The following is a 125,626-nucleotide window of genomic DNA, read 5'->3' as shown; positions in this document are numbered from 1 at the left end:
AGCGGGAACATAAAGTTTGGTTGGCGAGCGTTGTCCGAAGTCTCTGCTTGTTGGTTTTGTGACATCATCACGAAGCACAATGGCCACTGTTTGAGTTGTAATCTCATCAAATCTCTTTCTGACGTCCATTTTACAGGAAATACACAAATAATATCTCCCTAATATTATGGACGCTATGTTATGTTTGGGAAAAGTTTTGTTCAAATGTCATCATGTCAGCCCAGAATAAAATTTGGAGCCGACTGCAAGATTTTGATTCTTGCATCCGTTCACAATTTTCAATCGCCACTCAAAGATGTCGTTTGAGTTTTAAAATGACATGCATGGATGACAAATCTCTGTTTTCATTCATTCCAGTTTCCATTTGCTCCGAGTTGAGTGAGTGCTATTTCTGAGGAGAAGGAGAGAGAGAGAGCGCCGAGCTCACAACCTCCATTTTGTTCATTCCAAAAAGTGTTGACATCAGGACTCAAGTCGGCTACCGAAGATCTGATTTCTACTCGTGGAGGAGGACTCTTATTTCTTCCCGTTGCTTTTTGTGTAGCTTGGACGAGCGCTCGGCAGATGTCACGTTTGATTTGACCGCCTTAATAAAGCCGAGACGGGGCCCATTTTCTTCTCATTGCTGCTCTGTTGAGCCGGGGCAACACTCGTACCACTCCAACACCTCCGTAAATGTTGAGGACGGTCGAAATCGAATAAATCACCGCAGGTTGCCGCTAGTGAGAAGGAGCGAGGCCGATATTTACACTTTTAAGATATTGATGAGCTTATTTTCACGCTTGTGTTTAGCACCGCCGGTGAACTATTTGGTGAAAAAGAAAATATGAGCGGAGCAGCCTGAATTTTGTGGTTCTATTTGCCTTTCACTCAAAAGGTGAAAAAGCAACAACAGACACAAAGCAAAGACCTTCAAAGACCACTTGCTGATGTCGGGTGGGGGGGGGGGGGGGGGGGGGGGGGGCAACCGGTCTCCCACTTTATGTGGAATCGCGCAGCAATTTGATCTCTTGTGCTGCATCCCTACAGTTTGATTGACTGTTCGTTTTCTAAAGTCAGTACCCTTGCCGGACAGAGTAAAACCCGTCTTTTTATCCCGAGGCGATCAAGAAAGCAGTCAAGGCTGTCATCACAGGTCGGGTGCCAATCAAAGCCTGCATCCCGCAAACACCTCGGCTGCCTTCGCTTCTATCGGACGGATGAGAGGAGACGCGGTTTGAAAGGAGGGGAAAAAAAAAGTGACCTGGTCAAGGTGATAAAAGGCAGTTCTCGAAAGAATGGGAACAAATGTCAAGAAAGCATCAATCCTCGTCACCCTAATTCCATGTTAGTTACCTGCGCAGAAAACAACAACAACAAAAAAAAAAACACCTGGACTTGCACTTTGTCTTGAACCACTTTCAATCGTCTTTGTGAATCCACGCTGACGTTTCTTTGTAGGTTGAAATTTTATTTCTAGGGCACTTGCACAACAGGGCGGCCCGGTAGTCCAGTGGTTAGCACGTCGGCTTCACAGTGCAGAGGTACCGGGTTCGATTCCTGCTCCGGCCTCCCTGTGTGGAGTTTGCATGTTCTCCCCGGGTCTGCGTGGGTTTTCTCCGGGTACTCCGGTTTCCTCCCACATTCCAAAAACATGCGTGGCAGGCTGATTGAACACTCTAAATTGTCCCTAGGTGTGAGTGTGAGTGCGAATGGTTGTTCGTCTCTGTGTGCCCTGCGATTGGCTGGCAACCGATTCAGGGTGTCCCCCGCCTACTGCCCGGAGACAGCTGGGATAGACTCCAGCACCCCCCGCGACCCTAGTGAGGATCAAGCGGTTAGGAAGATGAATGAATGAATGACTTGCACAACAACCGCAGCTGCAACGAAAGAGAGAATCGAGATAGAAGGTTCCGGTATGAGGACGCCGATAAAAAATGATCCGACATGACGTCTCTCCTATTTGCAACGATCCGATTTTGAATGTAAACAAACTGCCGACAGTTTTCCCATTGAATGGTTCAATTCCCCTGTCACATTTAGCAATCCGACTCAGCGGATTGTTGAAGGATACGACTTTATCTGCTCAATGACCCGGTCGCATCGAACGAACTCTAATGATGATAAAGAATATCTGATGATGTAAATGCATTATATTGATATGTCGTTATTCTGAATGCACGGATGGCCATCATCCAATTCGGAGCGAACAAAATGACTTTATTAGACTCTATTATTTATTGATTTAAAAAACGCTACCGTATGAACCTAGAGAGCCGCTGCACACGTGCTCCAGAGCATTCAATGACATTGTGATGCGATGTCATGTGCGTGCAATTATTTATTTTGTTCTTCCGTTTAAGCGTAAGAGTATACGGTGTCGTGCTGGAGCTTTGTAAACAACAAGCCAACATCTTCCGTTGAAACCAATCGCATACGGAAACGTGCTCCAAGCAGCCAAAAATCCGTGATTATGGATCAATAGCCACACGGTGAATATGAAGCAGGTCCAAAGAAGAGAACCTGAAATCAGAAGCGATCCGTATTGGCGGAATCTGTACGAATGTCAGCCCGAATACGTGGCCGCAAAAACACACGGAGAGCAACTGCCGGTAATTGCCGTGCCGTACAGCAGAGTCCGGCTCATTAATAATGCACCGAATCTGCTCGCAGCTGGACACGCCAAATGGAAATGATTCAGAGTCTGATCATTGGGATTTGCGTTGCAATTTGAGCAAAAATCCTATGACAGGATTAGTCATCCATGCCATCCCATTTTGCTTTGTGTTTTTTTTTTTTCTTCGTTGTCAATGCTATCGCCGATTAGTTGCACAACGGTCGCACCGACGGAACGGTTTCTCCGGAAATATGATCTCGCCTGTATTCCAACACTGATTTGTGGATCGTTTTCTTTTCATCCATAATTCATTGGACGTCACGGGCAGCATCCTCCAACCAAACAATGGGCTCCGCACTTCTCCCCCTCCCCCCTTTTTGTTCCCTCCCTCCATTTTGCCTGGTTAACCCGGCTGTGAGGTGAAGAAGAAGTGAAGTGAGCAGACCGAGGAGGGTCACGCCGAGATTCCCCATCAATAATTCATCGGGTTGCTGCTGCCTCTGCTCTTGTGTTCGATTCCCCTGACAATCACATAATATCCACCCTCCCCCCCACCAAAAAAAAGAGAGAATGAGACGGAGAAACGAGGCAAAGAGGTAACACTCGGGACACATTTCAAGGCTGCTCACCTTGGAGCGTTCGGACGCGTTTTCGTATCAATTAAGTCACCATTTTGTAGCTCCGATGGGCGGGGCTTGACACCAAACTAAATTGACATGCCAATGATTAGAGTTGGATTCATTCGTTCTTGAACTTGAAGTTTCGAGAGTTCCCTTCCACTCCATGTAGATTGATTCAAGTCACGAAGATAAATTCCCATAGCTGCGCCTTCCACCTCTAAGCCAAAATAGAAGCCGGCGTGCTACAACTCCACAAGGCATTTTTTTTTTTGGTGGTTGTAATTGCCCAACATTTTTGGGGGTCCTGTCCTATTTTGTCGCACTATGTCATCGTGGATGTTGCCGGCGGACCGTGGGCATTTTCTTTGACATGGCGTACGGTGACGATTTGGTGATTGAAAGTATGCTAGATTTTAGACCAGGTGAAAGCAGGTCTAAGTTATGGCGCAGGTGGCTTAAAAAGTGATTTTGGTGGCTTTGATGCCGACAGATTCTGACCTGCGTGGATATGTGTGGCGGATGCGAACGTATTTCGGTCAAAACATGACAGTGTGAGTGTGCAGGGCGGATGTCACACGTGTACGCACGATTAAATGTGGAAGGCGCTCTCTACAGCAGTCAACTTTACATCATCTGACAATGGAGATCTTCTTGCAGTTCCATACAAAAGTATTTTACGTGCTCCGATCTTTTGCGTGGCCTCTAGCGAGTCCATTTCGGCTTACGCAACATCAAAGACTGTGTGCGCGTCTTCCCTGTGAGGAATTTGAAGGGGATGGGTCGAGATAGTTAGGCTGTCGTCACTCCCACAACGGCGCAAACGCTGCTTTCTATCTGCGGCGTCGACAAAGAGACCAAAAGAAGAAAACTCCACCAACGAGCACAGAGCACTTTGCACTGCAGTTGCACGGGGCACGAAAATAGGGCGCTTGATAACTACACTGAAAAAAAAATGATGCGTTGAAATGACTCCATTTTATTTTGTCAGTGGTTGCACAAAATAAAATGGAGCAAATTCACAAAAACTTTTTTTTTTTTTAACCTGTACATCCAAATGCCAAAGCTAACGGTCACGAAATAATGAAGTAGCTTCGCCGAGTCCCGGTCAACTTTGAGTTTCGGTATCTTCAGCAAGGGAATTGCGACGGCACGAACAGTGTGGATGCAGAGGAGCGGCTCTTGACCCCTATTCCAAGGGACTACACTGCTTTTATACACAACAGTCAAACTGGTAGCAATATTTATTTTGAAAAGATGAAGAAAGGCTTCAAAGTACCCCCCTCGCCTCCTCCAACCCACCCCGCAACGGTCACATTTACCACAGCTAATATCCGCATGTTGCAGCTCTAACCTTTGACCCCAGCTCTATGAACTGGCTGTAGCATTGTTGATGGAGGATTTGCAGCTCCCTGTTGTGCCATAGTCAGTTCAAAAAGTCATACTGGCGAAGAGCGAGTGCAATGAAATAACGATCGTCATCCCTGGGCGGCCACATACATAATCTTCGCACTCCAATGACCACAGCTGATCACCTCATTCAACGATATTCAGTCGTTGGAAGTTCCACACAAACAGGAGCATATTTTCTTTGACCTACGGGGTCATTCACCTGACGGCTTTTTTTTAAAAGTTTGGAAAATGTGGTTGGGGAAAAATACCGAACAGGACAATAACAATCCACTCACTTCAAGGGAGGATGGCACAATTGCTCTCGTGCGCTGACATTTTCTGATGAGAAAGCAAGAATCCGGGAGTGAATTGTAGACGTTGAACAAATAACCACAGCGAGCATGTCGCGCATGCAAACGTCAAGCGGCAAAGCAAAAGAAGCGCCACAGGACAGCAGGATGCTGGCCAGTGTGTGTCTGCATACTGCTGATTATTTTTAACACACATGGCATGAAAGCGCTTGGCCCCAAATCCCCCCCCCCTCCCCCCTTCACGGAAGGCATTTCCTGTTAATCTATATAATCAAACAACAGCCGTCAAAACCAAGCGACCCCTGCCATCGGATCGATGGACGGAAATCGAGGAATCAAAGAACAGTGCAATTGTGCAGAGATAATCTCATCTGTCAGAGCTTGAGCACAAACTGCATATATCTATATACACACACACACACACACACACACACACACACACACACACGCAAAAGTAGAACATAATGGTCATGTTACAAAGCTCAACAAAAACTGCGACCACAATCCTAAAACCGTTGTGTTTTGAAACCTTGATTTCATATTATCGGGGGGAAAAAAATGCGGATTTCCCCACAAAAAAAAATACACTTCAAATCGACCTTGATATTACACACTGCATTTTAGTTTTGCAAAGCACAAGTCACGGTTCTTTTTTTTTTATGGTAAATAAAAATGGATGGATTGAAATTTTCCTTTTAATCGTGAGAGATGTATTTGTTGGCAGGGCAATTGAATCAGTTGATGTGGAGCAAACCATGACTAAGTACAGCACAAATAACTGCAATACCATCATCTAATTTAAAATTGAATCGGTGTAAGTTATGCTTGCCAAATTCAAAATACAAGCACTACAATTGAAAGCAATCAAAAAAATAAATCCCACAACTGATTGTTTTGGATCGAACAACAAGCCTAATTTGAACAGTTTTGGGTTCTTGTACCACACGGATTATTTAAGCAAGCCATACTTTTTACTTTACTTTTTTTTTTTAAACATACATTTCAACCTAATCATACCCTAACAGAGAGTAACATCATTTGAAAACCTAAAATATTTGAAGAGCGTTAGCATTTGACAAATGTCCATCTTGACTACAAATCAAAATGTATATTTAACTGCAGATCACCACATCCACCAATGACTTGAAATCAAACAATTTTCCTCACCACATTTCTTTTTTGCATTTTTTTTCTTCAATTAGATTTATTGCTGAATGCATTCTTTATTTTATTTTATTCAACTAAAATCCATAACTCTCTTTCAAATATTTCAATCTTTTTTTATTTTTTTGCTGGTCATAAAAAAAATTACAACGCACTAAAATGAGCTCAAATAAAATGTGCAGCGTTGCTTTTTTTTTTTTTACTCTCCATGTTTGAAGAAGTAAGTCATCGTTGGATGCAAAACTAATTCTCATTTATGTGTTTTGCACTCCGTAACCCAACACTATTTTGTGACTACAAAAACAAATTTGCCCTTTTTTGAAAGAGAAAGGTGAAATAAACCTTGCCTTCACTGAGTGAACATCAGAAAACTGCTTGTACAGCACAACTAAACCTCAGCAATATCACTTAATGCTCCTTTTGGTACATTTCGCCACCATGCTGACACCTCTCCAACAACATCTTAAATCGAAAAAATGAACACACACACAAAAAAAAACCTCACAATAAAAAAATAAAAAGCTGAACCTTTTATAGGGTCCCTGCTGCTGTAGCTGTCCCCTGCAGACAATTGGGGGTGGGGGGGTTGTTGTTGGGACACAAACCAGGTTCCTCACTAGAGGGGGCCCCAGACCAATTGAATTGACAACCTTTTCTGTCACAACCTCCTGAGCCCCTCAAGCAAGCCGAATTTGTTTCGATAACACCCCCTCCACCCCCACCCCCACCCAACCGCCTATCTATCTAGCCCACTCAACTAAAGTAATACAGTGGCCGCTCAACGATTGAATCAAGCGTGGCTCAATCTTATAGTAGGCAACAAATCGCTCGAATAGACTTTTCACTGTCATTTAGTGCAAGCTTGTCTTCGGTGGGGGACATTTTTGTGACTTGAACGGCGTGTTTGGAGGGAAATCCTCAGACCTGGTCATTCCCCATCGATCGCCTTTTTTTGTTGATCAATAATGGTAAACATAATGGCGTGTGATTCAAACTACATTGAACGCGTTCACGAGGACGTTCGTTTCTTTTTCTTTCCCTCATTGGCCACGCGTGTACACAAAACCCAGCCAAACGCATCGACCGTATTTTGACGGTATTCGAAAAAAAAAATAAGTCGTGGATTTATGTTTTGCTCAATTCTCGCACATAGCAGAGCACATTCAGAAAACGAGGTACCTGCCAATCTGAGAGCCGACATCCTCTGGAACTCGGGCTCCTGCAGCCACTTCCACATCCGCCTGAAGGTCTCCCTGCCCGACTTTAGTTTACTCCAGGGTTTGGGGTTCCGCAGCAGGTCCGACAGGGTCCCCTGGGAGCGACACAGGACCCTCTGGGCGAAGATGGCCTGGGGAATGCTGTACCTTTTCAGCTCGGCCGTGATCCTCTGCGCCACCTCCTTGGTGTTGATCTCCTCCAGCTGCCCCGAACTGTTGCCCCCCTGCGTCCCGGAGGAGGAGGGCGGTCTTTCCCTGGTGGAAGCCAACACGGGCCCATGGGACGGAGAGTGGAGGTGAGGGTGAGGGTGGGGGTGCTGTCCCGCCGACGACACCGCATGTCCCGGGTGGTGCATCCCGTTCAGGTGCGGCACGATGCCGCCCGCCGGGCCGCCGAGGCCTCGGTGCTGGTGGTGCTCCCCTCTGGCGAGCATAGAGGCGGTGGGGTCGAAGTTGAGCATCTTGTCGTGACCTCCGTGCGTCGTGGCGCCGTAGTTGTGGAGCCCCTGCTGGGTGTTGTGGAGAGAGCCCAGGCCGTTGCCGAGCACCGGGGAGAGACTCTGACCCATCCCGGACATGGGATCCTTGTGGTAGGGGTTGTACAGGTTGTTCATGCCCGGCAGCCCGCGCTCGTCGCGCATCAGCGTGAAGCTGCCGCTGACGTTGCCGGAAAGCCGCTGGTGATGGTGGTGGTGGTGGTGGTGATGGAACTTGTCGGACACGGTGGAGATGGGGGGGAGCGGCTGCAGCGGGGTTAAGGTGGTGTAAGTACCGCTCATCCCCATCCCGGGAGAGGACGTGTCGCAGGGCACGCTCATGGCGTGGTGCAGCGGCAGGGACAGATCCGGACGGTACTCCCCGCTGCCGTCCAGTATGCTGGCCATGCCGGACACCATGGCCGAGCGGGATGACGCGGCGGCGGCGGCCAGGTCCTGGTGTATCCGCAGGGCCGCCGCCGCCGCCGCCCCGTGGCCCCCCACCGCCCCCGAGGAGCTCCCGCGGCCGTGGTGAGGGCTGTGGCCGCTCATCAGCTCCACGTCAGGGGCCACGGAGCTCACCGCCACCCCGCCGTGCAGGCTGCCGATGCCGTCCATTGTCATGTCCGGATTCATGGCGTACGCGTCCAGGTCCTTGGCCAGGCATCGATAGGCGTTAGTGTAGGCAGTCTTCATTCATCTGTCGTCAGTCCATCAGGTCGAGCGGAAATATTTCTCCTTCTTCGCTCCCCTTCTCTCCGCCCTGATCGCGCCGGGATGGGTCAGGAGCCGTATCCCGCTCTTCCCTTCACTTCCTCGCTTCTCTTCCCCGTCCTCCGATGGCCTCTCCGCTCCGCTCTCTTTGTGTGTCTCTCCCCCGGTGGCTGCACATCCAAATCGTGTTGATTTCGATCATACGGGCCTGTGCGGTGGCTCCCCCATGTCCAGCCCTCTCCTCCTCCTGTGGTGCTCTGCTCCTCAGACGGGAGCTGTCCACGGTCCCCTTGTGGACCGCTCAACCCAACCTGCTGCCGAAGGGAGGAGTGGAAATGAACAGACCTTAAATGGGGCGGCACCTTTTTTGACTGACCGGGAGCTTAACCAATCAAGATACGTTCGAGGACATAGTGGGCGGGATGTGCACAATCCCCGTGGATGCAATATTGTCCTCGGTGATGATCCGGGTGGGATAAATAAGTTAACTCGCTTCGTTTTTTTTCAATAGTACGGATGAAACGTGCAGAAAAGTAAATTAATTATACTCTACGAGGGTATTCACACCGCACAAAACATAATACATATTTAAATTCTATTTTAAATCGTATGCTCATTTCCATTCCTGTTGCTTCTATCCGAGCGACCTATCAACATGTTAAAAGTAGCTACACTTGTTGGTCACACGAAAACATTGAATCAGAATCAAATACAAGAGCTGGACGCAAATCCTACTTTACAAGAGAAACTAAGCTCATGAAAGGTTGAGGGAGTGCGCTGCAACATTTTTTGTTTGTTTGTTTGTTTTTTAATTTGCATGAATTTGCCACGCAACACTGCAAACCACAATCATTAACAATACACAGAAATACCTTGGAAACAGTGTCAGTCAAAATGTATTATCTGTGCCAAGGTGTCTGATTTTGATGCAGCTCTTTTTCTAGTTCGGAGTGCAGGCCTAAGTGTACAGTACATGAAAAAAATATATAGTCTCATAAAAATCAAGCTAAAGTAATAAAAAATGACCTGGAGTCTTGGAATTTTCATAAATGCATCAACAATACATTGATACTGTAAAATGTATGTAGGAGTAACAAAGCTTTGGAGGTGACACCCCAAACCCCCCCCCCCCCCCCACACACACACATACTAATCTGCAAGGTTTTTTTTTTTTGTAATGGGCTGAGGGTGCTGTTTGCCTCGGCTGTTGCTGCAGCTGCCAGGGAACAATTTGCCCACAGGGATCATTAAAATTTGATCTCATTTTAGCTCTTACCTCATCACCCTCTGCCTCCGATTGTTAAGATAAAGGTGGCAGGAAGCAGCAAGCGATACAACCAGACCGCAACCGATATTCCTGAAATGCTGCTGCATTCTCTTTGTGCTTCTTTACGCAACCTCTTAAAATACAAACAGTGAAATCAAATACAAGTGTTCATGTTCGAGTAGGCATACCGGGTAAAAGTGCTTGTTTTGATCGTAAGCGTGCTTCAACAAAGCAAACATTTGCCGGAACAGTAATTTGATGAATGAACTTTAAACTGTGGAGTAAAAGTTTGAAATTTGCTTTAAGTGATCTTAAGCCAACGGAACATTTTTGTTCTTCGGATCGAAAGAAGGAAAATAAGGAGGGGGAAAAAATTCTACAGATGTGGGGGGGGGGGTTCTGCACTATGGCCAGTGCTTTGTGACGCTTTGAGCAGTTAGCACAGTTGCAATGGTTAAGTTCAAACTGCTGGCGCGTCAATGCCAATGTCATCGACAGTCTCGCGGCGGATGGAGGAGTGAGTGCGGGAGCTCCAATGAAAGCGGATTATGGCCTGTAGCCTGTTCACTGCACAAATCATTGCACTTCCAAGGACAAATAAGAGCAAAATAACTCCAGTCCCAGCTCCCCTTCTGCCATCACATTTGAAATCAGTGCACGTTATCACAAATATTTTCTTTAACCAAACAAAATATGATGTGACCATCTTTTGTCAAAATGTGCAGTCACCGAGATTGTCAATTAAAAAAAAAAAAAATCTAAGGAGGTGTTATATTTAACAAACAGTTTCTTTTAGTAATTTGCAAGACGGATTCATAAAACTCCTTTGGGAAAAAATCCATCTGGCCTGGAAGCTTAAGACCCCCCACCCCACTCCCGCCCCCCACCTCCAAACTCAAGCTTTCCATGCACAGCATTGGCCCAAAGAGTTCAACAGTTGATCAAAGTGAGTCACTAAAACTAAGGAGATAAACTACAACCTACAAGATTACCGAGGAAAATAACAAATAGTACCGCGTTAACCTGTTGAGGCTCAAGAATGGCGAGCGTTCACGTTAACTATGCAATTACGCACTTAGCACTGCACGCGTCTCTGAAACGACACTCGACAACAAATGATTTAATGGGATGCGCCGTATCTATTTGCCTATAATTTTCCACCAATTGTCGTTGCTCTTTCAGTGCATCTTCGTGGAAAATTAAAAAAAATTACCCCTGTAAAACCGGGCTTGGGTGGTAAGGATGATAAGGACTTAAAAAAAAAAGACAAGATGGAGGAGGAGTAGCAGGGTGGGTAGTTGGGCAGATGTTGCTTTGTTTAAAGACTGTTGTGTAATTAAGGGCAGAGGAACAGAAGCCTGACCCATTTTCTTCTTTTGATCAGCTGTCAGAGGGGCAGGCAGGGGGTCTTACTGAGGGGCAACCTGTCTATTTCCTCTTCAAAAGTTTTGTCTCTCTTGCAGACGAAAGAGGGCAGCCGGTGTGTGGCGCATTCATTCAAAACGACTTGGTCACGAGGAAAAGAGGAGTCATATGAAAATGTGGAGGCGGTTGGGGAGAAACGTCATGGGGAAATGTTAAAAAAGGACCACGGGTGCTGACGGAGTGGGCAAAAAAGGAAAAAGACAGAATGTCGGTGTAAAAGGCTCGGGCAGACAGAAGTCAAACGCTGAAAAAAAAAAAAATGAAAAGGGTGGTGGTATGATGCAGGAGGCGGGGTGGGGGCACTGGAAGGTGGACGCCGGGGCTTGTACAAGGCCCAAGAAACAAAACTGATCATTATATATATATATATATATATATATATATATAGGGCGGCCCGGTAGTCCAGTGGTTAGCACCTCGGCTTCACAGTGCAGAGGTACCGGGTTCGATTCCGGCTCCGGCCTCCCTGTGTGGAGTTTGCATGTTCTCCCCGGGCCTGCGTGGGTTTTCTCCGGGTGCTCCGGTTTCCTCCCACGTTCCAAAAACATGCATGGCAGGCTGATTGAACACTCTAAATTGTCCCTAGGTGTGAGTGTGAGTGCAAATGGTTGTTCGTTTCTGTGTGCCCTGCGATTGGCTGGCAACCGATTCAGGGTGTCCCCCGCCTACTGCCCGGAGACAGCTGGGATAGGCTCCAGCACCCCCCATGACCCTAGTGAGGATCAAGCGGTTAGGAAGATGAATGAATGAATGAATGAATATATATATATATATACATATATATATATATTCATTTATTCATTCATTCATTGCCAGCCAATCGCAGGGCACACATAGACGAACAACCATCCACGCTCACACTCACACCTAGGGACAATTTGGAGTGTTCAATCAGCCTGCCATGCATGTTTTTGGAATGTGGGAGGAAACCGGAGCACCCGGAGAAAACCCACGCAGGCCCGGGGAGAACATGCAAACTCCACACAGGGAGGCCGGAGCTGGAATCGAACCCGGTACCTCTGCACTGTGAAGCCGACGTGGTAACCACTGGACTACCGGGCCGCCCTATATATATATATATATATATATATATATATATATATATACATACATATACACTGTATATATGACAAAATGTCATAATTTGGATGACACTAAATCAGATGTACAGCAATACGTTTTAAAACAGATTTGATATTTGTTGCATTCAATTACAACATGAAATTGTGACGTGCTAACTTAAAAAAAAAAAATATCACTATCGTAGAATCAATCGTTCAATCGTTTCTTTTATTGCTCGGTATAGTGAGGCGTGTAGCCCGTACGGAGCACGGGCAGCTCCAGTCTGCTCAGAGAGAGAGAAAAGTCATTGGATAGGGAAGTCAATCTTTGGTCACTTTGTCGCTACTTGCAGACACAAAGGCAGATTAGCTGGCGGACTGTTGAGATAATCAATAGCCTGTTTATTTACACTCAGTTTGGAGTCATGTTGCTCGACCGCGGATGAGGAAAAAAAAATAACTAGCATGAACGTATTGCGATCGTGAGCGTTTCTGGTTCAACGATGACTTGATTTGGAATGAGAACCGCGTAATCAACCCGCGGCTAATTCACGCCGCGACGGCTACCGGGACAAGTAAATTGAATTTAAAAAAAAAAAAAAAGAAAAGAAGAAGAAAATGAGACAGAGGTCATGTGCGTCCTGGTGAGCGGCGTTCAACGTGGCTCAGCACAAGCGGCATGTTGTAAAATGAGAATCAAGCTGCGGGACGATCGGACATTTTATCCTCCTGCTCTCTCTCTCTCTCTCTCTCTCTCTCTCTCTCTCTCTCTCTCTCATTCTGCCTCCGTGTCTCCCTGTCCCGGGCCATCTGCTGTGTACTGAGCAGCAGTATTGATCTGCAGCTTTGTGCTGGAGACCACATGCTAATCTATAGCGTTAGTGACAAACAGCGCTCCGCTTTGCCTCGCATCTGTCCCACTGACTCTCTCTCTCTCTCTCTCCTCTCCACATAACCAGTGTGGTCCTACCATCCTCAAATCTCTTCCTCCCGATCCTTCTCTCCCTCAATGACCGAGCATTTTTTTGGGGATGGGGGAGCCATCTGTCCGCCCGTAAACTCATCTTCCTCCTCCTCCTCCTTCAGCAGTGGTTGGGTGCTGCACGGTGAGTTTTGTTGCATGCGTTCTGGGGCTTTGCCGGCAGCCATTTTTTGTCTCGGTGTCATGAGGTGGGCCAGACCAGGTCCAAAATTAAAAAGAGAAATAGTTTCATTGAAACAGATTCACAGAGTGGAGCTTCGACTGTCCATATTGCTTCGAGTCCTAATAATTGCAATCCGATGGACAGCCGATACACAATTTTTGATGTATATGCAATTGTAAGAAAATAAATGAATAAATAAATGTTGTGTTTGAGGTGTTTCTTCATGAATTGAATTAAAAAGTTAAAAAAAAAAAATGCACACGCACACTTCTCATGCTCATAGAACAGGAAAAGTGTCAAATAGTCAGAGCGGCGCATCATGGAGGTCATCCTTCGTCCTTGGTTTGGGAGAAAAATAAAACCCAAGAAAAACCTGGCTTGTATTCTTGCTCCATCTGATGCTACCTTCCCTCCTCGCAGCCGCCTCCTCTCTCCCTCCTTTCTTCGCCTCGATTCTTTTCAAACTTTTCAAACCCCGCTGGCTCTTTTGTTGAGGTTCCGTTGGCCATGAAATCGGCTATTAATGAGAACACAATGGCCGCGTGCAGAGCCGCCCGCTGTATTCAAATGTGACCACACGCCATCATCTCTGTGTGTCCAACTCTAAATAAACACTCACTCAAACAGCCACTCATCTCTGTCGATGAATTAGCGCGCCGGTTATTCGGAATTCTTCAACTTGGGAAGGCTGCGGCGCAGGGGGGGTACGGATGCTCTCGTAAAAGATTCCACTGTGGGGCGGTTAGGTTTGTTTGTTTCTTTGTTTTGCGAACATGTAAAAAAAAAAAAAAAAAAAAAACAAGCCAAAAATGGTGACTACTTTCCCTGCGGGATCCCATTAAAGACGCACTATTTCCACCTTTCTGCGCTCAGAAGCTAAACTATAATAAAATATTCTTCAATCTGAATATTCATTCATTCATTCATCTTCCGAGCCGCTTGATCCTCACTAGGGTCGCGGGGGTGCTGGAGCCTATCCCAGCTGTCTTCGGGCAGCAGGCGGGGGACACCCTGAATCGGTTGCCAGCCAATCGCAGGGCACACAGAAACGAACAACCATTCGCACTCACACTCACACCTAGGGACAATTTAGAGTGTTCAATCAGCCTGCCACGCATGTTTTTGGAACGTGGGAGGAAACCGGAGCACCCGGAGAAAAACCACGCAGGCCCGGGGAGAACATGCAAACTCCACACAGGGAGGCCGGAGCTGGAATCGAACCCGGTACCTCTGCACTGTGAAGCCGACGTGCTAACCACTGGACTACCGGGCCGCCCATTCTTCAATCTGAATAGTTTTCACATTTTAGACCGTTTCAAGGCTAACCCCAAAGTTCAACACACTTTGGACTCAACCAGCTCCGTGCATTGCACAGTAAACATTGGCAAGAGCATGACCACAGGCCGAAAGAGCGCATGCTAATTTGAATCGATATGACTGATGAATTTCCACAAGAGCTCCGTTTCCTTCCACGGGCACATGCGTGGTGATCTGAGGGCAGATTTTAATTCTCATTAGTACACGCCAGGCGTCGATGGCAAGCATGTGTATGCGTGTGTGTGAGGACCACTCCGGTTTTGGCTTACAAATGCAGAGCGGGGGTTTCGCCGGAAGCAAGTTTTTGGGCAATGCACAATTTGACAGGTTCACAAGGCAATTATTGTTGTTATTATCATCATAGACTGTTGTTATTCATTAACAAAGACTGAAAGGCGCAGCCTAACGATTGGGGACGCCTCCCCTTTACATGATTATTTCATGTCCTCTGGAGTGTGATTCTTTTAATCATAACGTTTGATTTAACCTATTGATTTCCTCTCTGCGTCAAGAGCGAGAACTGGGTGCGAGGGCCGCCGCCGACCCGGGTGGGGGTCCTTTTGACTTTTGAAACTTCAGATCAAAGAGGTGGATAAGAAGGAGGAGAAAAAGGAGCATCAATAATTCACAACAACTACGCGAGGCCGAATTCAAAATGGCAGCAGATTAGGGCAGCTGATGAGGTCGAGCGAAAATGTAACACTTTGGTCTTGTGTGGATTTGTACGGGAACTTAATGGATTTTTTTTTCATTGTCAAGCAATGTATCGGATATGGAAGAATTATTTTAAATATCTGTATAGCTTAACAATAGAACAAAACTGAAGTGCCACCTAGCGTTTGACTCCTCCAGTTTTCTTTTGTTTTGCAAGATGATAAATCAAAAGGAGCGACGGGGTCAGAGGTCAAGGGTCGCTCTCCCCTGGCACACGCCTTCTGACCTCTCCTTTGCGTACACGCTGACCTACATTGCACGGCTTTTCCGACTCTTTTCTTTTTCTGCCAGAATGTATTTGATGGTTTTAAGATCACATTCATTTCCGGGATCTTTTTTTTTTTTTTTAATCAAATAAACACGTCAGCTCACACAGCCAAACACTAAAGCAGAAAACGCATTGGGCCCTAACAGCTTCATAAAAACGTTCTTACATTTGGTTATAGGAATTAAAAAATAAAACATCTAAATGTGATTTACAAATCATTTTTACTCTTAAACTAAGACATCAAAATGATGAACCTAAAATTGTATACACACACACACACACACACACACACACATATAATTTGTCAGCACACCCAAAAAATATCTGAGTATTAATTAACCTAAAAAAAAAGACGCTACTCATTTTTAAATGGACAATTTCAGTCAATTTAATCTCTGAATGACGAATACAGCACACATGTTGAATCTCATCTCATGAACACATTGCAGCGGACAAGGTCGAGATTTTTGGAGTGCGTTTGTGGGATTTGTTTTGTCTGTTCATCCAGAAGAGCGCTAAGGTCAGAGCGTACCCGTGTCTCCTGCTTACGTCAGTCAAAGGTTCTTCCGCATCAAACTCATGCAAGCGTGCCCTGATGGACCTTGATTTGTACACTGGGACACGGACGTGTTGGAGCAAAAAAAATGGCCGTCCCTGTGCCGCGGGCCACATGATGGCTCCCGGTTCCCTTGGGGAGCCGTTATGAGCTATATAAATTTTTTATATTTATATAATTTATATAAATTATGAGCTGTAAATTTCCCCAGTGTGGGACAAATAAAGGATATCTTGAAGAAGTCAAGGCTGATGGTGTATTAAGTTATTAAGTTACTGTAATGGGGGTTTTGGTAAGAGGAAAACTTACACTAGCTCTCTTATATATTACTGTACATATGAGAATTTGACATTTTCATGGCGATTTTAGCGAGCATCACAGAAGTTGACATGTTGGATTTGCTTTGGCGGGCCACATCATTTGATGTGGCGGACCAGATCTTGCCCCCGTGCCTAGAGTTGGACACCATTGCTCTAAAACATCTACGACTGTCGTGACTTTGCCTTGGGTTCGGTTTTTGATGTCGGTAGCTACGTTGCTTTTTGTTGTCACTTACATTTTGTTAGGTAGGATTCGGCATGATTTGATGTCTCTCAGTGTTTGAGTGTCTTGACTGGCGACACAACGAAGAGAGTCCTTGTTCCTGCAGCTTCGATGCATGGCCCGTCACAGCTTGAGAGAGATAGAATCTTGGTCCTTAAAAGAGCGCCAGAGTCCATTGCGTCTCCTTGCCGAGGACGTGCACATTTATCAGCCCCGGTCCGACTGGTCCTTTTTGTGACTTTGGCCGACGGAAGCTCCGGTGAGACAATTGAAAGACCTCCCGCGGTTTCATGGCTAAGCGCAGTGGGAGAGGCTGAGCTTCAGCAGCCCTTCTGTGTGCATCTTGTAAAGGAGTTTGAACTCAGCGGGCAACTGATGGGCCTCCTGCCATTTGGTGGTGAACTTGGTGCCCTTCTTGTCATAGTAGTGATAAGGCAGTTCCTTCCCCGTGTTGGGGTCCCAGCCGAATGGCCAGAAGCCGTACAAGTGGATCTGGTCGCACATCGACGATGCCAGCGTGTACATCAGGATGCCGGTGCTCAGGCGCTTTGGCGACAGCTGTTTGGTTTTCCAATAGCTGGTGAGTCCGTTTGAGAAGAGAAATGAAAGAGAGCGGGGTCGTGAGACTGCAGACCATGACGCGGAAAGGAATGCGTCACGTGACTTCTTGTGTTCAATGGAGCCCAACCAGTCTGAATGCAGTATTGTGATGAATATTGCGTTTCTCTAAAAAGAATTCAACTGCAAAATCCACCCGTTTATTAACCATTTCAGGAGGCGGCCATTTTGCCACTTGATGTGGACTAAAAATGACATCACCAATTGCTCAGGTAAGAACCAATCACAGTTCAGCTTGTGAATGTCACATGACCAAACTGAGAAACCAGGCCCCCCGTAATTGGTTGTTGCCTGAGCCCTGAGCGACTATGACGTCATTTTCTGTCGTGGCCGCCCCCGAGATGGACGAAAACTGGTGGATTCGGCGGCTTAAATCATATTCCACAAACGCAATATTAATCAGAACGCCATGTTTAGACAAATGGGGCTGCATTGAACATATTTTTGTAAAAAAAAAAGAAAGAAAAAAAAAGGATTGAGTTGATTTCCCTTTGAAAAAAGCAAACTTGTTGTGTTAATTTAGATTATTCTTTTTTTTTTTTTGCAAGAATCTCAAAAGCATGATCACAAATTAATATTTGGAAGATCATTAACCAAATATCTGATTAGCTCTTTTAGGTAGCAAATACGTTCAGTATCGTCTTCATTCAAATTCTTTCTTTGGTATTTTGGAGTATGTGCGTCACATGGATCATTTTAAATCACACATGCCCCAACTATCACCATCCTTACAATTTGCATTACGTTCCATTTTAAACATTGAGAATCAACCAAGAATCCCGTATAGCATAATTGAGGTCAAATAGAATTCTTCGACGGATTCGTTATAGCAACGACGACTATCGGCGCCCTTCACCCTGCGCACGCCGCTGCCCTCGCGACTCGAAAACTCCTCAAACGGGCCTGGACAAAAGGCGCTCAGCGAGCGGTTGAGGTGCTAAAAGGCAGCCTGAGCTGCTTAAACGTGCTAAGACTTGCCCAGCAGGTAGATTTAATGGGCTTGCTGAAGATTAGTCTACTGTAAGAGTGGCCCATTCTGCGACTACAACACTAACAAGCGGACTTAAATCCCTCTTGTCCGGTTTCAACTCGGTGCCATGCCTTTCACTAAATTGTACTTTCCTTATAATCTGGCTTTGGAGTTTAAATCTCCCCCTTTGCTACACGCACGCGCGCACACACGCACATCGACAAACACTACAAAAAGACGTCAACATGTGGTCTCCAGGTGTTATCGATAATACACAGTGACAAAATGTCAACTTTGTCACGAATGCTGTTAAACAAGGAGTAAAAATCAAGAATACAATTAAACCTTATGTTATGTTAAGGGTCAATTTGACCCATTTCAGTTTTTGTGGTGACCATAGCAGTGGATATCCTTTCTTTTTCTTCATGAAATTTTGTGACTTTTCCTCATCTAGGGTCATGAACTGGTGTGTAAAATCTGGACTTTTTTTTTTTACAGTGCGGGTCAAAATGACCCACAACATAATCAATGTGATTTTTTTTTCAACATAATATGAGGGTTAAGTTAAGTTCATTCATTCATTCATCTTCCGAGCCGCTTGATCCTCACTAGGGTCGCGGGGGGTGCTGGAGCCTATCCCAGCTGTCTTCGGGCAGCAGGCGGGGGACACCCTGAATCAGTTGCCAGCCAATCGCAGGGCACACAGAAACGAACAACCATTCGCACTCACACCCACACCTAGGGACAATTTAGAGTGTTCAATCAGCCTGCCACGCATGTTTTTGGAATGTGGGAGGAAACCGTAGCACCCGGAGAAAACCCACGCAGGCCCGGGGAGAACATGCAAACTCCACACAGGGAGGCCGGAGCTGGAATCGAACCCGGTACCTCTGCACTGTGAAGCCGACGTGCTAACCACTGGACTACCGGGCCGCCCTAAGTTAAGTTAAGTTAAGTTTTTTTAAAGCATAAAAAAAATGCTCAATTTTTTTTAGGGGTGGGGCTGGGGGGGGGGGATGTAGTCTCTCGTGTCTTTCGATGTGAGGGTGCATGTCTTACTTGTTAATGTGCTGCATGATGTTTCCAGGCCAGGCCAGCTGGACTTTCAGCTGACCGCGATGTTCCACAAAGAAGTCCACCAGAGTCCTGGTCACTGTGGCCGACGTGTGGAAGAAGAACGCCGGGATCCACAGAATGGCCCCATCCAGCTTCTTCAGGCTCAGGAAGAAGTTATTCCTGTCCTGCACCGTCAACAGATTGTTGTAGTACTTCTCTAAGATGCTCGGGTTGAAGGTTGTCATATTTGTGCGCCGGCCGACATCTCGCTTAAAGAACTCGGTTGGCGCAAAGTTGCAGCGGAAGACAAAGTCAAACTTCTCGATCTGATCGCCGCAACGTGAGCCGGTGAGGATGCCGCTGTTGCCCACCACGGCGCAGACGTTGTAGTGCTTGTTCAGAATCGGCGACACCTCGGGGAGGAGCGAGCGGAAGTTCTCGCCGATGGAGTAGACGTACTTGTGGCTGGAGTAGGCGTAATGCATCAGCTGGCCGATGCGGACTAAACTGCGCGTTAATGAGAAGTTGTGAGGAATGTCGACGTACTGAGAGATTTCCTTCCTGAAAGAAGCAAACACGGACAACGTTCCATCACCAAAACTCTTGTTTTTGTTTTTTTTTACCTAAATCTGCCAGCTTCTAAATTCTTGCTCAATGCATATCACTGATTGTTGTTCAATTGGCCATATGATATTTTGCATTATAAGATGAGATGAGATGAGATGAGATGAGATGAGATGAGATGAGATGAGATGAGATGAGATGAGATGAGATAAGATAAGATAAGATATCCTTTATTTGTCCCACACTGGGGAAATTATTCATTCATTCATCTTCCGAACCGCTTGATCCTCACTAGGGTCGCGGGGGGTGCTGGAGCCGATCCCAGCTGTCTCCGGGCAGTAGGCGGGGGACACCCTGAATCGGTTGCCAGCCAATCGCAGGGCACGCAGAGACGAACAACCATTCCCACTCACACTCACACTCACACCTAGGGACAATTTAGAGTGTTCAATCAGCCTGCCACGCATGTTTTTGGAATGTAGGAGGAAACCGGAGCACCCGGAGAAAACCCACGCAGGCCCGGGGAGAACATGCAAACTCCACACAGGGAGGCCGGAGCTGGAATCGAACCCGGTACCTCTGCACTGTGAAGCCAACGTGCTAACCACTGGACTACCGGGCCGCCCCCTGGGGAAATTAATGATATGTTATTAGAAATGGTCATGGCGAACTACCGTAATAACGTACCGATTTGTTATGTCCCTCGAGGTACGTCGCGATGAGATTCGACTTTTTTGTATATACCCACGCGTATGCGCTATAATGATGTGATGGTGTTATTTTACACGGACGTACGTACCTCTGTTGGATGAATGCTGTGCTGTTGTATCTCCATTTCGAGGAATTCTTGAGGTCTTCGCTAAGAGCATTGGTCAACGGCGTGAAAACTGGATCCAGATACTTCAGTGCCAATTGGGAGCTGGACCAGGGGAGAGGGGAAGAGGGGAAAGTATTCAAAACGTTTAGAAGAGAGCATCCAGCAAGACAAGTGCAGCAAAAAATGGTGACCGCAATCTTGCGCACTAGAATGAAAAGTGATTTAAAAACGTGGGAAGTGCGTTCTCACCTGAGGTCAGGCTTGCGAGGTGGCCTTTCGCTGCAAAAGGAATATGAAAAATGTATCAATAAATACAGACTCAGGAAGTCAAATGCAAACCTGCGAAAAAATTACATTGAAACACGCCCCCACTTGACAATTTCAATCCAGCGGTCACAACGGCAAAACGGCGCCACCGCCACCTTCTCAGACGTGTGCAAGAGGAAACGCGAGTGTTTGTTGTCTACCATCCGGCGAAAAGACCTTCAAGTCTAACTCACTCAAAGCATAACCTTGGCCCCCGAGAAGGAAAATGATTACAGCAGAAGGGAAATGAACGGAGTGGCCGTGCTCTAAATCAGAGTCAAGGGCAGTTTGCTGACTTCCAGAAGCTTTGCTAGATCAACTGTGTTTTAGCAGCGCACTCTTTGACCGCACATGATGGATTTCAATGGAGGTGGACTGGGGACAATTCCTCTTTGTGGACTGGAAAGTCTTTCATCTGAGAATGGGGAGCATACGCGGCATTGTTTCAAGAAAAGAGCGAGAAGAAAGAAAATGGAGAAACCTAAGGAAGTTCTTCAATCAATATGTTGTGATATGCAGACTGTAATCTTAAAACACTACCATTAAAAAAATGTGGATTAAACATTGAAATCTATGCATGCAGACTACCCCCCCCCCCTTTCATTTGCTTTTCTGGACATAATCATAATTTTTTTTTAAAAACCACTGCAATATATATTGTAACTGATCAAGCTTGAAAGCGTTGACTCGACTTGACTTCCTTGTGACGTCATCCAACTATTGTGACGACTTCCTTGTGACGTCATCCAACTCTCATCTCTGGTTCGCCGTACAGTCGAACAACCGATTCACTATCGATGATGACCGATGGCGGTTTCGGCAGCCGCCAGGCCTTAGTTTGAGACTGCACCGAGGAGGCCCTCGCCACCGGACTTCCAAAGCTTCAGCAAAAAGCAACCGCAGTCACCGTTCGCCAAATGAAATGATGCTAGCATAAACCGTGCCGGAACTCACTCACCGATAGCCTGCGTGGAACATGTACATCCTCGGTCCTCCGTTCGGTCCATATCTGGGGGTGCCGCCGAGAAGGAAGTCCTTCTTAATGGACACGTAGCTGATGAGGGACAGAATGAGCAGCGCCACACTGAACATGACAAGCCCCAGGGCGCTTGCGATGCGCACCATCCTGCCTCGGCGGCGTCAGCGGGTGGCCGAGCCCGATACGAGGATGCGGTGGAGACGCTGACATGGAAGAGCGCAGCCGACGTAGGGGGGGGGGGGGGGGGGGGCACGATGCGGTATTAGCGACTGAGAGCGAGCAAGGACGTCATAGCAGATGAAGGGTGCCGTGTCCCTGAAAAAATAAAAACAACAACAACACGATTTTAAGAAAGCGGGGGGGGGGGGGGGGGCATTTGACAGCATAGCGGAAATAAATCCCGGATAACCTGGTGGCGTTGAAACGACGCGGCAGCGATGTCCTTTGCGATGCATCCTCGGTGTCCGTCTGTCCGTCCGTCCGTCCGTCCTTCCTTCCTGGCTGGCTGGTGTCATTAATTAAGCCGGCGTCAGCTTTAAAGAGATGCAGCTCGATTGCAACTCTCATCACACAAACAGCCTCCTCACGCCAGGCGGACTCTTCCCGTCTTCCGCACGCTGGAGCTGCAGGGACACTGCATGAGGTACAACTGACATAAGGAGGACTGAAACCGGACAGTGTATAAAATTCAGGGGTGCCCCAAACTTTTTGGATCAAAGATCTACTTTTCGATCAACTAACCTCCCGGGATCTACCCTTACCGGCGCGCGCACGCACACACAAACACACAAATTTGAGATTTATCTGCTTTATTTTATTTTTTTATTTTATTTTTTTTGTGAAAATGAGACTGATCAGATGATTAGTGTGCAGTGTATATTCATTCATTCATTCATCTTCCGAGCCGCTTGATCCTCACTAGGGTCGCGGGGGGTGCTGGAGCCTATCCCAGCTGTCTCCGGGCAGTAGGCGGGGGACACCCTGAATCGGTTGCCAGCCAATCGCAGGGCACACAGAAACGAACAACCATTCGCACTCACACTCACACCTCGGGACAATTTAGAGTGTTCAATCAGCCTGCCACGCATGTTTTTGGAATGTGGGAGGAAACCGGAGCACCCGGAGAAAACCCACGCAGGGCAGAACATGCAAACTCCACACAGGGAGGCCGGAGCTGGAATCGAACCCGGTACCTCTGCACTGTGAAGCCGACGTGCTAACCACTGGACTACCGGGCCGCCCTATGAATCATAATAACACTCCTATTTACTTTTTTATTTGTTTTTTTAAATTAGGGTAACGAGAGGCACAGTGGAGGAGTACTCATCACCGTCCATGTATGTTCATTTACCGTTGAAAACAGAGACTCTAATTATGTTCAAAAGTCAAAAATGGATATACACTTTGTTGTCATGTTGTCAAATAATCTGTAAGTGAAGTGAAAAGACCAAAAAAAAAAGAAAAACAATCTGTTTTTCGACTGACGCCATGATTGTTTTCAACAAAAAGCGGGCAGGCAGACAGCAATTGTCATAAAGACATCAGATAGGCAGGCTGTCACCGCCGCTGACATTTCATCAGTGACCTTTCTGCCGGTCTTAACGCTGGACTGAGCCCACACTCACGTGCGCACGTCTTTAGGCTTTTGTAAATCCTGTCAAACGGACACACAGATTTAAGACCCTAAAGCCTAATATCTCCCATCGAATGTCTCTTCCACTCTTCCAGCAACACTTGCGTGGCTTTCGGTGCCATTTTAAATGTTTTCAAGCGGAAACAAGACGAGCAAGAACTCACAAAGATTTGCAAACTCGCACCACAGTCGCTCGGTTGCGATGGTATAACCATTTCTTGGAAAATAGGCTACCGCGTTCTTTTTACACTCAACTCTCAAATGTCGCTGCAATTGAAACGCGTCCGATCTAAGATGCGAAATCTCGCATTTGTCTCGTCATTTACGGGAATCGCTTCAATCTGGAACCTGTTCCTGCGCTATCGATGAATCACATCCCGCTTCCACGTTTGGATGGCAGGTTGCGCCGCTTAGGCGCTAACCAATCGACTTCCGAATACCTGCGCCAGAGTAACGGGGAGAGAAAGGCAGAGCTGCTACCGAGCAACCCGGCTTTACCAAGAAGAGGCGTCAAGGCTACAGGCAATAAAAAAAAATGGAGCTGAGGATTGGGGGAAAGAACATCGAGTGAAAGATTGAAGGAAGACGGAAAGCCGGCATGATGAGTTCTGAAGAAGGGAGGGCCCAGCGAGCATAAAGGGACGAGGATAAAGCGCCGGTCACAGCCCACTGATTGGAGTCGCTCAGGCCGATCAATTTGAGCAGGTGCGTGACCGCGGCGCGCCGGCATCAATCGCGCACACGTGCGCACAAAGGAATACTCGCTCATTAAGCGAGGCGTTTAGCCAAAAGCGGAAAAAGCTCAACACAAATAAATACGCTCCCTTTCAAAATAAGTCGAGAGCTAAGGACAGTTATGTCATTTGATCATGATTGACGTTTCGTCAGCAAACACACCGCAGACATTTTGTGACTTGATGCATGTGCCGTTGTTTTCTTTTGCCGCGATAAATATTTGCCCGGTGTGACCACTAACGGCGACTTTTGTCTTTTACTCGGATCCAGATCAGACTCCACATGCCGCATCGGTCTCATGTGATAGATGGGTTGAAGCGTCGCTGACGGGCTGGGATTTTAAACAGGATTATCGGACCCTGAGGCTGACGTGATCCGGGCCCGCAACCCCCCCCCCTTGCCCCCTTCTGAGCTGTCGCATCACCCAGCTAGTTTGGATCAGATTTCTCTCTCAATCAATGGGACTGTCGTTTAAAGATCCCTTTTTCAACATTCTCCGTGTGTCACATGAATCGTTAAAAATAAAAATGTTAACATACACAAAAATCTGGGCTGGCCTTTGAGTAGATCGGGATCCCTTTTATGGGATTATTTCTGTGATATTTGCACACTAAAAATTTCAAAAAATCGTTGGTCACGTACCGTATGTGGTGCCAAAACACACGAGGCATCCCAGACTTCATCTCGGAAGATGAAAATCTGTGATGATGATTTACAAGCTGATGAAAGTGAACATGAAAGCAAATGTGATCAAGGGAGAGAGGGGGGTGATTGACACGGAAAATACACATCGGAGCCACCGGCGGGCGCGGCCACATCAACCGAGCTATTTTCTAAAATCCCTCAAGAAACCTATCGATATAAAAACACATCGGAATGCATAAAGAATTGAAATTAGACTTGAAAATGGATATCAACATGTAAGATTGCTCTCTTCAACTACCTTGAACGCTCTAAAAGCTAACCCGATGCTTGACAAACACTTGAAAAGAACAATCATCAATCAATAACTTTTGTAATGTGACCTGCAACGTTTTCCAATCAATACGGACTCAAATACTCGTTGATACACGCCATAACCGTTGACAATGCCGAGTAGCTTAATGATTGCCATGTGACTCAGTGACACACGAGTCATTGTTTCAATGCGGTTAACACGATCAGCCATTGCCGTCGTCCTCGTTTACTTTCTGATTATCGCCATCACGGTGGATTCGAGAACAATGGCTAAGGCCGCCGGCGCGTGCGACGAACGACACGTTCTTGTCTGTCTCCATTTGACTGGATTACCCCGATTGTGACTTTGTAGCCGGCGACCGCTTGCTTCATTGTGAATCATTCACTATTAATCACGCTGGAGGTAAGTTACAGCTCGATGATATTGACTAGCCTAGCTAAAAGCTGGAAACGCCATGCTAAAAAAAAACAAAACAATGTCTATATTGATACTTTCGTATTCTGAACTCTTTGGATGCTAATAATTGATTGTTTTAATTACCGTATTATATTCAGATTTTCACCTGGGCTAGTTAGCTAGTTAGCTTTGTGCCTGCGTGGGCTTTTCTTCCGGGTACTCCGGTTTCCTCCCACATGGCCAAAACGTCCACTGTAGGTTCTTGGGAACACCTTATAACATGGCAATGACCGCGACCAGTCTGTAAAATTCGACCAGCATTCGTTTGAGGAGCTCCAGCTGTCAGCTGGAGGCATGATTTAGATGTCAGGAAAGCAAAGCCCGCAAGCTTGTAAACAATGGCGGCGCTCCCAAAGGGGGATACAGTCATGGCAGCGGTTTAATCAGACTATAAGGTCAACATTGTTCGGTTTTCTTCAAGATAAAAAAAAAATAAAAGAGGCTCTTTTGTGTAGAATCACTTTGTTACTACTGAACAAAGCATTCCCCTCCCAACACACACTAACAAAACTGTGTTGCTGGAGAGCCGTCAACATAGCGGACGATATATTTTAATTGATAAAAAAAAAAGGAATCGAAAAATGTCATGGCGCAGCTCCGTTGTGGTTTATTTAAAGCCTCACCTCCACGCGTACAGTCCACCCACTCGTCTTCCTCATATGTTGTAATATGTAGAGATGATGACCTATTGATTTCTGCTTTAGGCACGTTTGACAAGCAGGTGGCTGCTGGAATACACTCAAGGCCTAATCTCATTTGTTCGCTAATTAGCACTTGACTTACTACACTGAGACCGGGGGGGGCGCTGACAGCGACAGGCAAGAGATGACTGATGGGTCTAGGAAACGTACACGTGGCGAAGATTCCTCTTAGTCGAGGCCAAATTTTTTTTTTTTTGTTGCCGAAAATAGGCTAGTTAGCGATAGCATTAAGCTCGCGGACCGAAAAGGCAAAGCCATGTGGTTGTTTTTTAAATACACAAAGTGTCGGGCCATTTTTAACGCAGCACATACCTCACTAGAAGTAAGTGCAAATGGATCGATCGTGTGTGTGTTCGCACCCCAACAAATATGCACATTGGACGAAAGCATAAAGCGCGAGTACCCGCGCGCAAGCTAGCTCTAACTAAATGGAAGGGGCCTAATCACCTCACGGGGAGGAAACCTCGTCTCCTTCCGCCGCCTTTTAACATTAAGGGATATTAACGGCCCCCAGCGCTCCTCCGTTTCCTACAGAGAAATGAAATACATCATTAATGGTTTATCACAAACACGGCTAATGCCCGACGCAGACAGACCTCTTACCATTAATAAATGATGGCACGCGGGGGGCGGGGGTGTTTTGAAAGCTGACAAGTCTAAAGGGGTCGTAGGAGGGTGGTGTGGGGGGTTGGATCCGTTTCAGAGATTTACCAGGAGGGAGGAAGAAATGCTTGATTTGCGCCCATTTTTTTGGTGCGGCTGCGATGTCACGAGATCCGATTAAACAGTCGGTGCTCCGATTGGAAAAGTTGATCGACCGGTGATGTGGGCCATGCAAAAAAAAAAAAAAGCATTTGCGGGTTCCGTCTTATGCACCCCGTAACCCGATAACATGAGAAGTTGTCGGCTGTCGTCAGCGCCGTCCCCGGAAGGGTTAAAGAGAGGACAGCAAATGTCACTCTTCTGTTTTAGTCCCCATCCGTTCGTCCATTTAAAGCCTTCTTGAAAAAGTGACCCTCTTGTCCAGTATCCTCCCGGCTCGCTTAGGTGCTCATTAACCTTCCTCAGAGGCCACCATTCATCTCTCCGTTCACGTCTCATTCGTTGGAATAACGTCTTTGCCCCGTCGCCTTGTTTAACTTTTCCAATTAAAAGCGGAGGCTTACTCTATTAACCCCGCGTGCACGCCTGCCATTTTTCCAGGCTAACATTGTTTTGTAGAGGGCCACGGGGACGCCTAAGCAGCCGTATTTCAATCCCAACCTGGCAGCGGTCCTTGCGCGGTGACGGCCAACGGCAGGCGTGATGGTGAATTATGGGACCTGGATGGAGAGGGCAGATCATACGTTTGGATCTTGTCACTGGCTTCCCATTGACCACGATGAACACTGCAGCCTTGTGACACGCGTCCGTTTTTGAAAGGGTCAAACAGATTGAGTTGTTCTGGCGCGCTGCTAATCATCCCAGAACCCAAAATCTTGGTCAAAGATTCCTAACTTGCATCTTCTTTCAAGGACACGAGGTCAAGGTTTCAAAGTGGCGTTCCTCAACCTGCTTGTCTTCATCATACTCGTCCTGACATTGAGAAGAACATGTGCCGCCGCCAAACACAGTGTAAAGGTCAGGCCGCCAAGATATTAGATTAGCTCCGGGTAAGGTGCAGTAATTAAAAAGTCACCACACAAATGACATCACGGTGGTGACATTGTCGTCACGAGTCAACGGCAATCTAATAGTGAAGGTTATGTACGGGCAGTATGTCGCCACGGTGAGGGACGCCAGGTTTGGGATTCTGGAGTTTCAATGACACGGTGATGCAACTGACGGTAAAAAATAAAATAAAATAAAAACTGAAGAAAGAAATCAAATTCAGCCTTGCTACAGACCCCCCCCCCCCCCCCCCGGCCCCCCCAAAGCAATGGCTGCAAGTACCTCCAGCGTCTCCAGGTGGTCCAAAATGCTGCTGCTTGGCTCCTAATTGGCTCCTAAAATTAATTAATCAACCCGTATTGTTTTGTGTTTTTTTGTTATTGTGTCCTTGGGTGTCTTGAAAGGCGCTTATAAATAAAATGTATTATTATGATTATTATTATTTATTATTATTATTAATTGGAGCTCGTAAGAGGGAGCACATACGCGGACGTTTGAACCAGTCGACCGACGCGCCGCCCCGGGCGAAGCTGCATTAACATGAAATTAACATGAACATATAAACAGCGGTTTAGGTAAACCTGTGGTTTCCTTTCGGGTGATTTCTGCTGGGGGGTGGAGTGGGGGGGGGGTGATGTCTAAGCTGTCAATCATGTGGATGCACTCTCGGGAAGTCAGCCCTCACGCTCTATTTGATTCCGTTGCCCTGTTCCCATGCCCTCACACACTGAAAGAGAATTAGCGAGTAAACACACACACATACATACACATACACGGCAGTTTGTTTGTTAGAACGTTGCATCCAAACAAAAGCAAAAGTCCTGCAAAGGAAATGTCTCCAATAAATCAATCACTTGCCTTCATGGGACGTTGGAATGCTCTCTTGAGAGCATGAGCATGCAGCAAGATGGTGGACTCCTCCAGCACCTAATAACACTCAAACAACAACAAAAAAAATTATACAGCTCCGAAAAACGGCCCTAGGGTGTCAACTCTCCATTTGTTAGTGTGTGTGTGTGTGTGTGTGTGTGTATTTTTCCCCAGAGCGGTGTCCATCTATTACATTTTAAGGAAGGTTAAATGAGCACATGGCTGAAGACAGAACCGGAATACAAAAACAAAAGGAGGCGCAGTGACAGCATTTCTCACCTTGTGTGTGTGAGTGTGTGAGTGTGTGTGTGTGTACGTGAGGGAGTGGAGAGACGGGCTGAAAACAACGGATCAATAGGTTTACTGTGGCCTGCAGCCAGTAGCTGTAACATCTAGCTGCTCCTGTGTGTGTGTGTGTGTGTATCGAGAGAGAGAGAGAAAGTGTGTTTCCCACTCTTTACCATCCTCATCAATACATCCATCGAGTCAGCCCGAAGGGTCCGGGACCCCCTACAGTGATCACATTTATTTTTAGGGAGCTGACAACTTTCACTGCAGGGCAGATGAATGCGGCAGGCGTTCTTATTGTCGCAGTTAATACATACGGTCAATGCGAAGACGGTAAACACGTCGGAAAATTGACATTTCGGGTGTCTTTTCCGGGAACAACTTTCTTCAGGTTTCCGATTGGTTGAAACGGCTGACAAATTGTGGCCGTTGGAGTGCCTGTTGCTTGGATCTGTACTTGCCTGCAGATGCATTGTTGGTTCAAAAGCACAACTGATAAGGACGCGCACTTGTCTTTCACCCTGAGTGGTTCGGGATATTACCTATCAACTGGAGCTTGATTAATTAGCCTTTAATTGGTTGTCATGTAGGGCGGCCCGGTAGTCCAGTGGTTAGCACGTCGGCTTCACAGTGCAGAGGTACCGGGTTCGATTCCAGCTCCGGCCTCCCTGTGTGGGGTTTGCATGTTCTCCCCGGGCCTGCGTGGGTTTTCTCCGGGTGCTCCGGTTTCCTCCCACATTCCAAAAATGTGCATGGCAGGCTGATTGAACACTCTAAATTGTCCCTAGGTGTGAGTGTGAGTGCGAATGGTCGTTCGTCTCTCTGTGCCCTGCGATTGGCTGGCAACCGATTCAGGGTGTCCCCCGCCTACTGCCCGGAGACAGCTGGGATAGGCTCCAGCACCCCCCGTGACCCTAGTGAGGATCAAGCGGTTAGGAAGATGAATGAATGAATGAATGAATGGTTGTCATGTTACTGAACAGTCAAGTGACAGCACCCTTAAGGGCGCTCCATTTTTTTTTGTGGTAACTATTGGCTATTTTAGCAAAATTCTTGGAAAATTGCATTTCATACATTGTCATATTCGTTTTTCCGGGAGAGCAAGCCGCTTGAATACGCGAGGCCAGGGACCGACGCACAGATGCACAGATTGCTCCAGGCCGAGTTCATCCGAGTCATGTCGATGTTTTGTCTTTAATCAGCGGTGTTTTTAATGCTGGTAATCAAAACTACCCTCGAGGGGGAATGAAAAGCATATTCAATCAAATTGAATTGCTCTTCTCTGCAATTTCTGACCTACCAGGCACAGACAGACGGTTAATAAAAAGGCTATTTGTCAGGCTGTCGCCGCTCGTGCCTCAAATCAATGAAGACTCAAGAGTCTTCCCCCTTCTCGACAAGAATGGGACACAAAGTGCACAAAAGAAAAATGTGAATGTTCGACTCTCACGGCGTTCGGCCAACGATGAGACAGAAACGAAACGAACGGATCCGCCACCCGTCGGGAACGACGTGAGACCTTTTTGCCCTCTCAGCGAAAGCACTTCAATTGTCATATTTATTCATTCATTCATTCATTCATTCATCTTCCGTACCGCTTGATCCTCACTAGGGTCGCGGGGGGTGCTGGAGCCTATCCCAGCTGTCTCCGGGCAGTAGGCGGGGGACACCCTGAATCGGTTGCCAGCCAATCGCAGGGCACACAGAGACGAACAACCATCCACGCTCACACTCACACCTAGGGACAATTTAGAGTGTTCAATCAGCCTGCCACGCATGTTTTTGGAATGTGGGAGGAAACCGGAGCACCCGGAGAAAACCCACGCAGCCCCGGGGAGAACATGCAAACTCCACACAGGGAGGCCGGAGCTGGAATCGAACCCGGTACCTCTGCACTGTGAAGCCGACGTGCTAACCACTGGACTACCGGGCCGCCTATTGTCATATTTATTTGTACATATTTTTTTTTCCATGTGTAAGAGCAAACGGAGAGCTAATCCAAGGAGGAGGTTTTTTTTTTTTCCTGAAAATTAATAAACGAAAAATGTCGTTAGTGCATCTGATCAATAGAGTTGTTAGCGAGAAGCAGCGATTGATTGGGTGATGGGGATGAAGAATGGCGAGATGGAGGCGATGGAGGTCAGGGCTGAGGAGGGAAGGGGCGGTGGAGGAGGTGGGGGGGGGTGGGGGGGGGGTGCCATGCTGTTTGCACTGATGGCTGTTTCAAATTTTCACCCTCATTGAGAACAAAGGAGTCTCCTGAGCCTCATCATCACTGATAGACACTTAGCACCATCCTGACCTTACGAAAAAAAAAAAAAAAAAAGCAGGAGGAATGAACGAAAATATGGAGACGAGAAAAAAAAAAATAGATGGCCAAATGTGAAATCGGAGATCGGTATCGAGGTGCACGAGGCACTAAACTGTAAATGAGAAACGAAGAAAGGAGATGGAAAAAAAAAATGAACATGGGCCCGAGATAGAGCCGAGAGTGAACCCCGTTTATTGCGAGCGATGTGTTGCAGAATTTTTCTTCTTCAGTTGTTCACAAAGAAACCAACATTGTCGCTGAATGCCACTTTTCAAGTAAATTTGTCATCTAATGGAATTACTTTTAAAGCAAATAATCCGTAATTTGGCTTTTCATCGTAACCGTGGCAACAAGGCAGACACGATTAAACTCACTTGATGGGTCACACTTTCAACTTACTAACGTGGAGATTTCATTCATTAGAATTCAAGCTCTTTCACTTTTGTACGTATACCCTACAGTCACGTAGGTGTGTGTGTGTGTGTGTGTGTGTGTGTGTGTGTGTGCGCCCGCCGAGTCCCATCCATTAGCGATAATGAAGAAAAAGGGATGCTATTAGCTGTTAATGGACAAACACACAACCACATTGCAGTCACACGCACATTCTCTCACATAGTCTCCCTCACACACACACACACACACACACATACACGCACACACACACACACGTATATATACTGTATTGTCTAATGGGACCATTACTCGCACAGTCATTCCCATGTTGTCAAAATCAGACTTGCAAAATAAAAACTCCGCACACAGCTCTCTAAATGTCTCCAAGGACAGGAAGTGAAGTGTTAGGCCGACACGGAAGGGGCCGTCCGACTCACTTAGTCCATAACGTACGTGGGTGCGCGTGTGTGTGTGTGTAACGATGAGATGCAGTCTGGGGAATCCAAAGTGCCGGTGGACTTTTTCAAAACGGTCTTCTCACCTCACTTCTCATCCCTCCATCCGTCCCTCCTTTGCCTTTCGCTTCCCTATCGGTTGTTGTTTTGACTGTCCGTCCTCCATCTCTTCCCTTTCCGCATTCCCCATTTTCCTTTCTGCCGCTCTCCCGCGCTCCCTAAATGCTCGTCTCTTGACTTCCTGCGCCGTGCCTCTCTCTTCACACATCAAACCAGTTGAGAGATTTCATCCTCCTCGCCTACATCTCACTTCTCCATGTCTTATTTTCGCCTCCTCTTCGTTTTCTTTCCCACACCTCTACGCCCGACATTTCTTCCTTTTTGCCGTTTCCGAAAATGCCAAATAACGAAATATACAATCTCTATTGGCCAAGTACGTCAAAAACACATACGTGTATGATCAAGCGTTCTGTATCATGAGCCAAACTAGTATTCATCTTCCTAACCGCTTGATCCTCACTAGGGTCGCGGGGGGTGCTGGAGCCTATCCCAGCCGTCTTCGGGCAGTAGGCGGGGGACACCCTGAATCAATTGCCAGCCAATCGCAGGGCACACAGAAACGAACAACCATTCGCACTCACACTCACACCCAGGGACAATTTAGAGCGTCCAATCAGCCTGCCATGCATATTTTTGGAATGTGGGAGGAAACCGGAGCACCCGGAGAAAACCCACGCAGGCCCGGGGAGAACATGCAAACTCCACACAGGGAGGCCGCAGCTGGAATCGAACCCGGTACCTCTGCACTGTGAAGCCGACATGCTAACCACTGGACTACCGGGCCGCCCAGCCAAACTAGTATTGAGAAAAAAAAAAGCAACTTTATGAAGTGCAAATGAGAGAGTGATCAGGCTGGAAAAAAAAAAAACCAGACCTTGAGGCACCGACTGCTAATATCAAAGTTCATAGCAAAGCATCACATCATAACAATGAAAATAGAATTCCATTTACTGGAAATGATTGAGTGGCCATTTCTTCTTTGCACTCGCCCCCCCCCCCCCCTTCACTTTTTGTCTGAGGGTGGGGGTGTATTGATCCGTACATTCGCACCAATCTTCCACCTTAACCAGCCCATGTTCACGCCAGGCACATCCTGCCAGCCGCCGTCGCTGGTGCCGAGCTTCCGGGTTTAATAGACCCGAGGAATCCGGTCAACAGGACACTTGGAACCCGGAGGTGACAAGCTTGCCTTTGTACTTTGTGTCTGAGGACACGCATTGTTATTGTTGTTTGCAATAAGGCGGAAATTCATCATCTTCTGAGCCGCTTGATCCTCACTCGGGTCGCGGGGGGTGCTGGAGCCTATCCCTGCCGTCTACGGGCAGTAGGCGGGGGACACCCTGAATCGGTTGCCAGCCAATCGCAGGGCACACGGAGACGAACAACCATCCGCGCTCACACTCACACCTAGGGACAATTTAGAGTGTTCAATCAGCCTGCCACGCATGTTTTTGGAATGTGGGAGGAAACCGGAGCACCCGGAGAAAACCCACGCAGGCCCGGGGAGAACATCCAAACTCCACACAGGGAGGCCGGAGCTGGAATCGAACCCGGTACCTCTGCACTGTGAAGCCCACGTGCTAACCACTGGACTACCGGGCCGTTAAGGCGGAAATGACGGTCTGAAACGATTTTTTTTCTCCCCAAGTGTGACGGCATTGCAAAATTTGCCATTCAGCTGTACCTTGTAGCGTATACATTGTAAACATTTCATGCTTCATTTCAACAAAACTCCTCTTCATTTGGGCACTAGGAAGCAAATTTGTTTGTTTTGAACCCAAAATATTAGCCGGATTTCACGGAAGCGCAACCGGATCCGTTTTTTCTGCTTTTCCCGTATTTAATATTCGCCCCATCCGCGGACGCGCGTGCGTACATGCGCTCCTCAATTCAGCCCGCTCCCCAGCTTCATCAACAAACTCCAGTCTCGTCCAGTCCCCGGTTTTGATCTCCATCCCGCCACTTAACATCGACTTTTCTTCTCGTATTCGTTTTAAACAATTGACACACGAGGACTTTGTCCCACGTTTAAGTATGCGCAGATACTTTCTCGGGATTAATGAGGAGATTAATTAATTTAGCAGGTCGAGATGTGTCGGGAGGCGCTGAGAAAAGACGCGGGTGGATAAGGGCGCCGCTTAAAACCGTTTGTAGGGATGAAGATCGTTAAGTGGGCGGTGAGTGTTTTAATCCGGAATTCAAATTGAAACGGGTGGAACGAAGAAGTATCATACATGATGGACAGGATATATATATATATATATATTTACGTCCATTTTTTTTTCATATGTGTCATAACTGTTCATATCGACCTAAAATATTCATTCATTCATCTTCCGTACCGCTTGATCCTCACTAGGGTCGCGGGGGGTGCTGGAGCCTATCCCAGCCGTCTCCGGGCAGTAGGCGGGGGACACCCTGAATCGGTTGCCAGCCAATCACAGGGCACACAGAGACAATCAACCATTCACGCTCACACTCACACCTAGGGACAATTTAGAGTGTTCAATCAGCCTGCCACGCATGTTTTTGGAATGTGGGAGGAAACCGGAGCACCCGGAGAAAACCCACGCAGGCCTGGGGAGAACATGCAAACTCCACACAGGGAGGCCGGAGCTGGAATCGAACCCGGTACCTCTGTACTGTGTAGCCGACGTGCTAACCACTGGGCTACCGGGCCGCCCCGACTTAAAATAATTGATGTAAAAAAAACACAACTGGGGGGGGGGTATCTTCGGCCCCATTTTGTACAGTATGTACCGATGTATAATGAGCAGGTCCCGGGTCACGGACCTGCCCCCCCAGGGGGTATAAGAAGGTGTGTCAGGGAAGGCAGTTCAAAAAAGGGGTAAAGCTCCCCCGCCCCACAACACTGTCGCGCTCACCCGACCTGGTCTCGCAGGCCATGATCATGACAACGGAAGGAGCGCCCGAGAGTCTTCCGAAGCGTCATCCCCCCCACCCCGCAGACCCAGCAAACTCCAGAACCTTAAACGCTGTTAGTAACGTTAAGCCCACGGTAAACTGCAGCGTGGGCTCAACACACCGATTGATAATTGAAAAGTAAAGCGGGGACGATTAATTTTGGACGGCGCGGTGGTTTTAAAAGAAGGCCGCGGCCCCCCGTCGTCTTTGGCAGTTGACGTGAGAAACCTCGGCGAATCAAAGCTGCGGCCGGGGGTGTCTCGGGGGTGTGTGGGGTATCCGCCCGTCCATCCTCCATCGCTCGGATCGGTTTTAATGCCCACCTGAGGGACTACAGGGGGAGGGAAGCAAGAGGCTCTCTGACTCCGCGTCGATACTTTTGCTTTCCAGCTGAGCAGAATCACAGCCGCTCTGCTCTTAACTAATCGAAATCTAAAGCCCACCCCGCTCCACTTCGCTCCTCTGTTCTTCCTGGCGCTCCACTTTCTCTTCCTCCTCACCAACTTGAGGAACAAACTCCCGAGCTTGTCGGCGCTAAACACACATATGGTCTCCCTTTTGATCTGCTTCTCGCGCGGGCACTTAACATCGACTTTCTTTCGCATTCGTTTTAAATGTTGACACACGAGTACTTTGTCTCACGTTTAAGTATGCGCGGATTTCTTTCTCAGGATTAAAGACAACCGGCTGCCATGTTGAGATGGGTCAGGAGGCGCCGAGAATGGCAGATTAGTAAAGGTCTTCATGTTTGTTCTTCAAATGGGAACGGATTCTTATTTTTTTTTGGTTTGGCGTTGTTATAAATGAGTTATAAACGGGTTATAAACTCAAATCCTACTTCAGAAGAGCTTACTTTAGCGGCAGTCCTAAGAATAATTTTGTCTCATATGGAAATATTTTTCACAACACAAATCTGTGTTCCACAAACAAACGTTACCCATCAAAATCCTGGCAGGGCATCAATATTTTGTAAGATATAGTATCGATTAGCAGGATATCCTTTGTTAATCTTTTTATCTCCACAAAACAAAACAAAAAACAATTTGGAAGGCTGAAACTTTGGGAACGCCAATAACTGAAAAAGACACACACTGAAGCAACTCATCTTTTGGATTACAACCCAAAAGCTTGTTTTGAGTCCCGCGAGAGAAGTTCAAGCTCCCGCAAATTCTTTCTTGAGAGTGCCGAAAGGTTCGGGGCTTGGCGGCGGAACAAAAGGTCATCGAGCGCTTGCCGATCACGGGCGAAATCTTCTCAGCAGTGGAAGACGCGATGGTGTGATGAGGAACGCTGACCCCGCGACCTTTTTCATTTAACACCCTTTATAGTCAAGAGTCCGACATCTTGTCTACACTCACTTTTGTGTTGTTCATCGAAGGCCTGCGTGACGGAGCAGATACACCCGTGCACTAATCAATACACGTTGACACTTGCCTGCGCACGCATGGATAGCGAGGCTAACTCATCGGGGTTTGTGTTTTATTTATTTTCCCCCAGTCATTTTTCACGAGAGATTTATTTTGGAAAACCTCTGGAAAATACAATAATGCAGCCGTTACTTAAAGCATGCTATTGAACGCTGGTATATTCAGATATTTTGTGATGTTTTCTTTAACCAATGTATGTCTTCTCAGAGGTAAACTCTTGAACCTGCTTTGGAATAATTGCAAGTAAATGATTACAAATAAGATAAACCCTTTGGAATGCTTTTAAATGATTATAAGTGAGATAAACTCTTGAACCTGCTTTGGAATAATTGCAAGTAAATGATCACAAGTCTGTGCCACTTGGTTACACAACAAACAGTGTGGCGTAGGAAGGGATGAGAATGGCCACTCACCCCTCCCGATGCACACACTTTAGAGGATAAAAGGAGGGGAGCGATGCTACTTCAGCAGAGTCCGCTATGGGTTACCGTACGAACGCCCAGCGAGTATCGAAGCTCACTCTGCTGAGGATGTTGGCTCTCCACCCTACTGGCACACGGTAAGAGTTCTTTAGCTTCATACAACTTGTTTGAACTGTGTTATCATTTCTGTGTGGGACCAATAAAGTGCCTATTGTTGGTAGCCAGAAGTGTCTTGTCGTTATTTCTGAGTGCCTATCTCCGACGATCCTTTATAAAACTTGATATTCATTCAAATTGAGTATCAGAAGTGTTTCAAAACAAACGCCGATTGCTGGGCTAACATAGAGAAGTATTTCTTTAAAATGGAGAACCCCCCCCAAAAAAAAACAATGGACACGTCATTAGTCCAGAGTAAAAAAAATAAAAAGAATCAAATAAAATAAATCGTCGCATCTCGGAAGGATATAAGTGATGCAAAAACAAGTCTGTCGCCGTTCCATCTTTATTAGTCACACGGTGAAAACAAGAACACAGCTTACCACGACACAACGATTTGATACACGGTGGATTCAAACTGCGTTTCAGAGAGGCCGCATGCAAGCACGATACGCGCAAGTTACTAGCACGACTCCACATCAGCACAACACGCTGCGCATTCACACACACACACACCGCTACGGGATAATCATACAACGCTCCAGAACGAGTACGTTTTTGTCTTCCGGCAACTAAGGCAGAGTTACTAAAACTGAATATTTAAAAATTTCTTGAGTGGAGCCGATTGAAATTGACTGCATTCTACCAGAACTCGTTTGAAAAAGGGAATGAGAGAGACATGTTTTGGTAATGGCCTTTTTTTTTTTTTTGGTCCCCTGACAATTGATTTGAAGACGAGGATGCGACGGCACAGAGAAAAAAAAAATTGGGAAAATGGATGGAAAATGTACGTCGCCTTTGTCAACATTTGCCATTGTAATCCAGTTGAGTGGAAATAAGGTGATGTGATGTCACATGATGCCAACCGGAAGGCTTCTACCACGTTGCATCATGCCACCGTGAGGCCACTTCGGTTCACTTCCTCCATCATGAAATGTTTCCACTTTTTTTTTTTTTTTGGGGGGGGATGACTGATCCTCCTCACTTGTTACTTACTCTTCAGCTCTTCCTCTTCGCCTGCGTTTTCTCACCTTCTGTCCCCAAAGACGAAAAAAAAAAAAAAAAGGAAAAAGGAAAAGTTTTTTTCCAAAGCTTTGAGTATGCTGGAGAAAAACCATGATGAGGATCTCAATGGCCTCTGGAATTAGATGGATAGAAAAAGTCTGCACACCCCTGTTCAAATGCCAGATTGTAAACCCCAAAAATTGTACACCCCCCCCAAAAAAAGGAACATTTCTGCGTCTCTATTTAGCTGTACAGGTTATGAGTCAGATTAACCAGACCCCCCCACCCCTCCCCGGCGCACCCAGTCTCTCTCTTTCTCTTTTTTTTTTAAATTCATCACAAAACAATCAAAAAAGCTGTATGCACACTTTTTGTCGCCACTGTACTTGCGAGGAAGTTTCAAGAGCAGTCTGATAAGATACTGGATTTTCTTTTTCTTTTTTTTTTTTTTTTTCCATCGAAACCGACAAGAAACTTGTGAAAAGCTTTGACACTTGTTGTTTACAGGTGTGTATCAGTGTTAGAAGCTTTCTGCTGACACCACCACGGGAAAACTTGACTGAAAACAGAGGGTGGAAAACCAAGGAGGGTCGCGAGAGTGGAGGTGGAACTGGTAAACGCCACCAGAAATCTTTTCCCAAAGTAAATAAATTCTTACTGCCTAAATGAGATCACAGTTCAAATGCACTCACAGGCCCAATCACTTTAGAAATAGATCGTATCCACGCAAATATCGACGTCTTTCTCCATAAAACAATGCATGAAGCAACACGTCACAAAGCAGAAAGGTCCAGACGGTAACGATAATTTGCACAAAAAAAAACAAAAAAAACCAAAATCATCACATTTGTTTTTCCACTGTATCAATTTCATGTTTCGGTTGCAATGTCGTGTGCAAAAAGCTACATTGGTGACTGATGGGAGACATGGCGAGAGGCTCTTGCGATCGTAAATCTGTCGTCAAATGGGTACGTTTCTTTGAACACGGATGACCGGAGGAAGTCGTTCCCACGCGGGGGATTCAGCCAGTCACATACACCACGAGAAACAAATAAGACGTGCAAGATTCATACGAGACGGCATGATATGTAATATCGGATATTAATACTGTACACGTTGGGACTTCATTGAGTGTTACAATGAATAACAGCTAATTTGCTAGCGTCATACAGGCTGACATCAAATAAATAGAAAAGAGGGGGGGCGGGGGGAATGCATGGACCACTCCTGACTCCAACTATGACGAAGGAGGAAAAAACAAAAACCGAGCAAATCATTAGGAATGACTAGAAGTTCTAAATTACTAAAACAACATGAACATACATCAGAGCGTTAGCCTTGTTTTTCAGCCAATAAATAAATTAGCAGGTGAATTCATTCATGAGCATCACTGTGGGAGATAAAACACTCATACACACACACACACACACACACACACACACACACACACACACACACACACACACATAAACCTGTAAATCTTCCGATAATTTCTATTTAAAACGGAGCGCTTGCTTTTAAGCCTTCAAATCCGAGCCTCATTCTACATGATTTTGAAAAATAAAACCGAGAGTCCCGATTAGGTTTTTCGCCGTTGGGCTCACCGCAAAAAAACCTCGAAGCTCCACGTTGATGCCAATCCCCTTTTAAACCATGAAGCGGTGCTCCTTGCCATCATGCGCCATCAGGATGACATTACGGTTGGAGGTCCAGATAAGGCGGGCCAGCTTCAAGTGGTTCTGGGAGCCGGGAGATGCCGGCTGCACGGGGGGGACCTGGTAGGTCTTAATGCAGCGTAGCTGAGGGGCTGAATTCAACATGCCGATGCTTCCCAGCAGACTGGTGTTCATCTGGATCGGGACAATTCCCCGCAACCCCCCACAAAAGAATATTCTTTACTACTCTTTGTAATCCCTAACATGGAGCTCCACCCATTCCGGGTGGTCATTGATCACTTATTGGCCATTGAATAGAGTCATGTGAAAAAGTAACGGGCGCATGCTTTTTCACCTGCCAGAAGGAGATGTGACTGTCAGCGTTGGAGTAGGTTGCCAGGTAACGGCCGTCGGGGGCAAACGACACTGCTGTGATCGGACCCTTATGACCGTGGATATTCTAGGCACAAATGGAGAGAAAGTCACAGTTACGAAAAGGAAATTATTATATTCGGAAGAGAGCCACTTGGGCATCGCATACTTGAAAGTATCTCAATCATTTCGCCTTCAATTCACCCGCCGATAAATTCTATTTTGTGTGACTGAAGATAGGACAAAGAACAAACGGTGGCGCTTGTTGAAAATTTCATTGCGACAAAGCAGAAAATCGCCGGGCTTTTTCTTGACACTAAGTGTTTTGCTTTGAGCGAGATAATTCCATCAGGTGAGGGGGCAGTGTGCTGCCATTGGCCGGCAGAACTGGCGAGGCGAAATAACGCTACGCGGCATCGTGGCTAACCAAATAAAGTGTCCCGACAGATGAAAGGTGTGTAACACAATAACGGCCATCGCAGAAATCTCCATCCCGACACGGCCTGCGTCTGGGATTAGAAACGCGCGCCACTCGATGAGATTAAGGCACGTCGCCTTGGGCGCCCAAGACCCCCAAATTATCGCCCATATGTGGTTGTAGAGAAGAAAAATGTAATACCGCGATGAAATGAAAATCTTCTCGGCCTTATATTAGATCCCGGTTGCGTTCGGTGAATTTTTTTTCCAGCCTTCCAAGCCAAACTCAGTCTTTTCAAACCCTCTTAATCGCATTTTTCCCCCTCAATTTTTTCGCTTCAGTCTTCGGTTTCCATTGCCGTATTTCAGTCAACATCACCATCCCTCTTTTCCATTACTTCATCCCCTCAGCGCTTTTTATGTGTTGTCAAAACAAATGGATGCACAATTCCAGTGGAGAAACAATGTAAGACAAAATGATCACTGCCATCTGCGTGCACCGCGACTTGTACAACACAGCCGGCTTCCAATAAGAGACAAAAATGAAAACGGGCCACATAAACAGAAGGTCAATAAAAGTCAATAAAAGTCAATAAAAGTCAATAAAAGTCAACAGAAAGTCAATAAAAGTCAATAACTCGTTGGTGCAATTTCTCTTTCTTTGCCCTTAGATGTCAGAGAAGAAGTTGTAACCATGGAAGCATGACGGCATTTTTTTCCAAGATTTGGGTGAAGGGAGGGGATTGCCATTTCCATACCTGGCATTTTCCAGTGCGTACATCATAGAGGGCCACCGAACCTTGTCGAGCGCCGACAGCAATGCGGTGACTGCGGTCGCAGTAACCCACCATGTAGAATCTGAAGCGGTTGCCCAATAATGAAACATTGAGAACATGAGAGTGAAACAAATGTTTCGGAGTTTCTTTATTCCCTCGTCACTTACTTGCAAATAGCAGGAAAACACTCTTGCAACCCTTTCTTCTTGACCAGCGATCCTTCGATGCAGTACATGATGATATCCATCACCTTAGGAGACAATCATGTGAGATGGGGAGGAGGAGATGCATGCGATTCTTGTTAATATTGATTACCTCAACGAGCAAGTCTACAACATCTCCAGGCATCTTCTCGATCAGGATGTCAATCACTCTCAATATTTCAGTCTTGGCTCGGGCTAGAGTGGTGGTGTGAACGTTCTGCTGTGACTGAGAGTTGGCCTGGGCTGCGTTGTATCGATGGACCTGCGGAAATAATATCAACGCATTTGTTTTTCGGAAAATATATTTCTATGCCGAGGTGAACACGCATGGCGTCTGGACAATTTCCTTGATTGCCATTCTTTTCAATGGGGAAACGTGAGCTTAGTTTATGGTATTTCAGGTTACAAACAGGCATAAGCAAGCCACTTAAATTCATTAATCGAGGTTCGATTGGAAATACATCTCTGTCAAAATCTTCAGGCACTACTGAGAATTCATTTGGTCTCACCTCTCTCGCAATGGTGGTGATGAAGGCTGGCGGCCGGGCAGTCGCAATAAGCGAGAGGGCGTGTCGAGCAGAGCGCGCCGAATCTGCCGGTGGGTTGAGCGGCAAACCCATGGTAATGCTGCAGACGAGAGAGGAAGAGAACTCCTCTACAATGAAATTGTAAGAGCCGAACAGATTATTTTTCCACCTTCATTCAGACAGCGAAGATGGGGGGGGGGGGGGGGAGATCCTGATCTCTTGGCCGATTATGGATCAAATGGTGGATGTTTGCTGATTTTATTCACCTTTATGTGCGCTAACCGTTTACAGCATCTTTTTTTTTTTTTAAGGCAATGCCCTTGTTACTGAATGAATAAAAGTTCGAATGAATTCATAATACATTGCACCACGCAATGCGTTCTGGAAACAGAAACGGAACATTTTTTTTTTCCAAACAGTATATTTTTACTTGACTATCGATATTTATGGTGAACAGGGACCAGGCTGGACAGCAAATATTGAAAAAAAAAAAACGTGTATAAATGACGCTCAGCGAAATTCAGTAGGGCAGGTGAAGCAATTTTTTTATGCCTCATATTTTTTTTCAATTAAATCAGACAGTAAGCAAGAGAGTGTGTGTGTGAGAGAGAGAGAGAGTGAATGAGAGTGTGAGAGAGAGAGAGAGATTTACAAATATATGAAGTGAAGAGATTAGCGGGCAGCTTATAATGTCAAGGCTGAGTCAATGGCAGCCATTCACCAGAAAACGGCATAATGGACTCCCACAATGCAACAGGAATCACACACGCACGCACACACACACAAACAGCTGGCCCCTCATTTCTCCAAGCGTATGTGAGTGACAGAGGGGGGGGGGGAAAGGCAAAAGGAGGGGGGAGCAAGGCCTTGTTAACAAACGAGTGAGTCAGGGAGGAGAGAAAGAGCGCAAAAGGGAAGCGAGGGAGTCAGAGAAGGGGTGGTGACTTGAACGATTCATCTCCCCTGATTACAGATCACAGCCAGAGATTAAGGTGGGTAATAAGTTCGCCATAAATCAGCCATGCTGAAATGTTTAATTTCATTTATAGTGTCGGCTGTAATTGGAAACAGTCACAATGTTGATATAAGGCACGAGGTGCAGGGAGCTAATTGAACTGAAAACCAATGAGGTTAATGACCAACATTAAGGACATGTAATGAAATAATCGGAATTATCGTTAGGGCCCACACACACACACCCACACACACACGATGATAAAAGGGGGATATTGATTGTTATGTGTGAGGAAGCAGCTAATAACATCAGTCACATTGTTTGAGTCATTGCAACCAGAAATCAACCCCCCCCCCGCTGACTTGACAGGTTAAACGTTTGACTTTCTGAGCAAAGTACAGGCCGGTGGGCTTTCCGGTGGCGTGAAATTAGAGGGTCAAATAATTTTGGAGCGTAACGACGTGCGCATTTTTTTTTAATACCTTAAAAAAAAAAAAAAAAAAAAAAAAAAAAAGCCCGAAACGGCCAACTAAACATGGAGCAGAAGGCAGCTGAGCGACCAATTGATTTGTCTCGCATCAATTCAAAAAACATGAATGGAACCAGATTTCGTTTTCATTTGGCATCAAACTACCCCAATGCAATTTTTTTTTTTACATAATTCATGCCATTTTTAAATGCGACCTTGTGCCTTAGGTTTTCTCTTTGTGCGTTAGTTTCAAGTTGCTGGTCTTACCAGAGTGTTTTTTTTTTCCTTATCATTTCCTTTTTTGGGAGGGGGATAAAGAAATGAACGCAGCAGGTAACGCGGTGGTCTGTCGACAAGTGTTCTGGTATTGAAAATGTCTAAAATGTGTGCGAGTCTTCCACAACGGGGGCTCTTCCCCATTCTGTACAAATTGAAAAAAGGATTATCACTTTCACTCGCAGACTCACACAAGGCGCTCTGTAAGGAGTGTATTGATGACTAGTAGTGTGCAACAGGGACAAAGAGCCTCGCTGCGATTCAGCTGCATGGAAATACTAGCTTCTGTGTGCGCTCGCACTTCCTTTCAGCCCGTTACACATTCAACTCCTCGTATGCTGCCTTCTCCCTTCCCTTCTTCAACTGCGCCAATGGTGTGAGGAATTAAAACAGGGCCACAGAATCCACAAAAAAGCAAGTGGAGGAGTGGATGTCTGTTTATCCACAATCAAATAGATATGTTGGACTGCAAGTTGTGTGCATATTTTTCCTGAGATATTTATTCATTCATTCATTCATCTTCCGTACCGCTTGATCCTCACTAGGGTCGCGGGGGGTGCTGGAGCCCATCCCAGCCGTCTCCGGGCAGTATGCGGGGGACACCCTGAATCGGTCGCCAGCCAATCGCAGGGCACACAGAGACGAACAACCATTCGCACTCACACTCACACCTAGGGACAATTTAGAGTGTTCAATCAGCCTGCCACGCATGTTTTTGGAATGTGGGAGGAAACCGGAGCACCCGGAGAAATCCCACGCAGGCCCGGGGAGAACATGCAAACTCCACACAGGGAGGCCGGAGCTGGAATCGAACCCGGTACCTCTGCACTGTGAAGCCGACGTGCTAACCACTGGACTACCGGGCCGCCCCCTGAGATATTTATTTTTTCTTTAATTGCTGTAGGAGGGGGCCAGAGTATCAGAAGAAAAAATGACTTAAACGATACATTGGCTGCTCGTATGATTGACATCCTCTCTACCCAATCATCTCTCGGCACCCACAAAAATCCCGAAATCGTACTTTACAGACTCACATCTGTTGAGTCGGCATATTTGCACAACAACCGATGAATGCCAGCCTCGGGAAAGGTTTCCTAGAAAACACGCGCCTCATTTTAGGAAGCGGTCATTTAACGAAGACGGATGAAGGCCGAAAATGGCTGACATGTCAGTGCAATGCAGACGATGAAACATCACGGTAAATGCCTGCAATCTAATGAAAGTCTCCATCTACGTTTTTCGTGTCGGCTCCTTGTTGCTCAAGTGCCGCGCCGCGTCGGTTGTGCAGCTTTTCACAATATTATGAAGTACGATACCACAACACAAAACAAATTAGAATCAGCGCAATTCAATTCTTCATATAAATATAAAGCACTTTGGAGAGCAAAACTCAAAATTCATGGATTAAAAACGGATTTTCCCCAGTTTGGTAAACTCGGAGAACAAATGAACTTGATCCAAAAGTGATCATGGGAAATTTCAGGAAGGAACTCACTTGGCCAGCTGCTTCTCGGCATCAGCACAGAGTTCCAGCAGCCCCATAAGCACGGCAGACACGTCCATGTACGGCTCCCACACGGTGAAGCCTCGGCCGATCAGATCGATGGCGGTGCGACGGATCGTGCTGTGCGGTGGCAACTTTGGGCTGGGGGGCTGCAGTAGCAGGAAGGTCAGGGCCTTACCTGAGACAGTCAAACACTAAGAATGACTATTTCGCCAGGGAATCAAATGCGATCGTATATGACTTCTATTCGTATCGGCATACGGCATACGGTTGTGTTTCGGCGGCCGAGAATCCTGCAATAAAATTAACATTTCATAATTGAAAAATGGAAGAAAAACGGGGGCACAACATGCTCACAGAGGAGGAAGCAACCGAGTGAGCTGGGAGGTCATTTCATAGCTGATCTGACATTTGAGCCAGCCTCTGTGGGGACCCGCTGACCATTAAGGTTCCCAAAAAAAATATCCCCCAACCCTCAAAAACGTTGCCCTCCCCCCCTATCTCCCAGGTGACCGACTACCAGTACATCTCGCCCAGAGGAATTCAGAGCCTCGGCAAAACAAGGCAGCTCAAACACCAGAACCTACAACATTCAACAAAAAAAAAGAAATGACATATTCAACGTGAAGAGTTCTACATTATACAAGGTGATATTTTGCATTTCTCTCAACATTTTTCTTTTTATGGATCGATCTCATAAATGTATTTGTATTCTTGAAGGCAAATAACAAGGACGTGTTTTCATGGCAGCTACTAACTTGTCTTTTCATACACAATTCAATCAATGTGAAACAATGCAATCAAAACTAATACGCTCGTTCCACGACAAGCGAATTTGCGGAACGCCCTTGTCGTGCGTGTGTAAAATATGCAAATGCGCATTTGCCGAGTTAATTGCAACTCCTGCTTCTGACAGCTAATCAATTTGAACTCCAGAGAGCGATTCGTTTCACATAAGGCTATAATCAGAGATATATATTTAATATAGCGGCCTGGTAGTCCAGTGGTTAGCACGTCAGCTTCACAGTGCAGAGGTACCGGGTTCGATTCCAGCTGCGGCCTCCCTATGTGGAGTTTGCATGTTCTCCCCGGCCGGGCCTGCGTGGGTTTTCTCCGGGTGCTCCGGTTTCCTCCCACATTCCAAAAACATGCATGGCAGGCTGATTGGACGCTCTAAATTGTCCCTGGGTGTGAGTGTGGGTGTGGATTGTTGTTCGTCTCTGTGTGCCCTGCGATTGGCTGGCAACTGATTCAGGGTGTCCCCTGCCTACTGCCCGAAGACGGCTGGGATGGGCTCCAGCACCCCCCGCGACCCTAGTGAGGATCACGTGGTTCGGAAAATGGATGGATATATTTAATATATACACTGGATGGGTGACTGCGTGGGAGGCCTTTGGGGGAGGAGTGTGATGTGAAGGTCATGGGGTAGAAGATCACTGGTCAACATCAAACCTCTCATGTGAATATGTATGCGGATTCTCTTCTCAAACGAAGAAACCCCCCCCCCACCCCCCCCAAAAAAAAAATAACCTACAACACGTGTCAAGATGTCATGATGCGATTGATGAAGGTGGAGATTGTGGGCGGGTCTATTTTATGTAAGTGCGTGTACTTTTTACCTGTTGAAAGTTTGAGCCAAATTCGACTTTGTAGCCTTTTTTTGGTGTGTGTTTATAGACTATTCAAGATGGCTGGAGACTCAACTGCAGCTTTTCTCCGAACGTCAGTGAAGAAAAAGTGAGAGTAGTCTCACCACCGAGGTCCATTCCTCTTGGTGGACATCTTTATTTAAAGGAAGGCTCTAGATTCAAATGACTCGATATCTATTGACAAAGCATCAGTCGGCCATAATGGGCTGTTCGTTAGAGTAGTAAACATGTCACATTAACACCCGCCGGGTAATTAGAGCAGGACTTTGGTCGGAGGAAGCGGACAAAGGGAAGAAGGAAGGAGTGAAGGTGGAAGAGAACGTGAAACGGCAACAGATTGGTACATTTTAATTTATTGGGCCAACACGCTTGTTACTTTCTTTCCCCCGCCGCCGCCGTTCCCGTTTCCGTCTGCTACTGTCGTGAAGGCAAATCAATGTTAAGGACTTAGCGGATAAAAGGCTCGATCAGAGTGACTGCAAAGAGTGACGGTCTTGTCTCGTCTCACGATTCATGCATAAAGCCTCACTGTCAAACGTTTCTGAGCGTATACAAGAATGACGTGTTTGAAGTGTTTGAAGAAATTGAATTTCGGTTTTGTGCAACAATATCGCAAATAATGTGAAATTTTCTCATGGCATTTTGTAAATACTGTTTTTGTCCGCGGTACTGTACACAAGAAACCCAACAACAACAAAAGAAAAAAACAAACTCAATTTCCAATCAGCTCTAATGAATGTTTCAAAATGCCAGCATTCATGATGAATGGACCCCTGCTGGGACTTGCAGTATTTTGACATTTACGACGCAGATAATTGTCCGGAGAGAGAGCACGACGGACAGTTTGTCTCTTTCACCCCCCCGTCCAACCCTTCCTTTGTCATCATCTGTCCGTCATTCCTTCCAGCCCAGGCTCAATCCCCCCCCCAACCATCCTCTACACTCTCGGCACATGAAAACATAAATCCATACGCTGCCATATGACGATTACTGTCGCCACCTTCTCTCCGGGTAGACGGCTCTCATTTATCACGCACGCGCAGCACTGTATGCCAACAACACCAATCCATCTTTCAATTTCATGACAGAGACAGGTGAAGTTACGAGACGCGGTGGACGCAGAGAGAAATACAATTGACTGGATGGGAAGAGGCCGTAGGACGGACTGATCGAATGAGCCCAAAACCACCGAGGAGACCGACCGGAATGAAAATGTAGAAACAATATTTGACCGTCACGCCTAAGCGGATTCCTCCAGTTGCAGACTTTCTTTCTCAACCTAAGGAAGACGAGTCGACCAAAACAATTGAACCGGAGTCGCAGTTAAAAGACCGCGTCATAGCGAAAAGCTCAGTATAGTACTGATGTATGAGATTTTTAGGGGGGGGGGGCTGGAGACCATTCAGGTGAGCTACACCTCGTGTGTTCAACTCACCGTGGATTAAGCCTATCAGTGAGCAGACAGGCACCGTCTCCGGGTGGATGCCCCCAGAGACAACCAATCAGAGCTCAGGAGAAGCAGAACGGAAGAACGGCTCTGCTTAGCGCGGGTTTGATGCCCGCTGAGGCTCAAGTGCTGTCGGCTCCGTGTGGCACAGGCTCCGATCAATCAGAGAATTGGTGTGTGTGTGTGTGTGTGTGTGTGTGTGTTGGATTTCGCGGCAAGCTCTTTAAAGAGTCAAGCTTGGCAGATTAAAATCAATCTCAACTCTCCCCCCTCACCTTTAATCCATCTGTGATTTTTTTTTTTTTTTTTTACCCCCATGACTGTGATTGTATTGTACCAAAGGAGATGCTCAAAGTTCAACCTGCCTCACGACACGGATTGCGGTACAATGTTGTGGTACGGTATGAAACAATGATGCACTTAACCCTGAAATTAGGTTTAGAAGTGTCCAGGTTCTGCAAAATGTCAGCAGAAGAAGCAATCAGCCGTTTAGACGTGTCTACTGCTGTCTAACTGAATCGCTGCACAATTTATCACTGGAACAAGTTTTCAGCGCAGCAGCTCACATCGTTTTTCCAACTTGATAAAAAAATCCCTCCAAACAGCAGCTAAACTTGCAATTGATAAATCCAACAGCTCTATGAAAACAGTCACGTTCAAAGGCATAATTTTGCGACGGTTCATCCCGACACGAATAACGTTTGTGCTCTCGGTGACTTACATGTGTGTCGAGCCAGGGAATAGTTTGAAGAACCGCCACTCGTTGGTCCAAAGCCTTCGGGGACCTGGCCGCCGGCCCGAGTACGTGCGGCGCCTTTTGGAGGTTCAATCTCAGCCCCAAACTCCGCCCCGATGACGCCCAGCAACACGATGGCGGTGGCCTGTTTGCGGCGCTCCTCGTACGAATTGGAGATTTTCTTGGCATTCGGCGGAAGGTTCGAGAGGCAGCCTTGCACACACAGACAAAGAGAATTGTTGGATGCGTTACTTTAAGTCGATTTCATCCTTCTCGCTATGAAATGTGTTCAAAATAACGCCTCGCCATGAAGCTGATAGCAACAAAAGGCAGACGGTGCTTCTATTGTCGGGGCTTGGCCGTTATTTACACCCAAACAAATGCGGGCATACATCTTTATTGTTCAACTGAGGGCCTCTTGGGCGGCCCGGTAGTCCAGTGGTTAGCACGTCGGCTTCACAGTGCAGAGGTACCGGGTTCGATTCCAGCTCCGGCCTCCCTGTGTGGAGTTTGCATGTTCTCCCCGGGCCTGTGTGGGTTTTCTCCGGGTGCTCCGGTTTCCTCCCACATTCCAAAAATATGCATGGCAGGCTGATTGAACACTCTAAATTGTCCCTAGGTGTGAGTGTGGGCGTGGATGGGTGTTCGTCTCTGTGTGCCCTGCGATTGGCTGGCAACCGATTCAGGGTGTCCCCCGCCTAATGCCCGGAGACGGCCGGGATGGGCTCCAGCACCCCCCGCGACCCTAGTGAGGATCAAGCGGTACGGAAGATGAATGAATGAATGAATGAATGAAAGCCTCTTGTTACAGTGCAGACATACACAGCCACTCGAAGAGTCTTTCGGCTTTTTGGACACGTGCGATAGGACACACTTCTTGCCAATTCTGCCGATTTAAGTGTTAAAAAGAAGCTGGTGTGTATGTGTGTACAATACATAACGGAACCTGCGCTGCGGGGAACTATGGCAGCAGACTCGTGAAAATTGCATGTGTGGCAAAATCACAGTAGGAGATGCGAGCTCCTTATACACGTGGTTTAAAAAAAAGCACACAAGCCCAATAAGGGCAACGTATAAATTGTGTGCACGCGTTTGTGTGTAGGTGTGTGCGAGCAAGAGAAAAGAGAGGATGCAATTTCCTATTACCATCAAGCCGTCAGATTTTTATTTCTGATTTTCTCTGTCTTTGGGTGAGTGAGCAAATCACTCTGACTGATTTATATGGCAGGGAACAAAGCGCCTGCTGACCACACCCACCCACACTCCACCCTCCTTCCCACACTTGCAGGAGGACGTTGTAAGATGAACATACAAAAGAGAGAGAGAGGGAGCCACTGCGCCGTCTTGCCGTTGGCCTTCCTAGATTTGTTAATGCAACCTGATATTCTGGTCATTATTTAACATGACTCCTAAGTCAGAATCATATTATGAATTTCTAAAGGCTCTGCAATTATTTATGATATACAGTAGCTTATGCATATTTTTTTCTAACTGGGGGGAAAAATACATTTTTACAGCACATCGGATTTAATTTCCAGAGTGGAGCCGAAAGCAACCTCCTGTCTTTATGAAAATAAAAAAAAAGCATTTTACATTGCAGACATAAAATACGAAAGATTGGAAACAAAAAATGGAGTCCGAGGATCATGACAAATATCCTGCAGTGCAAGCCTGAAGCAACAATCACTTACGATTGGTCACAGGGGAGTCTATCACGCCCAAATCTCCCAAGCCAGCAAAGGCAACCATATTATTGGCGATACATATAATACAATGCATCATATTTCATTTTTTGACACAGCTTCTGTAATATTTATATACTGTATTGATGTTGACGGTTGAAGTATGGATATAAAACACACATTTGATTTGGATGGAGGTACAACTGTGACTTGTGCAAAAAAAAAAGATCTATGCGGTGGATGGATGATGAATCCATCGTGGCTCCTGGGATTATTAAAAAGAAAAAGGGTTATGAATCGAAAAGCGAATGTCATATGTCAAATGTTCATCTGCTGTTAGGTTGAAACAAATGCTGCACACAATGTTGGTCAACCATTTTTACGTGGACCATATTGATAGGGTAATTATGAGAAGTTGACCTTAATTACAAGCCAGTATATTCATCTAAATGTCGGGGGGGGGGGGGGGGGGCATTTCACAATATTACGGGTTTAAGACAGAAAAAAGATAAACACCAAGAGGTCAAAATAAGAAAGATTTTAAAGAAATTAAAATGGCCATCTCAAGGCTGTTCCCCATCGGTTCACATGGGTGAGTCCGAGGTTTGTAAGTTACTCCATTTTTCAGCCCCTCAAAGCCCCCCTTCCCCCATATTTTCATACTATATCCTGGTGCTCTTTATAATGAGATTGCCAAAAGGCCAGCTGTCATTTGGAAGAAGGCCCAGCGGCTGGCTCTGATAAATGGATTAGAGATGGCATCCGTTCCCTGGGCCAGAATGGGCCAGTAGATAACAGAATTACAGATGGACTTCCAACCAAAATCACACAAAAAAAGTTACAATTTACAGAAAGGCAAAAAAAAAAAAAAAAAAAGTGATGGTAGTGTGAGAAAAACGTTTAAATAGGCATTTGATTAGAATATATCTTGAGTGAAGAAGACATGACTTAACCAGCAGTGTGGTTTGATTAAACTTATGCGAGTCAGAGTTCCCGCGCTAAAAAAAAAAAAGTATGGATGGATGGATGGATCAATGAGACTCCAAACTTTCAACTTTACAGTTGGGCCATTGGTAGCCATTTTTGATCATGTAAAAGCTTTTTTTTTAAATTTATTAAAGACTGGCAGGTGCTCTGAACTTTCTAGGTGGAATGAGATGTCTGCAGACAGTTGTTGGCTGAATCTCATCCTACCTGCGGTCTCTCGGCCCGTGCGGACAGAATGATTGATTTTTGAAGGCCATCGATCCCCTTCCTTCACGACCGAAAGATCTATTATAATGACATTGTATCTAAATCTTATTTGTTGGTCAACCTGCTCCCAAACGTAACCCAATAAAGTAAAGAGGGGCACGAGCAAACTCTCCTCTCCACTTGCCTACGTTTGGCTAAATCGTCGACGGATTGGAATGAAGGTGGAGGGGGGGGGGGGAGCTATCTGGCTAAATAACATTATCCGTAAGAAAATGATTTAATCTAAAAATATCTTTTAAAGGTCAGACGGACAGAGAATAATGAGCGAGACAGGGCTAGGAATTGATTGATGGATGGATGGACGGACGGAGGGAAATTCAGGAAAGGCCGGCACGAGTAGTCGAAGCGGCTCGAGAGTGGGAAACATTTTTGGGACTAAACTTCAGACTTTTTATTCATAGTTTGGCTGGTCCTATACTTAGGATGCAACATATTAGTCAACATCGCGGGTTCCGAGCTGTGCATAGAGCCCCTGACAACTGAGATCTTGGAAACACTGGGAGAGACAAAGCCCTCAACTTCAATAAGATGAATGCTCAAGTAGGGGGAATGAAAAATATTGTCGTAATGTTGCGCATACTGTACCTGCGGTCAGAAAATTTGAAAAATAAGAAACGCTAAAACCTTTTTTGGGGAACTCATGCAAACAAGCGTATCAACCTACAATCCTGCAGCGTGGCTTTGCATCTATTGGTAATCAATAGGAGGCTGGTAAAACTTGATCACTCGGGACCGAGGGAAGGGGATCAATATCAGCAGGAAACTGATGTGAGAACGAAAGCATGTAGAAGGAGAAAGCCAACGGTAGACAGAGTGGACCGTGGAAAAGTACAATGGAGGAAGAATTCCTTTCAACGCGAGTGTGCTTGCGCCGTGGAATTCTGTGGTGGTCAAGGATGCACTGCGTCCTTAAAGTGAATGTCAGGGGACATGGAAGCTTGAGAAATAATTGAAAACACAATTAAGACGATAAAGGAAAAAAACAATTGGAAATCCTAAAGTGGTTATTGCCCTTCGACCCTGTCTAAGTCGGTCTAAAGGTTAAATGCATTTTATTGTCTTCGGACTGACAGACAAGAATCTGCGCTCATGAGAAAGCTCAAGGATGATGGGAAGAGGCGGATCGGACGTTGCGTTGGATTGTGGCATGATGTGTTTTTTTAAAGAATCTCTTTAGCCTTTTATAATTTGTCCGAGAAGTATAATTGAAGCGATTCCCCGATTCAAGAAATCCATCCGCGTCATAAATCCAGATTTATCATCGTTAAACTTACGGTTTTGCCGATCCAAGCCACATTTTAATATCACATCAAGACACCCCAAGAAAATACAAATGCACTTTTGAAAAAATTTACAAACCGCCGTGGTCCTATGCCACAAAGTTATTGCCCCAATCATATTTTTATTACTAATCATCTTAAATTTACGCCGCACCTTTGCAGGTGTCCCTCAATGTGTAAAAAAAACAGCGCAAACTCAATCATCGGAAACAATCAAGAAGGTTTAGAGTCACCGCCGCGAACATTCATCTCTGCGCAGATTCAATCTGTGCCGAAGAGAAATGTGAGCTGACCCAAACAACCTCCAGGCACAGATATTAGATTAGCAGGGGAGGCTAGCGTTTCGGCTAACCGAATCACAACTGAGCTAATGACACCGAGAGGTGAGGGTCAGCCTGACCTTTCACCTCTGACCTCTATCTGCTGCGCCGCCGCAAACGCCGGGGTTGAGAGATGGAAACAGGAAAACCAAAAGTTGAGTTCAGAAAAGAAAAGGCAACATTTTTTTCAGTCATGTTCCTTGTTTAGCGTGCGGAAGAATTAATGGGTTCTTGTCATGAACACAGAATGCCTCCCAAAACCAGTAAATATAATTACATAATACTGGCTTGTGCGTTTGTGTATGAGGGGGGTGGGGCATCTCGCATAGGATTCCCCCTTTCCCTGTTTTGGTGGATACTTGGTGTTTGTATGATTTTAAAGATTTAATGCTGCACAGAAAATGAAAAATACTGCTGTCAATAGAGGGCAAAAAATATATAAACATGGCCAGTGTGAAATGACAAATTCTTAGCGACGTATAGAATATTGATTGTTCTGGGAGAAGGATGGGGAGGAAAGTAGGAAGGAAGGGAGCTGGGAGGCTAAAGGTGTCAAATCATTTTTTAAAAAATAAGTTAATAAGGTTGGATGTATGACGTCGGCAAAAATATTTAAACGTCATAAGACAACTGGACATTTGTGTAAAGTTACATGTGTCGAAATTTAAAAGTGAATAATCAGCAATTGGAATACCTGCAGTAATGTCATCATCAGTGACGTCCATTTCCTCCTCGGGAGCCTTGGCCTCAATTGGTTGCGCTTCAGGAGGTGGCGGAGCCGCAGTCGAGGGTTCGGTGGATGCGCCGGCTAAAAGATAGAAGCACACTTAATTAAAATGCACGGGTCCGAACTTTCACGGGGTTTGCGTAGCCGTTAGTGTTCTCATCACAACAGGTTTCACATTGATTCCGATTTTCCCGGTGAAGTAGCTAATAAAGGTTTATTGGACCTCTCCGTTATCAGGGGAATTAATAGAAACACACACCTGTTCCAACAAACAGGATACACTTAGTGCCTTCATTAAAGTCTTATCGCTCCATTGCCAATTAACAGTGCTTTTCATTAGCCAGGCCTAATGAATGATTATTCCCTAATGAATGGAGTGACAAAAGGTAATTGAACCGATGCTGGGCTAATCTCTGGTTAAACAGATTCATTAAAGAAATCCACATGGGCACTCGAAACACTGCGTGCTAGAAAACACTCATCGTTGCTCTCTGTGTTCATTTGAGCAGAATGACACAAACGCAACATCTAATGAGAAATCATTAGAAAAATTATACAGCAAAATTGTGTTATCTCGGCCCAATTGAAAACAACACATTCAAAGTGAGCGCATGAGACAAGGCCTGTAACAACATTACAATAGCACCGGGTTCTGAGGAAGAACTATTTCATTATTGGGAATTTCATGTGCTGGACAAACAGAAAGTCTTGCAAAATTGTGAAATAGAAGGAAAGTGATTGCTGTTGTTGTTGTTTTTAATGTTTCGGTCAATCTGTAAAATGTCTCCGCATTGGCCTACTGCAGCACAAGAGTGACTGTGATACGTGGTCCTATGGTAAGCGATGTTCTGATAATTTTTAAAAATGGCACTTATTGGGGGGTCTACGAAAAGAAATTCAGCTGCCGTTGTATTTTTCGGCAAGAGAATTTAATCCATCTGATATACAGACCCGCTTGCCACTGGGACTTCCACACCATTGCTTTTCACATCGTTACAAAACGCATCCAACCAGGCCTGTGATCTATAAGTCAGCTGCTGGAGAATGAAAGAGTTGAACCCCGCTGCGGGAGAAAGAAGAGGTGGGGTGGGGTGGGCATTGTAGAATGGAGGACTGAAGGTGGGGGGGGGGGGGGGGGGGTTAGGATGGATGGGGAAGGGAGAGGGAAAAGAAGGTATTCCTGCCTGCTCCAAGGTCAAGCTTGTCATGTCAGCCATGACACATAGCTCCCAGCATGCCTTGTTAACCTCACGCACCTTTTCCTCCTACTCCATTGTGTCTGTTGCTCTCTCTTCCTCGATTCAAAACACATACTTCCTCTTTTCTGTAAAATCATAGCGGGCCGATTCCACTTTAGTCTGGCAATCGGGGCTATTTGGTGATCTGCGTTCATTTTATTGATACCGTGACTCCTAGAACTACTGAACTTCATATCAACACACACACAAGGAGGACAAAAGGATAAACACCAAAAGCAGTAGGTGAAGAAAATTGGGGGACAGATGCGAAATATCGCAACAGAAAACGGCATGGTGGTTACTATTCAGTGATCAAAGAAACAGCTGGCACACACAGTGAGTTCAAAGGGCCCAATTGCATGTGTGCATGAGCGTGGAGCTGTGAAGAATGGAGGCGATTTTGCGTAACGTGTTCGTTAAGGTTGACGATGGGACTTTGTCATCGTTTTTTGATTTGAATAAGCTCTGTTGTAGAGTTAGCTGATGGTATCCATCTATGTTCTCTCTGGTGGCGTCCTGCACGCAACTTCGGATCACCAGATCGCACCCATGCCCAAGATCCGATCAAAGCCCCACCTGCCATCTTGTGGTAATTTATCATAGTGAAATCATTCCCACGAAATGATGGCACTAAATAATCGGTGTTTTTGCCAACATATTTTTACATTTTGGCATGAAACGAGTTAATGAAGTGAGCGGGATGACTGGTGGTTATTTGAGGTTAACTACTTGCCCTGCGCCACCTCTCCTGGGCTTCCATTCCGTATTTTGCCAGAAGCCATCCACTTCGAAGGTTAAACTGCAAGCTTTAATTGTAATTCTTTGTAGCATGTCCGGCTAGCAGGGTTCACAGATACCTCCACACCAAGAAAAACAACCCAAATAATGGATTCCTCATGTCATAGTGAAAATTTATATTTTTAGGTCAAAAATGAGTCGCAGAGATTAGCGATAAAAGTAGACGGCTACCTGCATTGCATCATCATGACTTGATTTTCTCACGATAGCCCTGATTTTCAGGACCAGAATAACCCACTTTTTTATTTTTTTTGTCAGTCAGCCTTGTTGTGCTGTGCATAGATCAAATTCAGTGACCCTATAACCTCACTCTATCTTGCCTTCGGTGTTCCCTCCCCCATCTGTCCTCCCTCTTCCCCTGGGGTCACCCGTCCATCACTTCCCTACCTCCCCCGCCTGCGGTACGGCAGTGGTAACACAACACTGACCGGTACCCATTTCCATGGCAACTCTTCCCCAGAGGAACCCCCCCCCCCTCCTCCCATCCAGCATCCTCAGCAACTACAAGGCAACCCCTGGAAAAATACACACATACATACAGGCATAGTATTTTAGAAGAGTGTTTCTCATAAAAAAGGTGGAGATCAACCCATCATAAGATCTAACTATAGACAAAAGGGGGAGCGAAATTGGGGGGGGGGGGGATGCATGGGAAAGCAGAGAAAACGAAACAGCTGGATGGATGACGAGAGTGAGACAAAGGCAATGTGATGCTGTTGGCCTACTGATGCAGTGCGCACCATTAAAAGTCAAACGAATCATAAAAAAAAGACCAAGCAGTCTTAAGAAAATCGGAAAAAGTTGCCCTCTCCATGTCACTAAATTGTTTGTTCACTTAATAGATGTATTCATCACATCCAGACGAGATGACTGAAATGGGGTGCTATTTATTAGGGACGGACCAATATCGAACGTCACAATGCAATAGAATCACGAGATGAAACTAACGGTCCGATTGTTATCACAGGAGTGTGGGGAGGTTTGCGACGTTTAAAAAAAAAAGCAGCTCACAATACTGTATAAAAACTGTTATTGTTCAAAAATAAAAATAAAAAAGTCAGGATACTGAAAAAAATATGTCAGAGTACTTACGGGAGCTAACTGTGTCCACGTATTGAGGCAGGTAAGGCGCCCACAAATCAATGGTGTCCTTGCGCCCTGATTGGCCGATCCTTCTCAACTCAGCCAGCAGTAAAGCTTGTGCTGCTTCACGTACCTACGTAAAAGCACAGACATTTCCCTTAGTGCCAAGACTGAGGTGCGTCAATCACTCGCTCATTTGTGATTGGATGAAACTTTGCGAACAATATCAGTAGCGCCATAGCCTTTGTGAATAGAACATTAAGACGGTACAAACTGCGGAGGGAAATCAAACGCAGCCCTGAGCGTTTTACCTCGAGACAGCGGTCCTGCCATCTCCTCGCCAGCATTTCGAGTAGTGGAGGTCTAAACTTATCGAGGCCCAAGAGGTCAGGGAGCATGACACAGTGCATTGCTGCCAGCTGGCTCCAACCTGCAAATACACACAAAGGTAATTTCATGGGATTTGCACTGGCAGGTGTAAGGGTGGGGAGGGCAGGGGGGGGGGGGGGAGAAGAAAAAACTGACATCAAATGAACAAAATTTTGCTTGCAAAAAGCCTAGTTGTCCGTGCATTGTCAGCTTTTTATATTGTTCCAGCGTCAGACAAGACAGATGTTAGACTGACGGAATACTGAAATCACACCACAATCAAATTACATTTTTACTGAAAATGTAATTTTTTTCCCAAACATTTTTATAACATCCCCACACGAATGAGACAATTTGATTTTGAAGTTGACCCTTCAGTGAGAAACTGTTTTGTGTTTTACATGACAGCAACGATGCAAAGAGCTCCAACTGTAACACTACATTATCTTTCATTCATTCATTCATCTTCCAAGCCGCTTGATCCTCACTAGGGTCGCGGGGGGTGCTGGAGCCTATCCCAGCTGTCTTCGGGCAGTAGGCGGGGGACACCCTGAACCGGTTGCCAGCCAATCGCAGGGCACACAGAAACGAACAACCATTTGCACTCACACTCACACCCAGGGACAATTTTAGAGTGTTCAATCAGCCTGCCATGCATGTTTTTGGAATGTGGGAGGAAACCGGAGCACCCGGAGAAAACCCACGCAGGCCCGGGGAGAACATGCAAACTCCACACAGGGAGGCCGGAGCCGGAATCGGACCCGGTACCTCTGCACTGTGAAGCCGACGTGCTAACCACTGGACTACCGGGCCGCCACTACATTATCTTTCTACTTGAAAATGAAAGCGTCTACTTTTGAAGACAGCATTTAGTCCAGGTGTGCATTTGAAACAAACATAAACCTTGCAAACCAACGCTCACAAGTTTTCGATATGGTCACATATCACCACCTGACACCGCTCCCCCATGTGCATTTTGGTGTCACGTATTTTATTATGATGTCGCTAAGAGCCGAGGAGGGTTCGCCCATGTCAAAGAAGCACTGAGCGAGGAAACGGATATAGCTTTCAACCGGCTTAATGTCGCCGAGTGAGTCTACAATATAAAATAATAGGCAGGCCAACGAAGCAAAAAGAAGCCGAGAAGAGCAAACATGCAAAAGACAGAAAGAGAGAAACATCACTGGACAAGAGTAGACTGCACATGAACAACTGGACGAAACACCAGCTGACAGGGACAATGGTCAATGCACTCTCAAATGACTTGTTTCAAGACAGCGTTGGTTGTTTGCAAGTTCCACAGTGCTTGGAATTCAAAACAAAAGGCCGCCAAACGTTTCAACTCTTTACCAGTGCCGCATTCTGATCGCTGTTCAAATGAGTGAGCCGAAAGTGAATTGAACACACCTACGACAGACAAATAAACAGGTAGACGTAGTGCGCTGTAGACCCAAACATTAAGAAAGACATGGTTTGAAAAAAAAAAAAAAAAAAGGGACCAACATGGACACTTGAGAAAGCAGGAGGAGCATGACTAAGGTAAGATTTGAGTCAACGTGAACAATAATAGATGGGTGGAAACCGATTCTGGGCATGTCAATAACTAAAGAACAGCTTGAGGACAGAAAAGTCCAAATGAAACCAAATATGACATGAAATGATTAAAAACTACACGAGAGGGAGAATACAAACATGAGAAAAGGAACACGAGGGAGTAGAAAATAGAAGAAGGGAAGAAGAGGATCTCCAAGCGCAAGTGGGTGAATCAAGACAGGGCTGTCGGATTTCCTTTAAGCTGAACCCATCGGTTCAGTCGGTACCTTCATTGACCGAGGGGATGCTATGAGAAGCAGGACCAGGGCCGGGGGAGCCCGGGGCCCTCTGAGGAACAACAACCCCAGGAGCCCCCGGGGCCCCGCCGTTGTAACGTAGCAGAAACTTTGGTGCTGGCTGTGGTGGCTACCGCAGCTTGAAAAGGAAGAAAAGGAGAAAAATAGTAAAGAGTGAAGGAAGATGTTAGAGAGCTGTCAACTGTATACATACACACGACACAGAAGGGGGGGGCGGGGGGGGTGAGGCAGTTAAGTCGAAAAGAATAGTTTACACTCAATTACAAAAACAGCAACAGAAAAGAATGAAAGCAAAAAATATATAAAAAAACTTAGATTAAAAAAATCTCTTGATCCTGTCTGGGGGGGGTGGGGGCAGGGCAGAGAAGAGAGCAATCAGGTTCCAGCAGGTTTGAAGATCATGACTTAGAACTCTTGATTGAAACGATGAGGTCATCTTCAACGTTTGATGAAAGACAGTCATGTCGCCCCCCCCCCCCCAAAAAAAAATGTAACAGTGCAAAATTTCCTGTGCAGGAGAAAAGTCACAAAATAAGTTATCTCAAATCACCAATGCTACAGAAAACAGAAAAAAAAGGTAAAATAGATAAATTACTTTCCTGCAAGAGCACAGACAAAATCTGAATAAACCAAAGCCTGAAAACGAAAAGGCTTGAAGACATTTTTTTATTTGGAATAAGTACGATCAAGGATGTCCCACTAAAGTACTAATTCTAACCCCCCCCCCCCCCCCAAAAAAAAATCATTGCCCCTTGCTAGCACAGACAAAATCTGAATAAACCAAAACGAAAAGGCTTGAAGACATTTTTTTTGGAATAAGTACGATCAAGGATGTCCCACTAAAAGTACTAATTCTAACCCCCCCCCCCAAAAAAAAAATCATTGCCCCTTGCTAGCACAGACAAAATCTGAATAAACCAAACGAAAAGGCTTGAAGACATTTTTTTGGAATAAGTACGATCAAGGATGTCCCACTAAAAGTACTAATTCTAACCCCCCCCCCCCAAAAAAAATCATTGCCCCTTGCTAGCACAGACAAAATCTGAATAAACCAAAACGAAAAGGCTTGAAGACATTTTTTTGGAATAAGTACGATCAAGGATGTCCCACTAAAAGTACTAATTCTAACCCCCCCCCCAAAAAAAATCATTGCCCTTGCTAGCACAGACAAAATCTGAATAAACCAAAACGAAAAGGCTTGAAGACATTTTTTTGGGAATAAGTACGATCAAAGATGTCCCACTAAAAGTACTAATTCTAACCGCCCCCCCCCCAAAAAAATCATTGCCCCTTGCTAGCACAGACAAAATCTGAATAAACCAAAACGAAAAGGCTTGAAGACATTTTTTTTGGAATAAGTACGATCAAGGATGTCCCACTAAAAGTACTAATTCTAACCCCCCCCCCCCAAAAAAAATCATTGCTCTTTGCTAACAGTATCTTCTGTGTGTATGTGGGATTTTAGGGGTGTCTATTTTTTTTTTCTTTTCCGGGAGATTGTGAGCTGCTATTAGTGCAAAACACACACACACAAACACACACACACACGCACACACACACACACACACACACACACACACACACACACACCTGGTTTGAGTAGACTGTCTGAGCAGAGGTCATGGCCAAGGAGTCCCTCTGAATGGGCATGAATAGGAGTGTGGCGCGAATCAGTCCACACGCTTGTCACGCTCCCGCCCGCCCCCCATTGAAGCATGACAATAGCCCCAAACCCCATTCCCCTCCCCACCACCCATGCAAGTGTGCCATCCGAGGCAAGTGTGTGTATAAACAAATGTGCAGGTATTGTGCTTGACAAGTGTGCATGCGTGCGGTTGCGTACGTACGGCAGATGGTGACAGATGGTTACAATGTCGCCTACAGTGAACCCGACCGAATGAGTTGCGACACTTCTTTTACTTGGGGGGGGGGGGGGGGGGGGGGGGAAGCATTGTGTTGCAGTGCACTTTGGTCATTTTGTCTTGCGGTAAAAAAAATCCTCTGCGGATACAACTTGAATGATTGAAGTTGTAACAGAAAAACGCACGTTTCCCATTTTGATGGTTTTGTTTCTTATACGATCATTTAAATGTGCCTGAAAGATGTATAATCATACAAAGTTGATCAATGTTTCTCAATTTATCGAAGAAAAACGATCATTTACGTAGACACATATGAGTGCCATTAAAAAGAGTTCATTTTTGAGTTGTTTGTTTTTTTAAATTCATTTTTTTTTATTATTAAATCATTTGACGCTCAATGTCCATGGAAATGATTAATTTTTAAGAAGGTTGAACTCCAGCTGTGAACTCCAGCTGTTGTACCTCTACCTTTGTCAAAAATGACAAAAGAGTCCTTTTAAAGACCCACCGAACAAGAAAACACCAGCAGCTTCCTTCTGTGTTATATTTTTTTTAAGTCTCTGTGGGATTTATTGCCAGTCGGCTACATTATGAGACCCCGCCTCTCTCCAAATGTCCCCGCAGGACCCCATGGGTGTGTGAAGCAAGCGCCCTCCCCCACCCCCCCTCATCCTTTTGTAGTTACCTTGTTTGATCTGGGCTTGTAGTGCCGGGTTGGAGGGCTGAGGGGGTGTGGCCGGCGTCCTACGAGGAGTCTCCGGGGTTCCTCCTGGTCTGGGAGGCCTGGAGGAGGATCACAAAGACGAGGCATGAAATATTAAAGGAACGGACGGGAGAAAGGTGGAAGAGCACCCAAAAAAAAAGAAAAAAAAGACACATTCACTTGCGCACGTACACACACACACACACAAGGTTATTTGTCTGCTCAGGCTATTGAATTGTTAAGTAAAGGCACAATCCTGCATCTGAACATACCAGAGGAAACTTACTTTTCGAGACACAAAAATATATAAATATTCATTCATTCATTCATCTTCCGTACCGCTTGATCTGGAGCCCATCCCAGCCGTCTCCGGGCAGTAGGCGGGGGACACCCTGAATCGGTTGCCAGCCAATCGCAGGGCACACAGAGACGAACAACCATTCGCACTCACACTCACACCTAGGGACAATTTAGAGCGTCCAATCAGCCTGCCACGCATGTTTTTGGAATGTGGGAGGAAACCGGAGCACCCGGAGAAAACCCACGCAGGCCCGGGGAGAACATGCAAACTCCACACAGGGAGGCCGGAGCTGGAATCGAACCCGGTACCTCTGCACTGTGAAGCCGACGTGCTAACCACTGGACTACCGGGCCGCCCAATATATAAATATAATATATATAATGACATATAATATAATAGACAACTGACAAAGAAAGCTGCACAAATCTCATTCATGCACATATTTAATGATGAAAAAAGATCTATACCAAACCCATTTTCACATATCCCATTTTTTTGTTTACATAGATTATCATTGTCTGATATTGACATTTGTTTTCTGATTGTAATCATGAAAGTGGGGAAACAATGCAAAAAAGTATGAATTTCAGAAGAGGCAAATACTTTGTCAGTGCACCGTATTATACTTTTGAGAGCGTCCTGCCATCTTGCATTTATTTACCTGGCCGGTGCCTTCTTCATATGCTCGCCGACAAAGGTGGCATTGGTCATGCCCATCAGCGTGTTGGCCAGCGAGATGACGGACAGGAGGTGATGCGTAGTGACCGCCCTTGACACGCCGTACGTCCCCTTGCCAACAATGTCTGACAAAGTCAGTTTGCGGCCTGTTGCGAGGGACAACTGCCGCAGCAAAGACTCCTGACAAATGAACCAAAGACAGAGAATGGCGAGAGCTCACCAAAGGCTATTTTTTTTCAGGTAGCATTACAACACAAGACATGAGCATTAAAAAGAGGGACAATTAATTGTCCTGATTGGTCATTGGAATAGTTCACATTTTCATTTCGGATAAATCGTCCAGATTGGCACATACCTTGAAGGTGGGCAGCATGAGGGACATGTGACCTCCCCTGGAGATGAGACCAAAAGAAATGGGGCAGTGTGGCCTAAGCATCCCAAGTCTTTCCAGACAGATACCGTCCAGCTGCTCGTTGAGACCCCAGGCATGCAAGCAGGACATGAAGAGTTTGGCGGTGTCCATTGTAAGGTTGTACTCCAGAAGACTCAAGGACTTTGACTTCTCCTCGCGCCTCCTCATCTCCTCCTCCTCTTCGTCATCTTCGTCCAAAAGGTGCTCCTTGATGGTCTCCTTCATTGTTTCTTTTACCTATTTTTTTTTAACGACGTCAACACAAGTGTTTGAAACCAACTCTTGAAATATACCACAAAGGCCTGTTCCAGAAGGTGAGTCTGGATTGCTGCGTGTTTCTTCCTGACCTGCTTGAAGATCTTGTTGGCCAGGAAAGAGCCTCCCTTGTCAGCGCCAGCCTGGCTTTTCTGCAGCGTCTCAGGGGACACCAGCATGGGATTTGGCCTCTGAGCTTCTTCCGTTAGCAACTGGATGATCACGGCTTCCACGTCAAAGAACAGCACGTGCATGTCAGGATCCGTGAGGTTGGTCTTCATTGCCTGGACCACCAGTGCATTGTGAGAATATTTGGGCAGGTTTCCCTAAAGAGGAGGAAGCATGTTGGAAATCAGTAAAAATCGGTGAATCCATCAGACGCACGAGGTAAACGTTTAAGAGTCAGACTATATAGTAGTCACATTTCTTTAAGACAAAACCAAATTATTTTTAAATGCTTAACATTGTTATCACGTTTTGAGGGGGGAAAATCGTACTTGAAACAATATGTTCACACACACACTCTTGAGAAAACTTCTGTTTTCCCAGAATGTGCAAAACTATGAATCAGTGAAATTATCAATGACATTAAAAAAAAATCATACAGCTTAGAAATGCAAGGAAGGAAAATAATAATCATTCAAAACAACATTCTCGTCTTGGTCCTCGTGTCAATGTCAGCAAGTTCCAGTGGATGAACGTTGCCACCTAGAGGCCAAGGGCCCCATTGCACCCGAGTCTCCTTGTTTCACTGGAAAGCCATGCAAATGTGGTCAAGTCACAGACAGTTCTTGGGACTTTTTTTTCCAAGCACCCTCTTGAACGTTTGCTTGAAATCGGGAGTTCAAACCAAGCCCACATTGAGACTTCAAAAATTGTGTTGCCAAAATAAAACATTTCTGCAGGAGCACAAATGGCTTTTTCATGACTTTCTTCATTGTTGTTCTTCAATTTTGGGTTCAACGCCCACCAAATCACTGTGTATGATAAAAAGATGAATTGAACTACCCACACTGTCCTCGTAACAAGCCCATACTCGAGATTTGCACACTTTGCTCCTCCAAATTTCAATGACATGACTTACCACCATTTGACAGTAACACAGCACTGAATCAGCATATCAGCTAATTAAACCCAGAAAAAAACCGCGGTAATTATAAAAACACATCTATTGATCATATTTTTCTCCCACTTTGGCAATACTTTACCTCCTTCAGACAAAAACGCGGTTCAGCAGAAATGCCAGAGGACAAACTCAAAAGTCACATCCTGACTTCCTTAACACCCGACTAAAAACTGCAACTGTAAACAGAGATGATGGCTTGCAGCTGACCGGGTGTAGTGTTTGTGTTGATAGTCTGACATTTCGTGGTCATTATCTTTCATCACACACGGCTGGGGGGAGCATACACAGCCACTCACACAGGAGGAGGGGGGGTTGGATGGTGGATGGTTTTGACCCATAATGCAAGAGAAATGACCCTGGGGTGGGAGGCAACGAAAACAACAACAAATAGCAACAGTGATGTATTTCCGATATAGAAACGCAGGGAGAAAAATGCAGCAGCTGTGCTCAGAAAAGAGCGGCGATTAAGGGGCCGCCCGGTAGTCCAGTGGTTAGCACGTCGGCTTCACAGTGCAGAGGTACCGGGTTCGATTCCAGCTCCGGCCTCCCTGTGTGGAGTTTACATGTTCTCCTGCGTGGGTTTTCTCCGGGTGCTCCGGTTTCCTCCCACATTCCAAAAACATGCATGGCAGGCTGATTGAACACTCCAAATTGTCCCTAGGTGTGAGTGTGAATGGTTGTTCGTCTCTGTGTGCCCTGCGATTGGCTGGCAACCGATTCAGGGTGTCCCCCGCCTACTGCCCGAAGACAGCTGGGATAGGCTCCAGCACCCCCCGCGACCCTAGTGAGGATCAAGCGGCTCAGAAGATGAATGAATGAATGATTGCGTCTCAGCACTCGGACAATGAACAAATACCTGCCTAATTCCATTCGAATACAACGCTTGCTTTCCTAGATCCTACTCCGCAGTCCTTAATTGAACAATGACTGTACCTTGTCAGCGTTGTCTGCCGCCAGCAGATTGGTGGCGAGTGTTTGCAGTTTGTGCTGAGCCATGTTCTTCAGTGCCGCCAGGCTCCGGCGTGTCATTGCCTGCTTCAGGTTCACTGCCGAATGGCTCAGGGCGTCCACGGTGGCCGGAGCCAGCTCATCGCAGGCATTGAGTATCTCGACTGCAGTAATACCCATCACGCAACGGTCCAAGGCCCCTGCAAACATTCGAGTAATCGGATAGTGAGCAAGTTAAGAGAATCGTAACAGAGCATTGAAAACAATTGTACTTTTTCTCACTTCAAACCTGTCGCACATTTTGTCTGTTGGGGTTATGCGTCTTCAAAATTGTTATTTTTCATTAATGCCAAATATCCCCCAAACCTTGCTTTCATAATGCTCAACTATCAACATCTATTGTCTTGAATGCGATTCGGTTCACAGCTTTCTCCGGCTGCAACAATCCTGTGCCCTTACAAAAGAGACCGGTTTAGAGGAGACCCCATTAGCTGCAGACAGACCTGATAGCAGGATTGCCTCTAAGTATTGAGTGAGAAGAGAAGTGGCACCATTATGCTGTGCGTCGAAGAGAGAGAGCGAGTGTCTATTCGTGTGTGCGGGAGGGTGTGCAAGGCATCAGACATGCTCACAGACAGACTCTCTCCCTCTTTCCGACTGCTCTCGGCCTCACTTCCGCTCTTTCTCACGTACACATACACAGAGGCAAGGGCGCTCTTTCCTCCCTCGCCGGCTCATACGCACTTTTAATTTCACACTCAGTTACCCCTGCAATCTATCAGCGCTGCAGCTCATTCAGGACCCAAACACACACACACACACACACACACAAGCACAGTATTCCCGGTGAGATCATTGTAGAGCACGTTCAAACCAAAGTTGTACTTTGGCTGACATGCACGTGTTCATTTTTGGTGGGATCGTTGTAATAGGTTGAAATAAAATGGTTTCTGGAAGCAGCAAAATTAGGTTGAAGAATAATTCTAAAATATTCACATTTTAATATCAAAAAGGTTTAAGTGTGTGAGAGACGCAGAACTATAAAAATAATAAAAATGTTTTAAATGGCATTTTCATAGGGCGGCCCGGTAGTCCAGTGGTTAGCACGTGGGCTTCACAGTGCAGTGGTACCGGGTTCGATTCCAGCTCCGGCCTCCCTGTGTGGAGTTTGCATGTTCTCCCCGGGGGCCTGCGTGGGTTTTCTCCGGGTGCTCCGGTTTCCTCCCACATTCCAAAAACATGCGTGGCAGGCTGATTGAACACTCTAAATTGTCCCTAGGTGTGAGTGTGAGTGCGGATGGTTGTTCGTCTCTGTGTGCCCTGCGATTGGCTGGCAACCGCTTCAGGGTGTCCCCCGCCTACTGCCCGGAGACAGCTGGGATAGGCTCCAGCACCCCCCGCGACCCTAGTGAGGATCAAGCGGCTCGGAAGATGAATGAATGAATGGCATTTTCATATCCATACTTTTCACCCATTATGGTTGAGCCCGGAATTTACTCGCTTGTCTCACCTGTATCCATCTGCCAGACATAAACGGAGCCATCGGAGCATCCGACAACGAGGTAATCATCAGCGGGGCGCCACTTGATGACTTGGATGGGGAACAGGTGCCGTGACGCAAGCATGATGCACTTCCTTTCCCGAAGGCTGAGCAGGCCAACCGAGTGGTCACTGGCCACGGAGCAGACGCAGTGTTGCGCCCGAGTCTGCAGACAAAACAAAGAGCAGAGGCGCTTCATCAATAGACAAAATCCATTTGACGGTAACGCGCCAAAGTCAATGGCGGGAGAACTCACGCTGCAGTTTTCTGGAGGGACGATGAGCTGGGTGATCTCTCCTCCATGCACGCAGAAAATGTGCTTCATCTCTCCGGTGAAAATGTCCCACACGATGACAGAGAAGTCCACCCCTCCCGACACCAAAGAACGCTGGTCGTAGCGGGGCGAGATCTGGTACGGATACAGGACACACGTCACCTTATTCCTGTGACCTCGGAGCGTGCGATGGGGTGGCCATCCTGCAGGGAACATGCAAATCAAACTTAGAAAGGTGCAATGTCGACTTTCCTCATACAAAAATCTTAGATTAGTGGACAATGAATGGATGTTGTGAAGCAAATACAGACATTTGTGATGTATTGATTGTCCTTGGCAGATGTTTGCGATTAACTCTGTGCCATTTAAGTTGCTAGTGAAAAAGTTCTCCTAAAAACAACTCTCCTTTCTTCACCTCTTCTAAGCATGTGTTCTCCCTGCAGCAACTGAACGATTGCAGTCTGAGTAGCAGGAACCAAAATAATGCTGCCGTCTTCTCTCCCGCACACCAGTCGACCCTGCGAGGGGATGTAGACGCTGGCCGTCACCTGAAGGAGGAAATCGGGTGCGTTTCAATGGAAGGTAAGAGAATTCGACTCCATTAGACATTTCCATTTCAAACTCCTGTATGAGAAATGTATTCGTGCACACGGTCCCACCTTAATCGGTTCCTCTTTGCTGGGGAGGAGGCTGAGCTGGTCAATGATACCGGAGGACACGGGAATCAATTTATCAAATGCCTCTTGGAGACTGATGGTGGATGAGACCTGCAGCTCTAGAGAAAGAGGGACGTACAGACCACTGAGATTAGATCATTGGAGTTGATGAAAATACTATTCATTCATCCTTTCATTCATTCATCTTCCTAACCGCTTGATCCTCACTAGGGTCGCGGGGGGTGCTGGAGCCTATCCCAGCTGTCTCCGGGCAGTAGGCGGGGGACACCCTGAATCGGTTGCCAGCCAATCGCAGGGCACACATAGACGAACAACCATTCACACTCACACTCACACCTAGGGACAATTTAGAGTGTTCAATCAGCCTGCCACGCATGTTTTTGGAATGTGGGAGGAAACCGGAGCACCCGGAGAAAACCCACGCAGGCCCGGGGAGAACATGCAAACTCCACACAGGGAGGCCGGAGCTGGAATCGAACCCGGTACTTCTGCACTGTGAAGCCGACGTGCTAACCACTGGACTACCGGGCCGCCCATGAAAATACTCAAATACTATAAAAAGCAAAGTACCCCCCCCTCCTCAAAAAGTACGTTTCAAATTTTCATTAGTCCTCACCCGCCGGAGTGGACAGTGGCTGTGGAGGCGAAGAATCCGGGATGCTCCACAAAGACAGTCTGCCCGCAGAGTCTCCCTGGATCAGTAACTTGTGGAAGGGCTCCCGTCGACCAAAGAAGAAGCAAGTCACAGGAGGACATATCAGGAGCTACAAAGAAGCAGAAATGAAGGATCGCGTCGCTTTAAAGTAAAATGAAGATCCATGGCTGCCTCAATGCATTTGGGCTTCTACTCGTATATAATGTCATTTCAACCAGGGAGCTTAGTAACCGACCTGTTTGTCTGTTAGATTCTCGATGCTGTAGACCAGCGGCGGTATTGAGCCTTCTTTTTTGCCCACGTCGCTTCGGAAATGTACACTAGCGGGGAGACAGCTGGAAAATAGATGGAGATAAGAAAAACAAGTTTGACAGTTGCTGGGCTCTGATGATGATGATGATGATGATGATGATGATGATGGCGATAGTTGGGTTCTTTGCAAATATACCTGGCCGGTAGGTTATAGATGTAACTACAGCCGTCTTCAGTCCAGATGATGACTTTGTCGGCTGCAATGAACTCTCCGCCAGCCCAAGCCTTGTCATTGTCACTGGGCACGGAGCAGAGCAGCGAATAGTCACCTGCATCAAAAACCTGACAAACGCAAACATATTTGGGATTCAATTTGAGGCCAAGTGTTGCTCTGCTTGACCTCGTATGTGTGGAGTGTGATCAATACTTGGTTCGGGGGGCCATCACTTACCTTCCAGAACTTGGAGCAGACCACCAGCAGGCTGCTCTGAGTGAAGGTACAGAAGGAAATACTCTGACAGCCCTGACAATATATGGGTTTGGATTCTTCTTCGAACACCGGGTCCAGGTCCTGAGGAGATTTTTTTTCAATAATATTTTGTTAATGTTTTTGTGTGTCGGGGGGGGGAAAAAAAAAAGACAACCACTACTACCTGCATCCTGTTGACCTCTGCTGTGATGATCCAGACTTTCAAAATGCCCGTCACGGACACTGCCACGACTGTATCCTCTGCAGAAAGAGACATAAGTCAGAATGTAACCATGGATCCACAAAAAAAAAAAAAACACCAATATGTGCATTGCAATTTTACACCCGTTGTGCACATTCTTTTGAGTTTGAAACAAATTAAGGAGTAAGCGAATCGTGTCTTTAAACCTTGTGTGCGGTGTGATCGGATAACACTCATGGAGCTGATCCAGTCGGGGGATATTTTGGACACCAGCGAGTATAGCACCTCCAAACTGGTGGCGTCCACCACAAGGATCTCTGGGTAGTGGCCATTACACAGCAGACGACCTTCTCGCTGCGTGCTGACCGTGAACTGATAGAACTGGAGCATCACAGAGAAAGGTAAGAAAGAAATGACCACAAAAAAAATTCGGAAAGCTGGCAATGATATTTCAACACTAGTGCACGCTATAGTATGTTTATAATATAAGAATCTGATGATAACTGTTAGAAAGAGACTAAACTGTAAATATATGTCTATTTAAATATGAATAATATGAAATGCGCATCATAAATGAATTTACCTGTATGCCGGTGTGAGCACAAGCCAGTTTTGTAAATTCAATACAGCGACCGTCATTTACATCCCATAGACACATCTCCCTGGAGACACCAAAAATATGTTATTGCACATAATAAAATGAAAACTGTTACATTTCTAAATACAATTTAGGAGATAGCCAATGTGCTCTCCTTTCTGGCGGATTTTCCATCTTTGACCTAATAGCTGACAAAATATTAACAACAGGCTCGGAACCAATAGTTCATTCATTCATTCATCTTCCGAGCCGCTTGATCCTCACTAGGGTCCCGGGCGTGCTGGAGCCTATCCCAGCTGTCTTCGGGCAGTAGGCGGGGGACACCCTGAATCGGTTGCCAGCCAATCGCAGGGCACACAGAGACGAACAACCATTCGCACTCACACTCACACCTAGGGACAATTTAGAGTGTTCAATCAGCCTGCCACGCATGTTTTTGGAATGCGGGAGGAAACCGGAGCACCCGGAGAAAACCCACGCAGGCCCGGGGAGAACATGGAAACTCCACACAGGGAGGCCGCAGCTGGAATCGAACCTGCTACCTCTGCACTGTGAAGCCGACGTGCTAACCACTGGACTACCGGGCCGCCCACCAATAGTTTGGTAAGTAAAATAATATGGAAGATGTAGTACCGTAATTTTTACTCACCCACTCTCTGATGCACTGACAATGTACTGTTTATCTGAGCAGGCGCTGGCTTTCGACAGACAGGTGATGGAGGCTGTATGACCAAACAACATGGCCCTGGGACAAATCTGAGCGAAGTGAAACACAAAAACAATTCAAGCTGCAATTGCAATTTGCAATTCAAATCACCACGGCGGCAGGGCTAGCAAAGGCTTTGGCTTTGCAGTAGATATGCCCCAACAATAACCAATAAAAAAATAATAAAGTGGTTAAGATTCCACATCAAGGCATTTGGGATTCTACTAGTATATAATGTCATTTCAACAAGACAAACCTTTAGTTAATCGATCCGATAGTTCGGACCCTCTTTATAAAATTTGGAGAGCACAAGTTGTATTCAAAACCATGCTCTGCACAAATTCACTGATCAAATTCAGTGGCTTGTCTTATAATTGACCGTGTCACCGAGTCAGAATTTTACCTCTGCACCGCTTGGTACGAGGAGCGTTAAAAACCTGAAACCACCATTATGATATTTCACTACCTCCAGCTCTGACGTCAGGTCCCAAAGGCAGATCTGTCCATCGTGGCAGCCAGTGATGATTGTGCTGAAGTCGTCCATCACCAACAGGCTGCTGATACAGTGGGTTGGAGCGGTGCGGCCCCATAGAACAATGGGTAGAACCAGATTGTTCCCTGACATCGTGCTGATCTGTCTGGTAGGGTTGAATTCAAATGAAGGGGTGTGAACACCAAAAATAATAATAATAAATAAGTAAATATAATTTCAATGAACTGTACTCCAACTCTCGTCTTGGGCCAATAACTGTTGCCCAACATACGGTATATCTTTTTAATACAGCGCAGGCAATGGCCTTAAATAGTTGCATTTCGCAAGATTTGGCGCAGGAAGAATTGCCTGTATTCATTGACTGTATTTCGCCTATCGGAACACACATATCAAAGGATATCGACCATTCGCTCAATTTGCGCTGTCCTGCAAAGCAAGTTTTATCTTCCACAGAGGAAATAGCACAAAGCACTGCCGATAACTTGAAAGGTTTTCGTTTCCATTTCATCACGACGTCCCGTCGTTTCATTACACCGTTACACTTTGAGAGCTGTATTTAATCCACTTGCTGGGATAGAAATTTAAATGTTGAATTAAAGGTCTGCGATTGATGATTTGAGGTTGACGACAGATTAAGTGTCAGCAGTGACAAATGCGGCTCGGGGATAAGTGTGTATGAATGGCTGAAGTTGCTGTCACGGGTGGTTTCCCCACACTAGACATGATTGCATTATCAATACTGTAGCTTCTTTCTGTATACGCGTTATACAAACAACACCTGATCGGCTACAAAGATGCTATGCTACACTGAAGCCAATCAGCTGTAATGTTGCGACTTCCGGGTTGCTAAAGCTGCTCCTAGCATCAAAATGCAACCCCTACGGTTGTGGATACGCACCATAAACAGCCGATCACTGAGGCATCTCCTTCCCGATGGAATTTGGCAAAACAATCTAGATCAGTAGGAAAATAAAAACCAACAAATCCGAGGTTGTTTTGAGCTTGAAGATCAGGCAAACCTTTGCGTGACGGTCAGTCAGCTTTATCACGAGACATCGTTTTGCTCTGACCCAGAACGCATCCGGGGGTTTCTTTCAAAATAAAGTACACAGATTGCACCATTTGCGGCAATGCGGTAGTATACTGTCACGCTGTTTTACAGCACAGTATCCAGTATGTCATTATTGTGAACTTTAAAAGGTTAATAAATTGCAGCAGTCGTTCTCAAAATGTGGTACGAATACCACAGACTCCCTGCAGATGTCTTAAATTTGTTATCTATTTTTATTAAGTGCAGTACATTTGATTGGTACAGTTTAGTTGAACTTCACTTTTACTTCAGTCTTTTGCATCATGAGCAACACTGACAAAAATGAAAGCCGCTTCTCAAGCAGTGCCCTAGTGTTCTGCGGGCTCATTCTAGTAGTATGCGAAAGAGTAACTGTCCAATTACATAGTCAGTTATTTTAGTTCATGTCTAACATGCATACATTTTGTGTTATGGTGCAAACCGATTTGCAATATTATTTAAATGAACACTTAAACCTACTATGCGACCATATTTTAATGTTGGTCAAGATTGGTGGTACTTGGTGTCAAATGTTTAAGAACGACTGATCGAGGACAACAGTCAAATACACTGAGGGAAATTCGTTTTTAATCAATAATTATCTACATTATAAAAATGTTGCTCCAGGAAGAAGTTCACATAACTTCATAAAAGACAGGCATGCCTTTGAAAAAGGACTTTTATTTACAGGGATTTTAATTTGACTTACAATACAAATGTTTATAGACTGAGAGTCCCCAGAGACTGATAATTCTTTAAATCAGAAGTTGAGCAGTGTGCACGTGTGTCTACGTGTGGTGCGTGACAAAGTCTGCTTGAAGTGTGGCAGCTTTGGCAAAGGGAAAAGTCCTTCAAAATATCAGTCGTCTCCTCTTTCCCTCCATTTGTCCCGACTCAGTGACTTTCTCCTTTCTTTCCAACAACCTGCACGAAGAATAGACCATTAATTTACTGTCTGGAGAAAAAAAACAATTTTTTTTAAACTTATATGCTTAGTTTTTGGGGGATTCATACCCTTTTGAAGTCATTCATGTTGGTGGCCTGTACTGGATTACCAATGAAGGTCAGGTAGTTTATTTTTGTTGTCTCCTCATCACCTTGGTTTGATTTGATGAACAACTAGCGGATGGGGAAACAGAGACAAAAATAACATACTGGAAATGCATTTTCTAGTCAAGTGAGGTGCAACATGTTTTTTGTTTGTTTTGTTTTTTAATGTGACAGAGTTCAAGCTTCAGCAAGGCACAGAAGTACCGAGAGTGTTCGGGTTCTTACCGTTACACTCTGCACATTCTGAAACTTGACATAGCGCAGTGGAATGATCCCATCATCTTTGTAGTCTTCCTCTGCAAGTTCCAGAGTTTGGGTGGCTTCGTTTCGCTCGGCGTCGTCGAAACCCATAGAGCGCGGGAGATTGATAAATATCTTAACCACTTTAGGAGCCTGGGCTGGTGCACAAACAAAGGGAAACGACATTTCGCATGGGTGGAGAGATGAAGATGGAGAGATGATGGAGAGATGATTCAAGTCGAAATCAATGCAAAAAGACTCACCAAAGTCTGAGGACTGCAGCTTCATGGAAAAGAGCTTCACAGGCTGGTTGAAGGCGATGGTTATCAGTAGCTGCAAACAACATATGGATGTCTGGATCTCGATTTTTTCAATACGATAAAGATATATCGCCAAACCCTAATCTGGTTGCTGTCCGTTTTGCCCCTTACCTGTTCATCACAGTCTGACTCCAGATAGGAAGAATCTTTCAGTAAGCAGCTGTCAAATCCACATTCATCACTCTCGTTGAGGCACTCGCAGCCGGCTTTGTTGACAAAAGGCATGAGGTCCATCTGAAAATATAATCAAGTACTATAATACTGCATTTTAGCTTTATTTGAAAGTCAACCTAAATGCCTGTAATTTAGTCAATACTGCAACTTTGGCATAGAACAGTTTCGATCAGGGGTCGGCAAGCCGCGACTCTGCAGCCGCAAGTGGTTCTCTCATCCTTATGTTGCGGCTCTGCATGGCCTGGAAAATTAATTTTAAAGTGTCAGATGGAAGTGTATATTATTTATTAATTCTCTCAAAAACACGGATCACTTCCGTTATGTTCTCTGACTGTACACAAGGTGGCAGTGTTGAAAAGAAAAAGGAAGTAACAACAACATTGTCATCTTTCCGTGGAACTCGGGTAGAAATGGCTCTTTGGTTGTACAAGGTTGCCGACCCCTGGTTTTAATGATTTAAAGTGATGTCCACTTACATATCCCCTTGGAATGTCAGAGTCCTCACTGTTTCCTGGATCATTCTCTGTGAGCTGTTTGATTTTGTCCTCCAGACCCGCAGCATCTGCTCCTTGGTACTGGTCTACCCGATCCCGGTTCCTGAAGAATAAGAACGTCGGCGTGGCTGATATGTTGTTGGCTTCCTTTGTCGTCTAGGAAAGAAAGAGATTGATCAATCATAAGTACTTTCTTCGGTACAATCTCTTTATTCCTAAAATAAATTCCAAAATAGTCTCTTTTATAAAATTGTTTTTCAACCATCCTAAAACAAAATTGATTGTAATGACAGAATAATGGCAGAACAAGTGAAATATTTGCAAACTTCATGCTTACAGTAAAAACTGAATTATTGCATGCGTAAACATCACACATTTAATAAACATTGATTCACTACATCACATTGTTAAAAAAAAAACCACACACACACATATTCACAATGTTTCATTGCTTTTGCGTGTTTGAGATCAGACTGACCGGACAGACATGGACATCAACTTCAAGGAAGACAACCTGTGGATACTTATTACTCAACATGTTGAACGCTGGAGCTATTCTGACACACGGCCGGCACCTGAGGGGTAAGCAGAATGGGTTGTTATAAGATCGAGTCACACAGGAGTGCTCAAGTCATTGATAAAATAGTATAACTCACTTAACACAACAAAATATGCATCTTGCATAGAGGAGAGCTGTATTTTGTTCGAGCCCAAATAAAGTTGGATTATCTCGTATGTGTGTTCTCCAGATCAGAGTATCTGACACAGTTAATCAGAGTATTATTATCTATGTCAATAATTGTCAGCATGCAATCAAGAAATTGACTCTTACTCAACACGTATTGATATGACAGAATAGATGACTGGCAAGTAAACGCAGGAAATGTGTTTTAAGTGCCTACAGTCAAATACTGTACTGGACAACTGAGGGAAATGGACAATTTCATGTACTACTGATCGTTTCAACGCTGATCCAATTTCATATTCGCGATTCTTCACACACATTATATCAGCCAACCTGTCATTGGATTTCACAAGGAAGAACTGTAATTGTGCCATGTCATTGCAAGCAAGTCCGCTCGAAAAGCTAACGCTAGCATAATGCTAACCTATAGATACATCACACAAGCTACTGTTTTCAGAGATTAATCTGCACCGTTCATGCCATTTATTCCAGTTAATGGTGACCACTCGTAACCAACGATTTGCATAAAGACAGATAGCTGGTTGTAGGACGGCCTCCAACGTGGGACTTACCCGGCCATTGTGAACTTTACCACCGTGAGCCTCGAGCCGGCGGCCGCTAGCTCCGGTAGAAATTCCGGATCGCTCCCGATCACTTTAACACCGACCATGGTACAATGAGAGACGCGACCTTGTTATTGTTATTATTCCTGGAATAACACGACTACACTTAATTTCTGTAAAGTATTTTGTTGTGTTTTGAGCTTAGCGTCAAAAGTAAGCTCAAATCGGCTGTCTATTCGTGAAGCGCTCTCAGACACGGCAAGTGATTCGCCATGTGACATTCTGATTGACCAATAGGAGTGGATCAGGGCGCGGCCTGTTTTAACGCAGTCGTACTTTCACATTAATATTAGCGCCGCCTAAAGCATTGGAGTGTAAACACATCAAATACGCTTGTTATGTCGTCTTGATAAGACTGGTGACTGTGTTCAATTTTTATTGCAACTTCAAATGTTATTTGGCTCCAAAAATGACTCTGTTTTATTACTCGTGGTACTTGCAAATGTATTGTAGTTTGTCACATAACACATAGTGCAATGCTGTGTTATGCTTCAAGGTCCCACATGCCAACTCGTAATTTCCACACCTGAGACTGCATCACTGAAAACAGGGGAATGGGCTAAAGATTAAAACAAAATATCCATTTAGTACCGAACATAGTAACTCACAATAACTCAACAGAGCCAGTGCAACCCATTTAGTATTGTGACGCCCTCGGTTGTGTTTATAGGTCGACACGGTTGCTCTTCATTTGCTTTTACCACAAGCAGTAACAGTTTGCACAGTCATTCAGGAGCTGCTCTGTGCAACAGCTCGCGCCCAGTCAACCAACACACTAACAATGCAAATAAAGAGCAACTTTTAACTACGACAACATACAACTATTTAAATGCATGCTAAAAAGTGTGTGGCTTCAAAACTCATACAGCACGCAGTCAGATTCAGGATTGAGGTTACATTCATGATTAACTGCTTTCATTATGAAATCAAGAAAGGAAAACAACATTTTAATAGAGATTGATGTAGCCCCTCTTTTAAATTAAACTCTGGAATATTTTGGAGGTCCATGAAACATTTCTACATGTTGTTATATTTATTTATATGGACCATTCTAACAAATGGAATAGATTTGATACATGTTTGATACATTTGATGTATCAAATGACAAAACAATACATTTACATATTTTTTATATAAGCATGTTCAGGCTCATATTATATTCTGTCAGCTTTAGAATGCCCAAACACTACATGTTTCGTGTTTATTTTCATTGAAGTTTCCAATTTACAACATTAAATCAATATCGTATCACGTGACCTGTTCCGAGCATCAACACCTGCACGGCGCTCACGTCGGAAGAGGCAGCTCGTGCAGTCCCTGAACGTGTCAAACCGGTTGCGTGGGTTCGCGAGGGCCGGGCAGGTAAGGCTGCGTGGTGGTGAGGGGGGGGGGTAAGGAGGAAGGGCGGGTGCCGTGGAGCGTCTCTACAAGCAGGAAGAAGGAAACATGGTGCGCTGACACAACGGCTGGACAACCACACACAGAGCTGATTTTTCCATTTTTTAAAAGTATTTGTGACCACCCAGCAGGAAAAAAACAACTTGTAAGTACAGTTTAGTATCATTTTAAATCGACCTTTTTTTAAATTTGGTCAGTTTCAGGTTGCTGTTGAAGAGTCGCTTGGTTCAAACACCTGGAAGGGAGTGTCAGTGCCTCACCTGAGCGAATGCTCTTGTTTCATTCGGGCTTTACATTTACCCCTCTCAGAACTGGAATTGTGTGCAGTTGTAACTGAGCCTAAATCGAAGAAAAAGTTCTTATTCCTTTATCACCTATCAAACCAAAAATGGGCTACCTAAAAACTGGTCCAAACAATACAAATATATTTTTTTCTCCCACACTAATTGTGGGCACTCCTTGTAATAAAGGCACACACTGCTAATGCTAACATTTGATAAGATATTCAAGTCAAGTATTCCATTGCACTATTTGGGAATGAATGCATGTGTTTTTAGCCACATGACACAAGCAAAATCTTTTCCTCGCAGTACAATGCTGTAAAGTTGCACACTAGTACAAAATCCATCTGCAATAATGAATTTAATCTTTTGAAGAAACGCAGCACTATGATATGAAATGTCAGGATATTACGTCTATTGAATTTTTTTTTAGCCTACTGTTCCAAACTGAACAGATACTATAACTACAAATGAGCACAAGGTAAAAATCAATGCCTCTTTCAAAGAAAGTATTTTGACCTTTTGTGGTATTTAGTTACAACAGTGCATCACCATTTGACATCTGAGAACAATCATCAAAACCTTTTCACCCAAATAGGGATTTCTAATTCATCCTGAATCATGATGAGTTTGCACTTCAAGCAGAACGTGTGCAATTTCTCGGCTACAACATCCCAGCGTTTCCGATTCTTCTTACCAAAACACGCTAGCAGTATTGTGCTAACCGGATAGCGTGGACAACTCGGAAAAGACCATTTTTGTCTTTCACAGTTACTGCGCCCTTGCACCCAAAGGTCATTTTGGAGTGAGTTTGGTTGAGCAGGATTTGGAAAGCCCCGTCAAACACACGTTTGGATGAATGAGAACAGAACCAGGTGAACCAGGGCTTCTCTCGGCTTCGATGGCAGTGACATCACAATTTTTCCTCTAGATGACTAGACAAAAATTCCCATGGGTAACCTCCAAAATCTTGCAGCAAGTCTCCCCAGAAGTGTTGAAACTATTACAACTATTTCAACTCTATTGTCTTCCAATTGAATTTCCCGTCTATCATTTTTCAATATCTCAATACTGTTGTGTTTGCTTCCAAATCATCCTCATCAGCCCGCAATGTCTTCTAATACAAACCTCACAATAGCCCGTGTGATGTTCGTTTCAAAGAAGGCTCATTGTATCGCACGAGTATTCCTTAGTCACAACAAGACGGCGTAATCGACGATCAGAATCTCTTAAAACGGCACCGCGCACACCAAAAATAGATTCGCGTTTTGAAAGCCGTAATCGTCACTTGTTGAACCACTTTAATGATGCAAGGTCCAGGAGAGTGTTTTATCTTAACACAGTTCAGCCACCTGCCGCCCCGCTGTTTACCTAAAACAAGCAAAGCGCCAAGGTTTTGATTATGGAAAACCCGTCTGTGCTTTTCCGCGCAGAGAGCTCATATTGAATATCTCTTTGATTTATGACGAAAAGAAACTACATGGGGCGGCCCGGTAGTCCAGTGGTTAGCACGTCGGCTTCACAGTGCGGAGGTACCGGGTTCGATTCCAGCTCCGGCCTCCCTGTGTGGAGTTTGCATGTTCTCCCCGGGCCTGCGTGGGTTTTCTCCGGGTGCTCCGGTTTCCTCCCACATTCCAAAAACATGCATGGCAGGCTGATTGAACACTCTAAATTGTCCCTAGGTGTGAGTGTGAGTGCGAATGGTTGTTCGTCTCTGTGTGCCCTGCGATTGGCTGGCAACCGATTCAGGGTGTCCCCCGCCTACTGCCCGGAGACGGCTGGGATAGGCTCCAGCACCCCCCGCGACCCTAGTGAGGATCAAGCGGTTAGGAAGATGAATGAAAAAAAAGAAACTACATGGCAAACGGTGAATGGACTGATGAAAATAATCAAAATAAATCGTGAAAATTCTCAAATTTTTCCAACAGGGTTCTCGGCAATAAGTAATCAATATTTATGTCTTGGTTTGAAATTGAATTGAGTTGAAATGATTTCTAATGCAACAAGTACACATAAGTTGATTCATTTGCCTAACCACCAAGTGATGACGGAGACGAGCTATGTTAATATTCATTTATTACAAATTTCGTTTGTCATTTACGTTGAATTAATTTGTTTATCGATAATGTCTTGAACTCATTAAGACATCGGGAATTTTCACCGCGAGACTTTCCATGACGATCCGGACTAATCTCCACCTAAACGTATCGTATTGTTTTGTGTTTTTTTGTTATTGTAAAGTGTCCTTGGGTGTCTTGAAAGGTTATAAATACAATATATTATTATTATTATTGTAAACACATTATTATAAAAGGTGATTCCACCCAAATCGTGTCCCGTGCTGTCACGCAGTGTCCATGTCAGCTGGCAAGCGATTCCTTCCTTTTATTTGCACACTGAGTGGCATCTTTGTGTGTGTGTGTGTGTCACTCTTTGTGCGACGTTTCATTTTTTTTTCTGCTCTTCGGCGTACCTGCCTGAACGAGAGCTGAGCCCCCCCCCCCCCCACTCTCAGGTTTCACTGTCGTCACTACGGTATGCTCTCCTCTGTCCCACTCCGCAGATCACTTACCCCGCCCTCCTTCATTGTTGCCATAGTTACGTCCCTTGGCCAGATACCAGCAAACCTGTTTTCGGAGTCAGCTGATGCCACTGATGAATTAGTTTTATGTTTTAAAACGATTTTGTACCCGCAGGTCTTATGCCCAGCCGCAAAAAACGCCAACAACGCCGTTGCTCCACATTTCTTTATTTTTGCATTCCTCTTAGTTATGTCACATGAATGGCACTGTGTTGTCGTGTCTTTGTTTTTTTTTTCCCACATATTAAATGAATTATCATTGGTGAGGTGTGCGCTTCAAGCGAAGCCTTCATTCTCAAACAATCTGGAAATGTTGTTTTTGGTCTGGAAATGTTGTTTTTGGTCAACTGGATGATTTACAAAAAAACTAGCATTTTTCCATCAACATTTGTCCATCTCGGTTGCTTGATACAAAATAGCATGCGGGTATTTGGGCCCCGAATAGAAAATAGGCGGGCAGCCCGGTAGTCCAGTGGTTAGCACGTGGGCTTCACAGTGCAGAGGTACCGGGTTCGATTCCAGCTCCGGCCTCCCTGTGTGGAGTTTGCATGTTCTCCCCGGGCCTGCGTGGGTTTTCTCCGGGTGCCCCGGTTTTCCTCCCACAAAAACATGCGTGGCAGGCTGATTGAACACTCTAAATTGTCCCTAGGTGTGAGTGTGAGCGTGGATGGTTGTTCGTCTCTGTGTGCCCTGCGATTGGCTGGCAACCAGTTCAGGGTGTCCCCCGCCTACTGCCTGAAGACGGCTGGGATAGACTCCAGCACCCCCGCGACCCTAGTGAGGATCAAGCGGCTCGGAAGATGAACGAATAGAAAATAGGCCACCTTATCCCTCAGTTCCATAGTCCAATTATGACACCCACGTGTCAATCGTAGTTTGTAAACGGTGTTAAGCAGGCAGGGCTTATCACCCAAACGCCGTCTCGTTTGCGGCCGCTTGGCGCAAACCGATAGTCAGCGAGAGCGACGATCTTCTGTGTGCTTGAAAAACATATTTTTACGCCTCGCTCATGCGATCGGGCGTCCTTTGGCCATGCAAAGAGGGCAGCTTAGCCAATCAAGTTCAGCGAGCCGCCGCTGCTCTTTTTCTACCCTCGACTACTTTCGGATAAACAGAGCGTTTAAGATAAGATAAGATATCCTTTATTCGGTTTGTTTCCCGGTTGGCTCTTGAGAGTTGTTACTTGCTTTGGAGTACAACAGCGTTAAGGAATCCGAATCCTTTCTGCTTTGGCAGAGATATCGGCAGTGTCAAAATGACTACGCGCAACGCGGGCACCCACGGGTCGGTGGGGCCCAACGATGAGGTCATGCCGTACAGCGATGACGAGACGGACGATGAGCTGGATGTGAGCACGGATGAGGAAGAGGAGCCGGTGCCGGGGGCACCGCCTCCACCCGTGGAAATTCGACCAAGTGGTGAGGCATACAATCGCTTGGATGACACATTTTTTTGTTGTCTTCGGGACAACGTTCTCCAAATATGAGGCGGGGAAGAGCTAAAATGTTCTGCTTTTGATTCTGTCTTGTAGAGGTTGGCTGGAAAGTGAAAGCCAATGACCGAGCGTTCCATCACCTGCCAGAATTTGACAAAAAAGTATTCCTGTGCTACAAGAAGAGCAGATACTCGGTACGTGCACAAATCATGACTCTTGGCCAAGATATTACGAAGCAAAGAGTTGGCTCCATTATTTTTCGAAATGTTCCGCATGATAATTAGCTTGCGGTATTCAAACCGCCGCGCAAGTCTTTTACTGTCACAAGGTCGTAAAAACCTTTGTCATCGCTGTTGTATCGGTATGGAAAGTTCCTCTTCCTGCCTTTGTACTCAATTTTTTTTTTGTTCACTTTTACAGGGCAATGCCATCAAGACGTACAAATACAACGTCTTCACATTCCTTCCCCTCAACTTGTACGAACAGTTCAAGAGGGTCGCCAACATCTACTTCTTGGCGCTGCTCATTCTACAGGTACACATCGACACGGTGGCGGAATTACGGCAAATTATAAAAAAAAAAAAAAATAAAACGAGTGAATCATCATGTACATCCATTTGGTTTTGTCGTCGTAGTGTATTCCGGCCATTACGACTCTGCCTTGGTACACCACTCTGATTCCACTGGTCGTGGTTCTGGGGGTAACTGCCATCAAAGACCTGGTGGACGATCTTGTAAGAAAAGCAGTTTGCCGAGCGCCCCCCCCCCCCCTCTTCCCACTCAAACAATAGTGGCAATAAATCGAGCTTCGTTTTTGAGACTTCTATTTTCTCAAATGTGCTTATTGTGTTTTAATTCTTGCGGCCCGGTAGTCCAGTGGTTAGCACGTCGGCTTCACGGCGCAGAGGTACCGGGTTCGATTCCAGCTCCGGCCTCCCTGTGTGGAGTTCGCATGTTCTCCCCGGGCCTGCGTGGGTTTTCTCCGGGTGCTCCGGTTTCCTCCCACATTCCAAAAACATGCGTGGCAGGCTGATTGAACACTCTAAATTGTCCCAAGGTGTGAGTGTGAGCGTGGATGGTTGTTCGTCTCTGTGTGCCCTGTGATTGGCTGGCAACCGATTCAGGGTGTCCCCCGCCTACTGCCCGGAGACAGCTGGGATAGGCTCCAGCACCCCCCGCGACCCTAGTGAGGATCAAGCGGTTAGGAAGATGAATGAATGAATGAATGAATGTTTTAATTCTTGAAGTGACGCGCCCTCTTGCTTGCTTTTACCTTTCAGGCTCGACACAGGATGGACAAGGAGATCAATAATAGGAAATGCGAGGTCCTGCTGGACGGCAGGTCAGAATTCGCTCACGTTAACTTGCCGTTAACTTTTGGATGCTTGCTGGATATTTAATTGAAGTGTTACGCCCAAGTCTGGTCGGTTGTTTTGTTTGTTTGTTTGTTTGTTTATTGAACATAAAACAAATACAGTAATAATTTGACAGAAAATAAGGTAGATAAAAAAAGTAAAAAAGAAAGAAATCAGTCTTCATTCAACACAGTTATTATGTTCAAGGGAGTAGGATGAAGTAAAAAACGTATCTAGTCCTACCCCGTTATGTTTTTATATCTACTAAATCATTTTTATATCAATCAGAAAAGAAAAAGTAATAAGAAGTCTCCATTAAGGCTCATACTTTACCCTTAACCGTGATATTTTTACAACTTTTGGTTTGTATCGAGATTATATACATCCTCACCCTGGCACTCTTGTGTCAATTTTCTCTTGTATTCATAATGGTTATTTTAATACCTTTCTCTATTTATCAACTTAGTTCTGATTTATCATGATATTTAACGTTTAGAATTTATCATTTTAACTCTGATTGATGTAGGTTGTTTGTACTATTTTTTTGAATTTGTTTTTGAACTCAGCAAGCGATTTACTCATTTTTAGGTCCGTTTCGAGATTATTCCATACCGAGATTATTGAAATACCGGTTCGAGTTTTTCTCCAAGCGTTGCTATTTCGTGCATATTCCGTTTCCCTCGGGGATCCAAATATGCTGTTGTTTTCTTCTCTTGACACCTCGCAACAACCTGTTGGTTTTTTGTTTTCATTCTTCAGGTTTCAAGAGTCAAAATGGAGACACATCGAGGTCGGAGATGTCGTTCGTCTGAAGAAAAATGATTTTATTCCGGTACGTGTAAATTGGGATAGGCATGAGTGAGGGGGTGGGGTGTCTGCATTTGCCCTGCGATGGTTCAGGGCGTCCCCAAAGTCCGCTGGGATTGTCTCCAGCTAATGAGGACGGCCGATCTAGAAAATGGATCTGGATCAATTGATGGCTTTCGTTACTTTATCCAAACTGCAATCATCTGGTTTTTTTTTTCAGTTTTACATTCATTCAAATAATATTGAATTTTGGTTGCTGAAAATAATCCAGCGTGCTAGCGTATTCTCCGAAACCCACTTCACCACCATTTTGTTCAATTTAAGAATTCTAATGGGCTCCGACTCCAAAGTGTGTTTTAAAGACATGTTGTACAACTTGTCCATTGTGTCAGCGTCTTTTGTTTCTTTGTTTTGTTTTGCCCTAGGCGGACCTGTTGCTGTTATCTACCTCAAACCCAAACAGCCTGTGCTACGTGGAAACGGCGGAGCTTGATGGGTGAGTATTATTGGATATTTTATTAAAGAAGCAGAAACAAATGCTTCTGCGAAAAACACGTACTCCTTTCAAGGCACTTTGAGGATTTAAAATGTCAGCAAAGCGATTCAACTCCATTTGATGAATGATACGTTCTTTGTCAACACGTCAAGTAAGACGACTGCAAATATTTCTTTCTTTAACTTTGAGCTATGTGACCTTTTTTTTTTTTTTTGGACAAAGAAAGGAACGCTCCCCCCCCCCTAAACATTTGGAGTCAAACAACACAAACGGCCTGATAATTTGAAGTAAATGAGCCGATATCTCACTGAGCAGCGATTGCTGGCTAATGATGATGAAATAGTTGAATTTGCATTTTTTTTGTCATGGTTCATAAAAGAATGCAAAACGCTTTACTTTTCATGAACATTTTTAGTCTTTTTTTTTAATGTGTGTTTTGGTTTGCAACAGTCAATTTTTTTTTGACCTGTTTTCTTGTGTGTGTGTGTGTGTGTGTTTTTTTTTCAGGGAAACCAACCTAAAGTTCAAGATGGGACTTCGAGTAACTGATGAAAGGCTGCAGGAGGAACGTCAAATGGCTCAGTTTGATGGTAATTCTGCCTATTTTTAAAAAATTTTGTGGTTTTTAAGTATACTATACTGTTAATTTCAATTAGCCTTTTATTGATGAAATATGCATTTTTTTTAATAAGAGAAATGTAAAATAATTGGCTTGTTTATATATTATAACGTTTATATCTTGAGGTTTGATTTTAATAATAGCTTTTCCCTAAAACACACTTGACACACAGGACTATTTGTTTTAATGCCATTTTTTTTTTTGTAGCACTGATTGAGTGCGAGGAGCCCAACAACCGCCTGGACAAATTCACAGGGGTGATGCACTGGAATACGGAACGCTATCCGCTGGACTTGGATAACATGCTGCTCCGAGGCTGCAAGATCAGAAACACGGAAAATTGTCACGGAGTTGTTATTTTTGCAGGTTTGAATGTCGCGCCGCGAGATCAATTGACCACCCGTTAAACTTCGGGTTTTTCTTTCTTATTCTTGGCCTTTCTATTTTTCCTCTGAAGGTGCCGACACAAAAATAATGAGAAATGGCGGCAAGTCACGGTTCAAGAGGACCAAGATTGACGAGCTGATGAACTACATGGTCTACACTGTGAGTTCCACTCATGGCTGAGTTTCCGATTTTGATCCAGTGAGACATGTTGTGCTATCTAGGCATGGACGTAGTTATCGATGAAATGAAGATGGGGAGGAACTTACCCTCCAGATTCAGGTCAAATGTGTTTTTTGTTTGATTTATCACACAATAGATCTTTGTCCTCCTGATCCTGGTGGCAGCAGGACTTGCCATTGGTCACAGCTTCTGGTACGAGGAAGTCGGGTCCAACGCTTGGTATCTGTATGACGGAAGAGAGGACAGCACCTCCTACAGAGGATTCCTCAGCTTCTGGGGCTACCTCATTGTTCTCAACACCATGGTGCCTATTTCGCTCTATGTCAGGTTAGTCAAAAGAATGAATGCCAAACACCTTGAGCCTTGTCCATGTTGGCCATGAGAAGAGGAAAGTTTCATGGCGATATAAGATTAAGATTAAGATAACCTTTATTAGTCTCGCAATGGAGAAATTCCAGATTCACAGCAGCAAAGTTATGAAAGGAAGAAGCAGAACAACAAAAAAAATAGGAGCTGCTGGAAAGGCAGCCACTCTCATGGCGCCATTTTGAAGTCAAAAATAACAAAAATAACACAAGACAACAGATAGGACAGACAGTCGTGCAGTCCTAACCACTTCTCCGTCACACGCTTTGTTGTTTGAAGCAGTTTGAGATGAAAGAGGAGAGGATCAAAGTGTCCTTTCACCAGTGGATCAGAGACATCATGCTGAAAATGTGCACACGTCTGCTACAAGCAAAGTTTTGAAAGCAAACACGAAGCTGTAGCGTCCATTGACGAAAAGAGATTAGTTCACTTCTCCTGTCCCACATAATCCGCTTCAAACTCCAAGCCGCGACTCCCAGCTCCAAATCCACATCGGCACTCCGCGCCAACGCTCCTTTCTTCTCATCGTCGGCTCCTCAAGACCTCCATAGGAACCCAAGTTTTTGTTCCCCGTAAACGCGTATCGTTCTCGTTCTAAATTATCCCTCGGTGTGATTTGTAGTATATGGGATGAGTAAGTAAGTCTTTAGTTTTTCTTTGGAATCTCCAAAACCGCCTGCGACGAGTCTCCCACGAGGGTTGACTTCATGTCAGAGTTCCAAGCGCTGCAGTAAATTCTCGCTGAGCCCAAAGTTAAACAAACCGATGGCTAAAACCGCTCTTTGGTCGCTCTCTGTTCAGCGTGGAGGTAATCCGTCTCGGCCAGAGTAAGTTCATCAACTGGGACCTGCAGATGTACTACGCAGAGAAAGACACACCGGCAAAGGTACAATCCAACGATCGCAAACGTATCGGGACACGGTTTTCGCCTCAAAATGACGCAAACGCTTGGGATTAGTTTTGCTTTCCTGCGCTTCGGGAGTGACGACCCCCCTCTCTGATCCAATTCTTGCCAGGCTCGAACCACCACCCTGAACGAGCAGCTCGGACAGATCGAATACATCTTCTCGGACAAGACGGGAACGCTGACGCAAAACATCATGCAGTTCAAAAAGTGCACTATCGCCGGGCACAGCTACGGTAACCGTCGTTGGCGTTACGCTTTTGCGGTCAAAATGTACGTCCCTGAAAATGATCGCGAGTGGAAATGTCGCCTTATTCGCCGCAGGTGACCCAACCACCGCTGAAGGAGTGCGTCTGGACCGCGGAAAGGTAGTGCCAGTTGCGCTCGTTTTGTTCACCATGACGTCTGGAAACGAATCCGGCCGCACTCGTCACCTCTGCTCTCTCCTCAAAGCCGGTGGACTGGAGCTGGAATCGCTACGCGGACAAAAAGTTCCAATTCGTGGACAATTCCCTTGTTGCCTGTTTGCGGTCCAAGAAGGATAAAGAAGCCGTGGAGTTCTTCAGACTCCTCTCCCTTTGTCACACCGTCATGGTGGAAAGCAAGGAAGGTAAATGAAACCTTGGTCAACGATTCCAATTTCAGATTCTGGATCAAATTTGTCCCCCCCCCCCTTTTTTTAGGTGAACTGGTGTACCAAGCGGCGTCACCGGATGAAGGCGCACTCGTGACGGCGGCTCGGAACTTTGGCTTTGTCTTTCTTTCCCGAACGCAGGACACCATCACCATCCGGGAGATGGAACAAGAGAACACCTACGAGATGTTGGCGCTGCTGGACTTCAACTCTGACCGCAAACGCATGTCCATCATCCGTAGGAATACCCGTGCAATGCCGCCATTTTGATGTTGTCGCGCAAAGCCCCCCAGCGCTTTTCAATCTTCTTCGAATCAATCTCTCGCCTCCTCAGTGAAGTTTCCGGATGGTCGAATCCGTCTCTACTGCAAAGGAGCCGACACGGTCATCTACCAGCGACTTTCGCCCAATTCCAAGCACAGGGAGTTGACGCAATCTGCTTTGGATGTGAGTCCCAGCGTCCTTTTGTTTGGCTCAACTCTGATTCGAAGGAATTACCGTACATGTATCAGAATCAGAATCATCTTTATTGGCCAAGTATGTAGAACACACAAGGAATTTGTCTCCGGTATAACACGCTGCACTAGTATCATCGTAAACAACAAAATCATTGAACCATTTTAGAGTATACCAGTAGTTTTGTAGCACCATTTTGTGGTGCAAGAAGAGTGACTACGTCAGTGACTGTTTAAGGAGTTAATGGCTAGAGGGAAGAAGCTGTTTAAGTGTCTACTGGATTTGGTGCGCATGGATCTGTAGCGTCTGCCTGAGGGGAGTGGCTGAAAAAGGTGGTGGGCAGGGTGCGGGGGATCCAGGAGGATTTTCCGTGCCCGTGACTTGATTCTTGCAGTGTGCAAGTCCTCAAGAGTGGGTAGGGCGGTGCCAACGATTTTTTCTGCCGTCCTAACTGTCCGTTGAAGTCGGATTTTGTCCTTTTTTGTGGCGGCCCCAAACCAAACCGTGATGGAAGAACACAGGATTGAATCGATGACTGCCGTGTAGAACTGTCTTAGATATCGTCCGTCTAATATTGAGTTCGTGAAATTCTTTTGGGGACTGTGCTCTTTCTCCCCCCCTGCAGAAATTTGCCAACGAGACCTTGCGAACACTGTGCTTGTGCTACAAAGACATCAGCAGCAGCGAGTACGAGGCCTGGTCCAGGAAACACATGGAGGCTCAGGTGACCATGGTCGACAGAGAGGCGGCCCTCGATCAAGTGTATGAAATGATTGAGAAAAACCTCATGGTAAGCGGAAAAACGCCGCACGTTATACACTCCAACCTCTTTTCGGCCTGTCCCACTTTTGGGATACATTTGCTGACTGAATGTATTCGGAGATTAAGTAGGAATGCCACAGGGGTCTGTAACGAGGTCCATTGTTTTTTTATTTTTATTATTATTATTATGCTGTCAGGCTGCTGAATAAAAATAACAACAATAATAATAATAATTAAATGATGCGATGTGTGTGATGTGAAAAACAATTGTAAATAGCACTGAGATTTATCCATTTTGTATTTATATTGCACTTAATTGAACAGTGTTTGTTTGTTTTTTCTTCTTTCTACCCACATTCTTGCTGCTGGAGGCTGTAAATTTCCCCAATAATGTCAATAACTTTGCCTTTCCATGCAGCTGATTGGAGCAACGGCCATCGAAGACAAACTGCAAGAAGGAGTACCGGAAACCATCGCCAAACTGGCCAAGGCTGACATCAAGATCTGGGTTCTGACTGGAGATAAGAAAGGTAGAAAGTCAGTCAGACGACATCCAAGCGATCGAAGATCATATGCACAAATCACACCGCGGAAACGAGAAGGAGAATGTATCCGTTTGTGTGCCAATTGTGTTTTCTTTGTTCTCGTTATTTGTCTTGTCTTCTTGCAGAAACTGCGGAGAACATTGGGTTTTCCTGCTCCCTTTTGACGGAAGATATGCACCTTCACTACGGAGAGGACGTCAAGTGAGTTGATTCCCACGAAATTTCTCGACGCGCAAGGTCAAATGTGAAAACGTTCATTTACTGTGATATTTTAAACACTCTTCGGAAAACTTCCTCGCTTTGTACGCCGTAGTATCGGTCGTTGTAGGCCGGTGTCTCGGACTCGTTGTCAGGCTGGATTGATTGATGTGTTTGTCACCAGTGAGAAGCTGAGCCTCCGTCAGGCCAAGAGGAGACGTGAGCCTCCGACTGAGAGCCGAGGAAAAAAGAAACCCGCAGAGCCATTTTTCCCTGAGCCAGGCAAAAATGCACTCATTATCACTGGAGGATGGCTCGTAAGTAGGGGGGGCGGGGCTTCTTCCAGGTAAATCAGATGTTTACATAATAGTGACTTTAGGTCTCGGAAAAGGAATTCATTCATGTGTAATATAAGGACGCTCAATCGTTTATAATGGCCGAAGAACCAAACGACAACATTTCTATTTTTTTTTTTTCAGAACGAGATTCTGTATGAAAAGAAGAAGAAACGCCGCCGTTTGCGTCTTCGTCGTCTGGGAAAGCGGCCGCCTCCCACCAACCCTCAGGATGGACAGCCAATGAACGAGTGGGAGAAAGAAATGAGACAGGTTGGGAAGAAAAAAAATAAAATAAAAGAATCGTCGAAGGCAGTATAGAAAAGCTTTTCGGGACGACAACCGCAAATCCGCTTTCCTTTCCAGATCGACTTTGTGGACATGGCCTGCGAGTGTGAATCGGTGATTTGCTGTCGCGTCACACCGAAGCAGAAAGCCAATGTGGTCAGTTTGGTGAAGAAGTATAAGAAGGCGGTGACGTTGTCCATCGGCGACGGGGCCAACGATGTCAACATGATCAAGAGTACGAATGCCGATATCTGCTACTTCACATTTCACAGTGGACGGGGGGAACGAGCATGATTGCAAATGGACGACCTGTTTTACGCGTTTCGCCCAAAAAAAAAAACGTGCCACGTGACCCCCAAATCACTTTCATGGAACTTCACACAACCGACATCTTCAAAATGTTGTACGCCTACAAAAATAATTGCTTCGATGTTCAACTTTTGCGCCCTTCCCCCATTTGCCCCGTTCCTCCAGCCGCAGACATCGGCGTTGGCATCAGCGGTCAAGAAGGGATGCAGGCTGTGATGTCCAGCGACTTTGCTTTTGCTCAGTTCCGTTATTTGCAACGACTCCTGCTCGTGCACGGCCGCTGGTCTTACATCAGAATGTGCAAGTTTCTTCGCTTCTTCTTCTTCAAGAACTTTGCCTTCACATTGGTCCATTTCTGGTACTCTTTCTTCAGCGGATATTCCGCGCAGGTCAGCGATAAATTCCAAGTGATGCCGTCGCAGGCCCTGCTGCATGACGTTTAAAATTAAAAAAAAATTTTTTTTGTTTTTTTTTTGTAGGTGGCCTACGAGGACTGGTTCATCACGCTCTACAATCTTTTTTACAGCAGCTTACCTGTTCTTCTCGTTGGACTGCTTGACCAGGTAACAACAAATGACAAAAGATCAGCTCACATGTTGTGATGAGATCTGAAAGTCTTTCTAGAAATTGTCTTTTAGCTCCGAAATGAAAAGTTTTACTCGTTTAAGCCACCGAGCGGCACAGTTTACGTTGCAATTTGGAACAATGCACCACTTTCCACCGCGGGGTGTGTAAGCTATGCAAATAGACTGACGTCATGTTAGCGTGACTCTGCGTAACGCGTGAATAGAAGACGTCTGACTGTACCGCGTGCCTTCCTCCCATCGCCGTTCCTGTTGACGCACAAAAGAGAAATGTTTTCTTTTCACTAAGTCAATAAACTTTCGGCTCGGAGGTTGTCAATTTATGAGGCGAACTGAACGGCTCCCATTTGTGCGTCTGAATCGTGAAATCAATCTGAAGATCTTCAAGTGATTTTTGTCTTCCGTTTCCAGGACGTGAATGACAGACTGAGCCTTAAATTTCCCAAGCTGTATCTGCCGGGTCAGCAGGGGCTGCTGTTCAACTACAAGAACTTCTTCATCAGCTTGTTCCACGGCATCTTCGTCTCCCTCATCATCTTCTTCATTCCTTATGGGGCCTTCCTGCAAACTATGGGGCAAGATGGAGAAGCCCCCTCGGATTACCAGTCTTTTGCCGTCGTCACCGCCTCCTCGCTCATTTTCACCGTCAACCTTCAGGTGAGTCGCTCGCAAATCGTTGACTTTGATATCCTCGTTTTTAAACGTACTGGCCTTTTAGATCTCCTTGGATACCTCCTACTGGACTTTTGTCAACTGTTTTGCCGTTTTGGGAAGCATAGCCATCTACTTTGGCATTATGTTTGACCTGCACAGTGCTGGAATTCACGTCATCTTTCCACGCCATTTTACCTTCACAGGTCAGTTGGTCATTTATATAGATACAAGATATATATTTTCATATGCAAAGTAGCTCAAATACAAAGTCTTTGTTTTTCATCCCTAACCACGTGACCGCTGTTACTTTTCCGATAGGGGCAGCAGCAAATGCTCTCCGCCAGCCTTACTTGTGGTTAACCATCATCCTCACGGTGGGAATCAGCCTACTGCCCGTCATCTGCATCCAGTTCCTTCATAAAATCATCTTTCCTTCTGTAGGAGATAAGGTAAGGTCACTGAAGGTCAAGCTTGCAGGTCTTGACTGATTGGTTTGACCAATCAAAGTCACGTCTGAGCTGTAGTTGTATAACCTCCACCCCGCCCCCACCCCCATCTGTCCGAAGATCCAGAGAAACAGGAAGAGGTACGAGTTGGAAATGCAACAGGAGGCGAGGAAAAGAGCACCGGCCTTCCAACGCGGCCTGCGTTCCCGCCGCTCTGGCTACGCCTTCTCCCATTCCAGAGGCTTTGCAGAACTCATTGCTTCTGGCCGGAGCATTCGGAGGCGCCCGCTGTCCCGGATTGGACACCACGGCAGCATCAGGGAGGTTTCCGAAAGAGCTGAGAACATTTGATGCTTGGAGAATTGGAGACTGGTGAACTGACACTGTGGGTCGGATTCCCTTTTTCTGGAAACACCAACTGAAGGGGAACAATCGGCTGAGGTGCTCAAGATCGGTAACTCGGCAGAGAAAAAGGACGTTATCAAAGTTGAGGGATATTTTCAAATCGAGGTGGAAGTGCTTTTGAAAGTGACAGAAGAACTGAGGCACTCCCGTCTATGCAAAGACTCGATTATGCAAAACCAAAGAGAAACTCACGATGTCATTTATTTAACTCAGGGTTTTTAATACAAAACAAACAAAAAGCTTTATTTTTTTTAAAAAAGGTTAGTTGACCCCACCAGGCCCAACTTTCCCTCCTGTCCACGCCACTGCAGCTTGTGTGGCTTCAGGTCCATCGTGCACTTGAAATCAATATTTTCTATTCTATTTTTATCGCTGTCATTTCTAATTACATTGATCCATCCTTTTTTTTCTCCTGTCGAAATTCAAAACGGATCCCATTTTATTTTAAAAACACTTTTAAAGTTTTATTTTTAATAACGGAGGGATGTTACGATGTCGGCCAATGCGAGGCGGCTTGTGGTAAAGTGTGTCATTAAATATAAACGGTGAAGTGAATATTGTTTCCCCTCTCCTGAATCAGACGGCTTTTTGCAGTGGCTTATTTTGTCGATTCACTTTTGTTTCAACCAAAATCTTTCAATACAGTTTTTATCCTAAATTGCTTGCCTTAAAAAATATCCCCCACCCAATCCTGACGATAAATTATCTTGATCATCTTTCCTTCTTGTTTGTTTACATCAAAATGTCAATTTATTTATCAGTCTGCCACACACTTCTAAGACAAAACAGATACTTTGTTGTTCTTTTACTCTTTTCAGATGCGTTTTTATGACTAGAACAGAGGCAGTGGACCCAGAAATGTTCATGTGGTTGTTGGGTTGAGTTGATGACATTTTATCATAGCATTGTTAATAAAAGCCAAGGGTATACGTATCAATGCGAAAGAACCTCTCTTTTTTTTCTCGGCTCATTGCGTGTGCAAAATGTATTTGTTTGTATTCCACTTAAATTGTTCGCAGGGCAGTTGAAGTCTCCAACCTGAACGGATCAATCACGGGAATTACGCATCTACGTTGTGGAGGTAATTATTCACACCCTCACTCGTGCTTATTGCCATATTAGTTGCTTTTAGTTTCATGCAGTGGCATTCCGTCAGGGCCAGCAAGGCATTCTCTGCTGGCCCAAACATTCTCAGAAAAGTAAATTGAATACATTTACTTTTCTGAGAATAACATCAATTTAATTTATTATTTTAATTTCATAAATATGTAAACAAAATTATTCTCTGTATTCTTTACGTCATATTATTTCCACTTAGTCGAGTGGCTTTCAATGTTATTTTAAATAAAATGTTATTTTAAATAACATTGAAAGCCACTCATAAATAACTTATTTATTATGGTAGAGTTTTTAACCAATCATATTTCAGATAGCTTGTGTTGCCAGGTATACTAAACTTGCTCGGGGCCTTCGGATTAAACGGAGCAGGCTCCTGTGCGCTGGAAATGAACGGGCTCAGTCAGCTTGCAATAGCCAATCAGATCACGAGTCTGCGTACCAGGGCCAGCTAGAAGGGCTTACGTCATAGGTGCATGCTTTCTAAGTCTCCCTGTTGCAACACACCTGATTCAAATGAACAGATGAACAAATCGTTCATTTGAATCTGGTGTGTTGCAACAGGGAGACTTGGGAAAACATGCAGGGCAGCGGCCCTCCAGGACCTGAGTTTGACATCTATGGTTTACGTCGACACTGCTAAAGAGAGTTGTTGCTGCATTTTGACCCAAAATGGCCGAAGGAGAAGACGTTGATCTGGTTGCAGGACTACTTTCCACACAATTTTCAAGACGGACCTTCCACTGGATTTACCAATTTTAGTTGGTTTACCAATGCAGCAAGGAAACATCAGAGCACGGCTGGGCACTTACAAGCTACGGTGCGTTTAAAAACGTTTGGGGACAGACACTCGCGTAGATCTGCAGCTCAGTGAACAGGCACTACTTTGGTGAGTAAATGAATTTTATTTTACATTTCTTCTTGTTATTTTATTTCGTTAGTATTAATGATAAAGAAATAAAATGACAAAGATACAAAAATGTATCAAATAAATCGTCTCACCTGCAATTTATAATGGCGCATTGTAGTCAGCTTCGTGCACTAAAATTGGTTCAATCTCAGCTTGTTTATGATCACACAGCGTAATTTGGGGGGCATTTTATTTAATATTTTTTAAATCTTTATTTTTGACTATCTGTAAATGTAGTTTCCTGCTCTTAATTGTGAATGCACACTTGGTGGTTTTAAATGCTCCTGAAATTAAGCGCTGCCTGACAAGCCTATATTGTGTTAATGTACGTGACGTCACTGAAGGCCTAAGATTTGAAATGCACGGCCCGCCACTGGTTTTATGCATTTTAGTTTGGCAGTTCAAATTAGATCCTCTGGGAGTCACTGCAAGACAATGACGACAGCACGACGTATGAATGAAGTGATCTTCCGAGCCGCTTGATCCTCACTAGGGTCGCGGGGGGTGCTGGAGCCAATCCCATCTGTCTCCGGGCAGTAGGCGGGGGACACCCTGAATCGGTTGCCAGCCAATCGCAGGGCACACAGAGACGAACAACCATTCGCACTCACACTCACACCTAGGGACAATTTGGAGTGTTCAATCAGCCTGCCATGCATATTTTTGGAATGTGGGAGGAAACCGGAGCACCCGGAGAAAACCCACGCAGGCCCGGGGAGAACATGCAAACTCCACACAGGGAGGCCGGAGCTGGAATCGAACCCGGTACCTCTGCACTGTGAAGCCGACGTGCTAACCACCGGACTACCGGGCACCACCGGACTACCGGGCATGAATGAAGTGATGGCATCAAAACAAGCAGTATGAGAGAGAGCATGATTAAATCGTGATGTGTGCTGATAAACCTAAACCCGAAACAAAAATTGCTACCTCTCACAATGGCGCTCGAGGTCTCAGCCTACAAGCTCCTAATTTGTCGCGTAGTGAGTCAAATTTATTTTGGATCTGTTTTGGTTTGCACTCTGGTTATAAAGTAGGCTACATTTCACACCTCTAGGGGGAGCTCGAGCACAACTGTTATATTTGTGACACTGATGATCACCATCACTGTTCATGAAAATTGAATTGACTTTGGCAGGCAGCAAAAATCATAATATTACAACAAAAATGTTAGATTTGTTTTACCAGGATGTGAATCAGAATACAAAAATAAAACTGAGGTGAATATTGAAATGTCCTCGTGTACATAAACGACAGCCTGAGGTGAACAGCCATTTCCCATTGCTGCTCAACACTGATATGAATTTATTCTTACATAATTCACACTGATATTTTTTTTTCTTGCAAAGGTTTCACTTTAATAACACAGCATACAGTATACTCATGACATTACACTCGAGCTGGATGTCGAAAGTTTCAAATGCATTTCATCTTTGAACAGGATTCCAGCCGATGCACGTTCAATTCTTTTAGTTCTGTTTTTGGCTCCTCTTTCTCAACTGCTCCGGTACCACATCGGAGGCCTCCGGGCCTACGTCAATAATGCTCTCCATATTTACAGTTGCAGGAGGATTAAGGGGTTGTGACGAGATCTCATTTGTGTGAACCTATTAGTGCGTAGTGCCCCAGGCTCACTCTGATTCGCTTCTGAGATTAGGTAAAAGGTATTATAGTAAGAGGATCGGCTCGCCGCGAGCTGGGGGTCTCATCTATACAGTATGAGAGGAACACACACAAAGACGACATGGACGTGCTCTCGCAGTTTGCTCTTGCGCTATGAAGGAGGAGACTTTTTAAAAATGAAGAATCAAGAGTATTACCATCTGTGTCCATTGGGCCAATTATGTCTTATGATGTTCCGATTAGATTTGATTGGAATATACAATTATAAAACCTGATCCAAATGTCTTTAAAATGATTTATTATTTTGCAATGTCAAACAAGTTCTGATTTGATTTTTATTTTTTTTTAATTTGCAATTTTAGCATGGATGAAGTCGTGTTCAAAATGGTAGCATTGAGTTGTCAAATTCCTGCCGGAGTCAGTTATTTTTGTGACCTCTAACCCTTGGACCCGAAGTGCTCTGTGGGTTAGTTTGAATCTGTTCTGGTAACCGATTTGATTTGAAATTTGACGTTAACACCGAAAATGCTGTTTACTCCGCAAAGTCTCTTCTCACTGTGAAATGAGCGGCAAAGTCACGTGGCCGCGCGCCCCTCCTCCAGCAGAAGGCGGATGAGTGCCATGTCATAATTTATGACTTAAAAAGCATACATTTTTCAACACGCAGTGGCAGGGATGGCACTTCATGTTTATGACAATCATTTCCTTGGTGAATGATTCATGTCGATGTGGCACTTATGAATCTTTCAAAGAACAAACAGAAACACCGACTCTCGGTGCTTTGAACGCTCCGGCTGTTTGGGAGGCTGCTTGTAGCAAATGCTCGCTGTGAGGGGAAAGGTGAACGTGGATCACAATCAAGTGTACTCGTCGAGTTATTTCCGTACGCGACTGTACATTCAGAATGTGTCCAAATGATATTTTTTTCCATAGCTAACACTTTAGAAACATCACCTCCACTTATAGAAGTAGGTGAAAGATTTCATAGCCTACTCTCCTGCCACCTCGGAAAAGTGTCTGCTTGAACTTTACAGCAAAGTTGTGAGTGAAAAGACAAAATATGCGTTGCATAGGGATGATGTGATGATATTGGAAAGAATCAGTTTGTCTCTTCTTGGATCAGCTTGCAGGCTGGAACGTGCAGGAAATCCCACCATCCATTTTTGACACCTTCTGTAGACTCATTAAGGGTAAATGGAGCTCGTTTCCTGACTTTGGCCAAGTGTCTTAAGTGAGCTTAACGTGCATGTTTTGCAAAGTGGGAGATGCACTAACATATTACAGAATTCGAATTGATGTTGTTTTGATAGCTAATAGCTTCCAGTTAATGGACCACTTCAAGAAATTTAAATATGACTGTAAATGAGAAGCAAAAAGATTGAAATTATTATTATTTTTTTTTTATAGATATCACAGTAGGAATTAGCTTTCGGACATGCAGTTCCTATGTGTTGATTGTACGTAACCATTGAATTTATCTATATATAAGAATAAGAAAAGCTTTATTTGTCTCGCAATGGGGAAATTCCCAATTTACAGCAGCAAAGTTATGAAAGTAGAAGAACCAAAAGTACAGGAGCTGCCACTCTCGTGGAGCCATCTTGAAGTCATCATAACAAAATAATACAACACAACACATATGGCACAGACAGTCATTAAAAACATATACTGTATACAGACATACACGAGTATGGTGCTTTGGATACTATTTTACAAGGTATTTTGCTGTGCCGTTTGAGGGGGGGGGGGGGTCATTTGTGTAAGCTGCAGCTCGAATGGCCACTAGATGCTGCTGTGCATTAAACCCACTGGAAGTGGAATTTAGGAGATTTGGCATTTTGACTGGAATCGGTCAATTCGAATGGTACACGTGTGTCGTACGGAATGCCAATGTCATGTAAATCAGCCGCCCGGTGTGGGCATTTGAACAACTTTTCAACCGCCGCCCTCCATGATGGTATCTTCTTGAAAGCGGTGGAGCAGAGGAGTAAACATGGCTGACAAAGAAGTGTGTTCATATTGGCACATGGAGGGACCACTCCGACGGCAACGGTCACCGTCGACTCCTTTTGCACAGTGGAACCGTGCCCTCCTTTTAAAAAAAATCACATTTATCTATTGCCTGGAAGCTGCAGTCGCTTGGTGGGGATCTTTCATCTTCCCTGTGTAGTGCCCTTCAGAGGGCCCTACTTGCTGTTTGGATTTTAGCCAAGGTTACTATAGAAACACAGAGGGAGAACGGCTGAGGGCTGGCTCACGGTAATGAAAACGGGCCTTCGAAGGCCTACAAAATCTCCACAAAACGACACCGCTCAAAATGAACAGCAGAGAGACCGATGCCATTTTCAATTGATCTCGCTTTGAAAGGGCAAACAATTATAAGCAAAGACCAATCATTGACTCAATTAGAAATGATCCATTTTTAAGGACCACTGAAAATAGGTCATTTCTATTTTTCCATTTTATTTTTTTTTGTATTTCTTTGCCGTTTCAGGTTCTGTGACAGATGTGGTCATGTGACTTGATCCAATGGCAGGCTGACAACACGGCTTTTCTGAGAGTGCCACAGGAGGTGCATTATTCTCTTTGAGGTGAATTTGATATTCAGGGAAAGACACCTGCATGGATCAGAACGGGAAAAAATGTAAATTGCTTTGACTGTGAGTGTATGGAAGTGATACGCCAAGGCACAAGTGTACGAATGAATGAACTGAAGTGGTGATCAAATGCATCGAATGAGTGGATGTTCCACGTGAAGTTAACTCCGTCGTGCATGCATGTTAAATTCAGTCACGCTAAAAAGACAGATCAGTGAAACGTGGGGAAAAAAAAAAAACCTACATTAGTGGCTGGATCGTAATTTAGACCCAATTTTATTGACATATGTACAGTATGTAGTTATGCACTGTATTTATTTTTAACATATTTCATACCCAACAGTCCTTTTCTAATTCTATATGAACCGTATAAAAGCTCATGTGTATTTTATTTTGAAATGGGACATCATAAAAATACAATTTTTTTTAATCGGTCCAGTTACTGTTGAATGTAGTCATATATTCATCGCCCCCCCTCAACAGAGCCCATTACATGCTAATGATACCTAAGGCGTTGTGTTTATCCAATAATAATTAAACGGCTTAAATAAAGCCTCATTTTGACAGTAATAAATATCTTTGTTTCTTCCCTTGAGGTTTTTTTTTTTAATTCTCTTTTGAAGTGTTTTTTTTTTTTTTGTAATACAGTGCAGTTGTTTGATTATGATTAAACGTCACAAGCATTTTGTTTCATTTACCTGTATAGTTAGCGCTCATTTTAGCAAGCGGGGGGACCGTTGGGAGTTGAATGTTCACCCAAGCAGCGTGAGTGCCTCACATTTCCGATTTGCATTATCAAAAATAAATCAATTTTAAAAAAAAGCCTTGGAAACAAAGAAAAGGTCAGATTGGAAGGGATACATCAAATTGACACGGGATCATTATGTAAATTTGAACCTCAAAGGGCCACTTTCACTTGGAGTGGTTTTTTTTTTTAATGCACACACGTGTGCGACGCCGAGGACGATTTTTAACAAGACCCAGCTCGCTGACCTGAGTTTCATCATGTCCTTGGCATGAAGTGCATCATCGGCGGCGACGGTCATTCTGCAGCCCCGGATCAAATTAAACTATTAATAGAGTGGCCATTTTATTACTTGCGGAGCACCGTGGGGCTTTTTAGGCTCTTCTCTTTTTCTTTATATTCATTGTTATTCACGCTGTCTCTTTTATTTTATTTTCTACACTTTGGTGGGCCACAGTGAGGGGCCTGGTAGGCTTTTAAGATAAGATAAGATATCCTTTATTTGTCCCACACTGGGGAAATTTACAAGTTTTCCTGGACACTTTACACGCACACATGCTCACACATGTTCAGTGAAGGATACAGAAACACGAAGCTCCTCTCTTTTCCTCTTCAGTATGTCAGAAGCATTTTGCCGGGTGATTAAACACTGCGGTGAGCGTTCAAGCCCCACGGTTGGCCTGGGGGCTCCGCCACGATCCTTGCACCTGCCACTCTGATCCACTGGCCGCCCCCCCCCCCTCTCCCACACCCCTGTGCACACACGCATGTACAGTACAACTACATTCAGTCTACATGCGCGAAGCTCGAGAGAGAGGGAAAAGGATGATTCGACAAAAGAATGACCGTTCAGTCGAGCAGGGCTCATCAACCTTTTTGGAACCGAGAGCTACTTATGGGCTGCACACTTTGGAAATAAGAAATTGCGTCAAATGTAATTAAAATATATGTTGTTAATAACAAATTTTATTCAGTATACTGATTATGTTGATGAGTTTTGGCATGATATAAATCACGACAAGGCGGCCCGGTAGTCCAGTGGTTAGCACGTCGGCTTCACAGTGCAGAGGTACCGGGTTCCATTCCAGCTCTGGCCTCCCTGTGTGGAGTTTGCATGTTCTCCCCGGGCCTGCGTGGGTTTTCTCCGGGTGCTCCGGTTTCCTCCCACATTCCAAAAATATACATGGCAGGCTGATTGGACACTCTAAAATTGTCCCAAGGTGTGAGTGTGAGTGCGAATGGTTGTTTGCCTCTGTGCAGTGTAGCCCGGGAATAATCCTTACAGGTAATGGAGGCTATCAAGATGTGAGAAAAGGCTTGGAAAGTACTTTTTTTTTTTCTTTTAACTTTGAAAGCGGAAAACTTGTCATTGGGATGTGAAATCTACATTGTGTGACAACAGACCTGGAACTATTTTCGCCAAAAGTTCAAAAGTCAAATAAGGACTCACTGAAGGAAGAAAAGCTGTCCTCTTTTGCAGACATCTTTTTTTGTTGATGTTGTCGTTGGATCGTTTCAGGAACATTTTACTACTTTCAACCGAGCTTCTTGTTCCATATGCCTAACGCAGTCCATTGAAAGCAAAGTTGAATGCGAGACCGCTAAACGATGCAGTGAGTAGTCAAATGTTTCGTGGCTGGAGGCAAGGAAAGTTTCAGACTCAGGAAAAAAAATACACAAAGCCTGCAACCGGCGAGTATCTCCATAAATAAAGCTCAGTGTATGTTTTCTTTACTAATGGATGAGTTTCAGCACTTTCTCCGGGAGTGACATCCTTTGCTCTCTTTCTTTCTTTCTTTCTCTTGCTACCTGAGCTGGAGGAGGGCGAGCATGTGTCTCAGGACCACACTACATCTGTCGTACATTCTGTGTGTGTGTGCGTGTGGCACCACGAAAAGCATGTGCTTACGTGGTTGTATATACTCTTGGTGGTGGTAGGGAGGTGGTATGTGCAGGAAGCAGATGCCATTTGTTCTGAAGTCAGCAGCTGGATCCAAAGTTCCCAGTGGGACCTGTGTTTTGTCTACACCACACACACACACACATACACACACATACACAGGCATGCACACGCACACTTACACGTGTCTAGTACCGCTACCGGTAGATATTACGGACATGACACTTGTAGGTAAAGTGTTGGCGTGTTTGTATGGCTATGCAGGGGCAATTTTCGGACTTTTCACATATGGAGGAGCTCGCCTGAATATATTGACGACAGGCTGAAGTATGCACGAAGAAGTATTGCTTTCCACTTACATAGCCTATTGCGTCAATTAAAGGGGAAACGTGGTGCTACGTGGTGCCACCATGTTCATAAACGTTGTGATTTCTATGCTGTGTGTCGATAAAGACAAAGAAGCAATTCTAAGCGTTTTCTGTGCTCAAAGACTATCGCGTTGAGTGTTTTTACATTCATTCATTCATCTTCCGAACCGCTTGATCCTAACTAGGGTCGCGGGGGGTACTGGAGCCTATCCCAGCTGTCTCCGGGCAATAGGCGGGGGACACCCTGAATCGGTTGCCAGCCAATCGCAGGGCACACAGAGACGAACAACCATTCGCACTCACACTCACACCTAGGGACAATTTAGAGTGTTCAATCAGCCTGCCACGCACGTTTTTGGAATGTGGGAGGAAACCGGAGCACCCAGAGAAAACCCACGCAGGCCCGGGGAGAACATCCAAACTCCACACAGGGAGGCCGGAGCTGGAATCGAACCCGGTACCTCTGCACTGTGAAGCCCACGTGCTAACCACTGCACTACCGGGCCGCCCTGAGTGTTTTTATGATTTATTTATTTTTTTTCCAAGATGGCGCCCGAGTAGGCAGCCTTCGGCAAGTGCTCTTCAAGAGCCTTGCTTTTTTTGTTCTTTTTTGCTGTTTTTGTCTTTTGTTTTGTCACATGTTGTTTGTTGTTTCATTGTGTGGACTTGATATGGACTGTTTTCAGTGCTTTTTGGCCACGACGTTCGTCAAAGGGGCAGTATCTGTGCTTGGTGGTTGCGCCTTCTCGGCAGAGCGCCTGTACCAGCACAGATTTTGATTGGGAGGAATGTCGGCGCCATTGACTGTCGGTGCTGGACAGACCTGGAGCGCTTGTGTTTTTTTGCGCCAGTAATGGGCATCATTTTTCACAACCCCGATTTGTTCAGTGGCTATGTCGGCGCTGTTGGACAGTTGGCGTTGGTGCGGCTGGATGGATGGCCGCTGAAGTTGAGGATGAGGAGAGAGGAGCGTTGGCGAAGAGCGCCGATGCGTATTTGGAACCGTGAGTCGCAGCTTGGAATTGAAGTGGATTTCCATGGGACAGGAGAAGTGAACCAATCTCTTTTTTCGTCAATGGATGCTACAGCTTCTTGTTGACTTTGAAACTTAGCTTGTAGCCGACGTGTGCACATTTTGAGCATGACGTCTCTGATCCACTGGTTAAAGGACACTTTGATTCTCTCCTCTTTCATCTCAAACTGCTTCAAACAACAAAGCGTGTGACGGAAAAGTGGTTAGGACTGCACGACTGCCTGTGTTTTATGTTATGTGTTGTGTTTATTATTTTACTTTATGTTAACTGTTTTGTAAAGCGCTTTGTTACAGCTGCCGCTGTTGTGAAAGCGCTATATAAATCAGCATGTATTGTATTGTATTGTATTGTACGATCGTTTTTTTATATGAAAGAATTTAGTGAACCTGAGCCCGTCTGCCGCCTTGACTCCGAGTCATAATTTGTGATGTCGAAAAGCAGTCGGCCACAGTGAGCACAAACTCTTTGGATTGAAGTAACCTTAAAATGCCCGAGGAGTTTAGCCTGGCAGCCAGGCACCATATGGCCGTCTCGTACAGAATCTACCCTGGTCCTGACAATTAAGACCACGGGCTAAAGCCCTGCCGGATCTGGAGCGTGGCCAAATGAGAGGGGAGGAAAATGGAAGGGGCAAACTCACAGGCAGAAAAAGAGACGGACAAATTTAAAAATCTTGAGAGATAGACGGACAACAGCCAAAGTTACTCGGGACAAAAATAAATCAAATAAAATGGACCTCAACCATGAATGAAATAAACTGGTCTTGTCGGTGCTGGTGAGAGATGGCGGGAGATGGATGAGAGTTTTTGGAATAATTACGATATACATATAAAGAAGAAGAGAGGAGGAGGAATGACAAAGACGGCTAAACAATGTTCAGCCAATTAAGCGTTGCACAGGAATCGATGTGTACAATGAGCCAGCCACGGCTGAACGCGGAGAGGCTGAGCTGCCTAATTAGAGCCTGAAGGGACAGTCTCCATCCCAGTGGAAACTCGGGAAGCAAGAACGGAAGCGAGGACCCAAAGAGGGACGCACGCACGTAAGGAAGTATTACATAAAATGCAATATATTCACTGATTAGAATTTGCTCTATTTTGACTTTCCCTTCCCTGAGCTCCTTCGGCGGCCATATTTGTTATTTTTCTTTTTTGGGGATGGTTCTTGTCAGTCCCGTTTGGGGTGTGGATAAAACTGGAGATGCGTGAATCTGAAATTTCAGTCACAATTTGACTGATTCTTGAACCGACGGCACACGTCGAGCCCGTCTCTTCTTCGTCTTTCTATGAATTACGCTTTCCCGGCTACACTTCTACTATATTTGAATGAATCGCTGCGTGAACGAGTCTGTCAAAATTGTACATAATTGAATGATCGATGCCGTCGTATTCGATGTCATCATATCGGGTGGGTGTATGCAAATGTGACTGTAGATCATTGCAGTTGTCCATTGGTCAGGAAGGGGGCGCCATAAAAAAATATAAAGCATGACCGTATTTGCTATGTTACTTGGCACACGTTTCCCCTTGGGGTGATGATGGTGAGCAGAAAGTATTTCTAAAAACAGGGCAATTCTAGAAAAATCCCTTGCAGCGACACCCCCTCCCGCCTTTAGACGTCTTTGGCAGGGTCAATGCATAATTTAGTAATCAACTAAATTAAGTGATGGAGAGATGAACTTTCAGCTTGTGAGCATTTGTGTCAAGTCCTTCGCAGGAAACCGAGGGAGCCGCTGCAATTTCATGAATCTCCAACTGATTTTTACGAAGAGCGGTGAGGAAAAGAGCGTTGGCTCAGGTCGGCACGCACACACACACTCACACACACACAAGGGAAACAGGCACCATTTGGTGTTTATGTAAATGTGCAAAAACAAAATGGCTGACTGCCAAATCCTGTCAGTAAACAAAGCTTGTGTGAGTGCCAAGGCAGAGTGTTGTTAAGGTGGACCGCTCGGGATAACGTGTGAATGGCGGGTGTCCCGACGAAGCCAAAAGACCTTAAAGTAGGGCCAGCGGTGACCACGTGAAGCGGCCATTAACTCGTCTTCAGATGGAAGACTGCAGCTCTGCATCACGGAAAAAAAAAAACAAAAAAAAACAATGGGCCTCCTTCGTCAACGGATCGCCTTGTTGATGCGCGGCAGATTTCGACGGCGCTTACACAACGTCGGTCAAATGACACAATTCTGAAATAGTTCTCCAGTACGGCCCGATTTGGATGTGGGTCATTCTTGTGTAAATCAGGCTGACGGGTATGCATTCAGAGTGCAAAGATCTTGAGTCACAAAAATGATTCCTGAAATTCATGCAACGGATGGAAAAAGTGCAGTCAGGTGCAAATAAATGGTATGCGGTGCTTCATGTTTGTATTATTCGTCTTCCGAGCCGCTTGATCCTCACTAGGGTCGCGGGGGGTGCTGGAGCCTATCCCAGCTGTCTTCGGGCAGTAGGCGGGGGACACCCTGAATCGGTTGCCAACCAATAGCAGGGCACACAGAGACGAACAACCATTCGCACTCCCACTCACACCTAGGGACAATTTAGAGTGTCCAATCAGCCTGCCATGCATGTTTTTGGAATGTGGGAGGAAACCGGAGCACCCGGAGAAAACCCACGCAGGCCCGGGGAGAACATGCAAACTCCACACAGGGAGGCCGGAGCTGGAATCGAACCCGGTACCTCTGCACTGTGAAGCCAACGTGCTAACCACTGGACTAACGGGCCGCCCTATGATGGGATAGATGATTTGACTCCAAACATTCAGTCGGACATGATCTCCTCCACGCTCCTTTGCATGTCCGACGTTTCTGCCCCAGACAAAAGGGAAAAAAATCATAAAACGGAAAACTAAAGACATTAAAAAAAAAAAAAGTTGCGTCACCAGCAGTCAGATGTGAATCTGATACACTTATTCAACACAGCCTAATTTTTCCAGATGCGGAAATCCAAATGTCATGGTGTCGGGACAAGAACAATGCCAGTCGTCATGACAACCAGTAAATATTTTAGGATGAATTGTTCCGAGTGCAGACCTGATAGTTCAGAATTCCCTCCCGCCCTTGTGACCTGTGTCTGTCTAAGTCGATAATAAACGGCGGTTGATTGCCCCCCCCCCCCCCCCACACATACACACACAGTTAATAACATTAGACGGACCGATATGGTCGTCAAAGCGTTTCATTCAAAATAACGCTTTGACACAATTGGGAAAGTAGCCTGCAGCCGACCGCCCACGATGTGAAATGTTTTCACTCTTGCTGTGATGTAATTTCCAATATTCACACAAGTGTGGCCAAATTTTCCAATTCCACTAATACAGAACTTTTTTTTGTGTCTATGTTTTGAGTCGGGGCGGTATGGTGTTCAGCTGGTTAGCACGTTGGGCTCACAGTGCAGGTGTGCAGGGTTCGATTCCAGCCTCAGTCTTCCTGTGTGGAGTCTACATGTTCTGCGTGGGTTTTCTCCGGGTTTTCCTCCCACATTCCAAAAACATGCATGGCAAGCTCATATTTTACAACAGCACACAGAAAATTTGATGATAATTCCGTAAAAATACCTATCAATGTTGGATTTACCTCGAGCCTAAAGATGGGGCGGGGCTTTCACTGACAGGTGACCATTCATTTGACGTAAAAAAAAAAACAACAACAGGTGTCGGGGTTTGGTTCGTTAGGAAAACACTCACTTCGTCGCCATCATAACCTCAATGGTAAGCTACGTTTGTTACGTCCGCTTTCCTTTGTTTTTACTCTTTGCATTCAATCATGCTTGCTTTGCTTTGTTTGTCTACTTTGTGCTTGCTGCTTCGCTTAACGTGACTTGCTGTTCGCAATCGACCTGTGCAAACACTCGCTGGAGTAGCGTTTAAACAACGCGGGCAAGAGTTTCAGAGTAAAGACTTGCAATTGCAGTGGTTTCCATGCTTAATTCTCTTTTGTTGGAGTGTTGCCACGTTTGTCCGGCTGCACTGGAAAGTTTGAATGGTGATTTTTGGGTTGTGGTTCGAGTTAGTAGTGCCGGCGCTTTACTTCCGGGTTTGACTGCTGGGATTTGTAGTCCTCTTGTTCATTTCCATTTCTATGCTTTCTTATGTGTTATAATCGTAGTCAAATTATTTATAATGTCAGCAAGAGTCATAGTCTAACAGTTAGACTATGACTCTTGCTGACATAAGTAATTTTGATTACATTTAAAACATTACAGGAAATAATGATGACAATCATAATACATCATGCTAAAATCAATGGGTTGTGATAAAATCATGAAGATGGGTACATTATTTTTCTTATTTTTGTTGTTGTATTCATGCTTGCTTTAAGGTTATTACCTGCTATGCGCCTTAATAAATAATCAGAGTATATAGCGAGTGATCCTTCTTTGCTGAGTAACGATCCCTAATCAAAAGGAAAAACAGAAATAACTGAACAATCGGCGTGGTCAGACTGCTGGGATTAGATGTGCGATTCAACAGTAGATTTATACCCGACGGTGACAGTTGATTTAAAAGAATAATAAATCAAAGGTTTTTTTAGCGTTTTGAAAATCTATAGGATGTGCTTGGAATAATTTCTGACCCCATATCTTGAGAAAGTGTGACACTAATACAAAAATTGCAAACATTTAAAAACTATAGCAACTAGTCAATCGCAAGGCTACAAAGGCAGTGAACCTGACATGCTTGTTTTTGGAATGTGGGAGGAAGCCAAATTAGGCGGGAGAACACGCAAACAGAAACGAGCGAGAATAAAAATCCAAATGAATCACAGGAGAGATAAAGTGATGAGGTTATGTATGAGCAAGGGGAGACGCGCAAAACCACAAGGGGGGTGGGGGGGTGTTCACCAAAAACATCTGGCCTGACTGCTGTGAAAGGACTCCCAACCACAATCACACACTTGTGTATACAACCACGCTCACACACACGCACACAGATTTGGAATCATATTAAAATCTAATTATTGTTATGGACAAATTTTCAAAATTTACTGTTGACAAAAAAAAAAAAAAGAAACCATAGCCAGGCACATTATTAACGTTTGATTTTGGCGAGCATGGATTGCTGTCGATTTTGAGAAGAGGGCAGTCAGATGTGGCAATCATTCCCAGAATAATATCCACGTATAAAGATTTTTTGTACGGATGCACATATGAGCAATATGTCTGGAAAGCACGGCGATAACGGTAGAACTTCATCTTGCTGGAGTATGTTAAACTTAGACCCGCAAATATGAACAAATAATCAGTGATTATGCAGTTTAAAAAAGCTCCCATTTCTTTGTATAAACTGTATAATTCCTTTTTCTAATGCGGGAAAATAATTGAAGAGAACAAAACCAAAACCAAGATTTGCTCAAAGCTCTATTTGACTTTCAGGTTCAGGCCATTTTCGACATTAAAACTCACGGGAAGCCTGCTGGGCTCTCACCAACTTAATTAAAGAAATTAGGACGAATTTATTTGGTGTCAGGCTGCATGTATGGAAATCAACAGTAACTGCCTTATAAGGCATATGGGAAGAATAAACGTCACCACACAAAAAGCAAACATGAAAACATTAAAAAAAAAGGATAGACTGGAAAAGCAGGAAATACTTTTTTTTTCGTTTTTTTTTTTTCAATCGGCGTCCAAAAATACATTTCTGGACCCATAAAGCCAAATCTGATGAACATTTGCTGTTGACCACTGTTACTGTCATTGTTTGAAGCCTCATGTTGCTCGCTGCCAAATGGAATTAAAATTCAATTATTAGTAAACGAAGTGTGTGTGTGTGTAACTTCTGGAATGAAGCCTAGACCAGAGTCATCCATCTGCCATCCAAACGCCATGACAACCACTCATGTATGGAGTCACATCCTGTGCATTCAACGCACATCTGCACTGTAATTTCTTCCCTGGAAGGGAGCATGTGTTTCCTTTTGTTTTGCAATATGCAGCATGCATGCATCTGTGCTTTCATATGGATTGTATGTACATATGTTCATGCTGCATATGCATTTTAACATGCAGGTGGGTGAGTAGGTGCCGAAATGCACGCGCAGGCCGACGCCATCTTTCACGTTTGGTGTGTGCTTGTCCAAGTTACAGACTGACTGACGGCTACGCAGGCGTTGGAAGACCAACTTCTATTACGACATGGCGCGGATAATGAGCTCATATTATGAATTTGATTGGAGGAACTGTTTTGTCAAGTGTTGTGATTTATTAAAAGGGCAAAAGGCAGCCAAAATGAAAACCGAAAAGGAGGCATGTCCAAAGTCCGGCCCGCGGGCCAAATCCGGCCCGCGGTCGAATTTCATCCGGCCCTCGGCCCCCGTCATAAAATCAGTGCCGTCTGGCCCGCAGGTTGGGCGCAATGGAACACGTGTTGCATTGACTGAGGTCTCGTAGACTGGCGAGTGATGTTTCATAGAGCACTGCTTCCCTCTAGTGGCTAAATGAGTAATAGCATTCACTAAATGAGTAATAGCATTTAGACACTAGAGGGCATCACTCACGAGTTAACAAGACATCACTCCGTGTTTATATTGACTGATATGTCATATTTCAAATTCTTAATATTGTTGAAATTAAAATAAAAATGGAAATGTGAAACAGACTGGCTTACTAAAATTTGTTGAACAATATTGTTGTTCAATGTAAAGAATGTCAGCCAAGGTCGGCCCCCCGACATTTTACCACATAAAATCTGGCCCCCTTGGCAAAAAGTTTGGACACCCCTGCCGAAAAGTAACCCGCAGTGTGTGAGAAGTACATCTTCGCAATCTTATGAAACGCCCACAGTCGTATGCAGCGCCGTCACCAGAAAGCCCGACCCCCAATCTCGGTTGAAGAATGCATCGTCGTGCACCTTTCTGTCGACGCGATAGGTAGAATCCGCGTACACTTGTGATGGGGGTAGTCGTAGGGGGGGGAAACATTCTTTAATAGTCGAGCTGTTTTTGAGAAATGGTTTTGTAATTACATCGGCAAGGGGGGGGAATCCGTTATCTGCGTTGCAAGGGGGCCAGCGGCGAACACTTTGAAATATGGCTCCTCTTCAGAGCGGCGACGCCGACCTACTGCTAATAACTGCTGATAAACAAGACAAGTGTAATTGCATCCATTTGCATTTTTAAATCACGCGTCTGAAAAACGGGCGTCATCTGCGCCTGCTCCGTGCGCAACCTGCCTCGGTGCAATCGTTTTATGCCTCTCGATCTTTTCGTTCCTAAGAAGGATTTCGCTTCTTAACGAGCTCACGTACAGTCACAGCGTTAATATCATCATCATTACATTCATCATGATTGTAGATAGCAATGAACTGAATGAATGATTATTAGATTTACGCTCCGAGCGGCCACTTGACAGCGGCCAACTCGACGTCATCTCCGAGCGGTGATCTTCTTGCAGTTCCTTAATTCACGTACTTGTGTAGATCTCCTACATGGACTTTGGCGAATCTCTTTCTGCTTCTTCATCGCGCTTAATTCAAAAGGATTGAGCGGAAACCTCTTCGATTGGCCCCGGGAAATCAAGTCAGCTGTGTTCACTCCCACAACGGCGCAAACGCCCATTTCTACAAAAATAGCAAAAGAAAGAAAACTCCACTCGTGCATACAATTCGACTGCACTTTGCGCTAGACTTGCGCTTACCGTAACCACGCACATATTCTCATCTTATTGCGCATCATTTAGTGGGCGGTTGTCATCGGGCAGCGCATGGCGTAAGAATTACCCCCCTGGCATGGGTTTACAGTTTACAGCTGTGATTTCCCCAAACAATGTGCCGCAGCACATTAGCGTGCTGTGTGAAACCATCAAGTGTGCCGCGGGAAATTGTCCAAGAGCTTTTGTAATTGTCTGTCTTTTAATCTGTGGCTGTAAAAGAAATAAATGCTTTAGGGAAATGAGAACGCAGGCCAATTCAGACGATCAGATTTTTATGTCTGGACGTGGTTCTGATGTGACCAAGAGGTGTTTCGGTCAATTCCGTTGGGGTGATGGGCTTTCTTTTTGCTAGTTGGTTTGTGCATTTCATTGTCACACGTAGCAGGAATCCAGCTTCTTTTCTTCTGCTCAGCGATCTTGCCTGCATACTCGTGTTATCAAATTAGGCAAAAACAAATGCCGCACGAGCATTTTCACAGCTTGCGCGTGTGGGCTCACAATAAGGCTGATTTATATGAGCAGAAGCAGCAGCTTTTATTATTAGCAGGTAAGAAAAACAAACGTGATTGCAAGGAGCATCATATATCAACATTATAGCTCCGTTTTATTTATTTTTTATTGGAAAATTTTATATTAATCTAATCTATTTTGCTATATTTCTTTCTTTCACATCTCATGCAACATTATCCCCCCCACCCCCCATTCTGATATTTTCTTCATCCTGATTGGTCGCTTTTATATTTAGTGCATCTGGTCCCAATGTTCCCAATATTTACAGTATTATTTGGAAACTGTGTTTCTCATTGTATTATTATTATTTTTTTTTCAACCTGCTCCGATGACAGGGATGGCGTGTTTTGCTTGGTGTAATTAATACCTCAGCTTCTCCCCCTTCTGCTCCCCCCTCCGGCTCTGGACATTAATCAGAGGTATTTTCGGGGGGGAAACCAAGGCGACACAGGTGCACATCGTCAGGGGCAGAGAGGGAGAGAGAGAGAGATGATGTATAGAAATACACGGAAGACCCTGATCCGACCAGCCAATCATCATCCATCACCACCCAGTCGCCGGGCGGAATAGACTGTTCCCACCAATAAAAAGAAAGCAGGAGACATTGACATTCTTCTTGACCAGGACAAACAAGGTGGACGGTTTCTAAGTGGATAGCAGGAGGCGGGAAACCACCTCAGCTTCATTTGAAGACGAAGAAAAACGATTCTTGTATTTTGTGAAACAAAGAAGAAGACTGAAATTTGCTTGTTCCACATAGCTTTGACCCTATACTCGGATGTACACGCAGTATCGTGGTTCATTTGTTAGCCGTTGACATAATAATCACGGCCGAAGACGGTCAATTACCAGACAACAGATAAAAGGATTCTTGAGAGGGGCCCGGGACAACTTATGACAATATTAGGGAGATAAAATTAATTACTGATATGACTAATCAGCATATACATGATAAATGATGACTATAGAACAATCAAAAGACGAGCACAAAGCCGCAGATAACTGTCATGGTAATTGAAATGGCAATTTTCTCGCTCTTATCTGATTCGTCGTGATCATGTTGTCAAACCGGGCTAACACAACAGCTTATTTCTCATTTATTACTCTACTCTTGTGTGTGTGTGTGTGTGTGTGTGTGTGTGCATAAGAGCAACATTATACATAGTGTATTTTCCAGGCTATAAGTCACACTTTTTTTTTAGGTTGGCTAGTCCAATGACTTATTTTCCGGAGCATTTTATACCTCCATTTTCTAATCGAACCCTGCACCTGTGCACCGCGAGACCTTACGCGCTAACGAGTCGACCGTCGTGCTGCCCCGTCTTATTCATTCATTCATCTTCCGAACCGCTTGATCCTCACTAGGGTCGCGGGGGGTGCTGGAACCTATCCCAGCTGTCTCCGGGCAGTAGGCGGGTGACACCCTGAATCGGTTGCCAGCCAATCACAGGGCACACAGAGATGAACAACCATCCACGCTCACACTCACACCTAGGGACAATTTAGAGTGTTCAATCAGCCTGCCACCCACGTTTTTGGAATATGGGAGGAAACCGGAGCACCCGGAGAAAACCCACGCAGGCCCGGGGAGAACATGCAAACTCCACACAGGGAGGCCGGAGCTGGAATCGAACCCGGTACCTCTGCACTGTGAAGCCAATGTGCTAACCACTGGACTACCGTCTTATACACGAAAAAATATTGATCATAGCATCGCAGCAAGCGGGAGGATGCGCCTGTAATTTTTCTGCAAGCTACCGAATGGATCGACAAAGCACCGGGCATCAGTGACAACCGAGATCACACCGTCTGTAATCCGGAAGGTTGGAATCATTGGGACTTGAAGCGATTTTCAATCTGACGACAGCCAAGTTCTACTTTGTCTTGGCGGAGTTCTTCGGAAGTAACACAGAGGACGAAGAATTGAACGGATTTATTGATATTTGTGTTAGGGTTAAAATTGTAAACGTAAATAGACAATGTAAGAATTATTGTTTTGTTTTTTTTGTAGCCTTTGCGAATGTATGTTGTACATGCTCACCCTGTGTGTGTTTGACAGCACTGCTAATCTCTTACTCTGTTATTAATTAGGAGGGAGGCTCTCCTCATTAGGTTATTTCAACAGGGACGCTAATGTCTATTCGGGCTCTCATTTTAATTTAATTACACTTAGCCACGTTAATATTTCATTAAAATATTACACCAAAGAATGTGTTTTTTAATCAGAGCGGCAGCGGCGGCGGCGGCGGCGCTATATGTGGCAGAGAGCTGAGCTTTGTCCCTCTCATGCCATCAGCTGCTGGCTGCTCATCCATTTACTCCCGAGACTTTCTCATCCTTTCATCCTATGCCGTGACAGAAGCTGCAATGCGCACGCACGCGCCACACACGCGCGCAAGACTGTCTTCTAAAATTCACAGCAATGCATGCAAATGAGAAGTTTTCCGTGCAACAATCCCAATGAAAACACACACACACACACACACACACATCCAGAGCTTGTTCTTTCTACAAGGCCGTAGCAGATGTCTCTTGTCAATGTGAGCAAATGTCAAGCCAACATCCCTGTCATATTTTCATATTTAACTATTCATTTCATTCTAATTTATGGAGTGAACACTGTGAGATGCAGCAGCGATGTGGAAAATCTTGTGGGACACCTGAAGGATTTTCCGTTTTCTTATTATGACCTTAAATGTTACATCTATGACCTGCAAGCCGTAGACTCCAACACGGTGCAACTTCGTTTTAGGTTCAGTGTTTATTTTTTGGGGGGGTCAAAAGAAGCCTCGGTGAGTCATATAATTTGATTTACACGAATTACTTCAAATGCAGTGTGAATGTTCAAAATTTTTTGTTGTTGTTTTTTTTAAACAGAAGCCTGTCAAAGACAGTTTGTGAAGACTTTCAGGTTTGGAATGGAAAAAAAAAATGCATACCATAATTTATCGTTTCATCAATGAAAAACAATTGCAGAGCGTGGTCAGTGCAGTGCACAAAACATCGGAAAGTCCAGAATCATTAAAACTCCCAGATGATTTTGCTGTCGGTGATTTATGGAATCGCTTTTGAGCAGAGAGAAATTGGAATTTAGGGGAGAGCACATGAGCAAAAGAGACGACATTAGATTTCCTCGTACGTGGCCCGGCTAAGTGGTTTGCTGCTCCTGTAATGGAAAACCGAAAATGAATTTTGGAGACTCTCTCTCCATTTTACGAATTCCGTGAATCGTTGCCGCCTTAGGTCACCGCGACCGCTGATTACTCCAGTCCAGCCGACTCCTGTATCATTAATTAACCTTTCAACTATTAGTCCTGTTTAAACACGCCGCCCGCCACCAATAGAGCATACTGTTTGGAAAGCAGACTGGATAATTGGCTCCTTGGCAAGAAAGTGGTCACTTCAAATGTGTTTGCGTGCGCCTGCGTTTGCGTGAGAGGAGGAAGTGAAAGAAGGGCATAGTTTATGTTTGTGGTGGGTGTTAAAGCGAGACAAATTCCAGATCCATATGAGAGGTTTCTGTTTAAATGTGTTCGGCAAAGTGAGAGAGAGAGAGAGAAAAAAAAAACAGTAAATTGACTTTAAGCTCGTGTTAATTTGAGAGAAGTGTGAGAGCCAATTGCTCAATTTTGCTGTCTCTGCTTTACAAATAGTGCTGGAAATGTGGGAATACGAACACTTGCTTACATATTTGTAATATTTTGCAAATATGTACTCATATTTGCACTGGCGGCAGTGCTCTTGAGTGGTTTAGGTCCTATCTAGCTGACAGGACCTAACTTTGACAGGACCTTTTGTGTCAGCCTTGGCTGCTCTGAGTCACGCACTGCTCCCCTGTCATGTGGTGTTCCACAGGGCTCAATTCTGGGGCCTCTGCTGTTCTCACTGTATCGGCTCCCATTGGGTTCCATCTTAAGGAAACGTGGTATTCCCTTCCACTGCTATGCAGATGACTGCCAGATCTTTGTCCCACTCTATAAATACTGTTGACTTCTAAAAATGTTTTTTTTTAGTATATTTCAATATATGCAGTATGTGCAGTCTTCTGAATGAAATGGATATTAGATATTGATATCTTTTTGATATTTGCATATTTTTTTTGTGGTTGGCCAAATAAGTGAGTACCGTGGTCCTCGTTTATCCTTCAAAGATCCATGCCACTTTTGAACGGCGCACAACAGAGGCTGTTTGTCATGACCAGGGCCCCCCCCCCCAAGGTCAGCTGCTTTCTCTTAGCCAACACTGATCAGCCTTCATCTTCAACTTGGCGGATGACAAATTATTTTCACACAATCCGAAACTCTTGGTTGCCTTTTCTTTTTTTTAGACACACGGCACATTACCATTAAGTGGTACGCATCTATTTAAAAAAAAAAAATGACAGCGACCACAAAATAAGCCCACTTCTCATTTGATCCGTAGGACCTTGCAGCATTGGGTTCGAGTGTCTTATTGTGGTTTCGTGGGATGAGCCAGTATGTGTTTAATGTGTCTGACAGAAGGCGGGAGGCTATAAAGCACCAGTAAACACAAACTTGAAGACACCGAGGGGGCATCACGCTGCGACGGAGGGGGCCGTGCGCAGCAACAATAGCGTCAGCTTTGCTTGTTTCACAGAAAAGCCGTCGCGTTACATCACGCGCCGAGAGAAAAAAGTCGCCCGTATTCAAGTCGCTGCCCTGCGATCACATTTTACATGTGCAACTTTTTCTTGGCGGGCGTAAGAAATATCGTAGTAGCATACTAAAAGTTGCCTTTTTAAAAATTTTTACGAACAAGATGGAGTGAAAAAATTGTTTCCGTGGCAAAAGTCACTCAGGCGCACGAATGCACGCCGTCACACCTTTTTAGAGTTGAAAACCTGGCAGAGATGGCCTGCGCCGATGCGTCGGCTTGGCAAAAATTGAAGAATCCCTCATCTCCCTCTGCCAAAAGACTTTGTTAGCGTGCCAGAGGTTTAGCACATCTTAAATCTCTCTGCCTGTCCTGCTCTGACAGCGTGTACTGTGATGTTTAATTAGGAATAATAGTTTCTAATATTCCTTCAATTAGGGCGGCCTCCCGCTTGTCGGGGGATTTGAATTAAGCGAAAGGCAAGCGGGATAAAAGGAAGGGGAAACTGGAATAAAATGGCTGCCGTAGGATTGCCAAGTCAGTGCACCCCCAAAGGGTTATCCTTTTTAGAAGATAAACTGGCAACGCCGATGCATTTCTGATGTCGGCGCTTCTCTCGGGAGATGAGAAATGAAAGCAAGACGGAAAGTCCAGGATTCCAAAAAACTCCGTTTCCAATGACGAAACGTACAAAGGGGATGGGAGAGAAACATCTGCGACTAATATTGTTCCTTTTGATAAGTCAATCCCGACAGAGCGCGCCGGTGAACTGCGTCGTGTTCAAATTTGAAAATGCCGAGATCCGTTGTCAAAATTCACATTTCCCCCGCCCCCGCGCCGCCATTGCTTTTTCCATGGCATTAGATTGCCTGAGATTTGCCTTATTTGTCGCAATATTCCGAATAGGAGCTACCTTGTTCAAAATCCTCAAAAGGGTTATCCTCTGCCTAATTGCTAATGAGGAATCGCATATTGATGATTATTATTATTTTTTTTGGATGACTTCAGTTATCATGTAAGATATATTTATAGTGCGGTAGAGCTGTTTTTCCATTGACCGGGCTAAACGCAACATGCTGATGAAAGTATCCGAGCTGCTAACAATGCAACACTCTGATTTCCGTCTCTTTATTGGGTCACTGAGCGCTTGGTCCCCATAAATGGGCACCCCCGTACACGTGCACCCGCATGTCCACTCATGTCTACAGCGACAACAGAGGAACAAACAAATGAAAGAGAGAATCACCGACCTCCCCACCTCCACCCCCCCCAACAGATTTATCAACCCACTGAGAGAGAGAGAGAGGACGGTGTGTTTGTGTGATTACTGTATGTTTGGGAGTGACCCACTTTAATGCATAACGGAGCCGAAACGGATCCGGATACAGAAGAGCTTCACAACATCTATTTGGATTGCAAAGAGGAAATTATCGATTTGTGCCTTGTGATTGGCCGGGCATCAAGTTCAAGATGCACTCAACCTCTTACCTCGAATGAGCTGAGATAAGCTCCCAGCACAGCCCTAAACTTGATCAGCACGGGGGAAAAAAATAAAAATGGATGGAAGAATGCCGTTTTGTATAATCATCCCTTTTGCGATTTTCGTAAATTCGGACGGCAAAATGAATTGTCCGTACCCATCTGTCCATTTTAATATCCAATCAGCCATCCATCCACTCGTACACTATTTCAAGCCTTTGTGAATTCATTATTCGCCATCCATCAATGCGTTCCTCCATCGCTTATGTCTCCGGATGTCTTCTCTTTTTCTTTTTAACCCTCTCTTCCTCGGCTTCAGTCATTTTTTTTTTCTCGATTCCGACATTGAATGGCCTTTTTGTACGAGCCGCTGCCTCTTAGCCTCCGTCTCGGACTTTTGTATGGCTCCACTTTTCCCTTTTCATGACACAGAAGATGGAGGGACGTCCACCTCGGGTTGATATTAGTCAAACAACTTTTTCTCCCCCCCCTGCCCCCCCAACCCAATGAAACCTTTTATGAAACCCGTCATCTCGTCCTCTTCTTCCTAATTTCCCCACTTCCTCTACTTCCTGTCAACGCGCTCTCCTCTCTCCATCCTCTAAAACTCCCTTCCCCAATAATGCATATTCATAACCAACAAACATTCCCATCCAATAGCGTTTAATCTCCTTGCGTTAGTTTGTGTGTTTTCATTCCTAGCTTGACACGCACGCGGACACACACACACACACACACACACACACACACTTCCTTACAAACATCTAGCAGCTGGCCGACAGATGGGGCCCGCAGCCAAAAAAGCAGCAGCCACACAACAAAAATAAAAATGGACATGCGCAATGCCAGGGGAATATATTTAAAGGCACGAGGACGTGGAAGAGCAGGGATTAGTGCAGGGGAGGGGGGGCAGGGGGGGGGGGAGTCACTCCTCCTTAACTGCACCTTCTCCTACTCCCCTTTTGATTCCTTTCTTAGTCATTGCCCAAAATCTGGTTGTAATTGTTCATGTTCCGCATGTAGTTCAGTCAAAACAATTACCGTCATTTGCAACCGAGAGCGTGCTCACTCCTTCCGCATAAAATTCTCTGCGAGCACGTTTGAGTTACTGCGGTTGGGAAGACGATTTCATTCTTGTTATCAGACTTGCCTGATGTTTTAAAAAAAATGGCTCAAATGGCTGTTTGTGCTGAACGTGAGAATCATCACCAAGTTGAAGGGAAGATCTGATTTTCAATTTCGAGCAGGAGATTCTTCATGGACCTGAAATTTGGATTTTCCTGCGCCCAATTGATGAGGAAAGAATGTCAATTCGATTGGAAAAAAAAATATATCAGAATGTCACCGTTTCACTCATTTACATGGAAAGAGCAAAATAATGCATGCACAGGTACCGTTTTCTTTACCTTTTTATTCAATTAATTAATTGAATTCAATTAATATTAATTCAATTAATAAATTAATAAATAAAATAATTAATCATAATCCCTCGAGGCGGCCCGGTAGCCCAGTGGTTAGCCCGTCGGCTTCACAGTGCAGAGGTACCGGGTTCGATTCCAGCTCCGGCCTCCCTGTGTGGAGTTTGCATGTTCTCCCCGGGCCTGCGTGGGTTTTCTCTGGGTGCTCCGGTTTCCTCCCACATTCCAAAAACATGTGTGGCAGGCTGATTGGACGCTCTAAATTGTCCCTAGTTGTGAGTGTGAGTGCGAATGGTTGTTCGTTTCTGTGTGCCCTGCGATTGGCTGGCAACCGATTCAGGGTGTCCCCCGCCTACTGCCCGAAGACGGCTGGGATGGGCTCCAGCACCCCCCGCGACCCTAGTGAAGATCAAGCGGCTCGGAAGATGAATGAATGAATGAATGAATAATCCCTCGAGGAGCAATTCACCTCACACAATAACACATTTTGTAAGCGTGCCGGGCACAATTGAGTAAAGGATGTGCGTTTGGAGCTTTTGCTCAAAGGCACTTCGACAGTTGTCGGGAACCAGATCCACACCCGCCATTTTTTTTTTTTTTTTGCGGGATTCAAAACGTGACTACTATTATTTGAAAGCCTCAAGTCCGTACAGACAAGCTAGTGCCTCCCCCCCAAAAAATCCAAATCCAGAGATATCAGCTGTGTTTATATTAGAGAGCTTTTTATCCGTTGCCCCTGCCGCCCACCTGCGTACCTGACATCACCTCCACACGTATTCACCATGCCACACACGCACACACAAAAGGACCTACAGCGTCATACCATCAACGTCGGCTCGTCTTTCTCCCATCTGAGCTCTTTTCAAAGCATCCTTTTCTTCAAAAGGACGTGGAAACGGTAACTTGTGACACACACACACACACACACTCACGCATGCGCATGCACACTAACTTTTATGTCCCCATCTGGTCACTATCCAGTAGGAAGTGCTCTCTCTCTGTAGCCGTTTCATGGACCAGATACTCTCACAACCCTGAAAAATCGTCATCATGCATAGTTTCACATTGTTGTTTTTGACGGGTCATGACCTTTTATTTGGGAGTTCTCGTGAAGCGAACCAAAGAGCCGCGACGCGGGGGCGGAAAATGCCAAACGGCAGGTAGAGTGTGCGTCAGGGGAATTCAGCCGGACAGCTTAAACTTGAAAAGACTCGACTCAACAGTGTTGTCTTTTTGTCGCGTTGCCTCTCGGATGCAAAAAACCCCGCCTTCGCACCCGTCGCTGACCACTTTTTATTCACAGGATATACAAAATACAAGTAACGCATTCCTAGTTAACTCATTCCCTCCCAAAGACGTTTTTAAACGTCTTTTCAGACGTGGTCCAGAATTGGCTTGGTACCGAATGAGTTAATTCAACGGGTAGATTTCCGCATGAATTGAGACACCGGAACAAACGGAAGGACATCTTGTCATGCTGCCCTCCAGAAGTTGAACCTTCCCGTCTATACGGTATTATCAGTTAATGAGGCCTTGGCTTCATTCGGCTCAAGTTGGCCCCATTTTTTTTTTCTGTTTGCTCCGTTGTGTACGAGTTGTGAGAACGTCGCGTTCAAGGTCAATCAAGCATATACTGAAATGAAAATTGATAATATTAAGTTTGTCTTTCTCCGTCAGTGTGTCATTGATTACATGAGCCTTGCGCAAAGTTGGAAAGACTACCGGATTAATCGTAAATCATTAAAAAAAACAAAAAAAAAAGTCAAATACAATTAAATTCTAAGATAGCGCTTCTTGTTGAGGGTATACTCAGGAGCGGTCGCCCAGGACGATTGGACAAACAACCGTTCACGCATGTTCTAAACAAAATCGTTCCGAGGCGTCTTCGACGAACTCAACGCGCACAGAGCAAGCATGCAATCTCCACATTCAAACCTCAGAAGCGTGCGGTCGCGCGCGCTCACCACTCCGCCACGGTGCCGCCTCACCCTAAAGTTATTTGCTGCAAAAAAAAAAATGGCTCACCGCAAGCGAGATGTTGACTCACATGGCTCGAGATCTTCCAAAAGGGCTTTGGGTGATACCATATCAGATCTGTAATATACGGCAAGTGCGCGATGAGAGGCTTCACTCATATTGACGTCAAGACGGGCCGGGAGGCCGGTCGAAAAGGGCGAGCACACGGGAAGCTTACCCATAAACACAGATGCACGCACACACACACACACACACGTGACCCATTGCTATCGTACTGCACTGTACAAGCAGCCTCTTAATTTTTTGTGGTTTACTCAGAGATGTGTCAAGGATGCATTATTGATCCCACATGGTTGAATATATTATGGATTGGATATTTATAGATGGGGGGGGGGTATGAACATGAAAATCACTGGTTTGCTTACTCACTATGTTCAATTTTGGCCTAGAGGATTATTATTTCTTTTTTTTTCTATTGCCCTGCAAACCAAGACTCTACTAAGGAATTGACCAAAATACATGTCGGGGGGGGGGGGGAAATATCAATATTTTTGACAAGGCAAGTTTCATGATCACCTTTTTTAACTTTTGTATTTCTATATGTAGTTATGTTCCACCTAAAAGAAAACTAATTGACTAATAACTAATTAACTAATTAATTTGCAAGTTAATTTCTAATTAATTAAATTGATGTTTGTTTGTTTCAGTACCCAGTGTGGATTTTTCTTTCTTTGCCGCAAGGGTCCCACAATGGTTTTTTTTCATGTGTATTACTAAAATATCTCCAATTGAACACAACCCAATTTAACAGATCATAATATTTGATAACAGCGGAAATAATACAGTTTTGATCAAGATCGTAGGCGGCGGTTTTATCATGTGTGTGTGTGTGTGTGTGTGTGTGTGTGTGTTGGCATCATTCCCATGGTCTCAAAACATGCACTGTCCAACTTTTCAACAAGCTTTTATTGCCAAGGCTTCAAGTTCATCTTGGAACCGATTACTTCCTGTTGGATTGACTTGCGAGTGATGACTGACTTGGTAAACGAAAACACTTGCGCAAGCACTATTATTACCGCCGTACGTGCTAAAGAGACAAACGTACCCGCGAGTTGGAGCACGTGACGCATTTGGTGATACCACAAATATAAAAAAAAAGTTATTCAAGGCCAAGATGCTTGTTGTGCAAAAGGTGTTGATGTATTTAAAGGTGCCGTCGCCTTTTTTTTTCAAGTGGAAGAAGCTCTTTGCCAGTCAGAGGAGCGCCACGGTCCGTTGACGCTTTCGCAACAACACCAAAGTGGCGAGGCACGTTGGGGAGGGGGGGGGGGGGGGGGAAGAGAGAGATCCGTGTTAGAGCTCAAAACCAGCAGCTCACATCACAGCTTTTTTTTTCTCTTTATTCTCATCAGACACTCCTTTTTCTCTCGTCTTCTTTTCTCACCCTCCTCCCTCGCCAAAGGTGAAAATGTACCCAAAGGGAGTCTCTCTTTGCTTCCAGCCCTCCTCCTCTTGTCTTCACACATTCCCTATCAGCTCTTCAGAGTTTCCCAAGATGTGCGGTCGCATGCTGCGGGAAACGATAACAAGTTAGGAAAAAGATTCTATCACCTGCTCAAAGTGTCGTAATTCTGATTTACAGGTGAACCTGGCACATTCCGGGAAATGATGAAAAGTACTGTCAATTTCTCCATGGCATCACTCTATAATCTTCCGTACCGCTTGATCCTCACTAGGGTCACGGGGGGTGCTGGAGCCTATCCCAGCTGTCTTCGGGCAGCAGGCGGGGGACACCCTGAATCGGTTGCCAGCCAATCGCAGGGCACACAGAGACGAACAACCATCCACGCTCACACTCACACCTAGGGACAATTTAGAATGTTCAATCAGCCTGCCACGCATGTTTTTGGAATGTGGGAGGAAACCGGAGCACCCGGAGAAAACCCACGCAGGCCCGGGGAGAACATGCAAACTCCACACAGGGAGGCCGGAGCTGGAATCGAACCCGGTACCTCTGCACTGTGAAGCCGACGTGCTAACCACTGGACTACCGGGCCGCCCACTCTATAATCTACTACGGTAAAAAAAAAAAAAACACAACTCAGGTCATCACATTTTGGACAGACTTCTGCATGACACTTGTGCGGCTGAATCAAAATGAGCTTTCTTTCCCCACAACCGATAATTAATTAGCAGGGCGGCAATACTTTTGTCTTATAAATCGAACGCGCTCCTCTTGAGACTTTTAATTCCGTGCAGGGAACTTTTGAGCTGAGATTTGAAACCAGATTTTCTGGACTGCGATGCAGATGTGCTAACCACTGTCACACCGTGCTGCCACAATATCGGCTAATTTAGACACAATTGTGTTGCCTTGTGTGTGTGTGTGTGTGAAGTTGCAGCAGTTTGAAGAAATCTGCATTCCATTACAGTTTCTGGTCTAGCCACAGACTCGGCCCATTTCTTACTCTGTTTTTAGTTCACTGATGTTTCCAACCTGCAGCTCGGCAACATCTGGTTTTTCAAAGGCCTGCATATGTGTGTATGTGTGTGTGGATGTGTGTGTGTGTGTGGGCACACATCTCTGTATCGCTTTGGTGTTCACTAACTCATACAAACACACTTTATTAAAACCATTAGTTGCAATAAAAAAAAAAGTGCAGCCTTTGAGCAGTGAGGGGTGTAAGGGGGAGTGGGAATCGGGGACCAAAATATTTTAGAAATAAAGCCGGCCTTACTTTGAGATTAGTATTTACTTGTGTAGTTTATATACTGTAGGTGACCATATTTTCCCTCCCCCCCCCCAAAAAAAAGTAAATGTAATTAAGTATTATGGGAATGTGGGAACGCATGGTCAGAAAAGGGGATCAACGGCAGCAGATTATATTTCAATCTGTTCAATGACAGACAGACGACACACACACACACACACACACGCGCGCACAGATCTGATTAAATTTAGGGAGCTAAGCTTTTCAGTAGTAAATGACCTTTTGTTGAAATATCAACACGCAGAAGGTGATCATACTCACGGCTGCCAAAATCATCAAATCATGACAAAGATGGCCGCTCATTTATGAGAGAGATTAGCCACAAATGAATCTGTTCTTTCGGCGTCAAGCGCAAACGACCACGGCGAGTTCACTGCGGCTTGTTCTAACTGCAAATGTGCAACTCTGTCGTGCGGCAGAAGCAGAAATACTTGCGAGGGTTACATTTCTGTGCTTTTGTGAAGCCCTTTTCACACTGCGCTTAGCAGGGCACAGTGCACCATCACCAAACCCTTTCATTATGTACGTGATGAGGGGTGGAAACCGCCGAATTAAGGGTTGCGTCGAGGTCGCGGCACCTCAAATTGAAAAAAAAAAAAAAATTCTACTCTACCTCGAGACTCGAGTCTAAATTCCTACCGAGCCATTCGTAAAAGAAGCAGCCATTCCCTTTTTTGCTGCTTGTCGTCTCTTCTTGCCTCCTTTGAGAGCTGCGGTCGACTTTGCATCTTCACCGGTGGCAAAAGCCACCGTGGCGAGCTCCTAGTCGGTGATTACGTCAGCAAATCTGCCAATCGGATCACGAGCCGGATCAGCGTGTTCCCTCTGCATTGTTGACAAACGCTTATTGAACATTCTACAGACCACGTATTGATGTGTCAGTAATTTTCATCATTCCTTCCTCCACTCTTGCCTCCGACTGAGACAAAAGTGGGATTAAAAAAAAAAATCCCTAATTTGTCGCTCGTGAGATGCATCAATTTTCCGGCATATTTGTCGTCATGCTTCATCCTAAGGCCTTTGCATACACACAATATTTTTTTTGCGTTGAGTTCCTGCTCTCGTGAGCTCCTCGCCCAGTCAGCAGAAGTTGGAAGCCGAGCGCAGCAACCTACATTTCAGGTCAATAAATCAAGAGGAGGTAAAAATAGTCAACCGTTCTTTTGGGTTAAACAGCATTTTCGGTCTTTTATTTGCCCATTTCATCAATATTGGAGTGGACTCAGCCAGGCATAACGGATGGGGGGGGGACAATCAGGATGAATAAAGGTGCTGAGCAATGACAGATGATGAAGATGAGCCGCAGGCCTAACGGGTACGTCAAAGCGCGACAAAGGGGCGCTGAATAAAGACATCGCTACCGCCGCTTTACTCCTTAATCGTAAATGGAAAAAAAAAAATGGACGCCTGAAGAACATTTTATCAGCGAAGTAACAGTCTTCAACTGTACTGTGTACTGTACACAAAGCGACGTGACTTTTCACAATTTTGCATTGCTCTGTGAATACAGCTCCTTCTTTGTTTGTGGTGCACTGTCTGAGTCTTTTTAGAAAGAGGTT

General features: G+C 45.2%; 5 protein-coding genes and 1 long non-coding RNA gene across 6 annotated transcripts; 2 read left to right on the top strand and 4 right to left on the bottom strand.

The window, feature by feature from the left end:
* Nucleotides 1-6,919: 6,919 nt before the first annotated feature.
* On the bottom strand, nt 6,920-9,028 carry LOC127591240 (one cut domain family member 2-like). Its single transcript, XM_052051158.1, has one exon. The coding sequence runs from the start codon at nt 8,467-8,469 to the stop codon at nt 7,090-7,092; it is 1,380 nt and encodes a 459-aa protein (XP_051907118.1). The 5' UTR covers nt 8,470-9,028; the 3' UTR covers nt 6,920-7,089.
* A 7,018-nt stretch (nt 9,029-16,046) lies between these two features.
* LOC127591216 (sia-alpha-2,3-Gal-beta-1,4-GlcNAc-R:alpha 2,8-sialyltransferase-like) lies at nt 16,047-22,712 on the bottom strand. Its single transcript, XM_052051126.1, has 6 exons — nt 22,503-22,712; nt 22,073-22,408; nt 21,058-21,087; nt 20,791-20,910; nt 19,431-19,988; nt 16,047-17,360 (listed from the first exon to the last, which is right to left on the bottom strand). Exons 2-6 carry the CDS (start codon nt 22,237-22,239, stop codon nt 17,078-17,080), a joined length of 1,158 nt encoding a protein of 385 aa, XP_051907086.1. The 5' UTR covers nt 22,240-22,408; nt 22,503-22,712; the 3' UTR covers nt 16,047-17,077.
* A 15,786-nt stretch (nt 22,713-38,498) lies between these two features.
* LOC127591184 (WD repeat-containing protein 7-like) lies at nt 38,499-73,352 on the bottom strand. Its single transcript, XM_052051066.1, is given in 32 exon segments — nt 38,499-40,388; nt 40,549-40,653; nt 41,741-41,840; nt 41,926-42,008; nt 42,074-42,223; nt 42,471-42,588; nt 45,684-45,870; nt 49,510-49,737; nt 54,755-54,868; nt 57,916-58,039; nt 58,218-58,336; nt 60,096-60,199; nt 60,201-60,243; nt 62,673-62,770; nt 63,653-63,849; nt 64,025-64,318; nt 64,429-64,662; nt 66,396-66,610; nt 67,921-68,116; nt 68,207-68,427; nt 68,640-68,772; nt 68,884-68,999; nt 69,518-69,665; nt 69,792-69,891; nt 70,005-70,150; nt 70,260-70,379; nt 70,462-70,538; nt 70,686-70,860; nt 71,063-71,141; nt 71,727-71,833; nt 72,250-72,417; nt 73,175-73,352. Coding segments are annotated over 32 exon segments (4,506 nt in total). The 5' UTR covers nt 73,178-73,352; the 3' UTR covers nt 38,499-40,184.
* Nucleotides 73,353-74,006: 654 nt separating this feature from the next.
* On the bottom strand, nt 74,007-77,167 carry LOC127591222 (thioredoxin-like protein 1). The gene is made up of 8 exons (XM_052051136.1): nt 76,881-77,167; nt 76,102-76,198; nt 75,606-75,779; nt 75,067-75,189; nt 74,899-74,968; nt 74,621-74,793; nt 74,360-74,464; nt 74,007-74,269 (listed from the first exon to the last, which is right to left on the bottom strand). Exons 1-8 carry the CDS (start codon nt 76,976-76,978, stop codon nt 74,240-74,242), a joined length of 870 nt encoding a protein of 289 aa, XP_051907096.1. The 5' UTR covers nt 76,979-77,167; the 3' UTR covers nt 74,007-74,239.
* A 1,139-nt stretch (nt 77,168-78,306) lies between these two features.
* On the top strand, nt 78,307-93,543 carry LOC127591188 (phospholipid-transporting ATPase IC-like). The gene is made up of 30 exons (XM_052051076.1): nt 78,307-78,474; nt 82,430-82,609; nt 82,723-82,820; nt 83,047-83,160; nt 83,262-83,360; nt 83,907-83,968; nt 84,741-84,813; nt 85,214-85,284; nt 85,792-85,874; nt 86,111-86,269; nt 86,361-86,449; nt 86,607-86,797; nt 87,638-87,722; nt 87,853-87,976; nt 88,065-88,108; nt 88,194-88,350; nt 88,424-88,612; nt 88,709-88,821; nt 89,456-89,620; nt 90,011-90,122; nt 90,263-90,338; nt 90,520-90,652; nt 90,815-90,943; nt 91,037-91,193; nt 91,433-91,656; nt 91,747-91,830; nt 92,263-92,508; nt 92,570-92,708; nt 92,824-92,954; nt 93,072-93,543. The coding sequence occupies exons 2-30, from the start codon at nt 82,447-82,449 to the stop codon at nt 93,300-93,302; spliced, it is 3,741 nt and encodes a 1,246-aa protein (XP_051907036.1). The 5' UTR covers nt 78,307-78,474; nt 82,430-82,446; the 3' UTR covers nt 93,303-93,543.
* Nucleotides 93,544-93,548: 5 nt separating this feature from the next.
* LOC127591243 (uncharacterized) lies at nt 93,549-94,303 on the top strand. Its single transcript, XR_007959839.1, has 2 exons — nt 93,549-94,155; nt 94,204-94,303. It is a non-coding gene; the product is annotated as an uncharacterized LOC127591243 (long non-coding RNA).
* The last annotated feature ends 31,323 nt before the right edge of the window (nt 94,304-125,626 follow it).

The sequence above is a fragment of the Hippocampus zosterae genome, chromosome 18 (assembly GCF_025434085.1).
Source record: "Hippocampus zosterae strain Florida chromosome 18, ASM2543408v3, whole genome shotgun sequence".
Lineage (NCBI taxonomy): Eukaryota > Metazoa > Chordata > Actinopteri > Syngnathiformes > Syngnathidae > Hippocampus > Hippocampus zosterae.
Note: the sequence above shows the minus strand (reverse complement) of the source record. Positions and strands in the feature narration are given on the sequence as shown.

Coding starts and splice junctions, on each gene's coding strand:
- LOC127591216 (XM_052051126.1), bottom strand. CDS start 22,239: ATGGTGCGCATCGCAAGCGCCCTGGGGCTTGTCATGTTCAGTGTGGCG. Junction 21,088..22,072: donor ATGTTCCACGCAGGCTATCG/GTGAGTGAGTTC, acceptor TTCCTTTTGCAG/CGAAAGGCCACCTCGCAAGC. Junction 19,989..20,790: donor ACAGCATTCATCCAACAGAG/GTACGTACGTCC, acceptor TGCTTCTTTCAG/GAAGGAAATCTCTCAGTACG.
- LOC127591222 (XM_052051136.1), bottom strand. CDS start 76,978: ATGGTCGGTGTTAAAGTGATCGGGAGCGATCCGGAATTTCTACCGGAG. Junction 74,465..74,620: donor AGAATGTGCAGAGTGTAACG/GTAAGAACCCGA, acceptor CCCATCCGCTAG/TTGTTCATCAAATCAAACCA. Junction 74,270..74,359: donor ACATGAATGACTTCAAAAGG/GTATGAATCCCC, acceptor TTCTTCGTGCAG/GTTGTTGGAAAGAAAGGAGA.
- LOC127591188 (XM_052051076.1), top strand. CDS start 82,447: ATGACTACGCGCAACGCGGGCACCCACGGGTCGGTGGGGCCCAACGAT. Junction 82,821..83,046: donor ACAAGAAGAGCAGATACTCG/GTACGTGCACAA, acceptor TCACTTTTACAG/GGCAATGCCATCAAGACGTA. Junction 83,969..84,740: donor GAGGTCCTGCTGGACGGCAG/GTCAGAATTCGC, acceptor TTCATTCTTCAG/GTTTCAAGAGTCAAAATGGA.
- LOC127591240 (XM_052051158.1), bottom strand. CDS start 8,469: ATGAAGACTGCCTACACTAACGCCTATCGATGCCTGGCCAAGGACCTG.